Below are 144179 nucleotides of genomic sequence, written 5' to 3'. Positions count from 1 at the left end.
AATCTAACATTCTTAAATGTTATTTTTTTAATAAGTTGTTATTACTAAAATTGTTGGTTTATTTGCTTCCACTTTGAAAAAATTTGTAGAAAGATCATCATTATGAAAATTTGTGCTAACCACTCCCTTCTTGATCATAATTGTTTTTATAAAGATTGAGAACTTCTCTTTAGATGGTGCGTCCCAGGCCCGCACAGGGAAAATTTCGGGGTCAATTTTGAAAAAAATATCGATTATTTATATTTTTGTTAATTTTTTCGCCGCAGTAGGGCCGGGATTAAGAAGATCTAGAATATGCCACTAGCTTCTACATTTACCTACTCCGCCAACTAATAGAGTATCGTCACTTCAGCAACGGAATACCACAGTTTTACAAATACATTCCCAATACCCAGAACTCTAACTATAAACACCTAGCCTACAGGTGCCTATCACTAAGAATTTTCACGTACAAATTAATGCGAGCTGTCGCATCCTCAAGTGATTATAAAATGTGCGTGGCTTAACGGTCATAATTATTAGAATCGTTAGTGTCCGTTCGTATCGTTCGCACTGTCTTGTCTTTTTGACACTATTTATGAGTACCTACCACGGATATTCCAGTGGTTACGGGTCTTGCGTGTCGTAGAATGCCGAGAGAAGTGAGGTCAACTCGTTCATAGACTGTTCGACAGCCAAATCATCCGGGTGGCGGTCTTCAGTCATGCAGTCATGACGAACAATAAGAAGAAGTCATATTTAATTTACCTAGTTGTATTATTTCCATTTCTGAGCGGAGGAGTCCGGACCCAAAAACCCTGCGTCCATTAGTAAGTCAATATTGAATTTACAATATCTCGAAACCTATTTTATTCCGCCATTACTCAATAAATATAATTTATTTATATTTTATTTATTTCCCTAAAAATATATTTTTATTCTTCCAAATCGGTCACGACATCCTACGTTCATCTGTCATAAAAACGTTAGTGCTCCGGGCTGATGCGAGAGCAAACAAAATATTTTCTACATTTTTTTTTCTACGAATCGTTTTATAGACACGCAAAACATTTATATAGAAAATACCTATTTCTACTCGTTTCTCTAACAAAATGTACAGTGGAAGAAAATACTACACTCCACATTGTCAATATCAAAATGTCAACTGAAGGCTCTCCGCAGGCGACGACCACCAGATGGTACCATTATTTTTATATTTAAAATTATATTTCCCATACCATTAAAAGCAAGAGTATAAGTATAATATTATAATATGATATTATAATGATTCTTCAATAGTTATTAAGCGGCGTCTTATTTATATTTTTGACGCAGATGACACAATCGATACGTCAGACTATTTAAAGGGCCTTTGAAACGGATCAAACCTGTGTTACAAGTTTGAAATTTCCACAGAAATCTTTTAAAAAAATATCCGTATTTCGTATACTTATAACTGACATCAAAAGGCCTTAAAACATGGTTACATGTAAATTGTACGTAAAACAGTTCGCCGTGAGCTTTCTAATCGGAAAGAGATGACCGCATACTATCCGGTCTTCAATTTGATATGTTTCAATATGAACATTAATTTAATTTTCATAGCTGATTTTGGCAAAATACACGAATTCAATAATGAAAACCTAACCTAACAAATAATCCAGTATATCGGCTATTTTCAAAATATGTTTGCCGCTGGCTTCCTGTAAACCGACAAGACCCGTGTTTTAGAGGTTGGACGGTCTTTAATATACGGCCATATATTTCCGATACAACATTTCACGGTGAAGTGTAATACGGCGAACTGCATACGTACAAAATTCCAGACACGTTATAACATAACCGCTCAAACAGATACATAGATACTTTCACAACAAAATATGTCATTTCTGTCATTTCTGTCATCTTCGAAAATAATTATTTTCAGGGTGTGATTCTGGAAAAAGATACATTGATATTTGGTATATTGGTAGTTGGAATTTATGGTTTTAATTGTTTTGTATCGTGGGCATTGATATACTACTATATGAGCAGTTCCCATACAATTGTCATTTTAAAAATGTACCACAAAAGATATAACGAATATCGTCTTATAATATTTCCTTGTAGGTATAATGCGTAAAGACCGTTAACATGGATTCCCGAATTTCACCCGTATTGCCCTGGCTGTAAAACTAAATTTGCGTTCTTGGAATAGTGAACCTAAGGGTGGCTGCAACGCAAAACAGGCAGAGCAAGTCGTCATGCGCTGACTATTAGTTAGAGTAAGATGCAAGCTAGACCGGGCTTACTCAGTAAGTTTTAACAAAGGCCGACTCGCTGAAAATCGGGCGTCATTTTAAGAAGCATATGATTCATCCAGTAGTATATCAATGATCGTGGGGGTTTTCAAAATCAGTCTCTAGCCTCCGCATCATTAACCCTGTCACCTGTCACTGAGTAATAGGTAGCCAGTGATAATTCAGAAAATAAAAAGTATATATAGATGATAACCAATACGCTTGCAGCTAATACGTTACCCTTTTCTAATATCATTTTCAAATTATACTTATCAAGGCCTGAACAAAAACGATGCATAAGTACGAGTGAGAAAGTATTCGGAACCCTTATAATCTCTGCGACACGCGCTTGAGTAAGATAAAAGGTTTTCAGATGTGTGAGATGATTTGCTATGGTGTCGCCGCCAAATCTTAGTTTGTTGCTTAACTAAGCGTCGATAACCTGCGAGCGCGTGTTGCTAAAATTGATATTTTTTGTGTTAAACATAAAGTCAGTGGTAAATATTTTTAGTTAATTAAGTAGAAAAGATGGTTCTGTGTGTTGTATTAAAATGTGGTAGCCGTACTGATAAGCAAGAAAATTGTATTACGTTTCATAGGTAAGTTGATACATGTTCGTGATAATTTATTTGTATATTATTATATATTTTAATATCGAGTGACCTGGTGTTTCTTTAAAATAACTCAAATTATGGATATCTTTACCTAATGGTTGCATTTTGACCTCTTAAAAATACTATAGATATAACGTAATAAAAATAGAAAATTATATTTTAATTCTGAGCGTCTAGTGAGAGCACTTTGGGCGAGCACTAGCGAAATGGTCTATGGTCTCAAACATTTTTTGTATACGAATGCGTTCGCTTGCCCACAAACCAAACGCACGGCACGCCGCTTCATTTAACAATGCAATCGGTGGCGTCTAGATGTAGGTATATATAGTCTAAGATACTTATTATACTCTATCTCTATTGAAGAAGGTTTACTTCAACGTATTCTATAACAATGTACGTGTTTACCAGTGGCAAAGACTCTTTACTAGGCGATTTACATATTGACGTATACTTTATTAAATAAATAAAAAATATGTGCCAATGACATCTGTCGTATATTATGTAAGAAAGAAGAAATGTATTATAAATAAATACATATAACAGCACGTCGGTTAAAAGTTTAAAACAATATGCCACGGAGCGACATCTGTCTTTAATAAATTTGTCTAATTATTTGCCGAGAAAAGTGATGTTTTTTTCTGTATTGACTTTATGTCACGTGACCTCAGGATGTTTGGAGCATTGCATACAAAACGATAGGATCTAATGCGTAAGCCTAAATCGTTGCGTACAATATATTATTATTAAAATAATTAATAATTAGATAATTTAAAAAAATCTACGGCATTCAATCACATATGAATAAAAATAAGATAGATTTTTTTTTAAATAAAAAATAGTTTTATCTAATAATTTTTGATGTGTATAAATGTTTAGGAAAATATATAATTTATAATTTAAACTCATCGCTCAATTTTATGTCCCCAGTGAGTTGTTGATATTTCGTAAAATTATGTAGGTAACCTATTGATTAGTAGTAATATCGTATTATTTTCTTATTTCCCGTAAGTATAACTATGTTCTTTTTCTGCGATCTCCACAGCCTACCTCATTCCAAAACTCACTCTTCGCCACTGGTGTGTACAGTGGCATGTTTTACGGATTTGATATTCTTCTTTTGATGGCGTCTTCCATCTGAGGAATACTTCAAATTATCCTGGTAGTTCTACTAGGGATATCATATTGTAGTAATACCGAAACTCGATTAGATTTAGATATAAATAAAAGGATCGTAAGTCACACATTTCATTTTTTAGAATAATCGATGTGTTCTCTGATTAAAATAAAAAATATGAATTATTCAAATATCTTGTCTGCACTTATCTACTCTATACAAACTGTATTTCAATAATAAAAATAATCACATCACAATAGTATGTATGTAATAGACAACAAAATGAAAACCATTAGTTACCATTTATTTTCTAAAAGTTTTTTAATCGTAGGTCCTTAGTGTTCTTTCAATTTAGAAAAATGTTTTTTTCTATTTTGAATATTTTTAAATACGTATTGATTGATTTTTATTAATTCGCGGTATTTTATGAATATTGAATATAATCTGATGTACTTTATTATAGTTTATTTTTAAACACAAAAATGCTCCATTACTTTTATTAATAAACCATGGTTAAAATTTACTGTTTAGCTTAAAATTCTATTTAATTTGATTTTATTGATTAAACCAGAAACCCTAACTTATTTGTCCTACCGCTCCACTCTTTTTCAGAGAAAAAAACGCAATGCAAAACTTACAATTCAACGCATTTTACTGATTACTTTCATTTTACATAATCGATACCTTCACATATTATATTAATATCATTTTTATTTAGTTAAAAAAATATACTAAAGCTGAAGCTTAGTGACATGTTGCGACTCGCGAATATTAATGATTAGTACTAAGCTTAGAATACTAGCATAATCTGAACTATGCGTTAGAGCTTGTTTATATGGGCTTAATACTAATCATTAGTACTAACTACTCGCACTAATGCCGACAAGTATAAACAAGTCTAATAGCAATGCTTATTACTAATTCGGCCTATTTACACGTGGCGGTATTACTGACTAATGATTTAGCACTACGCCCCTGTAAACGATATAGCAAATATCTACTAATGATTAGTACTAAGCACATGTAAACAAACCTTTAAGCCTTGTAGATATGGGCCGACATCCACTTTCCCGTCTACAAATTAAATTGTATTGTTGTTTGTAAACTTTTGCCGCTACACAAATGTACAGATTTTATTTGGGACTCAACGCATGTTCACATCTGCAAATATCGCTATAAAATTAAATGTATTTTGGATATTCTACAAAGTAAAATTTTGCACGCATTACTACTAGTCCAGGCAATCTGTACTGTATGGTTGTAAAAGGTCAGGTAGAATATTTTTTTTTTTATTTGTATATATGGTAGTGAGTGACAAGAAAACGAATTTTGCCAATTCGGATGACTTCGGCACAACTTTTGGCGGGCAAAAAACCGCAAAATTTTGGGTGTTTTTTTGGTTTTTCGCTTATATCTCAAAAACGGTTGGTTGTAGAAAAATATTGTTTTAAACAGAATTAAAGCTTATTAAATTTCCTAAAAATATTTATATTACACGTTTTTTCTATCTTTAACCGTTTATGAGATATTTGCTGTTGAAAACAGGCATTTTAGTAAAAATCAAACTTTAATCAGAATAAATATTAATCTAAACTTAAGATCTTACAAATAAAGTATATTCATAGTTTTAGTAATGATTGCAAAACAAATGTTAATATGTACAGAATAATAATATTCACCAAACATCTTAATTTTTTAACCGTTTCTGCCGCTTTGGTGAGGTGGAGTAGGCAAAGGTTGTACGTCGTCAAAGTCTTGCAATGCAGCTCCCACGTCAGGATCATTATCCTACAAAACTATATATATTCCATTAATTTGAGATGAGAGAGTGAAGAATTCTCACAAAATGTCTGCACTAACTTGTTTGTCCGTGAATTTCACGGCGAAATATTAGGAAAAACATGGAGAAACGTTGTTTGTGAAGGGTTTTTATAACATGTTATACATTGTTTAGTACCTACGTGTTTGCGGGCATATGTCTGTGTATTTTTCTATAATTTCAAACATTTGTTGTCAGATGAAAATAATCAATACGAAATGAAGAATTTGAATGAATTTTCATTAAATTTAAACCTACAAATGGAAGGAGCGGCACTTTTCCTAGGGACTCCATTGCTCCCGGAGGCACATGGCAAGCCAAGTTGACAGAACTTGGGGGCGAAACCTACATAAGGCAGGTTAAGAATGGGAGAGTCCAAAATATACAATCACAATCCTTGGTTTAAATACTTAGACATATTAGGTACATTGATTGAAAGATCAACATTTAAATTTGATTGATTATCTAATTGGTAAGGAATATCGTAAACAAAAAGGATTATTGGTTATTATTATAAATATTTAAAATTACTATACACAATAATCAAAATAGAAAATATAATAATAATATACACAATTTTCTCCAATTTCAGCGCTGTGGTAAGCGCCGCTCTTTGACAGTTAAGAAGGCAACATACATATAATGTAATGTTAATTAATGTATTTAATAATACCTACTTATATCTCTTCGTAAAATTCAGTTGATTTAATTGAATAAAATATTATACGTTTACTAAAATCAGGTTGAGCAAGTGGCTGACATCCATTTCTCGTAAAAAACAAAATCTGTTAATACAAACCTCTACTCTCTGGAGGCCCATATGATCCTATTAGGATCGGACATAGTCGAAAAAAAATCATTTAATGTATTTTATTGCATGGTGGTTCGCACCCCCGACATCCCCGCGTGGCGCGTCCCTGATCAGCTGGCCTGCAGCTTTAATTTCAGATGAGTCAATACGACCTGTCGATCCACAAATGGTTATTGAATGCGCGTGGCCTAACGGTCATAATTAATAGATCATTAGATCGTTTGTGTCGTCCGGGTTGCCATGTCTTTTAGGTTGTTTCGTCGGAATATTAAACCAAACATTGAATGCCTCAATTCATAAGCGCTACACAGGCCTTGCGTGTCGTAGAATGTCAATAGGAGCGGGTTAATCCATTGAGAAGGTTGTTCGACACTCAAATTATCCGGGTCACGATCCACAATCCAGTGACTTCCCTCGTGGTAGGGAGGTCATGCATTGCATAGGGGCGGCGAATGAAAGAACGAATGCAAATATTATAACTTTTAATAGCAATGGTGGTTTTCCATAAAACAGATTATGCTGCCGCTTTATTAGAAAGTATTGATATCTTAGTTAAAGTAAAAATATAATCGAAACATTAACGATCCTGACTCCACAAATATTGTAATATTGTAATGCCTACTGTAGTACATAATTCAATGGTGGTTTATCGCACAGGCAACATTCATTCACGTACCTACTTAAAACAATCGCTGTTTGAGAGTAGATTTTGTGGAAATACTCTTAATTCTCAATAGATGGCACCTATGTAGCAACATATGAATACGTGTATTAAATAAGGCTCTAAGTACCAAGTCATTGCAGTAAAATTTCATGAAGCAGACCTTTTGAAAAATGTAGTTTTACAGTGTGAAGCAATCACGACAGCTTCTATAATTTTAGGTATTAAGAACTCGCAAGTATCAACACACCATCGTCAGCTATTTTATATTGAATGCCGTTGACCACTGCAGTGCTACTTACACCATTATAAATAAAACACGCCAACGGACTTACAACGTCGACAGGTTTAATTATTTTGCTGTATTTTTTTACTTGCTTGAGGCACTTAGATTATAGTTGAAGTTATTGGCGTTGGTATGTAGAACATTTTTCTATAAAAATGTCAGTTTTTATGTTTTTGGTACTTAGCGCCTTAATTAATACACGTAGGTATTCATTATGTTGTTACTAAACATGTAAGGAGATGGCATTCTAAGTTTGCTTAAGGGCGGCACTTAGCCTAGAGACGTCACTGCCTCAATAATAAAGCCGTGGTGAAGAAGAATAATTAGTAGGTACTTACTATTCCATTAAAATAAATAATTTATATTTTTTTCATTCCTGAGGTGTCTGGACCCGAAAACCTCTCCTTTTTAATATATTATTCAACAAATAATACGGTTAGTGAATCGAAGGGATGGGATGCAATAAAACAAAATTCACGGGCTAATAATATGTTTTTTTTCTCCATAATTTGATACTTATGAATTAAACTGAATAATCACTTTTCTTGCAATCAATTTGAGCCCAGTTTGCTTTATATACATCTACATATTTAAATTTTCGATTGTTTCCTAAGTTAAAAATAACCAAGTTACGATTTTGTTATATTCACGTCATTCATAATTAATATTATATAACATCATTTTAATGACTGCCAAAACGCACCTTGGCATGGGATAAAATTCCGGTTCGCCAACCTATTACGTTACAGCATCACTAGGGAATCCAATCCCGAGCTAAAATTCTGATCCCGGGATTTCGGGATTACAATTTGACAATCCCGGGATCCCGGGACTGGTCCCGGGATTGGGATTTTTTTCCATTGTTAATATAAAATTTTTATATTTACAAATAACATTGATAAAATCGGTCAAAAATAAATCTAGTATAATTTATACTATTTAAGACATTTATTGTTAATATTGTATACGTTAAATCTTGGAAATACACAAGTTTAATGGAGTAAATAATATTGTAATATAAATAATAATGTGAATTTAATATGAGATTGCTATTTCTGATAGTAAAGACATAATGAATAGATCAGCGAGATTTAAAATAGTAAAGCAAATAATCATGGCGTACTTATGGCCTTTCCGCTTCATAAATCTAATTAGTCAGCCAAATATGAAACTGCCGTAAAACGTATGATATCATGGTGGAATTACTTTGTTAAAAGTGCGAAGCATTGTTTTTTTACCTATCTTTCTCATTTTTAATAATCTATGTGAAAAAATAAAATGAATCGGCAACCTACACATCAAACTTCATTCAAACTCAGTTTATTTCTAATGTAGTTATTTTGAATTAAAAGTATTTTTTCTGTTATATTTTCCATAAAAATTGATAAAAAAATCAATCCCGAAATCCCGGGATTATGTTTATCAATCCCGGGATTCATAGGTATCGAAAATAGCTCGGGATCCCGGGATTGGATTCCCTAAGCATCACTACACTACTGGTGGTGAAATTAAAAATATGTGACAATCCTGAGACGTACAATCCAGGAGCTGATCGTGTTCACAGTCACTTTAACACCACGTCATACTGCCCAACATTTGATGAGGAATCGTGACTTATCCTGGGCGCGGAACTTCCCTCGTCGACCGATTTTCCTTCGACAGGACTTTTTCGTGTTTGCCCTGCGGCGTGCGGTGCGGTGAAAAGTAAACGGGGGGCAGGAAAGCGGGGCATTGGCGCGCAAGGCGGTGGGATGGGGGCCCGTGGGGGCGCGCAAGTGTTGTTCTGTGAAGGGGCCGCGTCTGGCAGTGAAAGCTGACGGTCTCGCTAGGGAGAACCCGAGAAAATCTTCTGCGCCGATGAAGGAAGAACATTACAAATATTATGACATTGTTTTATTTAATCATTTGGCAGTGACAAAATACGCAATAACGAGGAATATTTAAAATAGCTATTATAGATGCCTACATCACATTTCATTATCAAACACATACCTACACTTTAATGGTATAATAACATATATGTACACGAGCCTTATTATTTATGTTATAACAATAATTGAAATTATTTAGCAAACGCACGAAGCATGATTAAATTAGTAAACTCCATAAATATTAACATCGTTCAGTTGCCATTCTTCCTCTTTCTTTACAAAAGATTGCTTCCATTTTACAACGTTTTTCTTAGGTCGCATTCTTATTTATCCGGTGGTTGTTTGTCCGGTACAAATCTTGCAATCGATTTTTAACTAACTTCCCGAAAGGCTAGACATTTGAAACTTTTAGAATATATCAGAACACGATGCCAATGCATTTTTAATACTTTTAGCTATCTTTAAGTAGAATTGAATTCATTTTTAGTTAATTCTGTTTTGTATGAAAAGTTATTTTGATACTATTATTGGTTGTTAGGGGGTCCTAGCAACTAAATTATTAAATAATATATACGCGCGTTACTATGGAAATCAATATGAAATGACATTTTATTATTCAGTATTTCTATCAAGTACATTTTTTTTGATCGTTTAAGCTAGTCAAGTCTAAAAATTTAAAAACGTTGTATATAAAAAGTTCTTTTTATCTTGTATTTTTTTTTAATATTAATTACGCTTACTCACTCGAGTGCTGTTATAAATGGTTTTACACAAGTTTTACAGTATTTTTCAACTAAATAATAATGCTGAAATGTAGATTATTGGCTACTTATCTACTCGTCATGACAGATTGACTTTTGGTACGCCCTGCATTGGCAAATAAATGTCATAGCAGTAGTAAGTGTGAAGTTCTCTAGAAATGAATCTGCAATCCGAAGTCATTGTTTGTGACCAAGTTAATCAGTAAACCAAAATTGTCTTTCTTCAGCTTTAAGTACTCGATCTTCATATAAGAAGTTTTTTCCACATCTTTAGTTTATACGTACAGAATGAAAATTTTACTATGTTTACTAATTCAACCACAATAAAAACGTTGACATAATATCGTATATCAAGTGTTGCAATACAAAAAAGTTGGGGTGACCGAGCAAGTTTTTCTAAATAATACTATTAACGGGCGATTTGTCAATTTGCCAGTGCCGGCTTTAGAAAGGTCGAGGGCCGAGGCTGACGTGCGGACGATACAAACCGACACTAAGGATCCTAATAATTATGACCGTTAGGGATGGCCCCCACAAAGGGGGGGCTGATAGGGCTCTAGCCTGGGGGCCCGGCGTGGCGAGTCGACTAGATAAAGTGATATAAATACACATCACAAATCCTCTCTAATAGTAAAAAAGTCGCCTGCGGCGCTATTTTCCTACAATAATGTTAAAATATTAAAAAAAAAAACACTAAAAATATACACATTAATTTTACCGCGTACATCATTTGGAAAAAGCTACTGTGGAGCGTCACACTGCCTTTATCCTTAGCGATAGGTAGGGGGGCCCGCCAAAGATCCTAGCCTGGGGGCCCGCTTCAGATATGTGGGGGCCATGCCGTTAGGCTACGCGCATTCAATAACCACTTGTGAATTCGGCGGGTCGCATTAAATCGTAGGTGAGAAGAGAGAAGTGCGGAGTATCCAGTTACGGGGAATGTATCTAAAAAAGTGCGATAATCCGCCGTTGAAGCGACGTGAAGCTACAAGTCATCGTCATCATCAGCCTGAATCTATCCACTGCTGGATGAAGGCCTCTCCAAGCTGATTCCACTTATCTCAGTCATGTGCGTTGCGTTGCCACGTAATTCCTTAGAACTTAATCATTTCATCGATCCAGCGGCCTCGGACCTTGCTGACATTGTGTACCTCTTGGATTCTACTGGATGACTAGATTTGTCCAACGATTATCCCTTCTTCGAGCTATGTGTCCAGCCCATTCAACTAAGGCGGAGTAAATGTGGAAGTCACTTGTGCCTACTAAATTTTCTTAACCCACCCCCTCCCGACGCTTTAAAAATCAATAAAAAAAATATGGATATTTTTTTCAAAATGGACCGCCTCCAAACCATTTTTCTGTGTGCGCGCCCGGGTGCTATTAAGCTTCATATACGGTTGTATACAGACTGACAAACACCACACTTAAAAGTTTCAAATGGCTTCACAACCACACCCGACCATTGCCAATCTATCTTTCTGTTATGCTTAATACCTTTTAAATTCTTGTCTATTTCGGCGCAATTGGCCATCCATCATATACACCACACGAGCACGTCACGACCAGACGTATTTACCAACAGAAGGAGAGAGAGGGACGCAGATGTTCTCACCGACGTGCCAAACGATTGGAGTGAGGGAGACAGACACATCCGTCAAACGGAAGAAAGGAGGAGGGGGGTTATATTTTAAAAGCACCACGCCAAACAAACCCATATTTTCTGATATCAAATTTTTAAATAATATTAAAAACTTATTTTGGGGTAGGTACTCACTGTTCTACATTTACTTCACGGTAGGCATTTCTCAAGAATATTAGAAAGGAATGTTGCATTTTTTAAAATACCTAACTATTACACTAACCTAATCAAAATAGTTAATAATTATCTGTTTAATGCCATATATTTTCATGTTGAAGAGGGTTAAATGCGATAGTTACTGTGATCAAGGCCGCAGGGTAGGTACGGGGCCTTATATTGTTACTTGTGAGTTGAAGTCGCCCGGTCAACATGACGTCATATGATATCATTGTGACGTACTACCGGAGTGAGTCAAAGCATTCGAGAAATTAACGCTACTCAAATACTGGCGTTATCCATTGTCCCCATACACAAATAGGTGTTTCAGCATAATAATATCTATGGTGAGCCGTGTGCGTTTGGCGGCTTGCCTCGAGCGTGTATTGGCTTACGTCACAATTACGTCATGTCGTCGGGTGACTACATGTCACAAGTTATAACATAGGGCTGCAGATCAGCGTTGCCAACTTAGCGATTTTCTTGCCAGATCTAGCATTTTTTAGTAAAAATATCTAGTTTGCAAAATACGCATCTGGCGTATGATATTAAATCCGGATTTCGGCTTTCGGGATTTCGGCTTTCGGGATTTCGGTCATTCGGGATTTCAGCATTCGGCATTTCAACCTTCGGGATTTTGTCCGGCACCCAAAAAAAACATATTAAAATGGGACTCAAGCCTCACACCCTTTCACTGTCGGGGTGACAGCTCTCCCAATTTAGCTCAGCCTTGGCGTTGGTCGGCTATGCGAAAATTTATGTATTTTTCAGTATTAAGAATCTTACATTCTTAAATCTTGTTCGTACCTATTCAGTATCAAATAAGAAAATAACAAAAAAATATGTATGAATTTTTATTTTATAGAATCTTAGCTTTTGTTTATATTTTTTTATAACCGTTGAACGTAGGTACCGCCTGTTTTTAATTTGTAATGTCCAACAACGGTTGTTGTGAGCGTGTCCTGAAACAGAGTGCTAGTGACAGCTAATGGCCGGCATCATTTGCACAAAGCGAAAATCACTGAAGAGCTAAAAACCAAAAATAATTAAAAATCACCATTTTTATCAACAGGAGCATAGAATTGTGTGTACTATAAATCGGTAGATACCTCGCATATTGCCTACATGTTATTTTTGCACCTAGGGTGAACGAACTACTGACGCAGTGACGTTCCGTGGGGGTAGGCAGGTCACGCGTTGCTTAGTGGCGACACTTAATAAAAGACGGCAAAAGAAGGAACGAATCTGATATGATTAAAAAAATTGAATGCAGTGGCGCTTTTTCATGGAGCGGACGATACGGTTGCTTTTAGAAAATATCGATATTTGAATTTAAAAAAAATAACATTCAAAATCCTGTCAAGTTGTACCTATCGTTATACCGTATTGTGGTTTATCATACGTGCAACATTTTTACAAGAGGACCTCCAAACTCAGCGTCTCAGACCTCCACGTACCCACCTAAAAACCCCCGTTGTTTGAGAGTATTTTCATGGAAAAGCTCCAATCGTCTAATCTTCAGTATGATCTGTATGTAATTTTTTCGAGATTTTGTTGCATTTTGTATGTTATAGACAATAATATAATACTATAAAATAGCCGAAATAAAATAAGAAAATAGGTTGGTAGCTAACTAAAGAATTTGCAGACGACAAGGGCTAAATAAAAAACTCAAGTTACAAGCTTTCCAATTTTAATAAAAATCGATGCTTTTTTTAAATTATGAAAGATATGTGTTAAAACTGTGAAATTTACAAAAATAGTTTTGTCACTTTTGAAGTAACTTACCAAACCACATTTTAACGTTAAAAGTATTTATAAAATACGATGTAGGTACCAATACAATTCTGGTCACTAAAGAATCCTCATTTTGTATGGTTTTTTTTTTTAATTTGCTCCAACTAAAAAACAATTATTTTTCCTAGATGTGTCTATTGATTATTGGTAAAACGTATCAAAATGCAAGTTTTGCTAAAAACGTTATTGTCAAAAAAACACACAGAAAACCATGACAATGAAGACACTTTTGTGACATAACAATAATATTAATATTACTTAGGTAGATTTCTATGTTTTGTATACAAGTAGGTACCTACGTATCTGTTATAGGTTATGCTTTGGGTAATATTTTATAAGTACCTACTTACTGAATTTATGACATATTGTTAAGATTTAATTTAAAAATTGTATCCCTGGTTTGAACTGTGACGAGGCCCCCTTTTAATTCTCATGCTGAATCGATTTCGTCATCTGCGTCAAAGAAAATAGCATGTTAGGTGTAGTAGGCCATCCATGGACTGAAACCGTATGCGGTTTCGAACCGTGTGCTATACTAAGCTTATCTTTTCTGGTCATGGAAATAATATTTCCACAAAGTATATTATAAGCATCCGATCGTATCCGTTTATACCATACACTGACACTTACAAATTTAGTGAAAATATATTTTCATGAACAAAAATCATAAGTTTAGTATGGCACACGGATCTAAACCGCATACGGTTTCAGTCCATGGATGGCCTCTAATATTCTAAAATTATTATAAAAACATGAAGCTATTTTTTGTTGCCTAAAAACTTTAGATTTAACGCCATACGTTAGATGCGTATTTTTTTGACTAATAAAAAAACGCTAAGTTGGCAACGATGAATTTATTAAAACGGTGTAACAGCGGGCATTACTATAAACAGAGTGGAATTATGTATGTGTTTAATATCAACTATCTTCTAATCTTCGATGAGTAGGTACCACCTATACAGCAAATTACCCCACTAATATAATACATAATATCTAAAACAATATATTGTGCAGTATATGTTATAAGTAACTATGTCCTATATACATACTTACAAAATAATATATTCCAGATACTTCCGTTGAATCAATTCCAGATGAATTCAATTCAGTAGGGTCCGCATGTTTTACGTTTCTCTGTACATATTAATTATACATGATTATTTATAATATGATATTAAACCTACAGAACAGATTAATAAATATAATTTCGATAGGATATAACCCAATAAACTACATTTTGACGCAGGGTTTTGAATGTGTGCGTGTCCTACGACAATGAACCACACATTATAGACGTGCAATAGTGTGTACATTGCAATTTGAAATACACCAATATTGAATGAGCGTCAGTGCATAAAACGAGAGCAGTTGTCAAAACAAAAAGGGCGGACATGCTCAGCGTTGGTCAAAATGGAGCTTTTATTGTATTTTCACAGCATGCTCCTGGACATTCCATAAACGTTGTAGATAATCTATTTATATAATTTTGAAGCCTTATTATTCTTTATATTTATTTTAAACATTTGATGACTGCATAAAGTATTTTTATTACATAAAATAGTGTTCTTTTAAACCTCTCGCTCTAATGTTTTAGAATATAGTCATATTTCAGTACATACATGTGCAGTGGTGTTAAGATTTTTTACATTTATTAATTTTTAAACGCATTTATAAAACCATTAGTATAATTTATGTCGACATTATTATAGTGAAATATTTACGATAAAAAATTATATTGATAATCTCTGTGATCCCAAATTTGACAAGAATTAGGCATTTTATTATTCAAAAAATGGGCAAGATTAACACATTTGAAGATTATTCTAAAGATACTAATTATAAGCCATATCTTTGACCATTCAAGTGTGATTAACATCCTACGAATAATGATTGCTTTATAATAATTATTGACCTAAGAATAAGGTAGTATTTTTTTGAAATACGCCGTTTCTTTTGGCATTCCTCAGTGGTTAAGCTACAACATACGGCCGTAGCCATAAATTGACAAACTAAAACTGAATTAGGGAGTAAGATCATGTTAACGCGCGTGTTTTAACATGTACCGTTTAAAAAAAATCGGTTAGGTTATCTTATAAATAGATTATCTACAACGTTTAAGGAATGTCCAGGATCATGCTTTTAAAATTCAATAAAGCTCCATTTTGACCTACGCTGAACATGTCCCCCCTTAAGTTTATCCCATATTTCTCTACACTCGAAAATCATACCTTCTTATAACTATACTAGAAGTTAATGTACTTTTTATTATGTTTGTCATGTGTCTTCCCTGCTCACTACCATTTATTCATTATTGTGTCCCTCCCTTATTGAATATTTATTAACATTTTAAACAAATTTTAACCGCTTACAAAATAACACGAAAAACCGTTTTGCCAAATCAGTAATTTCTTAAAAAATGTTTAATCATACTTCAGGAGCGCATACGGTTTTCGGGTCCAGATCACCATGCTCTGGCTTTCGAACAGATTATGAAATGGGATGGCTCATCGCCATCTTTAGATTAATAAAGCCTGAGCATAACTTTTTGCACAAGCAACGAGTGGTCCACTTTTCAGCTGTCAAAATCAGATCCCAGATTACTTGACATATTGATTCGCCCTTTCTCGTCTCAAATTGAATTGTAAAAAAATCTCAAATCAAATATATTAACTGTTAGTATTATTAATAATTAATGCATATTATGCATTCCTGTTATTCATCAGCTGTCAAGGTCAGACTAGTCCTTCACACAAAAACCGGTGGTAATATCGATTTCCAAAAAATATGTAGCATTGATCTATGCATTACATTAATATTGTAGATGCTGTGTTAATTCTAGTGTATTACTTATCATGTAACATATCTATTCAAATCAAACCATTCCCTGTGCGAACACGACAGACGCGTCAGTATGAGCACTCTATAGAACAATGCCAGGCAATGACAGTCCACATATAGACAACAACGGGAGGGGCGGAAAAAGTAGGACCAGTCGCTGTGAATATATCGGCTTTCTACTTGAGTCGGCAATGGTTGGCTCCACTCGTAATTCTACGACACGCAAGGCCTGTGGCCAATGGAAAACCCCTGGCACTCATAAATTGGTGCAAATATCTGGGGCATCCAATGTTTGCTTTAATATTTCAATCCAGCATGTATAAAAGACAAAACAGCACGGACGACACAAACGTATAATACTAACGATACTAATAATGATGACCGTCAGGCCACGCGCATTCGATAACCACTTGTGGACTCAACAGGTCGCGTTAAATCGTATGTAGTTTATTTAAATTAATTAATTCACTCGTATGGCGGCAAGGGTATATAGTATAGACCTATAGGGAGTACCTACATATTACTCGATTAGCCATCGATCAGGTCAGGACGCATTAAAGTATTACAATAGCGCGATGTTTCGAAAGGATTCAGAATTATCCAGTGGTAATCAATTTACCGCCAGTGACGTCCCGTGAGGGTAGGCAGGTCATGCGTTGCTCAGGAAAAGAGGACAAAATATAAAGAGCGGTAAATGAAAAAACCACGACGATCATTGCAGCTTTTTGAAGCAGTGACGAAAGTACCGACATCTTATGAAAACATTACAAGGGTGCTTCCATACTTGTCAGTGCTCCATACCTCTACGTAGCTAAAACGGCTGCTATTTGGGATAAGATTTCGTGGAAATGCGTTAATCCTCAGTAGGTTATGTGTAGATACCTCTAGAGATAGTAGATACTTTTTTCAAGATTTTTGTTGCATTTGTTATGTAGCTTAAGACGGCCTGCACATCAAAACTCGTCTTGTCTGCAACGTGTCGAATAGGTACGTCAATGTGACGTCATCTTTATTCACAAAACACACGTTGCCAAATGTAGCTCTGCAGATTGGTCGAATGCAACTTTTTAGTTTGAAAAAAGCATCTAGTGGTGCTATCAACAAATCGCATGCCTCTCGGGCTGCGAGTTGAAGACGCCAGGACGCATACGCACACATACGAATTGGTCTTTCCTTTACCGGCTCACCGGTCTCCTCATCCAAATATATATATACGTTTCGAGAGGTGAGGTAGATAATATATGCGGTCTTCATAGTATGCAACATCAAATCGACGTTCCTAGATGATTTGACTTATGGCTGTGCGACAGACGAGGCGAGTTTAGATGTGAGAGCCGGATAAGATTACATAAGAATGTATTCATCATCATCATCATCATCATCAGCCTGAATCTATCCACTGCTGGATGAAGGCCTCTTCAAGCTGCTTCCACTTCTCTCGGTCCTGTGCGTTGCGCTGCCACGTACTTCCGCAGAGCTTTATCATTTCATCGATCTAACGGCCTCTAGGTCTACCCTGCGGACGTTTTGTACCTCTAGGATATCACTGGATGACTAAATTTGTCCAAAGATTTTCTCTTCTTCGAGCAATGTGTCCAGCCCATCTCCATTTGACGCTTTTAATGAACTCTATTACATCGCAAACCCTTGTCTGCTTCCTTATCCACTCATTCCTCTTTTTGTCCTTTCGCGTTATGCCCAGCATGCACCTCTCCATACCACGTTGTGCTACTCTAAGTTTCTAGACCACTCTTTTACTTAGGGTCCATGCTTCACACGCATATGTGATAAGCAGCGCTAGAAATGGAATATTTTACGAACCGGAGCGCTCGATAATTTTACTAAAATATCAACATAGTTATCTAGTTGTAAGTATGTGTATTTTATAAAAGTAAGTGTGTTAGATTTTTATATTACATAATATGTATGCATATCTGGTTCAGACGGTTAAATTAATATGTCCACGAGACGGAGCGAAAGATTTATACGTATTGAAAGGAAACCAATAATTTTGGGGACTTGTCGAACCGGAACGGCGCTCCGGTGCGCTCCGGTCTATTTCGAGTCCTGGTGATAATTATGTACCTACCGCCAAACGTAGAACAGAAAGTAGGTAGTCGTATCTTCCGGATTTGGCAGGGTTAATATTATAAATTATTATAAATAACAATGTTGAACTGGCGGAAATTATTAATTTTCTCTAAAATAGTCGTCTAATGGTGCCCCTGTTTTTCCGGACGTAATGCCTTGCCCGGGAACGGTCTACCAGTCGCACGTGTCCGCCAGATGGCTGCAGGCCGCGGCCATCAGCTGCCGCCAAATGTTCAACGCACAAGTGCTCTTACAAATGTATGCCAACATATTATTAAAAACGTAACCTTTATTTTCAGCGTCGGTCCTGCATTACTATAACTCGTTCATAAATCGGTCGGCCGTATGCATTTTCATATACTTGAATCAAGGCACCGATGACTAGACAAGTTAATAAGTAATGTATCTAATATATAAAAAACAATATTTGTTTGTTTGTTCGTATTTAATGCGCTGCTATACCGTTCATTCGATTGTGATAAAACTTGTTCAACTTATTGCTTGCACTTGCGCGAAGGTTATAGGCTATAAATCTTATATATAAAAATGAATGTCTGTCCAGTATGCGTTCCTATACCATTCATCCGATTGCGATGAAACTTTCGTCAGTTGTTGTGCGTACATCCGCGAAGGTTTCTGAATTAGAAAAATCATCTTCTTCTTCTTCTTCATTATATCTTCTTTTATTCGTATGCTTCCTATACCATTCATCCAATTGCGATGAAACTTTCGTCAGTTGTTGTGCGCATACCCACAAAGGTTTCTGAATTAGAAAATCTTCTTTTATTCGTATGGTTCCTATACCATTCATCCGATTGCGATGAAATTTTGGTGAGTTGTTGTGTGCACACCCGCGAAGGTTTCTAAATTAGAAAAACCACCTTCTTTTTCTTCATTATATTTTCTTTTATTCGTATGGTTCCTATGCGATTCATCCGATTGCAATGAAATTGTGATCAAGTGTTGTGCTCACGCCCGCAAAAGTTTCTGAATTGGTACAACCATCTTCTTATTCTTGTATTCTATCTTCTTCTATTCGTATGCGTTCCTATACGATTCATCCGATCGCAATGAAATTTTGATCAAGTGTTGTGCTCACGGCCGCAAAGGTTTCTGAATTGGTACAACCATTTCTTCTTCTTTTTCTTCTATTCTATCTTCTTCTATTCGTATGCGTTCTTATACCATTCATCCGATTGCGATGAAATTTTGATCAGATGTTGTGCGCACGCCCGCGAAGGTTTCTGAATTAGTACAACCATATTCTTCTTCTTCTATTCGTATGCGTTTCTATACCATTCATCCGATTGCAATGAACCTTTGGTGAGTTGTTGTGCGCACGCCCGCCAAAGTTTCTGAATTAGAAAAACCATCTTCTTCTTCTATTCGTATGCGTTCCTATACCATTCATCGATTGCGATGAAACTTATGTCAGTTGTTGTGCGCACACCCGCGAAGTCTTCTAAATTAGTATTATATAAAATACAAAGTTTGTTTGTTTGTTTCATCCGATTTTGAATTTTTTACTACATATTAATATTATTAATTAATAACGTTTACATATTTTGGATTCGATTTTAATTTAGTGTTCTTTTGATTGACCTTTACTTCTATTAAAATTACTTTCATATTGCCATATTGTATTACACAGATATTTTAATATTAAAAAGATAATTACTTATTATTATTTTTTAAATATCTAAGATAAATGTATCCACGAAGCGACCCTGTGCGAAGCCGGGTACTTCAGCTTGTAATTAATAAAAAAAATTGTTTGGAGCCGTTTTCCCATTACATTATATACTCAGGGTCGCGCCAAGGGTGACTGTCGCCCGCCCTGTACAACATTTCCGCCCCTTCCGAATAAAAAAATATTTCTTTGGTGGAAATATAAAAAAGGTTGAAATAATAATTATTGAACTGACCTCAAAATATTTTTAAAATTTACACACTTAAGGGGGGACGTGCGCCGCGTAGGTCAATATAGAGATTTTATGGTATTTTAAATTAATAAATGAAAAAAATCTTAACACCACTGCACATGGATGTACTGAAATATGACTATATTCTAAAACATTAGATCGAGAGGTTTAAAAGAATACTATTTTATGTAATAAAAATACTTTATGCAGTCATTAAATGTTTAAAATAAATTTAAAGGATAATAAGGCTTCAAAATTATATAAATAGATTATCTACAACGTTTAAGGAATATCCAGGATCACGCTTTGAAAACAACATGGAAGCTCCATTTTGACCTACGCGGAGCACGTAGGCCGTTAAGTATAAAATAAAATATAATATCTACCATTCTGAATTATTATTATAACGTGAAGCGAATTGAAATTAATGATCGATTATCGATCAACCACAAAAGCACATTAAATATAATAAAAAAAAACGATATGATTAAGAATCGCGCCACAGGCGACTTTTCGTAACCAATTTTTTTTTTTATTAAATCATTATACTTTTATACCTCAGTTTCATTTTCTGGCGCAAAGGTCTGGCCTTTTTCATAAACGATTTATTTGTTATGTTACGTTACTGACCCATTCTATTGGGTCTTTGACAGAATGCTTTTCAATATTTTTAAATAGAATATTTGAGTACAACATTAGTTATTTTGTGAAGATTTATAAAAAAAAATCTAAAAAATATGCGTAATTCGCATAGATGTATGTTTTATTTTAAATCAGTATATCGATTTAAATTTCACAATGTTAAAATTAGTGACATCCTGAGATAGTAGGAAGATCATGCATGCGGAGCTGCTAAAAGACAACAAAATAAGGCGGAAATTGCGAGTATTATATGTTTTGATTACATAATATTTGATAATAGATTCCTTGGACGTGAAAAATTTTAATTAAATGCGACTTAGTCATGTTTGTATAAATTATACAAATTAAAATAATGCATAGTTCAAACGCATAGCTTTATCTGGTAAATTTTAATTCGATTGTTTTTTTATCGTAGTGTCAATCACAGTGGCGCACCCAGGATTTAATATTGGGGGGGGCCCAAGGAGGAGAATTTAAATTAGTCCCATAGACTCTTTTTCTTCTTCACAGCTTAATTTCTCGTTTATCGGTATTTTGTCTATTGCACTCGGTGTACCTATACCATGGTCCCCACATCCTGAAACGGGCCCTCAGGCTAGGATATTTGGCGGGCCCCCTGCCTACCGCAAAGATTAAATGCAGTGTGAAACACTACATTAACGTTTTTCAAATTGTATTTTAGCTCAAATTAAGGGTACTTATACAGTGAATTATTGGTGATTTTTAATACATCTACTTTAATAACGGAGCTGTCGAGTATCGACTCATAATCATCAAAAAATATATTGCACAATTATATAAGTAATTGGAAATGTTTATGGTCATGAAGTGTAATAGCGTAAGGAATAAAAGAATAGAATATAAAGAATAAAAGTGTAAGGCGACTTTTTTACTATTAAAGCTAATTTATGATGTGTGTTTATCTTACTTATCTGGTCAACCCGACACGCCGGGCCCCCCACAGCCCGGGCCCCCAGGGTAGAGCCCTGTCAGCCCTCCCCAGCCATGACCTATACCACTCCGGAATTCGGGTGGACACCGAGAATTTTTTGACAGTTCCCTTAGGTATTGGGTTTCTAAAAAAACCTGACATTAGCGTTTCGAAATTTTTGTGTTAGAAATTAAAATCTAAGAAATTTTTCTAAAATAAAATTAATTAATCTGTAATATCAGACAGTTTAGTACCTACCTAATACAATTTTGTTTTCATTACCTAATCGATCCCCCGTGGCCCGTCCTCGTTACCCATCGCACAAAGCAAGCTGTCATATCGGCTATAATCAAGCTACGACCCTGGTTGATTACCTTTCAACTTACCTACACACTTCTCTATGGTCCATGTTTCAAAACGACATTCGAAGTTTTTTTTTCCATAGAGTTAGCACAACACAACTAGCGAAGCTAATGATCCATCTAGGTAACAAATTTTCGGGTTTCACATTATTCCATCTCGAAAACTTTTCACGGGGACCTTATGTTGCCGCTTAGGCTTCAAATCTCACACCATGTCAAACGTTTATCAAAAAAATAAACTAGGTAAATTCGTGAAAATTACCATTTTCTTTTCTTTTTTTCATTAACCACAGTGACATTTACGACCAGTGACGGATCGTGGTTTGAATGGTTTAAAAAACCAACGTAACTATTTTTCAAATAATTAATAATGATAATAACTAATAAGTTACCACGTTGTCACGTAGCCCATTAAATTGACCATAATATTATGTTCGCATAATTCACTTTGAAGTTTGAATCAAAGACATGAGGCATGACTTCAGAGACGAGCGCTGTATAATCCACTCTCAGAATAATCCACTCTCACTCACAAAACAGAATGAGTCAATAACACATAACTTAAACCTGAAAACTTCAGAAACGTATTTGGAAAAAAATTTGAAAAAAATTGGAAAAAATCCTAAAAAGAGGGAAAATATATTTCCGAATTAAGTAAATTAAAAATAGAATTGTACCTCCAGGGTTAGGTTAGGTCACAGGGCAGCAAGTTAAGGAGTCAGAGCGAATTATTTAATTATTACCTACATTCTTATTTAGGATTTTGAAATGTCCGAAGTTGACAAAGTTTTATACAAAAATACCGAAAAGATTTTTTTAATAATAAATATACTATACTTGTAATATTTCTGCGTAATTCTAAATAATATAATTCTTTGTACGACCCAGAAAATGACCAGGCCTAAAGGTATATTATACGTATAACATTTCAAGAAAAAAACAATATGTCTCGTGAATTTGTTTCACTAATTTTTCCTCTATGTTATTATGTTTTTTTTTTATTTATTAATTATTATGCTTCCGTGGTGCATCGTTATATTTCGATCGTGTCAAGTCGCTTCACGTTAGTTTTCAGAATGCTAAAATATGACATTTGTTTTTTTTCTAGATGCCTTTATGGATACCTCGCGTTTACTATCGAGGTTTAGCGTACATAAGTGAAACGGCAAATAATTTTCAACTGTATGGGGAACGAAATTACGGCCGCGTTGCCATTCAGAGAGCGATAGTCGAGGCATCTGCACGTCGACTCGTTTTGTCATGGTGTCGGATGATAATATTCTTAAATCGTGTAAAGATGACTAAAAAACTTTACGTATGTACTTAAAAAAGAAAACATCTCAGTGAATATACTATTATTATGACGAATATAATAATAAACATAACATAAAAAGGACGCATGTTAAACTTTTATGACAGATTATATTTCGTTCGGCTTGCGTCATTTGCACCCGCGACCTGCAATCCGCGAATCGCCTAGTCACGATCTTTTTAGACCACGCCTCAGCTGAGGTATAGCCTTAACATATCTTTGTTATAACATGATTATTTTGATAACAATAAAATAATTGTTTTAACTTTGTTATACATACTTAATAAGTAAGTAATATGAACAAATACTGCCATACAAATAGAGAACAGTATGCACCAAACGTACAACATCCAAATCCGTGATTAATATGTACAGATTTCATATGATTATTATATTCCTTGTGCATTTAAATCGGACGGCGTGCTCTTATACCTACTTATCGCTCTTAGTGTCTTTAATTTAAATAAAAATAATTATTTTCATATATATACAAAAAGCGACTATTTCTACCGCAATTAAAAAATACCATGTATTGTGTACCCACTTACCGTTTCAAAGTTATTGAATTTTCAGAGAAGAGCCTTAAATCTCTGGGCCTTCTTTATCTTGACATTTTTGAAGACATTTTGACATTCGCCGTCGATCGGCGCAGTTTGGTTGGTGACATGTGTGCCACAACAATTAGGCGCCGCACGCGTCGGTTACTTTGTCGGAAAATCTTTCGGAAAAGCATTTTCACAATAATGAGGCTTCAAAACACTTTCGATATAGGTAGCATTCAAATACCCAGGTAAGTTAGTTTAGGTACTTACGTGAATGAAATACCACCATGCATTCAGATGTAATACTCACATTATATAATAATATATCAGTGGCAAGGACTCGACAGCAAACAAATTATTTTACATTTATTCAGAGCTCGAAATACACCTTAGCGAATCGGAAGTCAGTTCCTGTAGGTACGTGAAATCATGGAGACTATCGCTCCGTCTCGTCGAAATTAATAACAAAACATATTTTATATAAATTATTTTATATAAACATATTTATTTTTTTTAATTATCGAGCGTTTCGGTTTCTAAGACATTCGATTTCGAGCGCTGCGTTTATCTTGACTTGTTGTTTGGTACTAGACAGGGCCACACTAAGGGTGGTTTCCGCCAGGTTACCTACCCAAAATGCAACAGTATTGAAAATATTAATTAATTATACAAAAAACATAATTAGATGAGTCACAGACATAAAACATAGTACAAGAAATTGCACCGAATGATCTAAGCTCTATTAATACCTATTTATATTATATAATATAAGTATAAACAATCTCCACTACTTAAACGCACCTCAAACAAGTGGAATATATTAATATCCGAAGCGATTTGGTTGTTAACACAGTTACTTTGTATAGTCTAGTTTGAAGTACACAGTAAAGTTTTAGTCTACTTAGTACAGTTCTACCATTTCTAGAATCTAGATTCTAGTATCTCGCACATTTGCGCATTCTTCTGCCACCAAGTTCGAACCTATGTAATTATGTGAATTTTTCTTTCTTCTTTTCAGAATTCTTTTTTCGGTTCTGGGCATATGTTCTAGGGAGCCAACCAAGAGCCAATTAATTTGAGGATCCCAAACCTCTTTAGCCATGTGGTAAATCGGTAAATCCGAAGTACTTATTGGTACTAAAATATTTAATACGAATGCATTTTCGCACATCCGCAACACTATTAATTATTACTACTGCCATCTCGACAATATATTAGAAAGCTCCTGTTACTGAAGTAAAGTTTACGACAACAAAAATAGAGAGCCGTTGAGATGCTGCCATTACAAAAAAACTGATAATTTTCTAAGATTTATTTTATTTTTAGATAAATCACGTAAGTAATTTCAAGATATTGCCCTTTTTTAATTTTTAGAAAATTGCCAGCTTACAGGACAAAACCAGTGTTTTTTTACTTAGCTGTTAAACGGTTCAGAAAATTGTAAAAGTAATACTTGGTACATCGTATACTTAAAATTTAAAGCTGGCAATACTGTTGACTTGGCAGTAATACCAACATAAAAATTGTTGACTGAAAATAATATAACAAATTGTGACAGACGTCAATGTTGGTGATTAAATATTGATTAGAAATCATTTAGTTAGATAATTATAAAATCCCTGTGCGACAATGGCGAACGGTACTCCAGAAAGTGATTTCTCAATAGAATGTTTCCAGAACTATTCAGCACCAGAAGTTTTCATACAAGGCTTGGCAGGAATGGTTAACCAAACCGATGTCGAAACAATGATACGGGCTCAAAAACAAATGTAATTAATATTATAAATCTCCTAACGTTAATTTCTTATATCCACACTTGCACATGGTTTGATTTTAGGTCCCAAATACCACAACCACAAAAATAATAATCTAATAATGTACTGTATTTTCGCTTAAGACCTATCGGTCGGCAAGTGGACAACCGCTGGACAAATGCCGTCATACAGTGGTACTGGTAGGGCACTAAACACCCACAGGGACCCCCTAAAATGCACTGAATAGCCCTACTCATTAAATTCGGTGGATCTACGTGGCAGCGAAAAACTAGGGACTAAGAAGAGTGGATCACTGCATCGACCCCGGCTGATGATGATGATTAACCTGTACTTTCAAAACCAATGCATAGATTCTAATTTTATTATAATATAGTTGGACACTATATTATAAATAACCAGTGTTTTTCGTTTGTTTTCAGGCTTCAAAGATTTGAGAAAACAAACGAGATGCTCACAAATTGCAATGCGCTGAGTGCCAGCCGCTTCAAACTAGCTGGAACAGAATTCAAGAAACACACACAGCTTTTACTAGACATGAAAAAGGACTTAGATTATATTTTTAAGAAAATTAGAGCACTGCGAACTAAACTAAGGTAAGAAATTTTAAAATTGTATGTAGATAAAGTAAATTGATATATTCCACTACGTGGTTAATGTAAATTAATTTTACATTCATAAACGTGTGTTTAAGAATGTAAAAATAGACCAACTTCTATATTAACTTTTCTATGTCACAGTGCTGCATACGCTGACACTGTTGCGGTCACTTATTTTTTGCGCGCTGATATTATTACATCACATGCTCTTTGCGTGCTGATGTGTCATAGCAGATACTCTATCTCTGGCACTATTGAGAGGAATTAAAAGCTTTCTTTTCTGCTTCTCCTCCTCACAATACTTCTAAATTTAAAATAATGCTTTCAGTCTGCTTCCGCAACGGTTTAGGCATTTTAATGTTTATAAAACTCTACACAATATCGAACACACACTGAATTATTGGCACTGGGAATGTAGTAGCGGGGAATATAAATGTGAGGGGAGGGTTTTAGTTCCAGATATGACCGTGGTGATCATAAATCATTCAGTACCCACGGCGGAGTAAAGGCTAGAACTCTTTTTCCATGTGTCCCATGCTCGAATCCCACGAATATCAGTGTGATTTTTTTTTCAATATCAGATCTAATATCAGAAATGTTAACTGCATTGAACACCTGTTAATTGAACAAAAAATTGTCTATTTAATGGTTGTACATAATACTTGTTAAGACATAGCATAAATCATTTGAGGGGCTCGGGAGTACAGACTATTAATTTTCCAAAAAAGTCATTTCATATTTTTCTTTGTGTCCGGAAATTTGTATGTATGTGTTAAGTATGGTATTGAGATGAAATTCATGTCTAAATAAAACACTTACAAAACACATAATAAAAACCTCCAGAATACTAGGGATAGACACTAGAAAATAGGTAGGTAAGTAAATTAAAATACACATAAAATCATATAATTTATATAAAATTCTGGTAGGTACTCAGGTAAGTGTCAAGTCGTACCTATCAAATGTCTAATAATAATGACAGTGTTATTATCAGGTATTTGAATAGATTAGATAGAAGCAATGAACGGTTTTTTTTATTATTTCATCCAATTTGGTTGTTAAAAAAACATAAATCCTGATTTTTTTTTTTTTTGGAAAATCAGACAGCATCCCTGTATTTCTGTTCCAGCATTTGTCGCTTAAGGCTATACTTCAGTTGAGGCATGGTCTAAAAAGATCGTGGCTAGGCGATGCGCGGATTGTCCAAATGACGCGTGCCGAACGAAATATAATTTGTCATAAAAATCTATCATGCGTCCATTTAATGTTATGTTTATTGTTATATTACTAATAATAATAGTATATTCATTGACTTGTCTTCTTTTTAAGTACATACGTAAAGATTTTTAGTCATCTTTGCACGATTTAAGAATATTTTCATCCGACACCATGACAAAACAAATCGACGTGCGGTCACCTCGACTGTCATTCTCCGATTGGCGACTAGTGAGAAATTTCGTCGCACCTACTGTTGAAAATTATTTGCCGTTTCACTGAAGTACGCTCTTAACATTGTTTATTTCCGAGCCCTTCATTTGAATAATTTATATTGCACATATTTCAACTGAAATATTTTCTTTTTTGGCACGACTGTAAATGTCAGGATTTTCAAATAAGTCAGTTTACATCTCAGGTCTAGTATGCCTGTTTGGACGCAGCGCATGGTTTCATCAATGAATTATGCTAATCTCTAAAAGCACACTCATAAAAGTCTGTTTTGATAACTTCCACGTTCTGGAAGTCGCGATCTCCGCCATACACCTGAAATTAATTGTAATTTACAACATTAGCGGTGACAGTTTCGCTTGAAGTGCTCAAGGCATTCACTCTATCAGCAAGTTCCAAAAACTTATTTTTCACAATCTAAAGATTTTAGTGTAAAAAAATCATTGAAGAAAAATCACATCTCAATTAGGTAGCTGGTAGATACTGTATTTTTAACTAAATGACGGCTTATCACGGCACAGTCTAAAGTTTCCGTTGAGGCCTTCAAACCCGTCAATAGACCTAAAAAAATAAGACACCAAATAGACTGACGTCTGATCCATTTATGCCAAATCAAATGAATGAAAGCGAATGTTGATTTTAGTTTTTTAATCTTTCCAGTACACAATATCCTGAAGCCTTCGAATTGGCGCAAAAAGCATCACTTGCAAAAGCGTGTATGGAAGACGACGAAAATGAAGACATCAAACCCCAAGCTAACGGAACGGCCCTTTCCAAAGACATATCAAAATCAACAGAAACCCTAAAGCCTAGCATATCTCAAATATTCTCACGGAGCCCCAATGACCCCGAGGACAAATCTTCGATATCGTCAGAAATTACAAAAGATGTGCCACAATCCAGCGACCCAATGGACACGACGGCTGATAAATTAGCCCTGGATGAGGATGTGGATACTCCCGTCAGTGATAAGTTCAATGATGTCGTGGTACCGAGGAGTCGAAATCCATCAGGACAGACAGATAAAGGAAACAGGGCATCTAGTGGGAGTAGCTCGTCGGATAATTCCAACAGTTGCTCGTCAGGGGATCGGACTTCCGACACTGGTTGATAATTAACTTTCGAATTAAAGTGATTTAATAATAAATGTAAAAACATGTTTCTCCGATAATTGCTTTGTATAAATGCTTTATTAACTTGGGGTAATCAAAAGAGATATAACAATTTGAGATACCAGTGACATATTTTGTCATAACGTACTCTGATTCTTTTGTCTATAATATTGTTCTCAAAAGCATATAAAAAGCAATGGGTGTAGCAAACATTTAGGGTTTATTTTTTTTATCTATATCACGTATGCAATAAAAATATAGATTTAAAAGACTGACATGTTTCCAGTGTAAGTGCAATATACCGCGGAAGAGCAAAATTGTTTAAAATATTTTGTTGCTGCATTTTGTTAAAGATGCATTGGTTTATGTATTCAAATTTCAAAATCAACCAATAGTTATCTTTTGATGAATAGCGCATATGAACCATACAGAACTGCATTTGAACCAAAGATGTTGAAAAACATATTCTTCTTTAGAGATAGAGCCTAAATATAGCTAGAAGTGACTTTGCATTACAGGTTCTTATGAAGAGAACTTCACACAACTACTATGACTCAGATTATCCCAATTATTAGTACATGATTATATACGCAGACATTACCAAAATAAACCTTGAATACTTAAATTCACAGGATTGGATGCTGTATAATTAAATTCAACTTCAATTTAACATTTCACGCATCTCGCATATTGCCATATCAATGCAGATATTTAAATATAAAGTATAATTGTAGAAAGACAGTTTCTCGTCATTACTGTTTGAGATTTTGACGCATGAGGTCATGCTTATTATTAGCGTTTTTATTTTATATAGTTATTAGAGAACAGATTATGGGATTCCGGAGCCATATTTCACATCGCAGAGGATCTGCAAGGTAGTCATCAAGGGACTTTGCAGTCTAGAGCTGAGAGAAATCTCAGAAAACAGAACGAAAGGCTTTGCAGTAATATTGGCCCCCACCAGAAATATCCTCTTTTTGGAGATGCTCCCTGGTTCCGACATCCAGTATATGTCGTATGAGGTCAGGAAAATCTGCCACGTAGGTATTCAGGGGCAAGTCAAATAATGGAGGCACCCGTGATATAACTGCTAACAGTTCGGGCATTCGGCCTGCAACATTGTCAAATGTGTAGATGCACATGCGTCCAAGGAATGCCTCCGCACTCGGGATAGTGCCATAGACTCCCCAGCCTATGTTAAGGCAATAAAAGCTCACAGAACAGCCTCAGCGACTTCTCAGACGATAACGACTCCACATCAATCAGCGTACCGCGCAGCAGGCTCTCAGAGACTATCGTACACGGCAGACCGTAAAGTTCTGCCTTAGTAACATTCAATCCCACTATCAAAAATCAATAGAACACCCCCATAGTAGGACAATCCCCTCAACTCTGGTGGAAGCACTAAATTCGCTCTTTCACGACAGAGGATGGTGTCATCATAGATGACATTCCAGCAATACTGGAATCAAAATGACGCGATTATATTTAGTTTACCTATCTCCAGAAATATACATTTTTTCATACGTAAATCAATTATTTTTAAAGTAGTCAACGCTACGCGAGTAGATAAGTCATTGTGTTTCACTACTCACTCAATTCTTTTATTCACCGGGCCTGCTCCTCTCATATTTGTACAAATTATGGAGTCATTTCTATTGTACAGATTTGTTAATAGGTATGTAAATTAATAATTTGACTATCAATGATTTTTGTTAAACATGATATAAGTTATAATAGTATGCCATTAATTCTAGTCAAATTGCAGCTGCGTAAATATTATTATATTATATTAAGAAATATCTCTAAGCAGCTCATTATCTGATTTGTATCGCTGATTTAACTGGGAGAGCACAAATAAATCACTTCTGTTTGTTATCTTCCGGATGGTCCATTTGCATGTTAAATGTTTTATGATTTGTATACAGATCACTGAAACAAATTACCTGTATAAGACTAAAAATTGTCAATAAATTGATTTTATTAATATTATTAATTGTAAATACTTTGGCAGTTCACGATTACGTCTGTTAACTATATTATATAATTTGTGGTTATCATGAGATAATGAAGAACAAAGGATTGCATAAAAATATTTAATTTAACAGATAAGATTAAAAATTGAGTGAGATCTAACATGTAATCATATCTCATAATGACTTAAGTTTAATTAATAATAAATATTGTATTAATCTAAAACAATAATATTATAAGGCTTAATAATAATAAATGAAATATTTAATATACCGCATTTCCTCGATTATAAAACACACCTTTATTTTTATATACCATTAATAAAAAATAACAACATTATGTAAACTTTATTATAACAGGCGATGGCATACAAACACAATAAAAGGGATTTAAAAATAGGCATATTATTTATGTATTATAACCATCAGAGTCTGAACATTTCCTCAGTCATTCTCTGTGTCTTCCCACAAAATGTCATTGTCTATGCCATCAGGAGTATTAGTGATGCAGCATTTGCAAGAATATTCTACTACTGTATCCAGTAATTAGTGACAAAAATTTTACTCAAACTCAAATGTATTTAGGCAGTGGCTACTGTAGCATGACTACCTGCTCCGCTCCGCCGGACCAACTGACCCCCCCACTACTAGTAATCAGTGATGATTCATCACAACCGCGGAATTTTACAGCGATTGTAAGACGCCATCGATTACAAGATGCACCCCGAATTCAGAGACACCAACATAGGAAAAAACATGTCTTATAATCGAGGAAATACGATAATTTAAAATATCTAATAAGCATTTCATAAATTTGTAAATATGTTTATAAATAAATAGTTATTAACTGCCCATACATAATATTATATTAAATTGAATTCGATATTGAATGGTTGTTTTATTTTTTTTCAATTTGTAGAACATTATGTAATTACATGCAGCCCTTTACTTTCAAACGTTCTACTTTCGCACAATTCGCCATTTCATACATTTCTTTAAATTTAGATTTTTCGCCTGGCAGATTTTTAACAATGAGAATTGGCATCACTGCATAATAATATAATTTGCATGGGATTGACAAAATTCAAAGGGGGGGACCCATGGAGAACTAAAATTATTGCTGGATTTTACATGTTTACAGATAAAGCAAGCTACATTTCCAAGGGTACCAGTGGCGAAGGATGGAGGTAGGCTGATACTGTGTTTAAATGTACAGAATCCCTTGGAATTTCACCAATTCCATAGAGATCACATGGAAACCATAAGAACTACACAGATCTTAATGTAAAGAGGAGGTGCTAAACCCAATATACACCCTTCTTTGAGGAAACCATCATTTTCCTTCCTGTGAATGTTAGACGTTATATAGGACCCAATAATCTTGAAAGGTGATAACCATAACTTCAAATCATCTGTAATCATATAGCAAACTTTTTAGTCGCTTCTGTGGCAGCTATTACAAAGGCGTCTCTGTCATATTTGTACTGATTTGCAATATCTATCATAAGTGGATCATCAGGGTTTGGATTCGAAAGTAAGGTCTGCACTGCGAGCAGTAAATTCTCCAAGGTCACAGTAGGTTTCCAGTCACCCTGCGGCGGCATTTTCAGAAGGTCCATGCAGATACGCCCGCCTGGAAAAAATAAAAAATATGTATGACACAACATGATATGCAATCATTGATTTACTTACACAGAACAACATTCTTATATAGAAAACCATTATGTTAAAATGAAGACATCTGCAAAGACAAATATGAATTTACAATCTCCACCCTCACTACAGTCTAGAAAGATTTGGTGCTGAGACAACTGGACACCACACAGATATTATATGAAATGAAAAATCATGCAAAGTAGCCATAAAAGTTTTAAATCTTTGGAAGCCTGATGTCAGCCGCTGTAATACACTCAACCTTTGAGCCTGACATCCACTTTCACAACCTTCTGAAGCCAGACGTCCACCGCGAACATTTTAAACCCTTTAGGCGCCTGGTCGGAAGCACTGAACTGTGTTATTACCCTTATTGCAATCTAGGTGTAATTAATTTTTCAATCACATACAATTAATATACCTGCCATGTAAGTTGTGTGGCACTATGTAAGTGGACACGGTAGCAGACTAGGACAACAATATTGTAAAGATGGAGATTTCAAATAATACATATTATAGATATAACTTTTCAGGGGCATTGATCTGTTTGCCCTTTTTTCTTCAGAAGATATAGATAAGTATCCAAAATACACAACCAATAGAAATTTAGGTGCTTTATACTGGTTCTCCGTCGTCTTTATCTGTCAGTCGCCATTTTGGAATCCAGCTATCATTTTGTCATCAAATTATAATACGCATTCCAAGACAATAGTATTTCGGCAAAAATTATAGGACGTGTTGAAAATGTAAGTCTATTGTTTGTCAGATAAACATAACGGAGAATTCGAGAAATTCCGATGCCCTGCTTTATTAAAACACCTCTTATGACCGAAATATGCTAACACCGGCCATTAGAGTATACAACGCAAGACTACGTCCATAGACTAATATCGCATACTGAGATCTTATATTATATAGATTGAACTTACCACGTCCCTCGCTTCACGTTATTACGATTTGCTGTGATTGAAGTACGAACATTTTACGGAACTTTAAACATCAACAATATAGACAACTTTTAAACGCCATGAAATAAGCAATGGGGAATATTCGCACAACTGGCAAATTCAATTAATTTCATTTTTCGAAATTGTGGTATTTTTGACGTACTATGCTTTTTTAATAGTACGAGGACGAAAATGTTGCTTTTTAATAGTACGCGAACATAGACTATAGATACAGAACATAGACCATAGGTTTGTGGGCGAGCGAACGCATTCGCCTACAAATGTTCGAGACCATAGACCATTTCGCTAGTGCTCGCCCGAAGTGCTCGCACTGGACGCTCAGAATTAAGATATAATTTTCTATTTTTTTACGTTATATAGTATTTTTAAGCGGCCAAAATGAAACCATTAGGTAAAGATATCTATAATTTAAGTTATTTTAAAGAAACACTAGGTCACTGATATTAAAATAAATAATAATATACAAATAAATTGTCACGAACATGTATCAACTTACCTATGAAACGTAATACCATCTTCTTGCTTATCAGTACGGCTACCATATTTTAATACAACACGCAGAACCACCTTTCCTACTTAATTAACTAAAAATATATACCACTGACTTTGTGTTTAACACAAAAAATAGCAAATTTAGCAACACGAACTCGCAGATTATCGATGTTACGTGAAGCGATTCACCACGATTTGCTAGCGATACTTTTGGAAACTGACTCTAAAATATGTAGACCTTTTATCCTACTCTAGCGCGTGTCGCAGAGATTATAAGGGTGCCCAATACTTTCTCACTCGCACTCATGCATCGTTTTTGTTCAGGCCTTGTACGCGAACCAAAATGGTTATAGTTCGGTTGGCAACATTGCGCTCACTGACTAATGACAGCGAGCGGTGGCGGAGAACCAGTAAAAAGACGCGAAATTTAACTAAATCATGCAGATTGTTAAAGTCATAACTAATTTTGTCGTATTATTATATATTATAACATATTGTTTTTGTGACCGATGTCTTTTGAGACAAAAAATAAGTAAGTATCTAGGTAGGTAAGTTTGTTATGTTTTGGGTTGTTTTTCGATAAGTGTTATGTTTCAGTTTGGTTTTTGGTGTCAAAACACCTTTTAACCAAAATGACGAAATGGGGTGCTACAAAATTACCCCAAATTTAAAGTATGAATCCTTTTTTTCAACTTTACTTTAATATATTCAGGCAACCCATCCAGTAGGGAATGTTCTATTCCAATATTATTACTTTATCTCTTTTGTTGTCTAAAATTCACTCTCCAATCATCTCGAGGCGCCTGTTACTTCTCCAGTATTGATCCATCCTTTCTGGAGAAGGATTCGACATGTAGCAATTGTCAACGTACCTACTAACCTTTATCAATATTGGGGTGGTAAACAGGCGTCGTGAATTTCACCTGCGGCGGCTCGAACGGATACTTTTCAGATATTTCAATCAAAACCCTAAATGCTCCATTTTCATAAGGAGAATCGCGCGGGCCCATGATTGTCGCCTCCAGATCCAAGGTATCTTCTTTGACAAGTGTGCAAGATATTCCCCATGGAGGATTGCATTTGATTCTCTCTAACTCACGAGCAAGTCTAGCCGCACGCATCATGTGATTGATTTAGATATCTGTGTATATTTGTAGCTCGAGGTAAAATTCAAAACTATTTTATAATAATGCACAAAAGAAAATAAATGAGCACATTCTCTTTACTCATTCAAAACAAGACACTGACGTCTGACAGTTCATTTTAAGCGGGAAGATTAGTCTATGGCGGGAAGTGACCGGTGTATTGGTAGTACTGGCAAAATAAATACCATAAACAAAGACTATATTAAAACGTCTTATGCATAATCTACAGTAAATAAATTCGGGCAACAATTTATTTTATGATTCGGTATCATTTTGAGTTATTATTATACTATCTCTTTTCTTTTGATTCTGAAACTGAGGGCGCGGATAAATAAAGCACTAAATAGGAAAAAAATCGAGGAGCTTTGAATTGTTTATAAGAAAATGATAGTACAAAACGAAAACGTTTAAGAAGCACTGTTCTAAATGCGTGAGATCTCGGTGTTGATAGCCAATTTAGCCAAGCTAGTGAGGAAAGTTATGACTTATGACTGATCCATTGACGATCAAATACTGAGGATTTTGGACTAATAGTAAAAATTAGTGTTATGGTTTGGTTTAGTTTAGTTTCTAAAAAAGGTACCTACCTACTTATATAAAGTAATAAAATTTAATATCATGCACTAACTTACATAAATCAAGTAGATAATTATTGTATTGATACCTATTGTAGTATTTATAGATAATCAGTAATCACTCTTTATAACAATTATCAAAGCAGACTGTTATCTTTTTGATAACTCATAAAATAACCTGTCAATAAAAATAATATTATGTAGTAAAAACAATATTTATATTTTTTATTTTATTATTTGTTTTGAAATGTTGGCAACCATGGGGCTTTAGGTGGGAGCTCTAGGATCACATCAATAGGAAAAAAACTTTAATATATATTACTTTAACAAAAAATAAAATTATTATACCTAACTAAGAAAAATAAAAATATTGTTTTAAAATAAATGTACAGTAGCATAATATGCTGCTCAATGTAGCCCAGTCAGTGATACGAATAATATATTAAGAATACAATGGTTATATGCTTAAATCCAACCGCCTGAGCCAGTGCATCTATCATGTACACGAGACTGCTTTCGACCGATACGTCAGCTATCTAGGGTAGGTTTGTATCGAAGTATTAGCACTTATTCTAACAATTACAATAAGTTAGCTGTCTAAATAGTCAAAACTATATATCTTGGTCTAAAAGTTACCACTGCCTAAAGAGGTGCTGTTAAAACATAGTACTAATATTGTAACAATTTTATTACACACTAACTTATTTTAATTAATAAGTACTACAATAAGTGCTAATAATTCGATACAAACCTACCCTAGATAGCTGTTGTAGCGGCCGAAAGCAGTCTTGTATGTGTATATCGAGGGTATACTGACAGAAAGCATTAACTCATTAAAACAAGTTCTGAGATAATCGCAAAAAGGACTTTAATTTTTTTTTCAAAGCGTTCTCCCACGTATATTTTTTATGATTTTAAAACATTTTTCTACATTATAAAGACTAACCTTTATGGCAAACACAATATACAACATGTTACAAGTCCTGTATTTTGTATACGCAGAATGCATTAGGTTATTATCATGCTTTCTATCAGAATTAAAAAATAAAAATATGATTTAATAATGTTTCTATTTTCTCACCATTATATCCTATGTCTTTGTGCGTTTTACCAGGACGTAGAGCGTGAAATTGTATACATTTAGGCATTTAAAACAGAAAAACAGCAAAAACTGAAATAATGCGTTCTGTCAGTAAACACTCGATATAATAGATGCACTGGTGGTTAAATGTGGTTACCTAAACCAATGTTTCTTAACCTTTTTACAACCGCGGACCACAAAAAAATCAAAAAATGTGTTGCGGACCACCAACATTGGAATAAAGTAATAAATATTTATTTACACTATTTTTTAAACAATTGTCGAAATATACAACCCCACTTCAAATGTTGGGTTTCTAGGAAACTATTTTTGAACTGCAGAAAATTTTTGCGGCCTACCCAAAAATCTTCGCGGACCCGGGACCACCGGTTGAGAAACTATGACCTAAACCAGGGTTTCCCAAACTTTTTCTGCAATGGAACACTTCGCAAACCCGGAAATTTTAACGGAACACTTAGTTAATTTTGTAGGTTATTTATTAGCGCAGCTAACCGTTCTGCCAATTTTAGCAACTGTCGTTAAACTGACAAGACTTGTCAGCCGGTCAGTTAAAAACAATATACCCCATCTTTTTCATGCACATGGTGTGATAAAAGATGGTCCTCCGTCTGTACCTAGATCATGGCCCCTACATCCCGAAGCAGGCCCTCTACTTATCGCTAAGGTTAAAGGCAATGTGACGATCTACAGTTGCATAGTCCACATGGTGTTAGAGGTAAAATGAAGGATATTTTTAGCGATTTTTTGTATTTTTAATACACCCACAAGTATGGCAAAACCACATATTATTAAATGTTAGTATGCTTGAAGTAAAGGCGACATTTTTTTACTATTCGTGCATGTTTATGATGTGTGTTTATCTCACTTGGCTGGTCGATCTCTCACGCTGGGCCCCCCGTAAGCCTAGGCCCCCAGGCTAGAGGCCTGTCAGCCCCCCCCCTTGTGGGGGCCATGACCTCTCTAGATACTTGACGTCATAAACATCAGTGGAGATTGATCATCACTCGCCTTTCAATATGAAGTAGATTCTTTAATTATTTTAGTTTTAGTTATTTTACTTCTACTTAGTAGAAGATCTTTAAATGTGTTTCAGTGTATAAAACCTTTCCAAATGTTCGCGGAACATAGTCTGGTAAACCCTGACCTAAACAATATGCAAAATACGCCAAAATTAAAGAAACATTTTCAGAAGTTTAAAAAATGTCGCTAACACCCAATATTAAGCTTTTTGAGCGCTGATCCGACGCTGCCTACCATCTGAATAATACTGCACTATACCGTGATGTTATTAATCAATAGGTACGTAGGTACTGACTGAGCGAGGCAGCTTCGCCATAGATAATATACGTAAAAGCCTCGCGAGGCAAAATGCTCAATCAGTCAGTACGTGACTCGCCCGAGGCAAACGCACGCGCTGCCTCGCCCGAGCATTGCCGCTACCCGATCCAATCGTTCTCGGTTTATCGATGCTCAAAGGTGCTGCGCGCGGCTGCCTCGCGTAACGTTAATTTTGTTGCGAGCAGGCCCGTGACCTTCCTCGCGCAGCGATTTTCGCGAAGCAAATTCCCGAGGCTGCTCGCTTAGTCAATACGCGCATAATAATGTATCTACCCATTTAACTCTAGGCGTTTTCTTCTATTTCGTAAATACGAAATAAAGAGTTGTAAGTATATTGCACTTAAAAATGCATTATAAAAAAAAGAAGTAAATCAGTACCTAGAGTGCCGGTATATTATAATATCTGTACTAGGTATTAAATTAATGCTGTGTCACGTACGACGTCACTGAAAAAACTTTGTATTTCGTCGAGAGCAAACGTAAAATTCTACAGATGTGAAAATAGCACACCCTAGCGTAGAAAATGTGAAAACGTGCGTTCAGAAAATATTTTTATTTTTAGTGTTCTTTCAGACGCTGTCGTTGATGGTGTATCGCTAGCGGCGCTTTCGCACGGCTTTACAGAAACCGAAATACTTCTACAAGAATCCAATTAAAACCGCAATTTTCAAACGTAGTCTATTACATTTATGCCTAATATATCCACAGTTTTAAAGTATCTCATTTAAATCCGCTGTTAAGTGTGTGCTTCAACATTTAGATACAAAATATATCTTCAAATTCTGCTTCTCTATTCAACACGGTAACTGTCAAAAATACCGGCAGGCTCCTACTACAGACTACACAGTCGTCAAAAAAACAACCGTGAGTATATACACATTGTCAAAATGAATGTTTTTTTAATCAATATTTATAATACACCAGCTTATTTCCATTTAGCAATTGTGCGTCATATCATTTTATTTCGTTTTGGATTCGGAAATTGACCATTGCATAATCTTGACAGGAAGGTTATTAAATAATGACCCCAAAGGTGTCATTAATTTGTTATTTTTTTGTGGTTTACATGCCCCTTTTAATTATATAAATTGTGCCATTGCATAAAACAGGATCGTGTTGTCATTTAGATAGGGACAAACACAATTTTTCTCCATCACAAGTGTAGTTAATCAACGATATTTAAACCGTAAAAGTTAAATCGTTCATGTTGTAAAATTGTCATCAATTAAGTGTGTTTTCTATCTAAGTTGTAAAATATCGTCCATTATTTTATATCTTTCATATAAAACATAAGCTATTCTACGAATTTGTGTGGAATCTACCCCAGGTGAAATGAACGCCGTGTCGTGTAAGGCAAATAATATATTTACTAGTTATTGATAAATACCTAATTAAAACGACAAATATGTTCTTTAATATATTCACAGCTTATTTACTTATTATAATAGTCAAGCGAGCAAGTATGTATATATTTTTTATTTCGTTGTTTTTGTGTATGTATATATTATTTACTTTCACAACTGGCTATTATTAGTAAATCAGACAATTTTATTCTAAGAGCGTGTAAATTACATTTTATAACCCAAAAAGGTTTAAAATACTAAAGAAAAAATAACTACAGATGACGTAGGTAGGTACTGCCCATTATAACACGTGTGTATCAAATTATTAATTAAATTATACGAAGAAAATCACAATAATTAGTAAAAGTCTTCTGCAAAACAGGCACTAAGTATTTTTTTAAATAACAACCCTCCCGATATTATAGCTAATTTCCTTAACATACAAATAGGTAAGTAGGTACTTATATAAAAAGCTTTCTCCACGTGAATCACAATGACTCCGTTAAAATTAGTGGCTGCAAGAGCTAGGGAAGATGCTTTTACAATTAATGTGCATTGCACAACATTAAGAAATTACTACCCTCTAAAATAAAATTGTAGTCTATAGTTTATGATTGTAGTTCTCAGAGTTCTATTCACAGAAAAGAAAATAAGAGTTCCCTGGTTCTATTTTAACAGCTATGCTCGATTGCAAGCTTTATTAGTTAGTTGCTATCTATAAAATATTACTTTTATCACAATGACGTAGGTACCTATTGTTGGAAATGATTTTCGTCGAAATGATTTCCCGAATTCTTTTCCTGCCGAGTTGTGTAAATTTTAAAAATAGATGTTCACGTTAATTTTTACCAGCAGTTTTTTTCCCCTAAATTAACCTCGGTCCGCTGATCGATTTTAGATTAATATTTGTTTGTTTGCACGGTAAATTAAAAAGCTAACATCACCGCATGGTTATGTTTGGTAAATAAATAATAAGAAACTGTAAATTAAGTCCGCCCACAAGCGGCTAACGAGCAGCGTTGTAAAATTAGCGTTTTTCTTGCCAGATCTAGCATTTTTCGATAGGCATCTGCTTGAAAAAACCGCATCTGGCCTGTGGCATTTTTACTAGCGTTTTTTGATGCATCCAACAGCTTTAAATGTGTTGAAAGATGTTTAGTTTATTTTCAGTGTATTTTCATGAACATCAAATTTATCCATATAATGCAAGTAGATACTTAGGTTCCTATTTTAGTGACAAATAAAACATGATGAAACAATTTCATACACTATTTTTAATGTATTTTGTATATTATTTCGAATCTCAGCGTACCTATATAAAATAATAATTTAACAATTATTCACCTAAAAGGTATGTTCTTTAATTATATGTCTGTCCTACAAGAAAGAAGCTCTCGTATTCAAACATAAAACGATACTTGTATGCCGTTGATACAAAATAGGTAGGTATTTCTTGTCAATTTTGAAATATATTTCTGTTCACATAATATTATGTGGTTTTTACGCGTATCGACATTTTTTCGATTTTCAATACGCGAAAGCAAATGTTATTGACTTCGTTCTTAGTAGAATAAGTAAATTTACTTGCAATTTTATTGTCACTATATTTTCTCAAAATTTTGCGTTTTTCCTGCGAAATAGCTTGTTTTCATACCCCGTCTGGCATGTTTTTGTCAACGACAGTTGGCAACACTGCTAACGAGTTAGTTCACAATGTCGTGGGTCCCAGGTTCGAATTCTGGGTCTGGCAAATACACATGTGTGTTTGGAGTCAGAGTATGGTCTTAGTAGCTTGAGCAAGTGGCTGCCATCAATATCTCGTAAAAACAAATTATCTTTATACAAACCTCCATCCTATGGAGGTCCATATGATCTTAGAATCGGACATTATCATAAATTAAGTAGATACCTACCTCCCTAAAGTTAGTATGTGATTATTTACGTGCCATACTACTACATCGAAGTAAAACTTTGTTACACCTATTCATATCGAGCTTATAGTAATAGGGAATCTGAAAAAATGTTACTAAGGTTAATGTTTAAATTACCTGCAAAATTTAAGCCGGATTTTTTTTAAATTCAACTTATGATAATTTCTCCAACAAAAAACTTTCCATTTTGAACGGCAACATCTAGTAAAGTACGCATTTGATGTATTGCTTTAAGACGGTACTTCAGTGAACCGGCAAATAAGTTTCAACTATAGGTGCGACGAAATTTTGGACTCGCTTGCAATCGGAGAGCGAACGTCGAGCTGTGAACACGTCAATTTGTTTCGTGATGGCGACGGGGGTATTAATTCTTAAATCGTGTAAAGATGACTAAAAAACGTTACTCATTTACTTGAAAAAGAATACATGTCAATGAATATATTATTATTGTTACTAATAGAACAATAAACAGAACATTAAATGGATGCATGTTGGATTTATATGACAAATTATATTTCGTTCGGCACGCGTCATTTTCACAATCCGCGCATCGCTAGCCACGATCTTTTTAGACCATGCCTCAACTGAGGTATAGCCTTAAATTTAGCTTTTCTCATAAAATAGCTAGAATTTGCGGCAATACAATATTTCGAACATACATTCATTTTTATTTGTGTAATTATAAAATTAAGTAATTAATATTCTCTTCTCATGAAATACGTTTCATACATACTGTTTGAAAATGAAATTTACATTGTTTTTTCTTACTCTATTTGGCATAATTAATTATTATTTTTGTCAACGACAGTTGGCAATGCTACACATCATACACTTTCAATGTTTACAATTACGGTGGAATTTCTGTTTACATAATAAGTATTATGTTTTAATTTTAATTCTAGGCAATGATATTACATAATATATCATTCATAATCATTAAGGGGGGACATGCTCGTCGAAGGTCAAAATTGAGTTTTTATTGTATTTTCAAACCATGATCCTGGACACTCCTTAAACGTTGTAGATAATCTATTTATATAATTTTGAAGCCTTATTATCCTTTATAGTTATTTTAAACATTTGATGACTGCATGAAGTATTTTTGTTACATAAAATAGTATTCTTTTAAACCTCTCGCTCTAATGTTTTAGAATATAGTCATATTTCGGTACAAAACTGTGCAGTGGTGTTAAGATTTTTTACATTTATTAATTTTTAAACGCATTTATAAAACCATTAGTATAATTTATTACGAGATAATTTTTGTAAAATATTCACGATAAAAAATTATTTTGATAATCTATGTGATCCCAAATTTGACAAGAATTAGGCATTTTATTATTCAAAAAATCGGCAAGTTTAACACATTTGAAGATGATTCTAAAGATATTTATTATAAGCTATGTCTTTGACCATTCAAGTCTTTATAAGAATTATTGACCTAAGAATAAGGTAGTGTTTTTTTGAAATACGCCATTTCTTTTGTCATTCCCTAGTGGTTAAGCTACAACATACGGCCGTAGCCATAAAACGACAAACTATAATTAAAGTAAGGAGTAAAATTATGTTAACGCGCGTGTTTGAACATGTACCTAACCGAATTTTTTTTTATTTTTTTTAAACGGTACATGTTCAAATACGCGCGTCAATATCATTTTACTCTCTACTTCAATTATAGTTTGTCAATTTATGGCTACGGCCGTATGTTGTAGCTTAACCACTAGGGAATGACAAAAGAAATGGCGTATTTCAAAAAAACACTACCTTATTCTTAGGTCAATAATTATTATAAAGCAATCATTATTCATAAGATGTTTATCACACTTGAATGGTCAAAGACATAGCTTATAATAAATATCTTTAGAATCATCTTGAAATGTGTTAATCTTGCCGATTTTTTGAATAATAAAATGCCTAATTCTTGTCAAATTTGGGATCACAGAGATTATCAATATAATTTTTTATCGTGAATATGTTACAAAAATTATCTCGTAATAAATTATGCTAATGGTTTTATAAATGCGTTTAAAAATTAATAAATGTAAAAAATCTTAACACCACTGCACAGTTATGTACCGAAATATGACTATATTCTAAAACATTAGAGCGAGAGGTTTAAAAGAATACTATTTTATGTAACAAAAATACTTCATGCAGTCATCAAATGTTTAAAATAACTATAAAGGATAATAAGGCTTCAAAATTATATAAATAGATCATCTACAACGTTTAAGGAGTGTCCAGGATCATGGTTTGAATATACAATAAAAACTCAATTTTGACCTTCGACGAGCATGTCCCCCCTTAAGTATATTTGGACATTGTATCGATTGCTGATTAGCGATTAGGCCGATTACACAAAGACCCATTATGAGTAAATTACGCACAATAAAGGAAAATAGGAAAATATAGTTTGTATGTATTGAAGTACTTACTAAGAATTATGTGAATTTTACTCAAGGTAGGTAAAGCTAATCATTTTTACTTCCATCGACATCAATGTTATTTATTATGCCCCTATAATTTCGGCCTTGTCTTATTGTTGTTTTGATGGTTTGTTTATTTTTTGATCGTATCATAACCTTAGCATCACCAATAATGAGTACTTAACGTAAAAAATACTAAAAATGACACTTTTATTTTATTTCAAATTATATTTTGAGTTATTTTGTTACATATTCACATTGTTCAAATAATACAGCAGTCGTTCGATTCTTATGAGGCTTTATAATGTTGGTAGTGGCCTGACTGTTGTAGTTGACATCATAAAATTTTGCAACACACCTCGACTGTTTTACTATAGGAAAAGGGCGATAATAACAAATATGTTGCCATGTAACAGTAAAGTCGCATAATTAGCTCACTCATAAAATAATTTATGACTTATTTTATATGGTTGGTAACTTGCGACTGTACACACACAAGTTGACAACATCATAACAATGACAACACGGTTCAACTCGGACATTAATTAATGAAGCTGTTGTAAGCACAACACGAATAAATTATGATATTATTGACGGTGTTTATTTCCAAAAATCGATACGTTCACATCATATGGTCAAAAACTACAAAAATACGTAGGTATCTACATATTCAGTGACATAGCTAAAATTATTAGACCCCCACGTCAAAATTAAATTCCAAAGTTTTTTTAGCTTTTCCTTCCAAATTTTTCTCCGTTCTAAATTGATTTTTCAGCCAAAAAATAAAATTAACTCGATTATTCCAGAATAATTATTGCTAGATAATTTGTGTTTTCTGGCGCGCACACAGAAAAATAAAAATTATTTTACATTTTTAATGCGTCGCGAGGGTGGGTATCTTCTTGTTGACAAAAAAACAGTTGCCACTGATTTCCTCTTACTAGGTACTTATAGCTTGTCGTCGCTTAAACCATGGACCCCACACTTTTAATTCCCCATACACAGACACTCCGCACTTTGAGTCTAGCGCTGAACACCTGCATGCCAGGATAGCTCACCTATGAATTATTGTGACTTGATGTGGCTTAGCGATCATAATTATTAGGATCGTTAGCGTCCGTTTGAGTCGTCCGCGCTGTCTTGTCTTTTAGAAATGTCGCGTCAGAATATTAAAGCAAACGTTGGATGCTTCAGATGATTGCACCATTTCATAAGTGCCTCGGATCTTCCACACTGCACAGGCTTTACGTGTAGAAGAATGCCGATAGAATGAGGAGCCAACTCGTTGAGAAGGCTGTTCGACATCCAAATCACCCAAGGCACGATCATCAGTCACGAAATCCTGTCAAAATGAAGGAAAATAAGTAATTTTCCATTCATCTTAACAATTTGTATTTATTATAATCGTTTTACCTCTGTCCAATATGCAGTCTTTGCCGCCGTTATCTATGGATCGGTACAGGTTGAAATAATAAAATAAACCGTTCTTACAAACTTCTATAATATATACCTACCTAAATAATGCAACATTCTTACTGTTGCCTACACTGATGGAAAATATGAAGCCAAGCATACTTGCCTTCTAGAGTTTCAAGTTTAATGATTGATAGTAATTATGTGTGTATTTTTATTTTATGTCATGGTTTAATTAAGTGGCCCTTTTTGGTATGAATACTATAATTACCTATATTTACAAATGTGTGTGATTAATTCAATGACATGCAAGATTTAAATCATTTTCTTACTTACAATATGCCTACGCATTACAATACCTATATTATTAGGTATAGTAGTTGTGCAAACACTGTTTAATAGAAGCCCGCAAGTACTATAAATTGAAAATCATTAAATAAGAAAGAATATGTGTATGTACATAATTTTGTATGTAGCTTCCTGTTCTATCTTCATATGTAGGTATCACCCATACTATTGCAAGAAGGCATATCATTGATCATGCATAAATAAAAGACGATAAGAACGTATATTGTCCACTGATATTTTTAGAATTATTTTTCTATGAGATATACCTACTTGCCTACCCACATATATAAAAAAAAACTGTGAAGTGTTATGTTTATCGCCAGAATTCCACGTCGAGTAATTTTAACGATAATTATTGTACGAACGAAAATTGTCAGAAACACAAATGGGATAAAAGCTGAAAGGAATTTTCACTGATATCCACTTTTTTTCAGAAACGGTAATTTGTACGATTTTTTTTTGAATACTGTAGGATTTGATATAATATAATGATTGATCAGTAAATATATATTATTACCATGTTAAAATAGATTAACAGTTGTTAGCTATTCGCCCACCCTATCGGGCTCTTGCATTGGAATAAATTTAATATATTATAGGTATTGAAAAAGAACATGTATTTTTGACCGGTCGCTGGTTCGAACACGCGGCCCACGTATTTATTCAAAGGCGGTCACTCTACGAACTTGGCCAATGTGGGCGATAAGCTTAGAAAATTGAAGAATAATGCGAAATACATAATATTATATACTTATTCGATAGTAATTATTGCGGTGGCTACTTTAATTTTGATATTATGATTGATTATCCATATATATTATTTTAATAAAAGTCTGAAGAAATATGTACTAACTACTTGCTTTTAAAAAAAATGTTCAAATTACCGCTTGCGAAAAGAGCTGGTCGTTGAAAATTCCATTCGACTGGAAAACTTTTCAGCCATGTATGCATCAACCTAATGGTTTCGGTCAACTTTCCACCGTACGAAAATTTTCTTATTATGTATAACCTCACAGTTCGAAAATCTCGCTTCCCAATAATTTAACGGTTTTTAATTTATTCACCAGGCTTTATATTATTTGTTTGTTTATATCTATGTAAACAGTAGATAAATTATTAAACAAATAGAAATCGAAAATTACACACCATCAATCTTGACAGGAAAATAATAATAATAATACAGAAATAATTCCTCGTTGGTTAAGGTGAGTACAGACTTAGGAAGCGTGGCGCGAGGTATGCTTATGCATGTCCACAATATAGTGTGTCTAAAAGAGTGATTAAAACACGGTTAAACATAGTCTGTAAAATCAGGCTTTTAATTTGAATTATTTTGAACAATTATTAATCGGTGTGCGAATATGATAGTTCGCTACCTTTTGCATAGCATTTAAACAAATTCAAATTGTTCAGGAAAGCGTTTCAAACGTTACTTTATTTGACTGTTTTCGAGACTAACAATCTTATTTCATCTAGTTATTCAAACATTTCATAATAATTAATAATAACAATAGTTATAAATAACTAGATAAATTACCAAGCGGTAGTGTCACCTGTAAACATTCTTGTCAATGTGCTCAATCATATTATTTAGCTAATAATAGTACTAATAGATTTAAATTCAAATTCCATCAAGTACCTTCGGTCGATAATACTATTTGTATATCATATGCGAAACAAAATAGGGTAACTAACAATATTCATAGTTACAGAAAGCGTCAATTTGGATCCCGATATAGATTTATTATAAGTATTTATTTCGATAAAGCCGGTATATTTTACCTGAGTTTCATTCAAGTAAATTAGATATATTACAATCATATCGTTTATATTTATTTATATAAAATTCTAAATCATTCAAAAGTAGTTTAGCAAGTTGGTGTTCGTAATTAATTAATGTCGTATACTACCCTCCGCGTAACCTTGCAATTTGGAAAAGATTTTTTTGAATTATCAATTATTATTTGATGAAATAAGCCAATCAGGCGCCTGACATTTACTAATACACTAATACGGAGTGCGTATTACACACAAATCTTGTCACTATGTACAATTGCAAAGTTACGTGAAAAATACTATACCTATCAAACTAAAATGTTCTTATTGAATCTAAGAAAATTGGAATATCATTGTCGGCAATGTTCCAAGAACAACACGTCATTTAATGCCTATATTTTTTTATACCATGTCCAATCCTTATAAGATCATATGGACTGCCATGGGGTGCAGGTTTATATTAACAGATTTTCTTATTTTACGAAAATTGGATGTTAGCCACTTGCTCAACCTATTAGGTCCATGGCTATTATCCATATTAGCTCTGACTAAAAAACTATATGTGTATTTGCCAGACTCAGGATTCGAACCTGGGACCCACCTTAAGCCGCTCTAACTTTGATATACGGCCATCTATTTCCGGTACGACAGCTCACGGTGGAATGTAATATGTAGTAACGTCGACTTCGTAGACCAATACGGGTATAATCTAGCACCCGATCGTCCTTCATCGAGTGCCTGGAAAAAGGCCAAATAACGATATTTCGATTGTAGAAGAGATTTTTCATTTTTTTTTTCAAAAGTGAATTTTTCAAAAGTAATAAAAACAAGTGTATTGGCGGCTTGAGAATGTAGCGGCTGACGGAAAAGTGTACCGGACACGCTTTGACTCATTAGCTCAGGGACGTTCATAAACATAATACAAAGGCCCCTTCGTTCGAATACAAAGGCGTCGTTATTATATACGAGCGCGACACCGGTGTCCCGTCTGAAACGGGCCTAAGAGGCGGTTGTGTTTACAATGCGAATATTGCCAACTCATGTTTCTTCAGTATTGGTAGGCACTACTTACCTATAGTGTGCCAATGTATCCACTCTTCAAAGCAAAGAGAATGACGGGTGTTGGCAGCTTTGATACATTTACTTGCATATTATTGTCTTGTCCATATGCAAAAATAATGTAGAGACCTACATACAATGCGTATTCCCGGTAATTTACTTCATGTTTATTTTTTTACTATTCGATACCGAATACACACAATATTATATAACACGAGTGGTTATCGAATCGGTCATAATTATGAGGATTGTTAGTGTTCGTTTGTTTCGTCCGCGCTCTCTTGTCTTTTTTAGACATGAGAATATTAAATATCTCAGATGGTTTCCCTAAAAGAGAGGGACCAACCCGTTGAGAAGGTTATTCGACAGCTAAATCGTCCCGGCCCATGAAATCGTGGAATTTTAGTCCCGACGAAGAAGACAAATTATTAGTAATATTCCGTTCCGCTAAATTATATATATTTTTAATGTATTTATATTATATTATATAGTATTTTATGTATTTTAGTTCTTGGGGACTTTTACGACACTATTGTTATGTGTGTAGTATATAATATCGATCGCAGATAATTTACCTGATCGGAATGCAATAAAATAGTAAATTATGCATATATAATGAAGTCGTAATTTTTATTGATTGATTGTAATATGTATGGTATGATATATGTACATATATATATGTGTAGTTCCTATCGATTGACTTATTAATAACAGTGCCGGTTTATATTCAATATCCCATAATAACTGCTTAGGCATGCCCTATAACAGTGCTGCGCAACCGGTGTGCCGCGGTGCATTGCTTCAAAAAAAAAAAATACAAATAATTTTGTGTATTATACAATACTTACTAATAGTCAAATTTGCGTACCTACATGGCTGGTAATATATTTGAGCACCTGCATGAACTTAATAAAACAATGCAAGGTCAGAATGAAAATATATTGACGTGCTCAGATCAATTAAGAGACAAGGATCTCTACAAATGTACCAAAGGACCTACCAGATCACCATTGAAAACAAACAATTAATTTTGAATCCGTCTGAAAAACATTTAACTTTTCTGCAAAAGAAATTTCATCATTAATTTCATACAACCAATACGACTGGATTCGAAACCCTTTCGCAACCAATACCGAAAATTCTATAGAAGCGATTTACCTATAAATTAGAGAGGAATTGGTTGAATTGAGTAACAACAGGACGCTAAAACTGAACTTCGCCGATGTTTCATTGGCAATTTTCTGGATTTCGGTTAATAAAGAATATCCTTGGATTTCCGACAAGGCTATCGCAGTTCAGCTTCCATTTTATACGACATATCATCTAGGTGGGAAAAGTTCTTCAACTCAAGTTATAATTTAAAATAATAAGCAGTCTTGCTTGGGTCTTGATCTAGAATTCTAGAACTTCGTGTTACTCTTTCAAATAAATCAAGTCAAAATGTATAAAACTTTTACGTTAATTGAAACAAGCTCAGTTATCACATTAATTTGTTAAATACATGGAAATAATATGTACATTTAGTTCTTCGTCGTGTGTTATGTTATTTGTATATTTAATTACCTATTTATCAAATAAAAAACACAAATTATACATTAATTTTGGTGCATGGCCCCCACAAGGGGGGCTGACAGGGCTCTAGCCTGGGGACCCAGACTCGGAAGGGGGAGGCGTGGCAGGTCAACCGTATAAGTGAGATAAACACAAATTTGCTATAATAGTAAAAAAAATATTTCTAGCGATATTTTACGAGGCTGGTATTAATATTTTAAAACATGCGGTTGTAGAATACAATTTATTATTATTATGTCAATATTCGATAAATAATTATTCTTAATCCGACAACTAACCATAATTTAAGTGGATGTATTATTAAAGACAAAAAATCGCTAAACATACAATCAATACCATTAATTTTACCTCGAACACCATTAAAAAAACGCTATTTTAGAGTATGTGGGGTCCATGTATGTGTATAAATTGTTTTACGTGTGGTGTGCCGCGGAATTCTGGAAAGACCTTTAGTGTGCCCTGGGTGAGAAAAGGTTTCGAAACACTGCCCTATAATATCATTTATCTATAAGAAATATCTACATATGTATTTACTTACCTGTGAATATGGTATACGTATATGTACGTACAAATTATTTTGTATTAGTAGATATTATAGGATGTGTTTATTTCGTGTATTTTGTTTTATTGGTATACGTACAAGTCAATCGATTCGTGAAATAAATACGTCATGTCGGTGGCGAAGGGTGGAGGTAAGTTGTGAAAATCCGACATGAGTAGTGCACACTACATTTTGTCAGTGATATTTATTTCAATGAACTAACCGTACAAATTGCAGATGGTATTACATAGTTAGTTTTTTAAATTCATTTCAACCCTGCCTGAAGCAAAAATATTTTTCTGTCTATAACATATCCAAAATCATGCATGATTTTAGATATTTTATAGATTACCTATCCATTATTATGGTTTGGTTTAGGGAGAGCTTAATCGAATTTTAAAAACCGTCTGCAATTTGTATTCTTAGTTCAATGAAAACAAATAATTATGACTGACAAGTGTGTATTATTTTTGTCGGATCTCCACAGCCTACCCCTAATTATAATTAATATTAATATATTATAGTTTGGCCCAGGTACAGCTTTATTGAATATTAAAAACTAAACAATACTATCTGCAATTTGTAGTATTAGTTCAATGAAAACAAATAAGTCTGACTGACAAAATTTAGTGTGCGTCATTTATGTCGAATCTCCACAGCTTACCTTCACCCTTCACCACTGAATATTTCAAGTTATGAAGTATGTGGTACACTTATAAACCAATAATATATTATGTTTGTAATCTTTGCTACTTGGATTACCACCAGTGATGCCAACCGTACTATAATTATAGTACAATACTATAATTTTAATTCCGCGAAAAATGTAAAATACTATAATTTTACGCCAAATATACCAAAATACTATAATTTTAAAGGATTCAAGACGAAAAATGTTCCTGTACTATATATTTTTTTGAAATACTATAATTTTTAAGCCATTGTACTATAATCAGCATTGCAAAAGATGGCAACACTGATTACCACTGCATGTGTTTTTAGCGGCGAAGTAACCAAGTAATAATGACCTAGGTAAGTATAATTTATTGTGTTTTATTTTAATTAGTACAATATCTATGAATCAAAAAACAAAACGTATACATATCAATAGTTTAATATTATTACGAGAAGATATAAAAAACCACAGTTATCCTTTTATTTCGATGCAAACTTGTAATGTTTTGTTTGCGATATTGATACGACGCGCGTGTTTGAACATGTACCTAACCGATTTTTTTTTAAACGGTACATGTTCAAACACGCGCGTTAACATCATTTTACTCCCTACTTCAATTATAGTTTGTCAATTTATGGCTACGGCCGTATCTTGTAGCTTAACCACTGGGGAATGCCAAAAGAAATGGCGTACATATTTAAAAAAAAACACTACCTTATTCTTAGGTGAATAATTATTATAAAGCAATCATTATTCATATGATGTTTATCACACTTGAATGGTCAAAGACATAGCTTATAATGAGTATCTTTAGAATTATCTTCAAATGTGTTAATCTTGCCCATTTTTTGAATAATAAAATGCCCAATTCTTGTCAAATTTGGGATCACAGAGATTATCAATATAATTTTTTATCGTAAATATTTCACTATAATAATGTCGATATAAATTATACTGATGGTTTTATAAATGTGTTTAAAAATTAATAAATGTAAAAAATCTTAACACCACTGCACATTTATGTACTGAAATATGACTATATTCTAAAACATTATAGCGAGAGGTTAAAAGAATACCATTTTATGTAATAAAAATACTTTATGCAGCCATCAAATGTTTAAAATAAATATAAAAGATAATAAGGCTTCAAAATTATATAAATAGATTATCTACAACGTTTAAGGTATGTCCAGGATCATGCTTTGAAAATAGAACAAAAGCTCCATTTTGACCTACGCTGAGCATGTCCCCCTTAATATTGACATTAACAATCTTTCAAAAGAATTATATTTTGTTTTATTCGTAACATGTTTATTATGAAAACAAAGTGTTTCCGAAACCTTGCGATATTTTGTGTTTTACTCGTGCGTTATCAAAATTTCGTCTTGGCAAATACTTGTATGTATTCTGTGTAGAGATTTATTTAGGTTTCAGCAATTAATTCAGGGTTTTACCATTCGGGAAGTCTACTAAATGTCCGTGTAGGCACCTATCAAAACATATATACATATGTATATATTTCAAACTAATTATAATATGGGTATATTATACCTATATACTTCTACGAATCGGCGATATCGTAAGAACCGGAATTCGAATACAACAAAAAAAGAAGTTTTTCCCCGCCATGTAGGTACATACGTTAATTTATCTTGTCAGTGAAATATAATAAACTTGAAATTAATTCCATTATAAGTAAGTTATGCCTGTTTAAAAATATCTAAACGAACGAACCGCTAACAGTGTCTGTAAACACTGTGTTTATTACTATGTACATAAATTATAATTTGTCTTCAAACCAAGTCTACTAACGTAAAAAAATGAATTAGCAAATTTGTAAATTATATATTAATGTATATTAATTGATTATTTCCTACAGTTGGATGCCGGTATATAAACAGAATATTCAGTGTTATTTTTCAACCGGAACGCACCGGAACCACATTCCGGAACCTTTGATATTGCACTGGCATTGATTTATCTGATTTCAATGTTTTGACATCCTTTTATTAATCGGTTTATTGTGACCGTCAATTTTGTCTTTCTTCCTGCTTATTTCAACAAAATAATAAACACTGACAATATTTAATAACAATCTCAGAAATACATGTATATGCCAGTGGCGAAGCGTGGATGTAGGTTGTTAAGATCCGCCATAAATGCTGCACACTAACCTTTTTCAGTCATTCGTATTTGTTTTCATTGAAATTATACTACAATTTACAAATGGTTTTGGTTAGTATTTAAAATTCAATGAAACCCTGCTAAACCAAGCCGTAATAGATAATAGTCAAAAAATACTCGTCTATCTATAAAATATCTAAAATTATGTAATTAAATCATACATATCTTTGAATGTATTATAGATAGAATAATATTTTTATCGATTATAGTTTGGTTTAGGCAGGGCTTAATGAATTTAAAAAAATAAACCAACAATATATTTTGTAATACTGCAATATGTATTCTTAATCCAACGAAAACATATAAAAATATGAATGTAAAAGTGTGCTCAATTTTATCGTATCGCCCAAAATATACCAAAACTATTACGGTAGGCAGGGCTTAACTGATTTTTAAAAACTAACAAATACCATCTATAAATTGTAGTCTTAGTTCAATAAAAACAAATAAGTATGGCGAACAAAGTTTAATGTGCATTTTATGGCGGATCTTAACACCCTACCTCCCCCCTTCGTTACTGGTGTATGCAATATATATGGCACTCAAGTCAAGCAGGTCAACAACTACGTCTATCTCGGATAACAATATCAATTGACAGTGGTGGTATGTATGACGAGTTTGCTCTCAGAACCAAACAGGCGTGAAGTGCATTTGGGCGCCTGAATAGTATCTTCAAAAGTGACCTCCCCAGTGTGTACTAAGCTTAAAGTGTCCAACCAATGTTAACTATCAACGCTCACATTTGTGTGTGAAACATGGACTCTTGTAGCGCAACATGGCATGGAAAGATAAAAAAAATAAACCAATGGAATGACAAGGAAGCTGACAAGACCACGCGATGTGGTTTAGCAAATAAAATGGCAATGGGTTAGCCGCTGGACAACTGCTGTAATTCAGTAGTACCCAAAGGGGCACTAAACGCCCCCAGGGACACCCTAAAACCCTATGGATAGACGAACTCATAAAGTTCTGTGGATGTACGTGGCACTGAAAAGAACTAGGTACCGAGAAGAGTGGATGGTAGCTACTTTTTTTATTTTAGCGTATTGTTTAATATTAAATGTATGTGTTTATAAAACCGCCACCGAAACATAAGACTCATTGTGATCATGCATCGGCGCATTGAATTCAGTCTGCGAATGTCTCCCAGGGAGCTGAGACGTCGTTTTTCATTTTCACTACCACTGGCTCTAAAACATTTAGTTGACTGTAAATTCGAATTATTTAACATAAGGGAGACACTTGATAAAAACACTCAATAAAAACCAGGAAACTGGCATACTTTGGCTACATCATGCGGCATCCCGAGAAGTATCGCCTCCTACATCTCATCATTCAAGGGAAGATCTCCGGTAAGCGAGGCCCTGGTAGAAGAAGAACGTCCTGGCTCAAAAACCTCAGGGACTGGTTTGAGCTCAGCACTCCATCCCTATTCAGAGCAGCGACGGACAGGGGCCAAATGGCCAAATTCTGATAACGGATATGGCACACATAGAAGAAGGGAGACACTCAAATGTGTAATGTCACGGTGCATGAGTTCATTTTTTTTCAATATGGCAGTGAGTAGGTAATGCAGTGTTGCCATCTTTTTCTATGATGATTATAGTACAAAGACATAAAATTATAGTATTTCTGAAAAATATATAGTACAGGAACATTTTCCGTCTTGAATCCTTTAAAATTATAGTATTTTGGTATATTTGGCGTAAAATTATAGTATTTTACATTTTTCACAGAATTAAAATTATAGTATTGTACTATAATTATAGTACGGATAGCATCACTGAGGTAATGTCTTATTCAATTAACTTATGAATATATCTGTGCGTATCCAATTCTCTGGATACAGAGTTATTAATGTCCTGGAACAGTTAATAACCAGTCAATTTGAATTTCGTATGTATTATATTTAAAAAAGATTAAAACGAAAAAACGTCATAACTTACAGCTATTTTGTTACGACGTTCGTATTGCACACATAAGACGATGCTTAGTTTATTTTCAATCGTGATCATCCGAGAATTCTCAGGAGCCTTTCCATTTGAATTACAAACTTGCCTTCGTAATACGTCCGATGTCATTTTGATGTTTTGCCAATTTTTTGTATTAAATTATTTATCGTGAGATGGAGAACATCAGAGAAGAGATGTTACGTTGTTTGAGTATTTTTGTTTAGGCTTCTCCAACTTTTTTATAAGATAAACTTTGCCATAAGAAAGAATATTGATCTTTTTCTAAAATTGTTTTTTTTTAATCGCCATAAATATCTTAATATTTAGTTTTTGAACAAGCCTATTAACAAATTAAAGTTTTACGTTGATTTAGGCTTAGGGCTTATATCAAAGAAATTAATGCGGTAACTGTATATTTTTTACATGTACCTACCTATAGTATTATGTAGAATATGAAGACTTATTTTTTATGTAGTTACATACTTTCCCACATATGCCGATTGTACGTTTGTTTATACGTAAATGTGGACGCGGAAGGGATCTTTATATTATTATCTTTATCGGAAAATCGCGTTAAATAACTGACTATTACTATATAATGAGAGTTACACTCTCAATCACATTAACCTATTACTTTTTGTGATTCAGATTGAGTTTAAATAATATTGTTGTTATTTGACTTAAAACTATTGCAATAAAACAATGTTATAATATTATAAAAGTATGGATTCGAACACACATCTTTGACTTTCCAGGATAGTACCTAATCTTAATCAATAAAAATACCTAACCAAGTATCGTTTTTACGAATTAATAGGCTATGGGATGTGTTTCAAATTCCGTCAAGATTTTTTTCGAGGAACTTTATAAAACGTACATTTTCAAATTTTTCAAATAGGATGCTATATTTTTAAATCTTACGTATACTTAAGTATATTTTCATTTTATTTTTTTCTGTTATTATTATTATTTTCTATATTCTCTTCTCTCTTGTGAGGGTAATATTTATTATAATGTAAATCTCATGTTATGTACGTCTTGAATTTAGATTTGTTATGTCCACAATGTTTTGTATTCTAAAATAAATAAATAAGCTCAGTATTGAATATAAAATAGTTGTATTAACGGTTATAATGATATTTTGTATGCAAACAATGAAATTATGAAATGATTTAAAAATGTAACCCAGGTTTATCATTTCTTAACATTTCCTGTAAATTTCTCCAGCCAAATTGTATTAGCTAGGAGTAGTACAAAGTCATTGTAACGACGACAATATATAAAATAAAATAAATAACAACTGTATAGGAAGATAGGTACCTATGTGGTAAAGTTATCCGTAAAAATTTCCGCCACTCGTATTTATATTCCACATTTTTGAAACCACTGAATCGTAATTCAACATTGATACGTATTATTTTTTTAATCTATTCCATGTTTCTCTAACAGAGTCACATTGTAGTTTATTTGGGATACAGACTCATCACCGCCCACCAAGTGACATTTTGAGATTGTCAATTTCGGAACTCCGACAATCTCTCTGACGTACCTACCTACTTGTTATATTCCTGGAATCAGCGTCGCGTCTTGTCTGTTGCAGTTTTCTATTTTTCTCCCGGTTATTTTATGTTCTAACATAACCCTTGTAATATCTACCATGAATTGCTGTCTACACCACTCTGAATGCACTTCATTCTTATTAGGAATAGGCCATAATTAAACACTATCTGAATCCTCCTACACATTTCCTCTTATATTGTCTGCGCTGACATGAACCGCGAAACGCTGCTCATCTGTCGACTTTTCCGCCGTACGAAATGTAGAAGCCAGCCAAATAGAGGGTAGGCATACATATACATACATACACCAAAACGCAACCACATACAGGCAAATATAATGCTAGAGGAAAAAGCATCTTGCAAGTTTGTGACCAAAGCCGTTGAAGAAAACCCACTCTGTATAAACAGGGCCAAAGTGTATAGTAATGAAGTTGAAAAAATATAGTATGAAAGACATTTAACATTCTTAAATGTTATACTATATTTATTATCTATACACGTACGGTATGTGTATGTATAGTGTATACTTACTAAACACTAAAGTATTGGAAAAAATCTTCATATAGTATAAAGATGGTACAAGTAAATTTGGCTGACCGCTAGTACCGCTTATGGTTTATGCCAGGGGTGGGCAAACTTTTTGGATGGAGGGCCAAATTCAAGAATTCAAAATGAGCGGCGGGCCGCAAGTAAAATACCATTTTTAGATATACACTATTTATTATCACGAAAAATAAACATTACACAAAAATTATTGAGAAGAATGAAACTGTTGTACATTTTTTAACATTTTCTTAAATTCAGGTGTTGATTATGTAGTTGTTATTCTCAAAACTGCTTGTAAATGGGTATCGGAGATATTTGATTGTAAAGATTTTTTTTTGAAGTTCATGATTGAAAATGTTTGTTCACATATATAGGTTGATCCAAAAATAACGAACATTTTTCTTGTATAATCTTTAAGTTGGTCGAATTTGTCTGAATTAAGGGCATTGTAAAATTTGGAGATTTCTTCACGACGATGCAAGTCTCTTAAATCAGTGTCACACTGCAGATCAATAATCTCAAGTTGTAGCTCTATCTATTGAAAGTGGTTCGCGTACTATTGCTAAACTTGTCTCAATTTTTCGGAAGTCATCAAATCTTTGTGAAAAATCGTCATTCAGAGCTTTAATAATTTTACCATATTCTTCAAATTTATATTCAAAGTTGGAAAGTGCTCCACGTTGTTATTCGATATTTGTCGAAGGAATAACTTGAGTTTTAATTGAAATCCATTCAAACTTTTAACCATATCATGGGCATATATTTTTTTCCTTGCAACGCGGAGTCAAAAGTATTTAAATGTGTCACGATGTTCAACGTAGAAAATAGTTGTTACATAGTGTGAGACGAGACGCAAGGCAGACGTACTGAGATAATACATTTACGAAACAACAAATTCTTCAAATTTTAATCAATTGTCAATATTTTTTTAAAAATTATGAAAAAGTTATTCGTAATCAGAAGTACAATTAATGATGGCGGGCCGCAAAAAAATACCCGGCGGGCCACATGCGGCCCGCGGGCTGCAGTTTGCCCACCCCTGGTTTATGCTGTCGTGTTTGTAATACGAGTATAATCACAAAGCTGCCCGCTTCACGTTGGTGTAATTTGGGAGTCATCCGAGCCTGGAAATATCAGATTTAAGTAACATGGTTCATAGGCAGACCAATGGCTCAAGGAACAGAGCAGTCAACCAGGCAGTGAAAAGTTGTGAGGTTCGAATTCTACTCGTGTTAAACCTTCTAGGACGTACAACCTATGATGTATTTTCAATATTAAGAATTTAACATTTTTAAATCTTGTTCAATATTGAATAAATAATTATCAAATTAAGTGGTTAAATTGGTTTAAATCGGTTTATCATTGAAAATTAAATTTATAGTATGTTTTATTTGCCAGAGCCCGCCGAGGTAAAAACTATTTTCACGGTTATTACAACCATAAAAGAAGTTTTTGTACAATGACGTGATGACACCATCATTTTCAATTTTTTGATACACATCCTCGTACCTATCTGTAATATTTGTGTATTTTTTCTGACATTGTTTCGATTTTGACTGAATCGGATACTATCGAATTGTAATGGAAAACTCATCATCCAATTTAAAATACATTTTATCACGTCTGCCCTGACTCCTGTGTATGTATGTTTAAATTTGATTCAATCTTTCATTTTAATCACAGCATACAATTGAATTACTTTAGAATTGTACTTTTTTTTTTACTGGGTACGGTTATTTGCATGTTCTTCAACGTTTTGACAATTATGATAAAAATTTATGGACACCTGCATTTTTCGAAACCTACCTATGTATCGAATCACAAATGAATCTGAATTGTGTTGGTTATTTTCTATATTTATTCAGCTTTGTTGTCTTGTTGTCTAACATGACCGTGTTTGAAATTGGAGCTAAATAAAACAAATGCATAGTAATTACGTATTTGAAATTAACAAACTAGATATTATTGCTCCACTATTAAGTTGACAAGGTGCGTATAATCTTGTTCATTTTTTGACGAACAGTGAACTATCTGGCGTTGACATTGGCAGAGTCCGTTTTACGTTGAATATAGGATTCAATAGCCTACCATTTTGGTTCAATTCGCTTTGTTTTATCGGTCGATTTCAGTCAAAACCACTGGAAGGAACCAAGACCTGGAATCCTTTAACCCGTACTGCCAATTAGCAACGAACGCAACGAATCCTTATTTGCCTTTTTGTTAGTTAGGTAGATATAGACACTGAGCTTATGCATTTATGACCAGTAGTAGTACCGCCGGCAATATTAATTATATTGCGTAATGTCGCCCGTTAGCAAATCGCATTGTTTCTCGCCAATTTCTCTTTCGCCGTATACTGCCAATAGTTACACAAAAAACTCTTATCGGTTTTTCTGATTTGGTAAAAACCGCTGTGGCAACCCTGCGTTTGTAGAAAATTGCAAGTCATGCCTGAGTAATAAATAGGGGCCGTACTTGTACATAGCGTCATCATTATGCGATCGCGAAGGTCGTTCGAATTGCAAAAAAAAACAATCTAATTACAAAAGGTAAAGAAAATTCCATGAAAAACACGTTTGAATTTTGTTCTCTTTTTTGTGTGTTCGAAAAATTTGAATTTGCTCCATGACGTTAAATTAATGACATATTGCTTTCTTCACTTCAATCACTATTTTCTATTATACGTCGGCATTTATTTTTGTAACTCTCCCATCACTCTTTACGCACACGATTCCTCACTTATAGCGATTGTAGCGTGACGCTCGCCTGCGTAATTCGTGTAATTCAATAATCACAATCTAAACTCAAAGGGCAAAGAAAACTTTCAAATGACAATCATTCGAATGTGACCTACCCCTAGCGTATCATTATTGTTAGTGTCTGAATGTTCTACGGGTTGAATAGTAGCAATCTGATCGTTGATTGGATGGAAATTTTCCATATTATAATGTATGTGTGTGTATAATAATGTCCAACACAGGCTATATTGCTGGAATATTGCGTACGAACTGTGCAACGTTTCTACGTTCGTTCTGGTAGGTATATATGACTTTCTTTATTAGGAGAGGTAGGTATTACATACAAAATTATAATAATAATGTTTGATTATTTTAGGTTTCGATCTGACAATCATCATAGGCTGTGGCTAGAACAACGTGAAAGAAATTATAATTTCATATCTTTCGTATTTATGCCCGCCATGACGCTGTTTTCACGATTAGATTTTTGTTGATCAACGAATATCGAACCGACAGTTAGAAATAAAATAGCGCCGTGCGGGTTTGTTTGTGAGTTGTTTAATGAAGAAATAAGAAAGCAGTTATCACAATGTAACGTAAAACGAACAAAACGTCGTGTTTGCGTAAAGTGTAGTCTATGCCACGAACATCTGTATATGAACAATGTTTTCCATACCCGCCGGAAAACAAAGAAAAACATGGACAATTGTTTTATGACATGTTAAATGTTCGGAAACAATTTTGGTAGGTATAACTTTCGAACAGTTTGTATACATTGTTCGCTGAATAGATACATCTTAGTCTGGACTAAACTAGTTTTTGTAGCAGTCGTCAAATTTTATATCTCCAGTTCATTTGTGATTTCTATCCGTCGAGTCTAATTTATGATTCCACAATCATATTTCTTGTATAGATCCAAAGAATTTAAAGAAATCTCTGATCGACAAAAATTTAAATTAGGTCGGTACTGACTAACAAGTTTGCGCGCACGAATCGTTTAGGTACCGTTTACGCATACGAATGTTAGTGCGGATTAAAAATTTTGTACGCAAAAGCGTACGCACACGCAAATAAGTGATTTTCGTTCGATTTAATTGATCAACAAAAATCCAATCGTGAAAGCTTGCCTGAAACGTGACAATACAAGTACATATTATGTATATAGCCGGACACCTTATGCCTTATAATATTTAAAGATTTTCCCCAATATGTCTCATTTTCGCAGCGACATTACATGGAAAACGTGGGTTCTTCGTTCGAATTTTGACGTTTCGATTTTACCACCGGGCGTTGTTTTTTTTCAAGGTTGGCTCCACTGAACCGCGTTCCGTTTTCGCCAACTTCATACTCTTCAATTCTTTAAAATTTTAGTTTTTTTTAACCGAACGTGTTTTAAGAAATATTAGGTATACAGAATCAATCATTCGTTGACCCTATTTTTGTCGACCTTCGGGCGAATCAGATAATATGATAATAGGTACCAATCGCGACACCAATAAAGTTACATTAATTCTATTTATGTTCTATTTTTATGTCACCATTTAAATTATTATATTTTTAAACATAGACAATAATAATACCATATATTCAACAAACAGTCTTAGTTTTTAGGTAATATAACGTCTTAATAAAAAGAATATTGCGTAGTATCTTTGGACCAACTGTAGAGAATAAACCCACTACAGATATATTTTTTAAATTGTGAATTGGGCATCTTTAGAACGCCAAACCGTTGGTAAATTCTGTAAGGCGCTGAGGGGGATTACATTGAGCGAATGTCTAATGACAGGGCTCCAAAGATCCATACCAAGTGTCTATCCCAGCGAAAGTTAGAGGCCAAGAATGAGGTGGAGTGATTTTGTGGAGAAGGATGGGGAAACTGGAGAGGACTGGCGAGGATTAGGAGTCAGTGGAAAGCGCTTGTAGAGAATGCCAAATCTCGCCTTAGGAGGTGACGTACCTCTTGCCCAGGAAGAAGAAGTAATTTCAAGCCACGAAATAAATGATAATATTAATTAACATTCAATCTTTTCACCTAAACTATTTAGTATTAGATGTATATGTAGTACGTGTATTAAAAGATCTACATATAGAATAAATTATATTGACACCAGGGAACACAGAATTAATAGGAACTGAAATACCTAACGGGTGTGGAGTAACAGGCAACCGATCTCGGTGTGGAAGAATATGGGATAAACTTAAACACGTGTCAAGAATACATCATTTTAACCTTTTCCGTCGTTCTGACAAGTGCTCTCAGTTTATGCACTGATTCAATATTAGTGTATTTTGATGGTTGCAGCACACACTATTGCATGTCTACGTGTGTTTCATTTTCGTAGGACACCAACACATTCAAAACCCTTCTTCAAAATGTAGTCTGGTATAAGAAACCTATCTGAATTCAATTTTTAATCTGTTTTGTGATCGGTTCATTATGTACATTGAAATTTCTAATCGATTTGGATATTAGGTAAACGTATCTATTAAATATTTTAGGAGTCTGAACGACATAGTGCACGTAGGTAGTATTTTAGCACATACAAATGTATTTAATTGGATACCTATGTACAATTTATTAATACTTTGGACGCTGAAGACGCACCTGGCGCGTAATGACCGGGTGGCCGATCGATGTAATTAACGTGAATTTTAAAGGTGGTAATTAAAAAATCATTATCTAGTCAGTAGCAAATACATGTCATTGACCCTTGAATATAATAATTTGATATTTGTTATTAAATGTCAAGTGTTAAATTACGTATTCTCAAATTACCTGAAATAATCTGAAATTTATTATCTTTACGTTAATTTTTTTCATAAATCACTAATGAATAATTATTATTAATGCTTAATATTAATTGTAATGTGGTGATAATTTAATTTTATTGTTCATTTAATTGAATATTACTATTGTTTTTTTTAATGGGTAATTTTATTGACTTCCGGGATCCGGATCTTTTTACGTAAAGCCGGATACTCATTAGCGAGCCGCAACTGTGACCGTTGCGGATACAGTAACTAGTATGGACACCAAATTATTAGTTCGCATTTAGAGTTGGCTACAGTATCTGGAACGGTTTTAGTTCCGATTCGCTAATGATTACCCGGCTTAATATGTTAATAAAAGTTTATATTATTCCAATATTTTCCTTGGACATATAAAATGTATAATTGTAAAAAACAAATAGCCAATATTTTGCATGCCGGTTAATACATTCAACGCTAATTTATTTTTGTGTTCCATTAACTATTTAAATTCTACCGTTAATTTTGGCATGTTGGTACCATTGTACACTGCTACTTTTTATAGGATTCGAGGTCTTAGACATTTTTTTCGCTTTGTTTATTTCCGTATTTTATGTCCGATGTATATTTTTAAATGGTAATGAAGTAATGAACGCTTATTAAAGTTTATATATTAAAAAAAACCTTTTTCGTAGATGAATCATGCAATGCGACGCAGTTGATCGAATAAAATAAACCAACCTTGCAGTTTGTTATTTACCTTTTTTATGTTATACAGATATAGAACTGTCATTCAACGATTGCATATAGGAATTTTGTAATTTGCTGTTGCTGTATTTGGTACATTGCAAGAAAAAACATAAACAAATCGCTGAAATAGATATTTACAAAATGTGCTATGAATGTTAGACGTGATTGCTAGAGTGTTGCGAATACGGTGCCGTGTTTTTTGGATTCGATAGCCGCTACTAAGAGACCATCCATGGACTGAAACCGTATGCGGTTTACATCCGTGTGCCATACTAAACTTATGATTTTTGTTCATGAAAATATATTTTCACTAAATTTGTAAGTGTAAGTGAATGGTATAAACGGATACGATCAGATGAAAAGATAAGCTTAATATGGCACACGGTTCTAAACCGCATACGGTTTCAGTCCATGGATGGCCTGTAAATCTCTGAAAACTTCACGAAAATGCCGCCAAATAATAGCACAAAAGAGTGTTCGCCTCTGAAACCGCCGTTCCCTAGTTCAAATCTCTTGTCTGGCAAAGTTGCCATGTTTTTCGACGTGTGTTTGATTGACATCGAGAGACAAATAATGAGTTGGATGACTATTTACAGACAGTGACGTCCTGTGGGGTTAGGCAGGTCATGTGTTGCATAGGGACGGCACATTATAAAGGGCGTCAACCGAAAGAAACCAATATAAATATATTACCAAGTTCCGAGAGCAATGGCAGTTTTCCATGGATGGCTTAATGTATCGACATATTAGTTTAAAAAAATAATCGAAACATAAAAACAACCTGAAAACTGTACTGGCGGTTTATCGCACATGTAAAATTTTCACAAGAGTGCCTCCAAACCCGTGCGCCACAGACCTACCTAAAACCACCGCTGTTGGAGAGTAGGTTTCGTGGAAATGTTCTAAATCTCAGTAGATAGTGTGTATATCAATTTAAAGATTTTTGTATATTTATCTGTTTAAGAGAGCCGAAAATAAATAAAATAGGTAAGTAAGTAGGCACCTAATGAATCTGCAGACGTTTGACAATAAAAATCAAGGCGGTCGGTATTCTAATTTTGATTAATGGCGGCACTTTGCCTATGGACGTCACTGACTATAAACTAGAGGTGAGTTGGAAATACTAACACCAGTTTGTGTACTCAAGTTTTGGATGAAACTACCCATACTAAGTATTTGTAGCCCAATAAACTTATTCCAAAAAACTTGTGATGATATCATCGCGAGTCGCTGTTCTGTGCACTCGCCAGTTGGTAGACTTTCAACACTATTGACATTAAATGCGCGCGAACGAAATGGCACTTGAATATAGGTATATTTTAATTTATTAGTCTATTGCGTTCGAATGTATGAATAATAATAGGTCATAAACTTTGTGTCGCAGCACAGTGGTGAGATGACGCACAGGCTTAGTGCAGGATCCCATAGACTTTTCGTATACATAATATGCGGAACGCATTCTGACAATTGGAATAGGTTTTTGGGGTCACAAAGATATATAATGTCGATGTTGCCAGGCGATATTAATGATCAATTTTTTTTACTGAGGTTTTAATTTTTTTTCTTATAACCCACCAAAAATTGTTCTGTGTTCTTCAATAAAACCAAGACCGAATCAGGGATTGATTGAAAATGCAATAATTGTACCATGCTATCGGCATGGTCGTAGAACGGTTCGTCCCATTTGAAAAAAATAAAAATAGCGGGTAGTGCAATGTGTTCAAAATTATCGATTCTTAGGATCCTTCTTGGCTTAAATTATTTTATTTAGTAATATTGTTGTATATAATCACCCAGATTGGTTTCTTTACCATATATATGCATATGACATTAGTTTTAGTATAATGGTCAATCCAGAAACAGTGTAGGTTGCACATATAGGTGAATAAATGAAATAATGATAACCACTAACCACACTAAGTGCACTTTATTAAAAAAAAAAGAAACAAGTCAAGTGTTCAAACTGCTTTAAGTATCATGATCACAGTTTTTACAAACACTACTTACAGATTTGCACAATGATATAGATGTCAAAGCCGATTTCTTATAACAACATGATAATGTACGGCAGTTAGAATTACATTTGCATGGTTTAACTAAATAATTTGGTAGAGGTTCATTCGTCATTTGTCTTGGATACTAATTATTTTCTCGTCATTCATAGCCAAGTTGGAGGAAATCAAAAGGCTCAAATAGTAGATCAGATGAGCTTTTCTCCTTTTCTCCTTTGTACTCATGCATACAAACGTGCAGTATATAGCCTATAAGGTTTTTGGAAATCTCATGCATACCACCCTAAGAATCGATAATTTTTGAACACATTGCACTACCCGCTATTTTTATTTTTTTCAAATGGGACGAACCGCTCTACGACCATGCCGATAGCATGGTACAATTATTGCATTTTCAATCAATCCCTGATTCGGTCTTCGTTTTATTGAAGAACACAGAACAATTTTTGGTGGGTTATAAGAAAAAAAATTAAAACCTCAATAAAAAAAAAATTACCACTAATATCGCCTGGCAACATCGACATTATATATCTTTGTGACCCCAAAAACCTATTCCAATTGTCAGAATGCGTTCCGCATATTATGTATACGAAAAGTCTATGGGATCCTGCACTAGCTTAGGCTTGTTATATACTGCTCAAAACATGTTTAAAATTAAAAAAAAAACTGTTATTCATTTTTGTTAACAATAATATTGCATCCTAACAGAAAAACAACTCATAAATTTAAAATTTTATAATAAATGGGACTTTTCGACAAGCGGAGCTCAGCGTATTTTTCGCGATTATATTGAAGCCGATACACAGTCTGAGTTCCCTGAGCCGATACGTATTTTAAAATAAGTACTAATAATATGGAGTTGGTTTTAGTTTCAGTTGAGTATGAAACTTTTGTCGCATACGCACACCAAACGATCTATATAGTATTCCAAATACTACTAAGTATTTTGGAACAAGTTTATATACCTACTAAGTATTTTTTTATACTGGTAGTAAGTATACTTAGTCTTCAAAATCGACCAGTTTTCCCATCTCTACTATAAACTATAGACATATAGTAATGTTCAAAATTTAAATAGGTAGTAATTAAAGGTGGCAAGTTAGCAGAATATGGAGATTTATTGGATTCATTTTTCAATTATATTTATCTGTTTGACTTTACAAAAAAAATATTGTATGAATATAAAGAGATGTAGGCTTTATCAGTGATATTTACAAGGGCGTTTTACTAATCAAATTCTGCATCCACTAGTAGGTGGCTAAATAACCTTCAATGTGTGTTATTCTTCTTCTTTATATACTGTGTAGTACCTACCGCATAGTTTAGTGAAACCTTCAATGTACTGTATACCGCCAACATTAAAATATTATTCACTTATGGAAACGTCCGGTCTAATTTTAATAAGACCGTAATATCTCCAATGTAAGTCATCGGAATTATTCCAAACGCCCCTCACCATCCGTTACTTGGATACATTAAATTATTCAGAGACTAAGTCTACCTCGAAATTTTAATTTGAGTTTATACATTTTTTAATCTCCTGTAAAATGTAAATTTTATACACCGCCCTGCTTAGTAGCGAAAAATGATGGTTTTCTTTTTATTTTATACAATAAATAGCTAATATGTAAGTAGGTAGATAGATATAATATGGAAAAATTTGTTTTTCATCAATCGCCAAGGTTGGGGAGGGTGGCCCAGATTAACGTCGACACCCTCTTCCGTTTATAAAGACAGGGGGGGTGTGTAACGTCTTAATCCGGTTGCGGAATAATAATTATAGTACACGCACGAGTCGCGCCATTTTCCTATTGTGGCATTGGCCTAAAAATCGTAATCTTTTTCGCGTAGTTTACACATACGGTTCTAGACACAAAAAGAAAATCTATTTTTCACTTTCTTCCCCATTCAAGAATTTATTCTATTTTGGCGCCTAGTATTTGGCGTGACATTGGCCGTGCATTACAATTTCTTTCATAAACATTTTTGAAAAAATGACTGGGATCATTATTATCACACGGGATTAGATATATTCCCAACGACAGTTACTTGGAATGTAAAATGTAATATATGTACATATTACAATATTTCGTTACTATGGTACACATTTAAAAATAGAAGCTATATTTAGGTACCTACTTGCAGAGGTCGAGAGCATTTTATTCTGATAAAATTTTATCACTCAAATGTAACTGATACAAATTACAATAGTTTTTAAGATAGTTGTTGGAACATTCCATATGAATCGCATATCATAACATGATACACATGCCCATCCCATCATGGCCATGTGTCATCGCACGTGGCACTGTTAACATTTCGCGTGATTATGATTACAGGATGCCTCGCACACAGAAAAATGGTTTGGGTGCATTTTGAAAATTTATCAATCTTAATTTATTTTTTGATTTATTAAGGGTTAACTAAATCAAGTAAGTACCGCGGACCCCCGAACTTACTCGGGTACATTTATCATACCCAGACACCTGAGTTTAGCTATGAATGCCTGGTCTGCAGCTATAACCATCGGTGCTCAACTACGAGCTATTGCGACCAGTCACGCCTACAAGTGGTTATCGAATGTGCGTGGCCCAACAGTCGCAGCATTAGTGTCCGTTTGTGACGTCCGGACGCATACCCATCCCTTGTGCGCACCTGTATAATATGGGAACAGTGCATATTATTTTTTTGACGACCGTTATAGTGGAATGATTACAGTTTGTAATAATTTAATATTAAGTATTATAAATTATTATTATACGATAAAAATTGTGATTTGCACAAAATTATTGTAAAATGAAATACAGAGGACTGTGTAGGTAATGTGTTTTAAGTATTCTAAGTATCCGACATAATGATATGTAGATAGGTAGATACTTCTTCATAATTACATATTTATGGATCAGTGTACATTTTCAAGTTTCAGCGTGAAATTTTATAGTATTGCTACATAATATGTCCCAAGAGAAATCTCCATGAATGTCTTATGCACTTTAATCTTAAGATGGCCGACAGGTAGACAAAATGGCCGCCAGGAACTGAAATTCGAACCGACCGGACATCAGGACGCGCGCCAAATTTTCCGCCCAATGCAAAGCTCGAAGTGCGTTTCTCTCTCCATTGATAGTGTTGCCAACACGGTCAGTAGTCGTTGACTTATTTCTCGTAGGTAAAATTCAGTAGGCGTTTAAGCGAATTTCAAGGCCAGCCTATGTAATATCTATCAAATTTAGATGAACTCTTTAACTATTGGCATAAGTCTTTGTATTATTATTTACTATAGTAGCTGTTGACAAGCAAGAATTATGTTAATCATAATTGTACATTATGCTTCATTGCGTACATAGATTGCTTTAAAAATAAAATTATTCTATCACATCGATTCATATTGTTTATGGTTCGTTCGATTAATCATCTTTAAAATGTGCGTAACTTTGCTTATTCTGTACTAAGAACGAATCGCTTTAAAGAGCTTAAAAATAGTAAAATAATAATGCGATAGCTTTGAAGTTTCATTGATTTATTTCGGTTTTATTGGTTTGATATTTTTAGCCTACATTTGATTCTGTATTTTCATAATACCTATGTAATTCTCAAAATTAAAGGTAACATACTTCATTACGTGCAAGTGTATATTGGTGACCTGTGCTGTTTTATGGTACGTTTACATCTGACACTTATACCGTTATACTTATTTTATGTGTCGGACATAAAATTTCATTTACTGTTTACACCTGCATGGATCTGACATAAAATTCTGGTATACTTCTCGTTGAAATAAAGTCTCGACACTTTATTCAATGGCAACATTGGAATAAATATATGCGGTGTTTACATATGATATTGTAATTTATTCGGACACTTATTTTGTATACTTCTCAAAAACGTTATGTCAGTTGTCAATATGGGAATGTTAAAAAAGAAAGCAGCGAGTGTTATTATTTTAAGTCTTTTGGCAACAAAAAGGAGGAAAAAATGGTGTAGATGGATGCGGGAATGGATTCAGCGACGAGAAGAACTAGGTGCCTTCCGTTTAATGTCAGAGTTTAAAATCGAAGATCCAACTCAATTTGTGAACTTTAGTTTGCAAGATTGGACCTTTTGCCAAAAAACAAGACACACAATTCAGAAATGCGTAGAAGAACGATTAACAGTAACATTGCGATATCTAGCACTTGATCGTCATTGCATATTCAATATAATATTATCGTACCTAATACGAGTGCAGGTGTGGGCCAAAATGAATTAGGTAATACCATTTGAAGCGCATTTTTTCTTCACAGAGTGCATCAGAATTAATCGTATGTGCCGAGAACAAGCGATATTTTATTTTCGAACAAAATCCATAGAACACGGCACATCCGATTTATTTCTCATTGTCTATGATTTTTGACAGATCGCTACAGTACATTTATTAACGTAAACGTTGGGCATACATTCATGGTGTACCTATGATTATTGATTGTCCGTTGTTTTAGAAATATACATATGCAATTCACTAGGTACCTGTCAAACTACGAATATTGTGTCAGGTACTTGACATAAAAGTAGACGGTGGTCCAACTTCGGTGATATATCGCTCCAAGTTCGAACTTGTCGAATACGCGGTGTTTACATTTGCGTATATAAGTAGATTGAATAAGTGGTAGGTGAGAGTCGACACACGCAAAATAAGTGGCAGATACAAATATACTTACTGTTTACACTTAAGTGAATATGGTGTCATACATAAATATGACGATATTAGTGTCAAATGTAAACGTACCATTAGACCGTCGCATCATTTTGGAGCTTTTTTCCATAAATCACAATGGTTTAATTACTTAATATGCACCTACTTTAATACAGTGGTTACCGTTTTTTCGCAGTGCATCAGCATTTTTCCACAACGCCCTCAAGTCTATATATACCGAAGTCAACACATTTAACCGTTTTCGGAAAATTAATTTTAAATTATCTCCGTTGATTTAGTTGTGTTTCTCGCCACCCCGCCAAAAATATTCTGAATCTCACATTTCCTGCCTGTCAATTGAGTAGGAGCGTTTTGGGTAGTTGTGTCTTTATCTTTGCGGCATGGCCTTTCCAACGCAGTCACCCTGTGTCGCGAATGGTTGTACGTTGTATCTTCCCCTCTACGTATAGGTGAATTTAATATTTAAGACGGTCAATAACACCAACATAATATATGTTATCCGATAGAATTTTCTTTATATGGCTACCCATTGGCCGATATAAATAGTCAGTATTATCAATTATTTTAATTCGATTTTATTGTACGAGGGTGGGTCAATAAGTCCTTAGAAAAGCCGACAGGTGGCGCGACTAGTACTGTAAGCGGTTTGTTTTCATGCAGCGGCACTACCGATTCAGTATGCTGCGAAGTTTCAATCAGATTGGTCGGGTTGTTGTGTGTTTCTCGTACATTTAAAAAAAAAATTGCTTGTTTACAAAAATGGAGAAAATTGAGTTTAGAGCTGTTATTAAACATTTTAATATAAAAGGGTTAACAGCAAAGGAAATAAAAAATGAGTTGGATTTAGTTCACGGCATATCTGCTCCTTCACTTGCAACTATTTATAACTGGTTAAATGAATTTAAACGTGGTCGTACATCAACAAAGGATGAACCACGCTCAGGACGTCCTGTAGAGGTGACTACACCAGAAATGATCAATAAAATCCACGATATGGTGTTAAATGACCGAAGATTAAAGTTGAGTGAGATAATTGAGGTTACAGGGATTTCAAAAGGTAGCGTCATTTCTATTTTACATGACAAATTGGGCATGAAAAAAATTTCTGCAAGATGGGTGCCGCGTTTGCTCACAGTCGACAATAAACGCAGTAGGGTGGTGGCCTCTAAAGCCCTGTTGTCGCTCATGCAACGCAATCCGGATGAATTTTTTCGTCGCTTTGTGACTGTAGATGAAACATGGATACACCACTATACTCCCGAGACGAAAGAACAGTCAAAGCAGTGGATTGCGAAAGGCGAACCATGTCCAAAGAAGGCGAAAACCGTAAAATCAGCTGGTAAGGCTATGGCTACCGTATTTTGGGATGCACGTGGAATTGTTTTCGTTGACTATTTGGAAAAAGGAAAAACAATAACAGGGGATTATTATGCATCTTTATTGGACCAGCTAAAAAACAAAATTGAAGAAAAACGGCCTCATTTAAACAGGAAAAAAAATCCTCTTTCATCAGGACAATGCCCGTGTTCACACATGTTTACGATCAATGGCTAAAATTGAAGAATTGAAGTTCGAATTGGTCGACCACCCACCGTATTCGCCAGATTTAGCCCCCAGTGACTTTTTCCTTTTCCCAAACTTAAAAAAATGGCTAAGTGGACAACGTTTTTTTTCAAATGAAGAAGTCATCGATCGGACAAATGCTTATTTTGAGGACCTTCCGAAAACTTATTTTTCTGACGGTTTAAAAAAAATTGAGAAACGTCTAACCAAGTGTATTGAGCTCCAAGGAGATTATGTTGAGAAATAAAAAATAATACAAAAATAAAAACTGTTTTAATGCTTTTTTCTAAGGAATTATTGACCCACCCTCGTATATAATCTTTTAGTTTAAACTATTATTTTTGAGCACAAAAGGCTACACAAAACCGTCTTATAAATTTGTGCTGAGTCTACCATCGGCTCCAAAGATCCTTCTGAATATCTATCTTCCTTTCAAAAATATCTAGGTTCCATTTACATTTTTGTCACTTCATCCATAGACCAATATGGGCCCGAATCCTGTTAATTATGGTCATCATCATCAGCCGGAGTCGATCCACTGCTGGGCGAAGGCATCCCCTAGCTCTCTCTCTACTCTTCTCGGTCCCAAGTTCTTTGCTGCCACGTACATTCACCGAACTTTGTGAGCTCGTCTATCCAGTGGGTTTTAGGGCATCCCTGTGGGCGTTTAGTGCCCTTGGGTACCACTGTATGACGGCATTTGTCTACTCACCTGCTCAGCGACCTCTATCACACCGCGTACTTTTGTCTGCTTCCTTATCCATTGGTTTATTTTGTGATCTCAACGCGTTATGCCCGACATCCACCTTTCCATGCCACGCTATACTATAATATATTATAATATATATATTAGGTATCATTAATTTATTTGCGAATCTACCTTTATTATTCATTAATAAATTACACACGTATTTAGGAAATATTGTCCAATGCTAAATACGTGCTTATTAATTTTCACAGTCTGTTTATCTCGTGTGTCAATATTATATTTACACTTCAGAGACAGGGACACGATTTTTCCTCGAATGAAAATTGTCAGTTAAATTACAGAATAACCATATGAGAATTAAAAGCCGTGTCGTAGTATAGGTAATGAAATAATCCGTTTTTTAAAATTTCGCATGTCATTCTTCTTTTTCTACAGTAGTGGGGGGGGGGGTATAAGTATTATACTTACCGCAAGTTGAGTCCTTGTTTTTGCTATGTAGATACTCCGCTATTATTCTCATGACATGACAACAACACTGCCGTATTTAAGTCACATATGTGTGTTTCTCATTGGTCCAACTGAACTTAAGGCTATACCTCAGTTGAAGCATGGTCTAAAAAGATCGTGGCTAGGCGATGCGCGCATTGCGGGTCGCGGGTGCAAATGACGCATGCCGAACGAAATATAATTTGTTATATAAATCCAACATGCGTCCATTTAATGTTCTGTTGCGTACGCCGACGACTTGCTCCTGCTTGTTGGGGCGACGCGCCGACCGGCAGAATCCTTAATTGGGGGTTGCTGAACAAGCTGACCTTTGCCCCGAGCAAGACGGAAGCTGTCCTCCTCAGGGGTAGTTCTCGGGTCAACATAACTCGACGGCCGCCCACGGTTCGTTTTGGCCAGACCTCAGTGCGTTTCTCCGAAAGGGTTACGTATCTGGGAGTAATTCTTGATGACAAGCTGTCTTTCGTTCACCACGCCAAGACGGCCGTCTCTAAGGCCAATTCGGCCTATCAGAGAATGGCCCGAATGGCGGGCAGCAATTGGGGACTTAAGCCTAGAGCCCTTAAGGTTGCATACGGCGCAATTTTCATGGGAATTGCCGGTTACGCCTCCAGCATTTGGCATTCCCGAGTAAACTCCTTAACTCTCGTGAGACGCGCACTATTAAGCGGGCAGCGACTTGCGCTGATCTCGCTTACCAAAGCCTACCGCACAACTTCTACTGACGCGCTTACCGTACTCGCGGGGGTGCTACCCCTCGATCTGTACGTCCAAGTCAGAGGATCGATCACCCTCCTCTTGAGGGGGATCAGCACAATACTCGCCGGTGTCCATCTGACACCACCGCAGAGATCCGAGGACGTTCCTTACAGGAAGACTGTAAGTGACATTGTGTACAAGACCGCATTTGCGGCATGGCAGGCGAGGTGGACCGCCTCCCCCAAGGGGCGGCACACTTACCGTTTTTTTCCAAACGTATTCTGCAGGCACCAAACTAGAAGACTCCAACCTTCGCACTGGATTAGCCAGTTCCTCACCGGCCATGGCAACTTCGCCGCCAGACTCCACGAGTTTGGCTTGATAGTAGATGGGCCGGGTTGTACCTGCGGGCATGACCACCAAGATGTTGAACACATTCTCTGGGATTGCCCGCTTATGGAATTCGAACGAGCGGAGCTGTTTGCCAGGGTCCGTCCTCATACGGGCCCAATTGGTCATGGAGATCTGGTAGCAACCGAGGCCAACTTTGCGGCATTTGAGAAATTTGCAGCGTCGTATGGGGAGCGGGATAGTCCCGACTATTCTGTAGACTCATCCATTTCAATTCGTGACACTCAGTATGCGGGTACACAAAGCGCTTAACGTCAGCGGACAGCAGAGCCAGTCCAAAAACAAACATTTTCTTTCTTAACTTTCTTCTTTAAGCACTACGGTGCATGGTTGCAGCATCAGTCCCGTGCGGCTCCGTCTCGGGACGGAATGAGCACTTAAAATCACTTCTTTTAGACACGTTTAAACCGTCATAGAAAGCGGCCGTGCATATCCACGGTTGTGCATATATGACGGGTGGTGGTGGGCACTTTAACGTATGTTCTATTAGTAACAATAATAATATATTCATTGACATGTTTTCTTTTTAAAGTAAATGGGTAACGTTTTTGTCATCTTTGCACGATTTAAGAATTAATACCCCCGTCGCCATCACGAAACAAATTGACGTGTACCCAGCTCGACGTTCTCTCTCCGAATGCCAGCGAGTCCAAAATTTCGTCGCGCCTTTAGTTGAAAATTATTTGCCGTTTCACTGATGTATCGTCTTAAGTCATCGTCTTTGTCACATACCTACATATTTGTGTTTCCCATGGGTCCCACTGAACTTAAAACGTTCCTATTTTTCCTGGATAACTGAATCTTTCCAGAGACTGGATAATAAAATCAATCGATTAAATCGATAATAGATTAAATTTACTTGATTTCATACTATTCTCGAGTTTTTTTTGTATTTAAAGCAAGCTAGGCGAAACGAGTAGCTGAAGATCAAATGGGTTGAGCATTAGAACATTAAAATAAAAAAAGAGTTTTGATCAGTTTCCACATCTGCCTATGCATGAAAAGAGCTTCAAAGATTCAACTGCTTTCTTGTTTTTAACCTACTTTCTTTTTCTCTTTTTCCTTTTGGCTCTATAAACCAAAACCTAACACAACTCACTTATTTTTCGGTTTCAGTAGGACGTAGGTTGTGTTGGGTTTTGGTTTGATATTTGCTCTCAAAAGGCCTCGGAACGACACAAAGTAGGTACTGTATCTTTACCAAAAAACAGTATCTGAAATTATTACAAGAAACCAACAAAATGATATGAGATCAATCTACCCGCCACTGTATGTGTTTAGTGTGTTTTTACGGAATCGTCCGGTGTTCATAATATTGTTTATGGAACCTTGTTTGCTTAACACGTTTAAGGTTATTTATTTTCCGATTCGTTGCACAACTAATCGATCCTGATCTTTTAAAATGTTATAAATAACACCAAGTACCTACCTATTAATTGTAGTTTTAATCCGGTATAATCACCTATATTTTTATCATTTAATTATTAATTTATTATTGGCGGCAAGACATTGTATTAATTAAAATAAAACACAATACTTAATGTTTCATAGTTTTTCATCATAATTTCAGTTTATTATAAATTATGCAGGTACTTCACACTACAATGGGCCTAGAGCCCCCAATGCCAGTATGTAGTGTACCTAAGTTAAGGCTATACCTCAGTTAAGGCACGCTCTAAAAAGATCGTAGATAAGCGATGCGCGGATTGCGGGTCGCGGGTGCAAATGACGCATGCCGAACGAATTATAATTTGTCATATAAATCCAATATGCGTCCATTTAATGTTCTGTTTATTGTTGTATTAGTAACAATAATAATGTTTTCTTTTTCAAGTAAATGGGTAACGTTTTTAGTAATCTTTACACGATTTAATTTTAATTTTCAATTTCAATTTTAATTTTAATTTCAATTTTCAATTTTTCAATTTCAATTTCATCTTAACAGTGCATAATAGTATTTAGTAATATAAGAGAATCAATCACAAACACCCAGGGTTAGAAAACAATCACATAAATATATTGTGTCCTCACTGGGATCCGCACGCGGATAATACAATATATTATATTGTATAGGTACTCGAACATCCCATGTAGGTATGTAAAAAAAATGATTTTCATTGAATTTCTTGTTTGATCAGGGCCGCACCATTAAAGCAAAATTACACTGTATTTACTAATTATACTTTTTAAAATGCGATGTTTGCCCTTATGTAAGTATAACGCATCCCCATTTAAAAAGACATTTAATGACACAAGCTGGTGAAAACCCATTTAAATAATATAATGTTTGTTCTTATATAAGCAAGGCTAATTTAAGCAGTTACTTGTTTATGACAAAGCATAATAATGTCGAGTATATATTCGGATTGTTTTATAGTGACACTTAGGTGTGGATTTTATTCTATATGTTTTTTGCTCTTATGCCTGGTCCACACCGGCAACAAGTCGCGCGACAACTCGTTAAATTTTACGAGAATTATCATATTTGCTTATGAAATTTTACGATAATTATCATGCTTATCGTAAAATTTAACGAGTTGTCGCGCGACTTGTTTTCGGTGTGGACCCGGCATTATGTAAGTATAATGCCGGGTCCACACTGGCAACATGTCGCGCGACAACCTCGTTAAATTTTACGATAATTATCACACTTATCGTAAAATTTAACGAGGTTGTCGCTCAACATGTTGCCAGTGTGGAGCCGGCATAACGCATCCCCACTTAAAAAGTCATTTAATGACACATGCTGGTGAAAACCCATTTAAATAATATAATGTTTGTTCTTATATAAGCAGGCTAATTTAAGCAATTACTTGTTTATGACAAAGCATAATAATGTCGAGTACCTATATATTCGGATTGTTTTATAGTGACACTTAAGTGTGGATTTTATTCTATACGTTTATGGCGTTATCCATTATTAAGTGTTTTATCTTATCAGCTCATTATGTATAATTATCGTGTAATCATTGTATTACTACAATAAACTTAGTTATTAAAAAGCTTTCAGATTTCATTTCTTTGATTTGTTAATGTTCTAGCTCCTACTTGTTGCATATTCGCGAATCGCATCATCGTTGCTCGTCATCCAGTGATAGGTACAATTTAGTTTAGTGCAACAGTGTAGAATTTTATCTCGTATCTTAACTGGATACAAAGCCTCAAGATTTAAGACATTAAAACGGTTGCTATAATTAAAATTTGTAATTGATTTGAAATGTCGGTTCAATAAAAGCAAATGTTTTCCATAATAATGAATGTTTAATTAGAACTATGGGTTTTTTTCAGTGTTCCGTGATATTTGTATAATTGTAATAGCCTGCAGTGACGTGAACAAGGTTGGGTAAATTTTATTCAGTCAGTTTAATTTTTCTGTGATATCTGCTTTCTTAATAACATTTTTTGTCTCATTATTGAGTATAAGTAATCACTGAAATTACAAGTTGCCAACGTCCTCTTCACTTACGATTTTTTCTTGTCGGACGTGGTTAATCTAGACTCCTGCGCCGATCTTGTTGATTTAGTCGCATTTTTATGATTTCGCTGCGTCTGGAAGGCGCACGCCCTCTCAACCTCCTTCCTTCAACGCCACCAGAAACCACTCGTCTTTCCAGGCTGCATCTCTTCTTACTGTGTCCAAATAATTAAAAAACTAGTCTCTTGCTGTTGGCCGGGAGTTAAATGTTTCTACATAAAAACTACTGAAAACCTACTATTTCATCACTTTTTTTTTACCAATAAAACATGACTGCAGCTGCTACATTGGACGCTAAAGACGCGCCCAGCGCGTAACGATAAAGGTGGCCATTCGATATAATTAGCATGCTATTTAAATGTGGTAATTTAACACAATCACTGCTGACTTGTTAGTTAATATTTAATTACCACATTTAAATATCATGTTAATTATATCTAATGGCCAGTCGCCGTGTCAGCACTAAATGAGTTTTAAAAAGTAATTATCTAGTCCGCTGTCAATGTGTTAAAAACGACGGAGAAAACGTCCATTCCTTCGACCAACGCAAGTTTGTATGGATTAAAAATACTTCATAATGGTAATTCAGATCTCTGTCTGAACACCTTTCATCATTTCGTTGAATTTGAAATATTTTGCTCACACTGAATAATGCAGTGGTACAGTAAAAATCATATAAACGTTTCATCTTTTGGCATAAGGCAATGAAAGCCTTTAAGATCACGAGGTACCGCTTGGTTGCTCACGAACGACGGCTTGGCGACCACTGGTCTAAAGGGTAAATATCAAAACAGAAGACACTGGATTACGATACAAGTTGATACATCAGTTTGCAGTTAACAGGGACTTAATATTTTTGTATTAATTAATATTGATGCTTATCCCCCAATTTTAAATACAGGTAGGTATGTACAATTAAAAAAAATGTATAAATAGCTGTTTGTCCTGAGTGTTGACAAAATGCAATTGGGAACGTCCGTAAATAGTTATTTTTATACTCGTGTAGATTCGTAGAATTTTCGCTTTTGACAATCGATGTAAATCGGCCATACAGTAAATAGTGATTTCTAGCAATTTAATTATTATGTCATTTCACCAGTAATGAATATTCGCATATATTAATACCCTGGAAATCCATAAATGGAAATTGATTAACATAATGTATGTTGATTTATTTAGCAATATCTTTGAAATTTCGTCATAATTTGGACAAAAAGTTGCCAAACTTTACGTATCTACGCACCCTTTTCGCTAAAACAATACTTTTATAACAAATCGTCACTGTTCTGGCAGAAGACACTAATTCGAAAAAAATACATATTGAGTTAGTTATACCAAAATGTTCCTTATTTCAAACTTTACCGTCTGGAAACCTTCTTATTAAATAAACAGTCTCTATTTTAAAGTCATCCTTTTTACGATTACTTAATAAACTCACATGATAGACCATTTCAAACATTTTAACAACTTCAAAGTCAAATTACTCAAAACTAGTATTCTCCAGTTAGTGTGTTCTGCCAGAACAGATACGAAATTATGTGTGAGTTAATACTATTATCGTTATTGTGTGTGTGTGCCAGTATTGCCAACTTGTCAACTACAAAAGTATGTATGCCAGACGGTACAAAATAAGCTTGCTGGATAGTAATGTCCTGACACTAATCCTACATGCTGAGCTGTTTGAAGTATTGAGAGTCGAATAACATCGCAATTCACAGGAAATATTGTCTATATTGAACGCTTAATACTATAAAATAATTTTCCACTCTAGTGGATTGAAAAAAATATCGTTTGTGTGACCATACCGGAAGACAGTAAGGTCTCCTCAATGATGTCCTCTTTTACAACTTTTTACGACATATTTTTACACAACTAAACACAATAGTAGCATTTCATGATTAAATCTACCATGGTCAGTAATAAACTCGGAAATTATTATATAAAATCTATCCGGTAGACATTGTGTACTAATACTTTCCGTATTGTTTCCGCGCTAAATATTAAATTTGTCGGCCATCCACACCTTTTTTGAAATACTGTTTCATCCATTAAAATACCACTGGACAGATAAAAATGCGAATGCAACGCATAGGGCAGGAGGGGGAAAACTGCGGCCCGCCGGGTATTTTTTTGCGGCCCGCCATCATTAATTGTACTTCTGATTACGAATAACTTTTTTATGTATTTTTTAAAAAATATTGACAATAGATTGAAATTTGAAGAATTTGTTGTTTCGTAAATGTATTATCTCAGTACGTCTTCTTTGCGTCTCGTCTCACAATATGTAACCACTATTTTCTACGTTGGACATCGATTTCAATAGATATTGATAGTGTGCCGACAGAGCTGCAACTTGAGATTATTTATTGATCTGCAGTGTGACACTGATTTAAGATAATCGCATCGTCGTGAAGAAATCTCCAAATTTTACAATGCCCTTAATTCAGACAAATTCGACCAATTTAAAGATTATGCAAGAAAAATGAACGTTATTTTTGGATCAACCTATATAATATGTGAACAAACATTTTCGATCATGAACCTCAATAAAAATTCTTTACGATCAAATATCTCCGATGCCCAATTACAAGCAGTTTTGAGAATATCAACTTCAAAATTTACACCTGAATTTAAAAAAAATGTTCAAAAATGTACAACAGTTTCATTCTTCTCATTATTTTTTTTGTAATGTTTATTTTTTGTGATACTTATTGATATTGCTCACCCAGACGGTAACCCACTTGCCATTGTTTGTGTGTTTCCTGAGTGATACTATGCGTAAGTTGATGTTTCTCAAGATGCCGCATGATGTGGCAAAAGTCCTTTCTATGTGTTTCTTGGAGATGAGGAATATCCGCGTGCCTCCCACCGTTTGGAAAGCGCTGCATTAATGTAATAATGAGCGATGACTCAAATGTCACATTGTTTGACATGGGATAACAAATTAACTAAATTAAAACGAATGGTAGCAGCATGACATGCAATAATATTTCCAATTAAGCGCTCGTCAACTGGTGTGCATTTTATTATTGCCCACTTCACACTTATGCGTCGCACCAATCCAATTCATTCTTAATCAGTTAATCATGCTAGGTACTATCATTCGAGTAAGATACATATCAAGTAACGACAACTACCGTACACAGAATACTCTTTCAGATGCAGTACATTGAGGGAGCGATCTGAATTTTTCCATGTCACAATGCGGCGTGCCCTCTTTTATTTTCAGAGCTTTAACGTCTCGTAAAGTCGTATATATGCCTTTACGAGTCTCGTAAAGACTAATACATACTAAAAATAATCAGGGTATCGTCTTAGGTTACTAGAAAAATATCCTGCATATTTTCCATAGCGTAATGTAGCAAGTATACAAGATAAAGGGAAAAGATTACATACCTTTGCAAGCGCTCATGTGGTTTTGAATAACCACACCTATAATTACTTGATAATTATGTCGCCCTAAAAATATGTCGTCCGAATGTAGAGCTTTACTTTATTACCCACATCGGATGACGCCGTTTGTCAGCTAAATGCAAAACTATTCTAACTCACATTTGAAATATTTTGCAGAAGAGGTTTTTGAAACAGCCTACTTTACTTATTTATTTTATTATATATTATAGACAATATGCACCATTTTTTTCATCATTAATCCTACTAAAATATTATGCATATATTTATCCATAAAAATAATAAATAACTTCAGTAAGTTGTTTCAAAGAACTATTATGTCTTATAATACTTATGTCAATTGCCAATATATTTTAAAATCTAAATTAGGGCTTCCCCAAGCCGCATTATTGACACGGCGTCTCACAATCTATTAGATTGGAGACTTCGCGTTCACAGTTTTACGAAATCTATTCCGATCCCTTGATAATATAGGACGTAAATATTTACTATTCTAATCTCCTTGGCCCACGGTCGGATGATGCTACGTGTGTCTAGACACGTGGGGAATGAGAACTATATATTGACCTTCCACATGTGCATTTAAATAACAATTTAATTGCATAGTAGTCAATAAAATTTATAAATAGATCGAATGCGCTTTGTTTATAGTTATTTGTTGTGTTTACGGAATATAGGCAACACTGAGAATAGAGTTGCCATGATAGTTTTTAATTGCTTTTATAATGGAATATTATTTCATATTTTAGTGTAGGTACTTTGGTGGTTTTTTTTCTAATCTAGAACAGATCACGCTTGCTTCAATTTACAATCAGACGCAACATATAAGGGGGGGTTCGGTATAATATTAATCTATTGGACTAATCCGTCCCCCATCTCCCGCGTTTAACCCCCTACCGAATGAGATAAGAGTGCACTATACATATTAATGAAATATCGTAAGATATATATGTAAGGCAAATATTTTATGTTGAACAGAAAAAAAACATAAATGTCATAATTAACTGATCCGAAGAGTTTGCCTTGAAGAAGAGAAGCCTTGCTCAGACCGACATACCGACGTTTGCCCGTAAAGAAATAAACATCATATAACACTGTTTATTAATGACCAATTTTTAATTGTATGTAAAACATGTTCAAATGCACTATCAAAATAGTAGATTTGGTATACTTACATATTGGCCTCTTGATTCTAACAAGGCCGTCTATATTCTGGCCGCAGCACTAAACGGCGAGTTCCGATGGTAGTTCTGGTTACTGCTTAACTTCGAATGCAATGCGGTAATCCGTTCGCAGTAAATAAAGATTCTATAATTGTTCAAATTAACTAATGTTTTTCAATATGAAACAATTACAATTTTCTACAAGCAATAACTAGCACTACGGCCGAAATTCACAGTTCATGCCGCAGTCTGACTATAGAGGGCATTGAGGTCCTACGTTTGACACAACTCGACAATCCTTAGGACCACGCCTAATGTCTGATAACGTTAGATTTTCGAAATGTAATTTATTCACCAAATCGAGTTTACAATAATATCTATGTATTATTTTTAGAGCGCATTTTGCGGGTCGCGCAGGTCAAACGACTGATGATTATGAATATTCATTGAATTATCAGTGCGCACGTGATCTTCGCCAGTCGAAATATTCCGTCATAATTATTTATACATTTTTTTTACATTTTTTAGACAATAATAATTGGTTGTTTATGATCATTCCATCTGAAATATTATAATGTAGGTACTTTTTGGGAAGACGTATTGACGGATTCAAAATATGCGATATATTCGTACGACGGACGGATACGAATCACTGCGGGAAAAAAACTCTACTGCTAGGCGCTCTGCCCTGCCTACTAACCCATAGAGGTATTAAATAAAAAGAGGGGATAGAAATCAGCTTTCTCATACAACTGAATGAAGCAGGCCAACAATAGCCGACAATTTACGATAAATAGCGACTTGATAAAAAAAATTGAGGGCATCACGGAGGATTTACTTTGGTCATTATAACGTACCCATATAATATAATCTTAACGTGGAAATTTTGCTGCAACTTGATTACCAGCCTGCCTCACCATACTTTTTCACCATACCAGCCTGCTTCACCATACTTTCATATAACCTGCCGCCCCTAGTTACACCGCGAAATCCAGCATTAAAGAATTTCCCTGCTTAAGGTTATACTAGCACTATAAAATTAAATGTAGGCTTGTATGTATGCACAATTTTTTTTTTTTTTTAGAATTATTAATAACTATGTCCTTGCTTTTTCGTACAAGGTGGTTGTTAGTAAAACACACAGTAGAAAGTAGAAAAACACAAAAACGTTTTTGTCATGACCGGGAATCGAACCCAGAACTCTCGGGTTGGAAGGCCAGCGCCTTACCCACTGCACCACGAGAGCCGCCGTATGTATGTACAATATTGAATATATTAGGCTTTAACACACTCGTAATAAGTGCCTCCAGAATATGGAAGATGCTGTAAAGCACGGCCATATTCGACGTTTGAGAATTTCTCTACTAATTGTTTTAAATATTCCACCCCTGCAGTTTAAATGTTTACATTTTTTTTGTAATAAATTATTTATAATGATAGTTCATAATCAATACCTAGTTATGCTTCATTTTCAAGTCAACATTCTTTGTAGATAATATAATAGTTCATTCGCACGTCCACCAGTTTAAAGCGCGGGTATTATTCACATCGTCTTTTTCTCTTACTACTGTGGCAAGCCGTGAATGATGCAACATGACTCAAGTGATACTTCCTCGTGGTTAATTTGAAAACAACTTTCACGTAACCTGGTAAGGAAATAAAAATAATGCTCGCCTTTCAAAGTTATTCATAAAATCATTTTATGGCATATTATGTTGTAATCGATCAAAATTCATCACGTGATCGACGCGTGTTGGACATTTCTGTATGCCGCATCGCACATCTTAACTCGTCTCGACTGCAACATGTCGAATATGCCAAAACACATGTAACTTAATGTGCCTCACACACAGCTCGATTGCGGCATTTTGTTTAAAAAAAAACAGCTGGTGTTGCAAGGAACAAATTTCACGCAACACGGGGGTTCATTCGTTTCGGCTAGCCGCGTGATGTCACTGTCCGGCATGTCCTCGCCTGTGCGCACGGAAGACAGTTGGACCATCGCGCTCGATTTTGATCTATGACCATACCCACTCGAGACGATTTTCAATGTGCGACCGCGCTAAGAGTGTATCCTATTTTTAACCCTGTAATAATTGATTGCCAAAGAGCAGTAGGTAACCACTCCATTTATGTCTATATAATATTGCTTTTTTAATTGCACAAGAGTAGCTGTTAGTACTTAACACGTTGTTAAATACGGTATTGTTATTGAAAATGTTTAGATAAGTCGCCTGGTAGTTTGGCTTATATAAGCGTTATCGTTATCACCGCGAGCTGTCAACACGCTGACCGATAAGGAGACATGTTGATAAACTTGAAACCTTTTATTGCCGCGGGGGGTCAGTATCTGTGACACCCCCCGTCAAATCGTCATCAAAAACATCAATCAGCAGTGCACTAAAAACTGGCCAAAACTGTCACGAAACTGTCACGATTCACGAATGACATAACATAGAATGTTGTTGATTAGCACTTTCCCGAAGCGGTAGTTTGTACGAAAAATGGAAGTAGATGTCATTTATTGTTCAGCATAGATTCAACAGGAGATTTTTCCATGTGCCTTTATGGATAGGTACCTACCTCGCATTTTCTATCAAGATTTCTTTGAGGAATCTGGCACGCAAACTACTCTACTTGATGCAAAGTCAATGAATGCATCGTAAAATGCACAACAGACTGTCGCTTTCTTTTTTATTTACAAGTTACCAATTCAACCATACTAAAATCATTCCTTTCTTTTGACCACGTAGGATCTCCACAGAGTGGAGGTTTGTATTAACAGATTTTTGTTTTTACGAGAAATGGATGTTAGCCATTTGCTCAACTTATTAGGCCCATACTCTGATACAAAACACAAATTAAAAACAATATTATTGTGTATTTGCCAGACCCATGATTCGAACTCGAGACTTTAATCATACTGGAGTCAATGTCAAATGTTGTAATTCAGGCATGTCCAACTTCAAGTAAGCTATAATATTTTTTTTAATAATCAAAAAAATATATAGCTATATAATATATTCTTTTTTAAGTTTTAACTCTACAACCGGCCACGAGGCTCAATGGCAATAGTGTTTGTTGTAGAACAGTAGTGTAGGCCGCGTCATTCACTTCAAACCATAATATCATCAATGTTGCAGCTGTGTTACGACGAGTGAATTACAAGTTCTGCAGTTTTCTCGGTGCCACATTCGAAGTTTGAAGGATCATCGAAGTATCACCACTTCTTCATATTGGTTTTGGTACTAGTTACTCGGATTCGTATCCTATGTCGTGCGTACTCCCAGATGGCACTTTCTCGTCTTGCACCATTTGGAAGAGACCGAATTTTCTTTCGAACTTTCGGCTATATACTTCTCTATTATAATTCATATTAGGTATTACTAGAGAGTAGATTGAGGTCCAAACTCTTTGGTTGTGCAGGAATCAATTAGTTCAATATGTTCGCATGCCCATTATCGTTTACCAGGATAATATAAAACCACTGGTAGGTATGTTTTTGCACACTTCATGTGGCATGTTTTGGCGGTAACCACTCATATCTGTTATCATTATTCCTTATCATTGTTATCAATTAGTTAGTTTTTATGAATTCTATTACGTAGGTAATGTTTGTCCTATTTCGGAAACCACGCACAGTCTGCGGTTTTATGTGGAAAAAACCTACCAAATATTTTATTTTCCTCTTGTTGTTCCCTAAACACCTCCATTTTGTGATTTAATAGTTTTCCCATACATTTCGGTGCCCATCTGATCTAGTTAAACATACATTTATGTTATGTTCAGCAGTATTTAGTAACAAAACACACTTTTTGTTTTGTAAACCTTTCATCAACAACTTTCTTTTGGGAGTCAGTTTGTAATGTTTTCTGCAAAGCACTTGATCCTTAGACTATAGATACATCACTTGATCCCTGATCTTGATTTTCGTTTTTAATTGATTTTAGAAATTACCTAGAACAAATTCCAGAAAAATGGCAATGATTAGGTATTTATTAATATTTACGAGGTTTCCAAACTTTTCCGTTTGCTGAACATAAAATAGTTTTTGCGGATTGATTTTTTAAACTTATTATCGGTGTAAGAATCTTACACAGAGGTAAATAATGCATAATTCCAAAATCTCTAAATAGATTCTCTAAACTCTAAACAGAAAACAGACAGAGAAAAGTTGTTTTTTAGTTAGTGTTTAGATCGATGTATTCATGTACCTACCTATTGTAAGGGTGCTGTTTTGTCCGCTTGCGTTTATGTCTGGCAGTGTCGCCAACTACTGTCATTCACAACAATATGCCAGATAGTGTAAGAAAAAAATGCTAGACTTTTGAGAAAGTCTAGCGACTGGCATTAAACAATAATTATCAACATTATTTTTATGTGGCCAAAATTTGAAGAACATTCTGATAGTTAAAAAATAATAACTATGTCATACAATTAAAAAATATTGCAAACACGAAATTCTGTCGGTAAGATATAAAGTACAAAAGAACAACATGTTGATTTTCAAGAAAATCCGCTGTAATATTTCTCGCCTTTTAACGAAAAGTTTTAAGCTGTTTGCGTCGTTAAAAATACTAGATTTAACATACGCTAATTAGCAACGCTAATTGTGTAGTTAAATACTAAACAAGAAAGTAACACAAGAACACTACTCAAAATATCTTCTTCCGACCATAATGACGCACACTTCACCTAAAAACTGTAATCGATATTTTTTTTAAATATCATAACCACAAATACGAATATGTATGTAAATAACTCAATGTAATTATCTCTCTGAACCATATTTTACGAAAAAGCAAGGGCATGGTTCTTTATAAATTAATTTAACTAAAAACGCTGAAATTGTCTGGTGCGCTAATGTCATTGCGTCGATGTCCAATTCGGCGTATCTTTCAAAAGATATTTACTTTTTAATCAGTCATCGTATGAGAGGTGTAGCAATAATATAAATCCCTGCCTAAATTAAATGATTGATGGGGTTTGTTGTAGGTATTCATTCATTGATAAAAAATAGTACTTCCTAGGTACTTACATGTAATAAAAACCAGTAGCGTACTTACTTCTACATTATTTTTCCGCTTCGTAAAAATTGTACCTACTTATAATAATTCCTCAGCGTGAAATTTGTATTATGTACCTACTATTATTTCTCCACACTCTATTCAATATAGTCATTATTATATTTTGTTGGTTCGTGTCACATAATCCTTGAATTCGACTTGAGTGAGTACTTAGATTATCGTGATTGCAAAATCTCAGTTGCCGACCCCTGGGCAATTCCTAATGCCTCCCTGTCACGCGAACTGTCTTTTAAAACTTGATTGGTGTTTCGAAATTGAAAGAAAAAACAAATCCGTACTGATCTAGTGCAATGTCCCAACGAAAACAGTTCTATAATAAAAAAGACAATTTTATATAAATATTGCTAATCAAATTAGTATACGGCCCAGTGACGTCCCGTGGGGGTAGGCAAATTGAGCGTCGCTTGGGGGCGGCAGTTACTCGAAGGGCGGCAAATCGAGGGGAATCATTAGGTATGGCCATATAAAAATAGGTACCTACACTTAGTAATAACGAAAATATCTTTCCATTAAAAAAATCAGCTCACTTGTTGGAAACAAAATGTATTAATTAACATAAAAGGTTTAACATGACTGCTTTTTTTTGTCGGGCTCGCGATGTTTAGTTTACTTCCGTTATCCTTGGATATCACATTCTTGTTTACCAGCAACGACACGTGCAGATTTGCGAATTATATTTGAATTTTAGGTAGGTACATACATACATACTTACCTAATTAATTAATTTATCCAAATATTTTTGCCATACACTTTCGAGTTTTGAAAGTTGTCAGGTCTATTTTTAAATGTATCTAAAACCGTGGACTCACAATATTGTCTATTGAAGTAGAGATGGCATTTAAATTAGATTTAGTGGTGCATATTTTGTTAGTAATGTATCCATAAAACACATTTTTTAGATATTAGAGTAGTAAAGGATGATGAAAAATACTGTATAAAAAATGGGGCAGCATTTTGACGCTGCCTAGGGACGGCATTTTATCTAGGGACGTCACTGACTCGGCCTGTTACCACGTAGGTATTAGTGCGAGTATTAATGATTAGTAGATACTAACACCCCCTGTAAACAAACCCTTATTCGTAATTAACCGACCTATAATACAGCAATTCCACATATTTGTTAATTAAAAAAACACTACACACAATAAATTTTTGAATTTTATTATAGTCTACGTTTTTATACGCCTGTTTATTATTTATGAATGGGATTTTCTTAATTTTTGATTACACTACTGTTTTATTGGAAAGGTTTTACTTTCACGGATGATTTGTAAATAACACTACTTTATGACTGGTAAATTTTTAGTTGAATATTATGTCCAATTACATTTGTTCCCAACTCGACTGTTGTACTTACCAATGTCGTTTACTATGTATCTAAATACAACACTTATTAACACATTTAAGGGCGGACGTGCTCAGCGTGGGTCAAAATGGAACTTTTTTCTATTTTCAAAGCATGATCCTGGACATACCTTAAACGTCGTAGATAATCTATTTATATAATTTTGAAGCCTTATTATCCTTTATATTTATTTTAAACATTTGATGACTGCATAAAGAATTTTTATTACATAAAATAGTATTCTTTTAAACCTCTCGCTCTAATGTTTTAGAATATAGTCATATTTCAGTACACAACTAAATGTGCAGTGGTGTTAAGATTTTTTACATTTATTAATTTTATTACGTATATTTATATACGCATTTATAAAACCATCAGTATAATTTATGTCGACATTATTATAGTGAAATATTTACGATAAAGAATTATATTGATAATCTCTGTGATCCCAAATTTGACAAGAATTAGGCATTTTATTATTCAAAAAATGGGCAAGATTAACACATTTGAAGATAATTCTAAAGATACTAATTATAAGCTATGTCTTTGACCATTCAAGTGTGATAATCATCCTACGAATAATGATTGCTTTATAATAATTATTGACCTAAGAATAAGGTAGTGTTTATTTGAAATACGCCATTTCTTTTGGCATTCCCCAGTTTTTAAGCTACAACATACGGCCGTAGCCATAAATTGACAAACTATAATTGAAGTAGGGAGTAAAATGATGTTAACGCGCGTGTTTGAACATGAACCGTTAAAAAAAAAAATCTTAACACCACTGCACATTTATGTACTGAAATATAACTATATTCTAAAACATTAGAGCGAGAGGTTTAAAAGAATACTATTTAATGCAATAAAAATACTTTATGCAGTCATCAAATGTTTAAAATAAATAGATTATCTACAACGTTTAAGGTATGTCCATTATCATGCTTTGAAAATAGAACAAAAGCTCCATTTTGACCTACGTTGAGCATGTCCCCCCTTAATATTGACATTAACAATCTTTCAAAAGAATTATAATTTGTTTTATTAACCCCTTAAGTTGTGGTTATTAATAAACTACGTTTTGATAACCCCCCCCCCCCCTTCATATTGGCCCAAGCATCGCGAATATTGGCGTCCATAGATGCGTATAGAAACACCGCCACTGCGTCGAAATACGGCCAACATTTGCCAGCCATTGGCCACACAAAGCGTATGTCGTTGCTGACCGCGTACATTCACCTTGCTTAGCCCGTGGCGAAGGAGTATACCTAACATTCATTTGACATGACACTCTTTTCGATACATAGTCTTACGTTGTGCATAACGCGGAAATACCATAAAAGAAGACAATGATTAAGGAAACAGACTAGAGTATGCGATGTGGCAGAGGTCGCTAGCAGATAAAATGGCAATAGGCTGGCGTGTCGTTCGACGAGTGGACAACCGCTGGGCAAATGCCGCCATACCGTGCCCGAGGGGTACTGAACGACCAAAAGGACTCCCTTAAATCTTCTGGATGGACGAACTCATAAAGTTCAATGAATGCATGTGGCAACGAAGAACTAGGGACCGAGAAGAAAGAAAGAAGTTAGGGGAGGCATCCAACCAGCAGTGCATCGACCCCGGCTGATAACGATGATTTACCATATTATTTACTGGTATTTTGGCAGTTGAAGTAGTATGGCGTGGAGTACTTCTGAGATATGAAAAAAATATCTACGTGATTTATATCATATAGTAAATACATACTATTATTACATGGCACTTTGTCGATTATTTCTGGAAATGCTTCGCATCTACAGCATCTATGGACCGCACGCCACTGTTATTTATGTGCATTTTTACTGTCCCTGGTCCTTACCCTACCTATATGATGAATAGATTAAAAATAATATAAATGAATTAGTATATTTTATATTTTTTTCTGGAAATGGCAATGGAAGTGTTGAAATCGTACATCGGAAATGAGTGATTTATGTATCTATGGGATGACAAGCGATTTACAACCGTTGGCTTCGCGTGTGTTTATTGTGAGACATTTATTTTTACGGTTGTCTTACTACTTACCGTTTCCAACTTTTTTTTGCCAGATCTAGCGTGTAAAAAATGCATCTGGCGTATGTCGTTACAACTAGCGTTTTTTTTTACACACCTTAAAGTTTTTTTTTTTTTTTTTGTAAAAACGCCAGAATATTAAACTATGTTCGTGTATCAATTAGTGTGCTGGCCCTTTGTGCCATATATTATTCAAATTATAAATATATCACTACGCTTTTTAAGCGATTTCGCTGTATTATTTATTTAGTTGAACGACTTGGTTGTTGTTCCTGAAATAAAAAATGTTTCGATTATGGCTTACTACTAATACTACTTGCTCTGCTACGCTCCAGCATCCACGCATAAGCAAGCACATTGTCGCGCCACTTCCCTTGATCCAACACCATGACGTCTCGCACCTCTCACCATGTGAGACCTGCAGTCACTATGGAGCACCTCTGCATACTAATAAATATGATCTAATGGACAAATTATATAGTAGGTGCATACTCCGTATCGTCAAAAAATACTTGTCATTATGTACCTACTTCCGTATTTTTCAAGTATTTTATTGAGACACGACTTTGATCTCAATGCTATACGGCCATCTATTTCCGATACAACCGCTGTCGGTGAACTGTGATACGGCGGATTTCATACGTACAATTTTCCGGACACGTTGAATAATAAACATAATATTTTGTTTTGTATTTAGTAGTAAAGAACAGAAAGGTTTTTAAACGAATGTCCTTCCACTCCCATGTGTGAGGAATGTCCTACGTTATTGATTAATGATAGTGTTTGTGAATTCAAATGTTATTATAATTTATACCTAAAAAAATTTTGGCCATCACTAAGCCTGTGTCCTGTCTTCGGCTTATAATAATTTATTCGCCTGCCATTTATTTGCATACATGCAACCTTGCCATCGTGGCGAACATTGCTTTATATTTCACGCATGCGTTCAAGAATAATTAATTTTTATTTTATTGCCATTCGAATACAGATTTCGGACATGCTGTGTATTAATGAGACACGTTGACATATTGATGTTTTTCTTTCCAGATCGAGTGGATGGAAAAAGAGCATCTGGCGCGTACCGCGTTAAATGTAACGTTGTTGATATCGCGAACAGTTTTTTTTGTACAATTTTATTATGTAGTTTAAAAATAATACCTACGTTTTGGGTTTATGCATTCGATGCTTTACATTGATCTGGGTTTAGTAGGGAGTCATATTCGTGGAGTGGTGTTTACTTTTAAAACTTACATCTAAATCGTCTCAATAAAAAAAATATATTTTGCTGTTTACTGTCTAGCCCTTGAACATATCTCTTTTTCTCTTCTATCTTTTTCGGCGTCGTCAAATTCGTTCTATATATTAAGGCTATACCTCTGTTGAGGCATGGTCTAAAAAGATCGTAGCTAGGCGATGCGCGGATTGCGCCGCAGGTGCAAATGACGCATGCCGAACGAAATATAATTTGTCATATAAATCCAACATGCGTCCATTTAATGTTCTGTTTATTGTTCTATTAGTAACAATAATAATACATTGTACAATTGACATGTTTTCTTTTTCATGTAAATGGGTAACGTTTTTAGTCATCTTTACACGATTTAAGAATTAATACCCCCGTCGCCATCACGAAACAAATTGACGTATTCACACCTCGACGTTCGCTCTCCGACTGCGACTCCAAAATTTCGTCGCGCCTATAGTTGAAAATTATTTGCCGTTTCAATGGAAGAATCGTCTTAATATATTATACACTCCTAATTTCGGTACAGCCACAATATTAAACCTCGATAAATATAAATACATGAATAGGATTTCAAGCTATACCTACACATTTTTATTAAGTATTTATAAAAATCAATGTGTTTTTTTAATAAATACAAAAACGTTAATAGGTACTATGAATTAATCAAAAATCTTTTTGAGAGCAGTTATCAAAACGAATGACTAGCTTAGAATGACGTATTCTTGATCTTGACACCCATATTCTTCCACACTCGGTTTGCTGTTACGCCACACCCCCTAGGTATTTCATTTCCCATTATTTCTGAGTTCCCTGGATATGATCCTATACGATAGATTTAGAGCCCCTTGTCCGGCTAGGCCACAGTGCTTTTGTAGTAAGCTACGTCACTTGCCGAGCAGGTATTATTGGATTGGAAAATTGAACTTTTATTATTTGTGAAATGTATTTTTTTTCACCGAGTCAAATAAAAAATCATGTGATTGTTTTTTCCGTCATTATTTTATTTAGCGATGAATTTACTTGACATTATGTCTCTTATTTTTTTCGATTTAGTTTTGGATACAGAGCATTGATGTTTTCATTTCTCGTAATATTAAAAAAAAACCTCGGTAAACTACTAAGATCCACCCCGGTGTAGAACCTTTCCAGCACATATATTCCTAACAATGGCTTAAAATCTTCCTTGTTGCCATGCTGTTGAAAAAAAGTATCACTAACACCCAGCAAGGGGTCAGCACTCCTGAACTTGCGGGTCCCGTTTGAATAAAACTATATTATATTATTTAATCATTTATTTGGGAGACTGGGAGTCAAAATTAACGTTTGTCACACAAAATTATACAGCGTGACACAATCAAAAATTATAATACGTATGCATAGACTGCTGATAGAAAAAAACGAGTTAAAGAAAAAATATACTATTGAGGATTCTGGGCATGCTGTGCATCCACAGCATCTATGAACCACACGCCATCTGATTTATACACATAGTGGAAGTTATTTAACAGACTTTTAAAACGAAGAAATTGATGTTGGGCCCATTGAATCCAAAGCCCAAACAAAATTAATATAATTTAATATAGCATAATATTGATGGGATTCGGGATTCGAATCCGCAACTCGCTGATTTAGAGGTAGGTAGTATCTACTACCTTCGTAGTATCTACTATTCCGGTAGCGATAAAATAATATTGTACCCTCTCTTTGTGTGGCACGATAATAAATGTAATATAATATTCTAGGCAAACTTTTACTCACTTACGCTAAACACGACTTTGACATCTCTAGTGGTCCTTGGGAGATAATAATATGTCACTTTTGAATAAGATATACGACGTTGTATTATCGTTTAAAATCCATGACTATTCTGTAAGTCTATTAACATACAGAAAGTGTGTCCACCCGCTCGATCGCCAAACATTATTTTTTCTTTATTCAAATATAATTTAAATCTTGAAAATATATAAATGCAACAGAGCTTTCGTTATGAATTTAAGCACTAAAGTGCATCGGTGGAAGTTGAGTAAATCGATATAAAAATTAAATACGCGTTTTTTAAACCTGCATAATTATTTTCAAGTTTTTCTAAATGTGGTCTTATTTTTAAATGGTCCGTTATTACGAGGGAATACAGAATTGATGGGAATTGGCTTACACTACCGAGTGTGGTATTGGTGTGACGGTTACATGCAAATTCTACGCATTACATTAATTTCGCCGTAGCAAAATTCACCGTGAGTGTGTCTTCCCGAAAAGAGATGGTCGTATAGCAATGAAATTAAAAATAACGCGTTGTTCGTAGACTATTGCAAACAGTAATGTTCCGATTTTATTCGATTCAATAAGAATATTAATGTTATAGTTACGACTTGATACTTACGAGCACCTTCCAGAATTTTATATGAATGTCTTTCCCTTTTATTCCAGTGGTTTTTATTTGGACGTGAATTTGATGTCAATACTATATGGGCATCTATTTCCGATACAACAGCTCATGGTGAACTGTGATACGTATAATTTTCCGGACACGCCATTTTAAAAGTAAAAAAATAAAATAAAACACTTCTAGGATTGCTTTTACTTGACAGATAGGTTTATCAAAAAACACTGTCCTTCCTTCACAGATAGAGAGACTGAATATTTTTTTAACTAGAAAAGACATAGCTGGGTCGACAGTTTTTCTTAAATTTCTTCTAAGTAATCAAAACAAATATAAGTAAATATATTGTGTTATTGACCTATGCATGTAATTTATGCGTAGCCTCCAAGTTATAATAGTTGATTAAACCTGAAGTAATAATTTTCGCAAAGTGATTAAGTATTTCACTTAGCATACTATGGCTTGCCTGCCCAAGTAAATACTACATATTTTCGAAACAAGATAAGCTTAACTTGTCAACCTGTCACTGTAAGATAAATTCGTTTTATTTCTTCATTCTGTATACAATAAACTAAACGATATGTAGGCGGGTTGAACCCGACTTTTACGTACCGGAATTGCACCTACGTATATTATATTGAGGGTATCCATAAGTCGTCGATATGTTTTATTAAATAAATTAGCTCTAATTAAAATTAAGTACCGGAAATTTGTGAATTCGTTTTCTGTTGTCTGATTGAGTGATTACCTATATACCTATCCGATTGCGAATTGTTTAAAAAAAATTGTTTTAATTATCCCAAAGCAAAATGGCTGACTACCACAAACTTTTAAAATAACACGTTCCTTTACCACTGCATGTTGTTTCATTTGCGATCGGGATTAACCACAGAACAGATTAATAAATAGAATTCCGATATGCTATACTCCAATACACTACATTTGACGCAGCGTTTTGAATGTGCAATTGTGTGTGTTGCAACCTTCAAATACACTAATATTGATTGAGCTTCAGTGTATAAACCGAGAGCAGTTGTCAAAACTAAAGACAAGCGTATTTTTGACACGTGTTTAAGTTTATCCCATATTTTTCCACACTCGAGATCGGTTGCCTGTTACTCCACACCCGTTAGGTATTTCAGTTTACATTATTTATGAGTTCCCTGGGAATAACGCAATACATAGGTACATAATAAAAAAAATATTGTATTGACGTTCAATAAATGGCTAAGTAGTGTTGTTTGATTTAATAAAACGCAAATTTTTTGTTGAAAATGTCCCTCTGAGGCGGACGAAACCGGTCCAAGTTTATTTATTAAAGTGGAATAAGTAATATATACAAATTTGCGTTTTATTAAATCAAACAACAATACAATGCAGTTCCACCATGAATTAACAGTTAACAAAATAAAAGATAGCTAAGTAGTTCAGAAAATTTTCTGGTCATGATTTTGACTAAAGTATTGTCATGAATTTTGGGTTATTTTACGACACATGGCTAAACTCTCTAAATATTCGCGAAACCACATCAACGCCTTTAAAAAATATGAAAATGAATCGAAATAAAGAGATTTGAGTTTTTAGAGATCGTTATAACCTTTATAGAGATAAAGTTCAAACGTATGAAATTGAAGCAAAAAAGGACCACTGGTCTACATAATATGAAATCAACTACAGATGACTTCGGATTGCAGGTTCATTTGCAGAGAACTTCACACTACTGCTATGCCGTTCATTTGCCAATTTGCAGGGTGAATAAAAAGACAATCTGTCACGATAAGTATGAGATAACTCCACTTCGGCATTATTGTTTACTTTAGAAATCCTGTAAAAAATGTGCAAAACCGTGCACTCGAGTAAAGGTCAAATTATACTGGCAGATTATCACATCAATCGTCTGCCCCAATGCAAATGTTGGTGCAAATATGTTTGCTTTTGTCTAAAAGACAAGACAGCGCAGATGATACAAATTGACACTAACGATCCTATTAATTATGACTGTTAAGCCATGCGTATTCGATAGCCACTTAGGTGAACACCCTTAGTAAAACTTGCAGGTTAGGGAGTCAGTGTCACCTTCTATATTTTTAACCCCACCCCATCCCCCGCCTTAAAAATCAATAAAAAATATAATTAATATTTTTCAAAATGGAACCCCCCAAACCTGTATGCGCGCCGTGAAGAGAATTTTCAGAAGAAAGTGTAAGAGGTTGCGGTTAATAATCTCTAATAATATGTACATACTTAATTCAATGGAAAGTAATACAAAAATGGATATGACGTGTGTGTTTAACTTCGAAATTTTGTTTTCTCGTGGATACCTCTATTATTAACGAGTACGCGCGATGACCGAAAAATGAAGAGATTCGCTACACGTCCAATTGTCAAATTATATTAATGAAAAATGAATAGTAATAAATAGTAATAATTATAATGAATGACTAATGAGTAATGAGTAATGAGTTAATGACATAAACACAGAATGTTTATTAGATGCAAACATTAAATTTGTGACCATGAATACTATAGATTGCCAATTGATTTTATTGAGAAATATCCCGCAAGTACCTATTTAAATATTTAATGACCCAATAACAGAAAACAATTTATTAATTTTTATGTGAATGTAAACAAGCCATGAAACCATAAGCACTTAAGTACTTAATAATTTTAATTTAATGGACACTTAGCAAAGTTGTGTTAATTATTTCATTAATCAAATTATCACATGTTAAATATAATATGTAAAACACCAATTTCAAAGGTTATATTCAATTTTAAGTAAGTATAGGTATAATCCAGAAAGTAGGTCCGTGGTTCAGTATGCATGGCATGTCCAACGCTAGATCTGTTTTGGTCGATCGCATCACAATAGGTATCGGGTCGTGAAAATTTAAAAAAGGGTGTACGTATGTACATTCAGAATCGTATGTAATATGATTTCATTGTATTTTAAAGGGCAATCATAACCTGCTTACGTGAAAAACGTTTACAAATTTACCACGAGGAAGCCGGCGTGACCTCGTCTTATCACTTGGTTCGTATTGCGTCACTCAGCTGTCGCTAGAGTGAGAGAAAAAGAAGACGAGATTCATTGTGGTTTAAACTGAGGCGTAGTCCCCTTACCGTCGCACAGTAGGAACGTAGGTTGACGATGAGTGCAACTATAGTGCCGAAAAGAAGTTGGACATGCATTTTTGACATGGTATTAAAAATACTCTTTGTATTTTATGATACCACACGTTAAGGTTGCATGACATGACATAGGTGCTGTGTTGGTGGCAAGGTAGATAAAACTGGAGACTTATTTTCACTTCTACATAAAATGTGACTAACATGTTGTATGCAAACTTATTAATGTAAGTCTCTGCTTAGTCCCACATTAACTGTTCGAATAATATAAGCAATTCATACAATATTTAGAAAAATACGTAGTTTCCGGTTTCATGTAAATTGTACGTATTACATTTCGCCGTAGCACTGTTTACCGTGAGTTGTTTTACCGGAAATAAATTCCCTTATAGCATTGAGATTAAAAAAATACTCATTGTTGGTGGAGCATTGCAGACAGCACTGTTCCAGTATTATTAGATCCAATAAGAACATTAATTTGATATTGATTGGCATCAAATATCTGATTATAATAACGCTGTCATTATAATCAGATATTTAATAGGTACGACTTGATACGAGAACCTACCAGAATTTTATATAAATTATACGATATTATAATTGAATTTCTAATTTACTTCTCTACCTATTTTTTCTGTCTTTCCCTTGTATTCCAGTGGTTTTTATAACGTTATTTTAAGTGGTTTATTCAGGTAAGGAATTGATTTCAATATTTTATACGGTCATTTATTTCCGATAGAACATCTAACGATGAACTGTATTACGGCAAACTGTATACGTACAGATTTCCGGACAAGATAAGGGTGATGTATGAAAGTCGAAAATAGAATAAAATATATCTTTACAAGATTCTACTAATAAATTTGTACATTTTATTGGAAAGACGCATAAGTATGTCATTATGATATTTCTCATCACTTTGAAATTAACATTATTATTGTTAAGATTATTTTTGTAAACTTCGTCTTGTTTAAATTTAAAATATGGCCATATTAGTATGTACATCAGATGTACTATATTATTTTATCAGCACGTGCATTGTTATCTTCATTAACAATTTTACAGTTACCTAATTTACCGTCGAATTTGTAATTGAGTAATAATTTTGGAGACATTGCAACATTTCGTGGTCTATATTTTTGCCGAGATATAATATTTTTATGACAATTTTACATAATATTACTATCTGAAGGTCAATTCTTTCCCATGCAAAAAACGCAGAAATTCGTGTGACGTCAATTTGTTATGGAAACCCCCTAATAAAGACTGGTTGCCGTGACACTTTCAAAATTATTAACCAGTTAGTTACCTTTACTCCAAATAATTTGAATGTTTAATTAAAATTAAACGCAACTTTGATAATATCGTTTGACATGATTGTGAATGACTTTATTCGTATTTTATAATTATTAATATTATTATATAAACACAGTAAAATAATATTTTTTTTAACAACTTCCAGACATTTTATCTTAATTCGTGACTTATGACTAATTAGTCTGGCGGAATTATTTGGTGTGCGATGATAGCTGTGTGTACTGTTTTAATGTAATCGGTCTACAGCGCCAAGTTCATGTATATTTTTTAGCATTCGTGAAAAAAAATGTTACATAAACTTTTTAAATCGGTACGTATCTAAATAATTTATGATTTGATGCTAGAAAAAAAATACTGAGCTGGAATTATTACATCTAATTCGTGAGAAAAATATGATGAAATTTATTGTCGTATGCACGAGTTAAATGACTATTAGAATAAATATTATTTTTTATTCTCCCTCTCCGACATCTGTTAGAATTTTGGTTAAGTATATTCTTTTAATGTCGTCTTTAATTATTGTAGATAAAAACCATGCAAGTCCAGAGCGGACTGCACAATCGTTCTCTAATCGTCTCGATTCTAAATCTTTTCTCTCCATCAGGGGTCTAGGAAATTGGAAGACCCTCGATGACACTATAAAATTTTTACCCCACAATTCTTTGACAGAAAAAATTATCACTGCATTTTTTATATAAATCTAATTAATCTGTACTTAATGTCAGTTTTAATTGAAATGATTTGAATATCTTCGGATGCTTCTTAATTCTGTCGCTACAACCCTGTGTGGTTCTTGGTCACCATAACCGCTTCCCTGCAATTTAGATGTCCAAGGTCTTTAAATCCAACTCGACACTATACTGCCTTCTAGCTTCAGTCATGTGTACATGGCACAGTCATCTATGCGGGTCCTGTCTAAAGCGTACAGCTCGTAATTGCATCTTCGTCTCCAACCCAACTGTGTGTCATTGATGGGTCCGAAGATACCACGCGGCACGCTCCGCTCACATGAGCCCAACACTCTTTCCATGCTTTTAGTCATGCACCAAGTCTCCGAGCCATACATTACAACTGGTCTTATTAGTGTTTTGTAAATATAATGCCTGGTCCACACTGGCAACATGTCGCCGGCAACCTCGTTAAATTTTATGATAAGTATGATAATTATCGTAATATTTCTTAAGCAATTATGATAATTATGTAAAATTTAACGAGGTTGCCGGCGACATGTTGCCAGTGTGGACCTGGCATAAGATGCATTTGGATGCAGTATTAATTATTATATGTATACCTACTGATTGCCGACATATTAAAAGCATTTATTTATGTACACGAACCAGCATATTATACAAATATATAACAAAAAAATGCCAATACTTATATGATATAGTTATGTCCATACATAATTCGGAAACATCTCAGAAATATACCTTTTAAAAAAACTTTGAAAATATCGTCTTTGTTCTGGCAGAACACACTAACTGGAGAATACTAGTTTTGAGTAATTTGACTTTGAAGTTATTAAAATGTTTGAAATGGTCTATCATGTGAGTTTATTAAGTAATCGTAAAAAGGATGACTTTAAAATAAAGACTGTTTATTTATTAAGAAGGTTTCCAGACGGTAAAGTTTGAAATAAGGAACATGTTGGTATAACTAACTCAATATGTCATTTTTTAGAATTAGTGTCTTCTGCCAGAACAGCGACGATATAATGGTGCCGGGCGGGAAAATCACAATATCCATCGGATTCCAACTAATGTGATAGGTATACCAATTTAGTCACTACCTACATAATTACGACGAAATTAATTGATAAGTTTTGTGAATGTGACCTTAGCCGATATCCTGAATTATGTAAATTCAATAAAGAATGTTACATTCTTAAGTCTTGTAAATTGTTCGTTATATATATTTTATTAAAAAAAAAAAACTTATACCTGTGTTATGTAGGTAGTTATATTGCCGTCAAAACTGCGGTGAAGAATTTTCCACTCGTAGATTATTGTGGGATCGGAGAATTATTGAGGGTGAAGAATGTTCCGGAAACTTTTCACCAGGGAACATTATACGTTCAGACGACGACATAGGAATTTATCGAATCGAATATTAAGCTCGAGAATCGCACGCAGTGTTCACACGATTCAAACTTTTCCTTGTGTTCACTATTCGATACACCCAGTGATTCCCAACCAGGTCTGGGATTCCCCTAGCATTCTCAAAAGATTTCTAAACAATACAAGTACAACCAGTAACTTTTTTGGTAGGTAATATCATTGACATTAATATGGACGAATCATCTGGAAAAGAAAATGACACTCACTTTATTGTCGGGTCTGCCGAATGGCATAATCTGTTCTAACGCCATTACAATAAAGGTGATATTGCTATAAATTCCTGATGCTTTTTGTTGGGTCTGCCGAATGGTTCGGTTCGAACGGGTTCGCTCAAATGAACATTGACATTAGAAACACTGCTCCAACGCCATTACAATACAGGTCATATTGCTATAAATTCCCGATGCGTGATATCGCATAATGGAAATTGCGTGACGTCTACCTATACATGCGAATGCGCGAATTTACTTGCTAACTACTGTATTGAGTGCTTCGTCCATTAATTATGTCATTGGGTAATATAGTAAAAAAAGTGTTTACAGCACATTATTGAAATAATATGTTTAGATAATATTGATGTATCCGAAGTCGAAAATATTGGTTAAGCATTATTTACTAACCCTATTGTCAGTGACGTCTCGTGTAGGTAGACAGGTCATGCGTTGCATAGAGGTGGCAAATTAAGGATATAATGCATGTACAAGGTACAACTTTTCAGTGGTGTAGATTTCGCTGAGATGACCAGATTTTCGCCTGTGGAGTTAGTACATAGTGTGTCTCTTTATATTATATAGCTTGAATTTGCTTCTAATAATCCCGTATATAAAATACGAATTTGTTGATGTAATTTTTAAATTTAATATACTTACGTCATTCTTTTATTTTGTTCCAGTTTTGAAAGTTCGCGTGCACCGGAAGTCAGCCAGCGTCCTCCTTGCGGCGGTTCTATAAAGCGTAGAAACTGACGTATAAAAGGGCGCGAAAAGGGGGAAGCAGCAGCCGCGCCCCGCCATGAGAGAATTCACAGCAGTTCACGGTTTACCCGACGACGTCGTCTACAAAGAGGTCGTCGTTATAGGTAAAACATTTATCATTAATATTCTATCAGCCAGCAACTAATATCAGTGGCGCCGCCACCAAATAGTGGAATACTTGAGAAACGCACGTGGTATTTCTCAAAACGTCAAGCATATCGCACACAGAATTCAAGCAGATATCTCAATTTATTTCGTTTATTCGTATGAACTGAATTCTTGTAGGTAAATATAAGTTATAGGGTCAGCGCATCTATTCTATATACAAGGCTGCTATCGGTGGCTGTCGAGGGTAGTTTATCAAATTTATGTAAGTATATTGAGGTAATATAATTGTTACAATAAGTTAACCGTCTGAACTGTCAAAAAGTGCTATGTTTTAACAGCACCTCTCTTGGTTGTTAATTTTTAGAGCGATTTACAGTTTAGACGGCTAACTTATCGTAACAACAGAGGGGTTGAATGTTTATAATCCGTTCACTGAGTTGTTGTGTTTATTCAGATACTCGAATGGAATGAATACATAATATTTTACAAGTGCGCGTGTTAACGATACTAGGAGATTACAGGAGGAGGATACAGAAGATTGACTTAAGAGAGTAGTGACACAGTACCCTCCTTGTAGGTTGTGAAATACATGACGGTTTTGACAGCCTCTGTCATTTGCGTTTCTCAATTTCTACACTATTTTGTTGCATAAACCATTCACTGAATGGCTGACTTTGGCCACGAATGTTACAGATAGTTAAATAGAACTAAAAATTTGGCTATAATATATAGAACACTTCATCTCTTTATTTAACTACATATTGTAAATTCAAAAAAGATTTCACATTACCCGTTTCACATCTCATGGAAATATTCATCTTAAATCCTGCAGGAAATGGCCCCAGCGGAATATGCATGTCATACCAGCTGGCTGGGCACTGGGCAGTGCTCAAGAAAGGTGCAGAGCCTCATCCGGAACCAATGCTGGACGCGAGGCTCCAAAATGCGCCGACCGAAAGACCACTCCCTAACCAGAGGCTGCACGACCTGGCAGAAGGGTTGGAGGGACGCAGCCAGAACCCCATTCCATTGCTGGTAATGATTTTTTACTTTTCAAATAAATATAGTACCAACTATGACGGCGTGTTTGTTGGATTTCACGGTGGCTAGCAAATCAATTGGGATGTTAGGGATTGTTCCATCAACAATGAGTGCGAAGATTTTTTTAATGTTTTGGTAAATATATTATATATGAATATAATGTCAATATAAATGATTGCCTGTAACTTCATCCGCGTGAAATACGGAAATAAAATGTAATTAGATTGCAGAATGAAAAAATAGACCAATTCTATTTGAATATAATTTATCAAATCAATGAGATAGACAATGGTTAGATCTAGGTGTGCGCCCCTCTAACTTGCTGTTTTATTTTTAATTAATATCTTGTCAGTACCTTTAGACACATACTTCAGTATCACACTTAAGTAAGCTTGGGCGATCGACGATGATTTCACTTAAAAATTATATTTTTTTAATATATTGTCTATCAGATATAGATAGATTTGATCTTTGGTTTTCATCTAATTGATAAATAAACTCAAATAAAACATATAATTGTTATGATGTAGCTGCTCAACCCTCTTTCCGCACCTCACCTCACCTCACTAACTAACTTCAATTCATAGACTATAGATACATCTAGACGCCACCCGTTGCATTGCTAAATGAAGCCGCGTGTCGTGCGTTTGGTTTGTGGGCGAGCGAACGCATTCGTCTACAAATGTTCGAGACAATAGACCATTTCGCTAGTGCTCGCCCAAAGTGCTCGCACTAGACGCTCAGAAATAAAATATAATTTTCTATTTTTTTACATTATATAGTATTTTTAAGCGGTCAAAATGCAACCATTATGTAAAGATATCCATAATTTAAGTTATTTTAAAGAAACACTAGGTCACTGATGTTAAAATATATAATAATATACAAATAAATTATCACGAACATGTATCAACTTACTTATGAAACGTAATACCATCTTCTTGCTTATCAGTACGGCTACTATATTTTAATACAACACACAGAACCATCTTTTCTACTTAATTAACTAAAAATATTTACCACTTTATGTTTAACACAAGAAATAGCAATTTTAGCAACACGGTTATCGACGCTTAGTTATGCAATAAGCAAAGATTTGCCGGCTACACCGTAGCAAACCATCTCCCAGATCTGTAAACCTTTTATCTTACTCTAGCGCGTGTCGCAGAGATTATAAGGGTAACGAATACTTTCTCACTCGCACTTATGCTTCGTTTTTGTTCAGGCCTTGCTTCAATTGAATAAATGAGATATACCAGTATATACTGTCTCCCTCTCGTATTCATATAACGTTAGGCTTATGTTTGCTCATGCGTGAAAATAATAGTGATCAGATATACCAATATTTATTTTATTGTAATTCAGTTGCAGGCTGTCACGCAATTATTTAACTTGTACTACTGTAAATAGAACTGGTTTGAATAGGTACATTTATAAATCTGAAGTGTTATCGAAATAATCAAGATGGTTTCCTGTTTGAAAAAAATCATAATATTTCAGCTGCTTCAATATCAATTTTCTATCATATTAGCCGTTAAAAAGGCTTGTGTAAACAAATAAATTCTTTTCATGATGATATTCTAAAATCTTTGGTCATATATTATTATTTACTGTTGTTAATTTCAATAATTTATAAATCAATTTTAATTTCACCTTTCGGCAATTTGTAGTGTCATAATTTATTAAAATAATCATCTGCCCAACATAATGTCTATTTTACCCTTGGATAAATGAAATAAAGATGACCATGTCGTGTTTTAACATTGAAATAATGATGTGGGAGATAAAATAATTCACTGAATAAATCTATGTTGTATACATTTAAATTATAAAATGGTGTCATTAAATTATTAATATAGATAGGAATATTTTTTTAATGTGAGTCTACTGCCTTAGTTACAACTTAATTAACACCAAAAATAATGATAATACTAAACAAAAATAAAAGATAGGTACATAATTACTATCTCTTTGTATTTTTACATAAAAGCGAACTTTATTGTCAAAATCAATTTTATACACTGCTGCATGAAGACCTCCCCTTGATCTATTAAGTCATATTACTCCTGTGGCATTTAGGGCGGCCTTATCGGCGCTTTGTGCATCTTGGGTCCTTAAGCCGGCTCGCACATCACAACTCGCCTTGTGTGCCTGACGGCCATAAATCAAAACTTACATAGATACAACCTCGCACATCTCTAGCAACATCGACATTCGCACGTAATCTCCCGAAACGTCAAAATATACTCTAGCTAGACGACGCCATTGCGCAAATATGTCATCAGACGCGGAAACAGCGATTATTATGTATTGGTACCGGAGACATTTAAGGAGAAGTCTCTCGTCTGCCATTTTTATTGTGTTGATTGTATGCACAAACGTCAAACGCGGTGACCAACGATGATTGAGCAATGACAGTGTAGACAGAGACAGAAATGGCCGATTGTGCGGCTGTGCGCATGCGCGGAGTCGACATTTGTCGATATCGACATGCAGGCTCTAGCAAACGCAACTCGTCACATGCAGGAGCATCGCAGTTGCATCGGCCAATCTGCGAAGCTCCATTTGATAACGTTTGTTTCTTGGTTTACGATGACGTCACATCGACGAATTCGTCGTAAGACGCATGCAGCGAGTTCTGATGTGCGAGCCCTATCATGTATCCGATTGCCAAGCGATATACAAACCCAGTGCTATTTCATCAGTTTGATCACATGATACTATTGTGATCGGACTAAATTTCCAAATGTAAATATCTAATAATAATGAATCATTATAATTCTAGATGGACTGCTTGACACATCCCGGTGCAGACACAGGAATGGATCTTCCATCTATGGTGGAGTGGAAATATTTTCCAGAAAAGCAGGTAAAACTTTTTTTTTATACAAGAAAACTAGTCTTAATATGTTATCTAACTATGTTATAATTTGCCCTTTTCCAGCATATTGTTACAAATGGGCTATACACCTGATGGAAAGAATGTCCATGTTATGTTAAACTAACTAATAAGGAGCACTATGCATAGATGAAAGTGAAACAATTGATAGCCAATAGTGACTAACATTGCAATGTTGCTTCCTGCAATCAAAATTTTTCCATTTTTATAATTCATATTTTCCTTAGATTATTGAAATATTTATTAAATGACATCAGTGGCAAGGGGTGGAGGTAGGCTGTGGAGATTCAACACAAATAAAGCACACTACACTTTGTCAGTCATACTTATTTGTTTTCATTGAACTAAGAAATTGCAGATGGAATTGGTTAGTTTTTAAAATTCTAAATCCCGCCTAAACCACACTATAATAGATAAAAAATATTCTTCTATCTATAAAATATCTAAAGTTTAGTTTATTTCATAGATATTTTTTCTCTAATAATGGTGTGCTTTAGGCAGGGATTATTTAAATTTTAAAAACTAACCAACGCATGTATAATTTGTATTCTTAGTTCAATGAAAACAAATAAGTATGACTGACGAAGTTTAGTGTGCACTATTTATGTCGGATCTTCACAGCCTACCTACACCCTTCGCCACTGGTATTATGTACAAGATGGACTTAAAAATTGCAGCTCAACATTTTGGAATGCAAAAATGGAATTAGGCTGAATTCGAGTATTATCTGACATCTTATTATGTCTTCCATTTTGTTCTCGCTATTAATGGAAGCAGACATGACTGTGCTATTTCTTATCACGGAGATTTACAATCTTTTATGTACCTGTGGCGTTATTTCGGCAGGTAAGATTTTTATTTGGATAGAAGATAAACAATGATGACTTTATTGTAAACAAGAAAGAAATAGTGAACACGTTTCTCAGTGATTCTGCTATGACATTTATTTGCCAATCTATAGTGTATAAAAAGACAATCCGTCACGGCGAGTAGATAAGCAGCCATTAATACTACACTTCACCGTTATTATTTAGTTGAAAACTACAGTAAAATTTGTGTAAAACCATTTACAACTGTAGTCAAGTAATCACAGTGAACTTAAAAAAATGGCTGCCATTGAGTATGTAAAAAAATCGGAATGGCAATCCGGTTGGAATTGCATGTAAAAATTCCAAGCTTTGTGAAGTCAGTAGTGTTACCAGACAAAAAGAAGACCCCGGCGCGACAATTTCAAATTCCAAATCCACAACCTAATCAAAGTCAGGAGGGCCCCGACCAAAAGTTTGGCTTCCCTGCCGTGCGAGATGGCGTTCTCACTTGACCGATAATTTCCCCGACAAATAACCCGCCCCGCACCCCACGGATACCGCGCCTTCCGAGCGCGAAAGGGCGCCGATCCCTTAGACCTGTGACTTAGATAATTGTCGGGCAGTGCAAATTCTCGGGCGAGAGAGGAACGTGCCCAGCGCCACGGGGACGTGGTCGCGCGGCTTTCCTCAATACAAAAATGCAGGCCGTGCTTGTTCCTAGTTCCTTTCAATTCAGTGAACCCCTGTTACCATCATTACGTCAATAGTGATCCATATAACCACCCTTAAAACGAATCCCGTGTCCGATAAAGTGTTTCGGTGTTAATCTCGGCAATGTGCCCAAATAAATTAGTCCGCCCCGGCGTCAGCCCCGAATAAATTAAAAGTGTTACGACAATAGCCCGTAATAATAATGTGTCTTCTCTGTTGTAACCTACAATGTAACCAATAATGTAATATCAACCGATGTCTGTATAATTTAGTGTAAATAAATCCAGCCTGCGCAGAGCTGTTAAATCAAAATAATATGTGTTATCTATAATATTATACCCCGCGATGTCCACATACCCCTAACTGTAATGACGCTGACGAAAAATCCTGCCAGTCTACATGTGAGTCATCCATTCTTCTCTTGGTATCAGTAGGTAGGTACCTACCAGCGCCGGCGGCTCAGCACTTCATTACAATAAACAACTTCTTTTGTAGTTTATGAATGCCATGCTTGTTTCAGGGATTTTTACGTTAGTTTTCAGATTTTTTATGTTCTACGCTTGCTTAAATAGAACGTGGCGCGAACAATGTTATATAATGAGAAATCGAGTAATGCTTACAATGAGCAAATTCAGTCGGTCTCATCTTAATAACCAAGTTCGGCTATATATTGATTAACTGAGATAAAATTTGATTTTAATTAATTTCGGCCATGTTAAATATAATATGGACTATTGCGTACTTCTTCTGTAGCTACCAATATAAACACAATAAAAACATTCTAGATTCTCCATCAAGTGTTATAATACAAAAGGTACAGTAACATCTATTGGTAGAAAAAAAAAACCAACTGTTTCAGTCGACAATAAAAGTCATTTGTCATCGAATAGTCAATATCAAAACCTTTCAATCAAGCAGTTCACGAATACTGTATTTATCAGCAATAGACATATTAATACGTGTATTAATTAAGGCGCTAAGTACCAAAATAATAAAAACTGACATTTTTATAGAAAAATATTCTACATACCAACGCCAATCACTTCAACTATAGTCTAAGTGCCTCAAGCAAGTCAAAAAAATACAGCAAAATAATTAAACCTGTCGATGTTGTAAGTCCGTTGGCGTGTTTTATTTATAATGGTGTAAGTAGCACTGCAGTGGTTAACGGCATTCAATATAAAATAGCTGACGATGGTGTGTTGACATTTGCGAGTTCTTAATACCTAAAATTATAGAAGCTGCCGTGATTGCTTCACACTGTAAAACTACATTTTTCAAAAGGTCTGCTTCATGAAATTTTACTGCAATGACTCGGTATTTTGAAACTACAGGCAATACTACTTTTTGGTACTTAGAGCCTTATTTAATACACGTATTCATATAATAAAGCCATACTATCGTGTAATATTAGAATATAAAGTTCTATTACATAAATATTAACTATGTATCCATATAAAACTAGTTTTAGTAGTTGGACGTCATACCAAATTAAAACAACAAACAACTACAAGTTATTGTGTTCCCGACAGAAAATGACGAACAACTACAATCGAGTATAATAATTCTAACTCTAGTATGAAAATATTGTAAGTGTAAAAAAAGTTTACAATTGCCACTGTTGTCTTTTAGATTAGAGTCATCAAAATGTTGTATTTCTGTTTTCTTTATCTATTTTACAACACATGTCGATGATTTTCATGAGTAATCGAAAGTACGAACAATTGTTCAATGTAAATTTTTTCTTTACGTATGTATACTTGGCGGGGAAATTCCAGTATCCGAAACATAAAATGCAATAAGTATAACTAAATGATACATTCATAATGTATTGATAAGCTGTTTCTATTCTAATCTATACATAAAAATCGTGGAAAAAAAAACATTGCAATCTTCTTCCGCTTATCGTTACATAAATAAAAGCCGCCATGTTCAGCAGTCGAGAAGGTAATCTCCGTACACCTCTGGCTTTTTCGATGTTAAAACTTCAATGTTGATGTATTCTTCACCATGTGTCCCATGTAGCGGAGTCTTTGGATCATTATAAATTTCGCAATATCCAGCTCATCTGTACATACTAGTAGATATACAGTTTGTGATTAAGGTGATAACATCAGTGAAACGGCAAATAATTTTCAATTATAGGCGCGACGAAATTTTGGACTCGCTCGCATTCTGAGAGAGAACGTCAAGTTGGAAACACGTCACTTTGTTTCGTGATGGCGACCGGCGTATTAATTCTTAAATCGTGTAAAGATGACTAAAAACGTTACCCATTACTTTAAAAAGAAAACATGTCAATGAATATATTATTATTGTTACTAATAGAACAATAAACAGAACATAAAATGGACGTATGTTGGATTTATATGACAAATTATATTTCGTTTGGCAGGCGTCATTTGCACCCGCGACCCGCAATCCGCGCATCGCCTAGCCACGATCTTTTGAGACCGTGCCTCAACTGAGGTACAACCTTAAATGACCCTCACCATTTGTCATCTCATATATTTTTGCCTACGAATCTTATTCAATAATATTTTCTAAGAAAACAATAACCGACCCATTGTAAAGGTATTTTAATGTTCAATTTACTTTTAATATTATAATGTTATTTGAATGCATGATTGAAATGCATCACATTTGCATGTTGAATCATTGTTTTTTAATGAAATAACAAACTTCCAGAACTTTATGCAAGTAATTAAACAACACAAGATAAGAAGTTTGAGAAAAATATCTCATAAATCCCAGGATGATAGGTGTTATGTACATAACAAAAGATAAAAAAATTTCATTACATGCCCTTTTGATTACTGCTCTATTTAGGAAGTTGTTTTTTTTTTTTTTTTTGCTTTATCATGGAAAAGATTTAAGCCACAATATCATGTCCTCAATATTATCTTATTGATAAAAAAAAAAACATATTGCTCTTGTTGTGGCTGTGCATGATTGATGTGGTTCCTGAACTTCTGAAACTAATATTGTTAGTAAATATTTTTTTATTTGAGACTGAATATGAATAAATACACATGATTTAATTTATTAATTAAAATATTTCATCAGCTTTAATCAGGCATTGTCAACTGAAATGAAAAAGAAAGCATGTATGACAGTGCGAAAATGATATGTTGAAGTGTCATGACCGCAATCGTGGCGCTGCGATCTATGCCAGTATTGTAGTTCTCGAAACTTCACGTTAAACTTGCCGCAGACTACACCATACTAAATTATGTATTTTCAATAAAGCACATCACATTATTAAATCTTCTATCTTCATTCAGGGCCTAATGCATTGTAATACTTTTTAATAACTATTAAGAAATACCCAAAGAATTTGGACTATAATAATATTTCTGTTATGACATTTGAAATTACTTTGCAAGCGCGTGAAGCATGGGTAGGTAACGTGGTAAACTCTACAAGTGTTAAGATCGCTAAGTTGCCATTCAGATTTTTTTACATACTCAACGGCAATCATTTTTTTATGTTCATTGTGATTACATACTTAAGTGCAGTTATAAACAGTTTTACATAATTTTTACAGGATTTTTCAACTAAATAATTACGCCGAAGTGTAGTATTATTGGCTGCTTATCTATTCGTGACGAATTGTCTTTTTATACACCATGCAAATTGGCAAATAAATGTCACAGTAGAGTGAAGTTCTCTGCAAATGAACCTGCAATGGGGACACTATTTAGTTCCTAATTTAATCAGTGATCCATTGATTCTTTTTTTGCTTCAATTTCATACATCATGTAAACGTAAACAGGAATCAAATAAATATATAGTTTCAGACAAATCGAGATTGTAGAGTACTGATTATTTATACAGACACCAACCAAAGAGGAATATACTTTCTTTTATTCAACGAATAATTCATAAGATTTAAAAATGTTACACCTATTAGACAAAATCTTAAAAAAATATGGTGCCGAACTAAACTCCCGAAACCTATCCATCAGATTCCGGCCAATGTACTGTAGTTATACATAATATTGTATGGATGCAGGTTCGAGTCCTAGTTATTTCAATTTTGCCAGTAGAAGAGCCACTGGTTTGACTCGTTACGTGTTATTTGTTATGAACTCGTTGGGGTGTCCATATGCTTCGCCCAATTTTTATAATGTACATTAAATTATATAAAATAGTTTCAGAATCACTGAGAAGCGTGTTCACTATCTCTTGTTTACAATAAAGTCATCATTGTTTATCTTCTATCCAAATAAGAATCTTACCTGCACTGATAAACCTGCCGAAATAACGCCACAGGTACATAAAAGATCCGTGATAAGAAATAGCACAGTCACGTCTGCTTCCATTAATAGCGAGAACAAAATGGAAGACGGAATAAGATGTCAGATAATACTCAGAGCTTCAGCCTAATTCCGTTTTTGCATTCCAAAATGTTGAGCTGCAATTTGAAGTGCATCTTGTATATGATACCTGTGGCGGAGGGTGGCAGTAGGCTGTGAAGATTCGATATAGATAGTGCATGCATACTAAACTTTGTCAGTCATAATTATTGGTTTGTTTTTAATATTAAATTAAATCTTGCCTAGACCTGACTAGACTGTGGAGATCCAACTAAAATAATGTACACTCTGTCGGTCATACTTATTTATTCTCATTGAACTAAGAATACAAATTGCAGATGGTTTTTCAAATTCGATTAAACTGCCTAACCAAACCTTGATAAACAAAAATTGTTCTTCTATCTATGAAATATGTAAAATTGTATAAGTCAATGGCATATTTTACAGATAGAAGAATATTTTTCACCTAATATCTATTATAGTTTGCTTTATACAGGGTTTAGTTGATTTTTACTTCTAAAATCTCTGTTTCTTTTGCTTTTTCATAAGTATTACGGACTCAAACCAGCTAAGTCACTGTCATTGCAATATTTTTCCTTTGAAAATCCATTTTCCCCTTATATACTTTCAGTTCAGAACTATATAAAGTACGTATTCAGCGATAAGTTTTAATCACGCGTGGTTATTTGTATGATCTTTACCGTGTGTAAGCCCGTGCGCTTCTTGATGTGCGGGAAAGCGCCTAAATGTGCATGCCGCTAATATGGACTTACCGTTGTTTACCTCTGCATACAGACATGTATAAATATGTATTGTTCATTATTAACATCTATTATCTATTTATTAGCATCAATTATAATATCTTCATTGTTATATGATGATTGTTTTAGTACCAATTCATCAAAAAATAACATTAATGGTTTATCAATTAAACATAGGTTTTGTCACATTTCGTGCTCAAAATCATCCACAATATCTTTTACACTTTCACAGATAACGTGTGTTAGTGGATATTGTTATAATTCCACTTAATGCTAGTGTTTTAGTCTGTGTGACAGAATTATGTTTATTTAAATTAGGCGATATTAAAAGAATGATAATGAATTTCATCATACTGATATCATTGGCAGTGGCAGCCGATGTTTCTGACATTCTCGGTATTGTGGGTTCACGTAAAATTGCAAATAACAGTGTGTAACTAACAACCAATGTGTCAACAACAGGTCTTCGATTTCTATGTTGCCTACATCCAATGCAATGAAATCTGCCATATTACAATTATTCAACCTTACTAAAAACATTTTGTACTGAAAGTATTAAAGTCAAAGATATCGAAGAAAACCTTCTTGCATGAACCCTAAGTGAAGGCAAAAGAGGACCACTGATCTCTCATTTTTATTTTTTATGTAATTTAATTTAATGTATTTTAAGTATGTCAAACTAAAATTGCCTTCTCAAATAATATGGAAGAAGATTTAATATCTTTGGTTAAAGCCAAGTAATTGTTATTGAAAAGTTTCACTGGATGGAGGAAGTTCACGTAAACAAATCACTTTCTATAATCAGCTTTACAAAATTAAAAGTAATTTAATTGATATGGGTGATGGCATTTTTAGAAAAACATGTTTTTTTTTTACATTAATTTTTGCGTTATCACACAGGCATCTAGGTCATGATTTTATTAGATTTCTTAAAAAATTCATCTCATTTAAAATTCTATATTTTAATATTGTTGAGATATTATAAAATTAAATAACAAGTAATTAATTGGTTTATACCAGGCATATGGTAGTAGCTCGTTTAATTTTAATCGGCCAATAATAATTGAAGTCCGCATAAAAAACATACCTCTTAAAGAATATACGTAGTCCAATGCGTAAGGTATTGGCTGCTCATACCAGGTGTTCTGGCTTCAATTTCGTTTAAGTCTTTTTTCTATCAAATTTGGATGCATTCACAAAAATGTAAAACTTTATTTAAATTGTCTCAACATACGTACTTAGAAGTGATGTCTCTGTATTATTTCAGGTAGACCATGTGGTGCTAGGCCGCGGTCCTGTCGGTGGCTCGTGGCACGACATTGATTCCGGTGTGGTGACCCTCAGCCCCGCAAGATGGATGACGCTGCCCGGAAAAGACCGTTTGCCCCCCCTGGAGCCTGATCAGAGGGCTCCCGTGCCCACCGTTGCGGCTTATTACGAGAGCTATGTCATGCAGACCAGTTTACAGGTTGGTACACACATTTTAAACAGAATTATATCGCTATTTCTGGTCGGCATACTAATGGCTATTCAGGACCAGTCGATTCCAGAATTGAAGGATTTGAATCGGAAGCATCAGGTTTCTGAGTGTATTAGGACCGTAGTTTCTGATTCAAATTAGCTTTTGGAAATTTCAACACAGTCTGTTTCATTAGGGGAGAGTTTACTTATAATTCATTTCGAAGGAATGATTTTAATAATCCATTTTTACGCTGGGTCTGCTGTGATGGTTTGCGTAGTTTTAAATTAATATCATCAATGTGTAATTTTTTTCCGACCATGTCCGATCCTGATAAGATCATATGGGCCTCCACAGAGTGGAGGTTTGTATTGACAGATTTTTGTTTTTACAATGTAATAAATATAATTACACTATTAGAATATGGCCTGAGCTCATAATCAGTTAATTAGTAACTATATCACTGCAGACTAAGATAATATATTGTTGCAGACATTATTTTAAAGTGAGTGTTGAAGTATCTATAATTCTGTCATTACTGCATTCCAGCGTTTCTTCAGAAACAACACACTAGTGACATCTGTGAAACCAATCAAGTTCTTGGGCAAGATGGATTGTGCTGCAGTCGGGTGTCCTGCCACAGCCGCCTGGTGTGTTTCCGGGTAAGAAAAAATACAATAAATCAATCAGGTCAAAATCTAATAAAATACACACATATATGATATTCTGTGGTTTCACACAACACATACCTAATGATTTATAACTTCTAAAATGTTTAAAATCTTTTATTTTGCTTATATTTATTGATATAAAGGGTTTATCACAGCTAATAAAAATGGACATTTTGATCTATTTGAATATACAAAACCATAGAAAAAAACTAACTTTAAAACAGAGCATTAGAACGGAGCTCGGAGCAGGAATACGGAGCACTGGAGCGATGGGATTTTACCCGGAGCAGGAGCGGAGCCGGAGTACCGAAAATTTGTAGTGCTGCACTGCTCCGAATATTTTTTTTTTATTAAATTTTCGTCTTAAAATCCAATGAAAATAGTATATTTCAACACTGGAATTATTTGAAATAACACAGCCGAGTGATAAATAACCTCACTTTTTTGATAGAAGAAATAATGAGAGACGATTTGCTGTCGGACATTTTAATTTTTTTAACATTTGTATACATATAATACTTACTAAAACTATTTACCCGGAGCGGAGCCGGAGCAAGTATTAGGTACCAGAGCGGAGCAACTCAAAAAAGAGTTCGCTCCAATGCTCTCCTTTAAAACCAACCTGTTCGCTTAACAGGAAAAATTGTCAAATTAAACTATTATTTTTATTCAACGAATAATTCACAAGATTTTAAAATGTAACATTCATTATTGAACAATCTTAATTATTCAGAAACATACGCAGAAACTATTAGTTTACTTCGTCATAATTATGTGTGGTGCAGTTGGCTAAATTGGTAAAGCGCACCTCTTTATAATTTGTAATTTTTTTTTTATAGGTATGACTCAGCCAAAAAAGAATCATTCCGTTACGTGTGCTCGCGCGTCATCCTAGCCACCGGTGCCTCCGATAGACCGAACTCTCTGAGGAAACCGGACGGGGATGGAGTGGGCGGAGGCGCCATCCGAAGCCCGCGAGGCTTACAGGCTGCCCTTAAGACTCTTGAGACAGATGGACGAGGTAATTAATAGCATGACGAATACCAATCTCATGCATTGCACGGACATTCAAGAAAATCTCCTTGAAGATATTATAATAAAATGTCAAAACAGACCGCCATCTACCGATGCATAAAATATATTTAGTATGTTTGTCGCTAAATTTCAAAACCCGCTACAGTACTCTCCCAGTAATCCGCCACCCCAAAAACCAGACAAGTGTCCAATTAGTGAAAGCGGCGGATTATAGTGTGTGCATACAAAATATGGTAAAAATTAAAACAGGTATTTCGTAAAAATAGTTTTTTTGAGAAATTTGTACTAGCAAATTACCGTATTATTTATAATCAAAATTAAGTATTTACTAAACTATACATATTTATAAACTAAGATTATTACCTAACTAAATATCAAAATTCCGCCCATGGTGGCCGCGCGGCTTAAGCGTTCGACTATAACGCCGTGGGTCCCAGGTTCGAATCCTGGGTCTGGCAAGTACACATATTGTTTTTCAATTTGTGTGTGTCAGGGTATGGACCTAATGGGTTGAACAAGTGACTGACATCCATTTTCCACAAAAAACAAAATCTGTCAATACAAACCTCTACTCTGTGGTAGCCCATATGATCCTATTAGGATCGGACATGGTCGAAAGAAAAGAAAAGAAAAATATTAAAAACAGGAAATCACCAGTTATCGTAGTATATTCTTGGGTTTTCACCGTGTCTCCTTCTTCCTTCTTTACTCGACGTTTCGGGCTCGTTGCAGAGGCCATTATCAAGAGATATGTTTTATGATGAAATGTGGTGTAGGTATGTGAATGTAAACGTTGCTCTAAGAATGTCAAAAGGAATCCGATTATCTAAGAGCAAACGTTGCTCAGAGTAATCTGTCAATCACCAGTTGTTCATTGAGGCAGGTATTCTTGAATGGTTTAGGATTCCTGGCTTTTCCTATGACCAAAAGTTTCATTTTGTGTGTCCCGGTTGCATTGGAGCACGGCATTATTGTGATGCGGTCCTTGGGCAGTTTCCTCCCTGGTACATTACTTTCTTCGTGTTGAATGTACGTTTTACAAAGGAGAAGTTTCCAAAAAAAACCCGTCTCATCTGCGTTGTATACTTGTACGCGGCTAACTACTGAATTTGACAATCGAATACCGGCGAATTATAGAGCTTGATTTTGTGCTTTCAACTAGTAAAAATAACGGCGGATTATAGTAGTTGTCGGATAATCGAGCGGTGTATTACTGAGAGTGTACTGTATAACATTTTTTCATTTTTTTTTGAGAAAATCAATAAAAACTTCTCAGTTTATGGATAATGGGATTATTGATGTTTTTCTTTTTTTGCCCAATGATATATCATTATTGAAAATATTTTGCATACCTATTATTATTATATTCTATTCCACTGATTAAATAAAAGGGTTACATGTTTGGTTATAGCAGCTTTTGTAACTTACATAGTGTATAACGGTTTTTGAAATACACATTGAAGGTTATAGCATATTTTGACAACTTAAGGGGGACATGCTCAGCGTAGGTCAAAATGGAGCTTTTGTTCTATTTTCAAAGCATGATCCTGGACATACCTTAAACGTTGTAGATAATCTATTTATATAATTTTGAAGCCTTATTATCCTTTATATTTATTTTAAACATTTGATGACTGCATAAAGTATTTTTATTACATAAAATAGTATTCTTTTAAACCTCTCGCTCTAATGTTTTAGAATATAGTCATATTTCAGTACATAAATGTGCAGTGGTGTTAAGATTTTTTACATTTATTAATTTTTAAACGCATTTATAAAACCATCAGTATAATTTATATCGACATTATTATAGTGAAATATTTACGATAAAAAATTATATTGATAATCTCTGTGATCTCAAATTTGACAAGAATTGGGCATTTTATTATTCAAAAAATGGGCAAGATTAACACATTTGAAGATAATACTAATTATAAGCTGTGTGTTATGTGTAATACTAATAATAATGTCGATATATATTATACTGATGGTTTTATAAATGCGTTTAAAAATTAATAAATGTAAAAAATCTTAACACCACTGCACATTTATGTATTGAAATATGACTATATTCTAAAACATTAGAGCGAGAGGTTTAAAAGAATACTATGTTATGTAATAAAAATACTTTATGCAGTCATCAAATGTTTAAAATAAATATAAAGGATAATAAGGCTTCAAAATGATATAAATAGATTATCTACAACGTTTAAGGTATGTCCAGGATCATGCTTTGAAAATAGAATAAAAGCTCCATTTTGACCCACGCTGAGCACGTCCGCCCTTAATGTAGGAATGTTCCATTGGTGGTACGGTACGTGGTAGGATGAATTAGGATTATTTTTATTTAAACTTTTTACATATGTCCTACAAAAATTTTGTTTTCTCAATACCAAAATATATGTATATCTGAAATGAAACAGTTAATTAGATAAAATTTGCGTAGTACGTATTTTAACTAGTTAGTCAGTTAGTAACTTTTTATATTAATTTATCTGCTGGGTATCATTATTTAGCGTATACAAAATATTATATAGTTATATTAGAACAAGAATTTTAAATGATTTTGTGACAATCTATTCTTTGTAAAAAAATATATTAGAGAAAAGAACAGTTTTAACCACTCATAATTGCCACTGGAAATTCATTTCTAACATATTTATGTCAAATTTAACTTACTGTTTTTGGCGCATTTGGTTGACTTTCCAAGATTTTGGTTGGCTCAACCACTTCCTTGCTTTATTAATTGGAGATTTAACCATATTCACAAGTTCGTCACACATTTTAATAGTTAAATTGTCAAATCAACAATATAACATTCTTCTCGCATCTCATAATGTAAATGTACTGGCGGCCATGTTGCTTTTAGTCTGATTTTCGCTTTCTATTGGTCAGTTGTGTTAAAGCGGTTTTGGAATGTTACACATAGTGTTAAAGCGGGAATTGATAGTCGCGTTGATTTTGTTTCATAAATGACAGTCAATCGTAGCGGATTTTGAAGGAGGCGATTTAATAACGAATCCATTGATTTATATGTCTTAATTATTTCAAAAGGGTGTTATAGCGGGTTTTGAAATTTAGTGACACATGTCTCCATCAAGTGTTACCGTAACAGTACTCGGTAGATTTCAGTATTGTTCAAACTCTTTGGAGGTATTTTATTTTCACAAATTTAATCGTAATATTTGAATTATTATGCACTATGTCCTCATTTTAGGTATTTTCAAATTAAGTATGCTAAAATGTTTCCCTTACAATATACTGCATTATTTTCACTTGAAATATTCTTAATTTCTCAAGTATTTCCACATAGACAAACACTCATTCGCTTATTAACCCATTATCAGCTTTTCTAGACACTGCGAGTCACTATTACAGAAGTATGTAGTGTATTGTATGGATTATATGACGCACCCCTAAAATAAATCATCATATGTACAAACCGTATTATGAAGTAGTGTTATTTTACTATTTAAATTTCTTCAGATTCTGTTTCTGATTTTTCTGAACTCTTTTCGACTCTGGGTCATTAATATGTGCAATTTTCCATAAAATAGTGTCTTCTTTACCGTCAAAGGTGCGCAACATTTTTTTAAAGAAAGTACTCCCCGTTGTGTTGATTGTATGACGCCATCGATTATAAATGCATCCTGTTTTCAAAGACAATAGAATAGGAAAAATCATTTGTCTTATAATCGATATATTCCAAAAATAAGGTGACAGAATATTAACTTGCCTTTCGATGAAATATTTTGAATACAAAGAACTGGGGACATAAAAACATATAATTCCAATATGTCGAAATACTTGATGTATTGGACAACAATCCCACAAAATAATCATGGTGTTTTAATTGAAGTTTACATAAAAGTGGACTGGGTCCACTTTTACTTTCAGGCCTTCAAATGAGACAGCAATAGAAATGATTGAAATAGTTGCAAAAAACACCGGAATATCTGAAGAGCAGCGTGATTGTGAAAAACGAGTTGATCTCTTGGTCGATAGACCTACTCAGATGGTTTAATTATGATTCCAATACGGCTCTTCGAGCGGCAGATGATAAGCCGAACCTCTGCGCTTTGATACCGCTTTGATACCCTCCTACGAGGTGAGGTACATTAAAAAGGGAGAAAATCAAAAAAAACTATTGGCGTTTATTAAATATTCATGTAATCATTTCAGGAATTGAAGCTACGTTACCGGTCCTGGTTATTGGTTCTGGTCTGAGTGCAGCCGACGCCATCTTGCGGTTGAGAAACGGAGGGCTGAGGGTGGCGCACGCTTACCGAGGGCCATCCGCCGCATTAAAGGCTTTGCCTCCATTGCTGTATCCTGAATATCATCAGGTAAGCGATCAGTTGGATCAGGAATATGAGGTGCCTGTCTTTGAGAAAATCAAATGATATATTGTGACCTCACTTGGAATTGAACCCGGAGCCCCCAGATGAAAGGCCAGCGCCTTACGCGCTAGACTACGATATAATGAACTTGATACCAATACAACTGCACATAAAATTATTCAATTCAAAAATCAAACTGCCTTCAAAATTTGTAATATGGAATATGTATAAGACTTCTCTCTAGAGTCCTAAGTCTTCGTTTGCGACATACCCAATGTGCGTATAGTATGCATAAGTGGGAATTGAAGCCCTCTCCTTCTGTGTATTGCTATTTCTTCATAACTGCGACTTTTTCTGTCGTTTCTATGTATTCTTCTATGTTGTTGTCTACACCCTTCTGTAATACGAGTGATTTAATGACAGATAGTTTATTATCATACGATAAAATTATTTTGCTATTAAAAATATAATATGCATTTTGGTAATTTTAGGTCCATCATATGATGAAGGAAGGAACGTCCGGCAACCACCAGTTGTACACAGCTTTACCGGACCACATACTTTTAGAAATCATGCAAGACGGGAAACCGATCTCAGAAGATGACGATGAATCCGATGTTAACTATTTCGCAACGAGAACTGTCAAATTGTTGAATACTAAGACAGATGAGGTATTAGAAATGGAAGTATCACTGTGCATTGTGTTAATAGGATCGCGTCCAGACTTGCATTTCCTGCCTGATAACTTCGACTCTGATTATCTGACGTGGAATATCAACGGAGAAAGCCTCAAATCAGACGTATTTTCAAAAGTCGACAGGCTAGGAAATCTACAAAAACAAAATAAGAACAGGAAATCAACTAATCACCCGTCGGAAATGTGTATTAAGTGTTTATACTCAAAGACCGTTAGCCCGAACGTTAAAGAAGACAATCAACGGAACAACTATGGCAGGACATGCTTGCTGAAAACTTGGGACAATTTTAAATTTATCGTCGGACAAGGCTTGCAAATGACACGACAAGAAAACAAAAGTGTAAATACTGAAAATACATCACTACTCGATAAAACTCGTGATGACAAACTTGTAAATAATAATAACACCGCATACCAACTGAGCAGTGACAAATCTTCACTGTTAAATAATACTAAGTTTGATTCCTTAAGTAATCCTGAATTCCAAGGGTGCGGAGTGGGCTTAGGTGTACACTCCGATAGACCCATAGACAGTAGGACCAATCCTATTTATATAGACAAGGCGTCGCATACTGTGCAAAACGCTCCGAAGGGATTGTACGCCCTGGGGCCGTTGACGGGTGACAACTTTGTCAGGTTTATTCCCGGAGGCGCGTTGGCGATCGTGAGTCACATCTGGAATGAGAAGAAAGCAGAGGAAAATGGCCAGGATCCGGCGTGAGATTTTATGGATGATAAACTATTTCTGTAATGTTACCGTGCGAATGGTTTGTTATGTCGTTCTGTAACACGAATTTTTCATCACCTCTATTAAGCTCTTAGTGCTTCTTAAACAGAAAGTATGCTTTAATTAAAACATGTTGTAAATCTGTTTTTATGTGACGTGTCAATCCATAATTTAAAAAAAAACAAAACCCACTTGAGATTTGAAATTACTTGGTCAAAATGTTCTTTGTTCCAATCTGAATGAATAATATTTGAGAAATCTCTATTTTTGATTTTGTTTTGATAATAGTCACTTATGAGCAGTAAAATAGGGTGATGACTATTACTATCTAATAGTTATCTACTACGGCATTAACATTAATTTTTTTTATTGAATTGTTGACAAGTCGATTGATTTTTGGAATAGCCCTATATGTATATTTAATGTCGAAAATATGGTCATACCCTACCTATGACGTATTGAATGCAATCACCAAAATGGTTGTTGAACTGTCAAGCATCATAGGTTAACCATACTTCACTAAAGGGAAGCTCAGATAAATAAAATAAAATTTAAATTTTATCATTCTATCACTAAAATAGGCCCAGTATTGCCAGCATATATAATAAAATAAGGGGTGAATTTCCAATTCAAGTATCCCATGTGATTTCATGTACATATAATAATTTACATCTTCTATTATTTTTGTAATATAAGACTTGTTTTTTTTATATTTCTATCGGCTCATTTTATACGTAAATTAGTATACATCGTTCTATCAAGAATTAGTGCACATTGTGTAATTTTTGTAATATGAATACATACATTGTTTTAGTCAAGGAGAGATCTGATAAATAATATTTTATTACGATAATAAGTATTATGTAATTTTTCCCCAATTTTAATCGTCGGTAATAATGGAAACTACATCAATTTCAAAGACAATAAGAAAGTCGTATCAAAATAATATTCACTTACAGCCACACCATTATTGAATAATAAACAATCTTTTGTCAAATTATTTTTGACTTGATACAATTCAATGTCAAATAATTTCTTGTTATTTTATTTATGGGATTGAAAAATTATACATATATGTAGTGGAAAAAACACACATTAATAGTTTGTTTTAAAGTTACAGTTATTTGGAATAATTTTAATCGAGACCAACAATATGTCGTTGATGGCAGTGGCGAAGGGTGGAGGTAGGCTGTTAAGATCCGCCATAAATAGTGCACATTAAACTTTTTCAGACATACATATTTGTTTTCATTGAAATAAGACTACAATTTACAGATAGTATAGGTTAGATTTTAAAATTCAATTAAACCCTGAGAAACCAAGCCATAATAGATATTAGTCAAAAAATACATGTCTATCTATAAAATATCTAAAATTATGCAATTAAATCATACATAACTTTGAGTATTTTATAGATAGAATAATATTTTTTATTTATTATAGTTTGGTTTACGCAGGGCTTAATGAATCAAAAAAATGAACCAAAAATATGTGTAATATGTAGTTTTAATCCAACGAAAACAAATAACTATGAATGAAAAATTGTACACAATTTTGTCGTATTGCCCAAATTAGACCAAATCTATTATGGTTTCGTTTAGGCAGGGTTTAATTGATTTTTAAAAACTAACTAATACCGTAGTATATTCTTGGGTTTTCACCGTGTCTCCTTCTTCCTTCTTTACTCGACGTTTCGGGCTCGTTGCAGAGGCCATTATCAAGAGATATGTTTTATGATGAAATGTAGTGTATGTATGTGAATGTAAACGTTGCTCTAAGAAAGTCAAAAGGAATCCGATTATGACACGGTGAAAACCCAAGAATATACTACGATAAAAAACAACCGTGAAAGCCTCAAACATTACTAACTAATACCATCTGTAAATTGAAGTCTTAGTTCAATAAAAACAAATACATATGACTAACAAAGTTTAGTGTGCACTATTTATAGCGAATCTTAACAGCCTACCTCCACCCTTCGCCACTGGTTGATGGTGATGATGTTAATAATATATAATTATTTATCTAATATTACAATGGACTTGAGTGACCAAGACAAATTGGAAGTTGTGTTATTTTTCTTTTAAAAATACTTCCAGTTCTTAAAAATTGTGTCAGGAAGCGCCAATTAATTATATATTCTTCTGCGACAACCTTATGAATTTAATTTATTTTTTCATTCATTTGAGAGGTTTCATTTTTGCTAGTGCAGAAAACATTTATTTTATAACATGTAGACAATTAATAATACTTAGTTTTGTACTATTTCCATTGAGTTGATTTTGCGCAACCTAGGTTTCACCTTTCAGCATCATGATATCTCCCTGAACACACCGAAAGTAAAACCCGGGTTGCAAAAAAATCACTCAAATGGATTAGTACAAAACTTGTCAGATGGCAATATTTTTTTCGGTTCGTTTCGGTGTGCCCAACATCAATCATCAAACAATCCACAACATTTGCTGGAACAAATCTTAATATGTTAGTTATTTCAATATAGTTCCTGTTATTTTGCATGTGCATTCATACTGGCACTTACTATTGTAATAATATCTCTAATTAAACTGTCAACAGATGGCAGCAGTGATTAAGTACAGATTATTAAATGTATATTTATGAATCTATGGTTACTCAATGTGAAAACATAAATCATATTTATTGGCTAATAAGTACTTTTTTTTTTAATTATTGACCATACCAATTACCTGGAGTACATATTCTCTCAAAAAATGTCTCAATATAATTAATTGTTACACGTTTCTTGTAATTTTTTATATTGTATGCATGTGACCACAACATCTGTTTGGATTATAATTAAAAATTACTAGCATTAAAAAAAGTAGAAGCTGTTATATATTTCTAGTTATTCGGTACTTATTATTTATTTAGATTAATTGTCGTTTTTGCTTCATAAATATTCCACAACTCATTTTCAGTATAATACTGTTATATACTTATTATTGTTTTAATACCAGTGCTTAATTTATTTTTAATAACTCTATGATAAAGTATTGCTACCTTATGTCTTATTGTTCAAATATTTTTGTTTCACAAATTGAGAGGTTTTTTTTATTGTTATTAATTAATACATAATATTGTTTCAACAAGCAACACTAAATTAATAAATTTCATTAAAAAAAATTTGCTGATTCAATTTGATACTTGTATTCTGTGATAAAGATTTTTTTTATTATTGTAGTTGTGTTGTGTTTTTAGCAGTTATATTATACTTATTAAATTTTGCAATTGTTTTAAGCTACGGGTAGACATAATATGAGCCAAACGCATTGAGTATTTCCAGCTCAGCGACCAAAAAACACGATTCATTAGAATTTGAATGTTTGCTAACGTTTACCATATACATGCCTGAATTGGATCATGTTATGCACTCAGAATAAGTGACATCTTCACAAATACTAAGATAATTAGCTTCTTTGTGTTTTCCAATTCAATCAATCTATATTTTTGTGTTCCAATTTTTATCATAATATAAATATAAATCAATTCATTTATAACTAACAATGCCGAAGAAAATCTTATATGCGGATACATATTATATTATATAAAAGTTATGCTGAAAGTTTTACTGCAGTTGATTAAAATAGCTGCAAGTAATTTCATATTACATATTCATTTGTTGCTTCAAGCTTCGCATGTGTTCTGTTAGATTTATTTGCCAAGGCCGCACTATGATATACACACCTTGTAATAGTGTTATGGGCCAAATAGAAGTTTTTTTTATACATAAAACTATCTTAGTATTTCTATTCTCTCTTCTATTGACAATCATCTAAAATAACAGCGCGTAAGCGTAAGTAACCAAAGGAAGAAATCGACAGCAGATCGCCATTTTTTTGTTTATTTACAAACAGTGTTGCCATCTGCTCCAAATCGCTTCTTTTAAAGTCAGTTTTGTAATTAGGTACTCTGTAAGTAATGTACATTTATGTGTACTTCCAAAGATTAATATTTTTTTAAATCATGACATTTTTAACAAAACCATCATTTTTTAATTATTCAATCTTGTTGGATTTAGATTTGGAGATAAAAATCGTATTTGGAAATGGAGTTGTATTTAAAAACAAAAACATTTCAGAGACCTGCTGGAATCACAATCAAATGTTTATTATAATCGCTGAAATTTTTTTTTTGTAGATATGTCGCTTTATCTCCTAATGCATAACGTGATCCACAATTGGACATAGTTATGCAGAAAGTAGCCAGTCCATAAAAAATAAAAAAATGAGATATTATATAGATCAGATGCGAGAAGGTTTTCTCTACGTTCTGCTGAAAATAGCCAAGCCGCAAAAAAATATTCTTGAAATAAAATACTATTTACAATTTTATATACATTTTTAATATCATGTTGCTAAAGTGCCATTATCTCAGCTCGACATTATTGTGGACTGGCTGCATTCTGCATAACTACGTACAATTGTCCTGTTCTATCCGTAACTTAATTCATAATACTTAAAATGAAAAAGACACTACTTAATAGTAATTTATAATGCGTTTATAAAAAAAATAAACAACACCCATTTTGTCTCAGATTAGACTTATGGTTGTGCAATTAAATTTAATTCAGATATAATTATAAGAGAATGGTGGAAATTTTTTTACATTGTTCACTAATTTTGTTGATAATTATGTAGATAAATACAATTGAATAATGATTAGACACTCTTGTCATGTAGAAAGTACACGTTTGGGATGTAGAATAGTTTGTTTGTGAATCAAGAGTGGTAGCAACTCGATAAGTTTTATTAATTAGTCATAGATTGTGAGATCTTATGATCTGGTTTGTTGAGACGAAATAATTATTGATACTTAGATATCGGGCATCAGATAATAAGATGTTTTAGAGTTGGCAGGATACTTATCCTAGTGTAGACTTGCGTAGAGCTACCGTGCGTCAATTGTATGCGTTCCATTACATAATGAACTTAACTTAAAATTTACTTAATTTTATTTTAATTTGTACTATTTTCACTGTATCAACTTATTGTGAAGCAAGGTTAGAATGCTTTCTGATTTCCACACTGTGACACTGTAAAATTTACATGTTTTTTCGTTCAATGTGTGCTCGGATCCAAGCCATCGATTCAATGGGTGTCAATCAAACCTAGTAAAAAAAGTCTGTTAAGATATCTTTACTTACACTATGGTGCCTCCATATAATATGCTCTATCGTGGAACGGTAGTGGTGACTTATAGAAAATAGTTTCTTCATAAAATTTACAATACAGTGTTTTGCCAATGAGAGTTTGGTATGTACATTGATTGATTCATTGATTTTTCTCCCTCACGCATTATCTATGAAAAAGAAGAAGATACAAGATACTATCTAGTATTTCTGTTGGACTTGTTACCTAATGTAATGTCAAATCAAAAAATAGATGTCTAATATACGATTCGAATACTCGGTTACATCTTCAGCAACGACTTTCATTGTATTGGGTTCACCCACCAAAACCCTTAATTGCATTAGGATTCTACGACTGTCTGTGCTGTACCAACCCTCATTACATTTGCATTATCACTGGGACGGCTATACTAAACTTCTCTTTGGCAAACTGTCATTCAAGACAAATTTAATCTATGTAATAGAATTGTAAATATCTGAAGTATTCATTATTTTTCTTGAATATGATAATCAATAATATATTGTAATTGAAACATTATGAAGAGAAGTGCCTAGATTTAAAAAAATGTTTACTGTAGTATAAGTATTGTAATTATTATAGTAATATAAAATATAAAAGACTATTTATAACTTGAATATTAATTCATAATTTGTATTAAATAGATTGATCTATACTTAAACACATTGTGATTTACTTTGTTAAGTGTGTGAATTATTTTTTTAAGCAAATGTTATTATTTTCTTTCTCTTATGCATTTGTGTGATTCTTACGCTTATAACATGAATACTACATAAATTCCTCTCACTGTTTTGTCACTGTTAAGCAACATGGTATATTGATTGTGCTAGTGAGAGTGCTTGAAGCCAAAACAGTTTTAAAAATTAATAATAATAAAGAATATATCCTCACACTGTTTTTCTTAACTCGTGAATCCCATTTTGGTCATAAATTAGATTTTTATTGAGTACAATAGTATTATTGAATTTATCTATATCTGTGTAAGATTCTTGCACCTATAACACGTCTAATCTTTTCAAAAACCATGTAATTCATCCCCATAGAATGGAAAAATTTGCAAACTTCGTACATATCAGGAATTGTTGTCATTTTGTATGAAGAGTTTAGTTTTTTTTTAAATTTTTGAATTTCAAAATCTTATTTAAAACGATTATTACAGTGAAACCCCGATTTTACATTTTTGAAAGGACAAAAACGTAAATAAAGGAGAATGTAAGTTGTTGAGCAAGTAGTATTGAAAATTAAAAAAAAAAATTATCAAAAATCATTCAAAATGGTTTGGAGCATCTTATGTTCTTTCACCTTTTGGAGAATATCCATTTTCTCTTGAACTGACAATTTTTTTTTTGATACATTTGAACAGTTGTGAAAAAATCGACAAATTAATCTACTAAAATGAATTTGCGACTACAGAAACTACACGCAAATACTGGGAAAACATGAATTCCGGGCACGTGAAAACAGGGTTTTACTGTAGACGATTTTACTGTCTCCTGAATAAAAATGTTATTTTGGATTTACGAAGTTTAGAAAATGGACCGACGATATGTTATTTGTAATAGCGACATTGCAGCATCGATACGTGATCATGAAATTTGTCTTTGCTTATGTTGTCCTGCACCTTTGACTGGTGGTTGTGTGTTTTGATCCTTTCCAACCGTCTGGCGCACGTTAACAACCTATTCGTTTACTATCATCATATTAACTGGGCGAAGAAAGAAAAAACTTTTATCATGATCATTGTTTTCGCACTTTAAATCATGAAAAATACTTTTTATCCATTTGAATTGAAAAGTGATCCACTGTTATTATTATGTTTTTGAGGATACATTTTATTATTTTTTCTACTTGCCACAATTGTAATCTGAATCACAAACACAAGCAGTAAATTTGAGAATATGTAACAATATTATGACTGCGTGGTGCACTGGTGTTTTGAATTAATTATTCAGGGAATAGATCTACCCTGGTAAATCTAGAGTCATATATACTTTAGGTAAATGTATACTTCTAACAATGTTTTTATACAAATTTCATCACAAAATGTGTTGTTCCTAGACTTTTTTGTACTGTATAGCGATAGAACATACCTCTTTTCACCGAAACTATCAATATAATTCAGCAAACTATGTATTACTGAATATGAGAAAAGAGAAATTAATATCAAAATGTATTTTTTATTTGAGAGATAAATGAAACGCCTTTGACAATTTGACTATAGTATGCATTTGTAATTTAAATAATGTAGTTGTTTCTATTATATTATGTATGAAAGTAGTGCAATGATACTTCTTTGAAGACTTTGAAGTCTCAAATGAATTAATTATGTATATATTTCGCATGTTGAAATTTTTATTATCATAATGAATCTTTTTACGAGCAGTTTTCACTCATAATATCTCATTATGAATGACAACTTACTCTATGTATTTTAGAAATGTCTTCATCAAGAATCAAAAACCATTCCGGTGGCTTGTCTCTAATAAATCACGCAGAATTATTTTGGCATTTATTCTATTGTTCTGCATTGTTTTTATATATTCACACAAGTATTGAACAATAAAATCCTGCAATGTTTTTTGAAATATATGATTGAGTTAAAAAATAATCATGTTTAAATGACGATTACCGCATTGAATGACTTTTGCTTCTCACTTTTCTGTTTATAGTGCAATATTTGTTACGGCTTTACCATGGCTAGACACCAATGGCTATGTGATCATATTGGAAAATATTTAAGGGTAACTGATTTTCTGATCGGTTTTATTAATGAACTGTTGGAATTTTATACAAGATGGCATTAATAATTGAGTCTTAAATGTGAGTAGGAGATATTACGACTCATAAACGATACAAGGCATTACATCTGTACAAAAAGCACACAACAGGTCATGGCCAATAACTGAATTAGATCTCAAAATCGCCTTTAGAGAATATTGTACACTATTGCACTCTCATCTGTTTTTAGGTTATTCTAAATCAAACCTTCCTCGTTAAGCTCTTGGAGACCCCCTACGGTTAGCCTGTTTCATTTTAGATGGCAAACGAATGATTGGTATTGAGACGGTTGTATGAATCATTTTGAGAAAGTTGTTCGCTAACGACTCTTGAATCCATAACTAATTTTTATTTATTATTTATAACACCTCCGAAAAGGTTTTTGATTCCTAACAATTCAATGGTTTCAGATTTAATGTTACCTTTGTTGCGTTAATGCTGTTATTCCTAGTCCAGACCAAGAATATCTGTACATGAACAATGTTTTCCATCCGCGATGGAATTCAAAAAAAAACACGGAGTAGGTACTGTGACACCCCCGGGGGTATGGTCCCCATTTGGGGATGTCTTTGTGTATCTGGAGACGCCCGAATCGGTATCAAAGCCAACAAATAATAAAGCGCTGATTACGAAAATAAATAATGTTAAAAGTCGGCCGGCAACATTGTCTTTGACCGTTGGAGATATGCAATGTCGCCCAAGAAAAAAAACCTTTGGGAATGATTTTTCAAGATGGCGCGCAGATCGCGACAAGCAGCAAAATCGCGAACGCGTACATTTCGCCCTCCGTAGAATTAAATTATTAAAAAATGTAACCATATAGTATAATAAACGTAAATAAACTCGCCGCTTCCATCACAATTCCGGTGCCTTAATTATCCACCTTCATCCCAAATACAGACGATAAAAAAGAAAACAAAACACAAAGTGACAGTTGAGAAAATTCAATCTCTTACCAAAATGGAGGGGAGTGATAGTACTTATTAGAATTCTTTAAATGTCCGCATGAACAGTTATGTATCATGATCTGGTCTAGGCATTATTCTATATGCCTTAATTTATTATTGTGATATACTTTATAGATATGTTTAAATGTTCTTATGATTCCATTTAGCTTTACTCATTTATGTTATTCTGAATTTGGATTAAGATCAAATGAATTTATAATTTATTACTTAATTTATATCGAAGTGATTACATCAAATAATTGGTGCGTTATCGTAATTCTTTATAATATCAATGTAACATTTATGGTGCAATGTAATCTATGTAAATAAGTTGTGCATTTTTATCATTTTGTCAATTAAATTTCAATCAATAAAAGCATTTTTGAAAATATCCTATGTTGTATTATTGTTTTAAAACATCTCAGTATTGCAAGATTCCCATAATAGTAGATATTATTGTGTGTCACATCCAGTGGTATAATGGTATAAAGTATAAACTGAGCTTGGTGGATGTAACGTACATGGCAGTGAAGGACTAGGAACCGAGAAGAGCGAAAGGAGCTGCCCTTCGGAGAAGACCTTCGTATAGCAATGGATCGACCCCGGATACCTTTTTTTTTAATCTTATTAACCCTTCGTGGAAGATCATATTTATGTTCTCTGTACACTGATATCGTCTGTGACATGGCGTTCAACAAAACATTCTACATTCAGTAATCTATAAAATAGAACATTTCCCACTGCTATTGTATGTTTACATATTGTTTTTCAATGTGTATTTCATCCAGTCCAAGGATCCAATGGATTAGGCCAGGGGTCGGCAAACCGCGGCTCTTTGCCAAATTCCCAATTCACAATTTTTATTTTTTGTCATTGATTGTACACTTATTATATTATATAATGACATTATCGCAAGACTAATTTTTCCTCCGTGATGGTTGATGCAAAACAGCGCTCGAAATGGAAAAGTTTACGAACCGGAGCGCTCGACAAATTTTCTGAAGATATATTAGTCATCAAATCGTATGTGTATTTTATAAAAATAAGTGTGTCAGATTTTCTATTCTATGGCCTATCTAGCTCAGATGGTCAACATATTTTTTCCACATGCCGGAACGCCGCTCCGGTGCGTTCCGTTCCATTTCGAGCCCTGATGCAAAAGGTATGATTGTTGTTTTAAATCCACCCATTGCAAAAGTCATAAAATTTTTCTCCATTTGATATTGAAACAAGCACTTTTGAAATACAGTTTGATTGGTGGATTTAATAATCTATGGAGAGTTATGGAGCTCTAAATTTGTAGGTCTTGCTTACCAAAATTGAGGATTTGGAGACAGAAAAATGCAATTTAATTTCACAACACAAGTGGAGCACTCTAAACTACATAAGGTAGAATGGTAGATACTACAATTTTTAATATATGGAATAGCTTTCCTAACTTATAATCGAGTCTACAGAGTATGTATGTGAACAATCATTTTCAAACATGAAGAATGTAAATAACATTTAGAGAAGTCAAATAACCGATGAGAATTTGGAGTCACGCCTGAAATTAAAAATTACAAGTTACATACCAAACATACAGAAACTCTCCAACGGAAGGAAGGTCATTGTTTACATTAGTTTTAAGGAATGCATGAAAATTGTATGTAATTCATATTCTGTAAAAATTATATTTATAATTTCAACAATAAAAACATATATTTATGTTAGTTTTATTCCAGAAATCTTCTTCACTTAATAAGTAAGCAATTGTAATATGTAATTAATTCATTTAAATATACATATGGCTCTCGAAATTGTTTTTAACCGTTGTGCCACTCATATTTGGCTCCTTTAGTCCAAGAGTTTGCCGACCCTTGGATTAGGCGAATGGCTAACAAATATTTCCCGTAAAAAACGTCTGTTAATATAACCTCCACATGGTGGATACTCTCATATACTCTGCATAGGACTGAACATGGTAATTTTCTTTTTATATATTTCTCTATCTTTATTTAATCTAAATTTCTAACTATCTATTTTTATTTAAATGAATCGCTACTTGTTTTGTGGGTTATGTTTGTTATGACATTTTTAACTTTTTAGTGTTCTATGGACTCATAAATGAAGATGTGGTAGGCAGAGGTGACGTGCGTGGGGTATATTTGTTTTAATAATCCGCGATTTGTAAAGTGGAGCGCTGAATTTGATTAATAATGGCTTATGGAATGGATATAAATGTTCAGTTTCAGTTAAACTTACCAATGAGTCCTCCTATATAGAATTTCAAAAAGTAAATAAGTCAATGAAATCGGTATTGGAAGAATCGTCGTACCTTATGGATATTTAAAAAACCGAAGCGATTACTTATGGTAGACAGGGGCGGCTCCACCTTAAGCGTTCTTGGGGACCATCCCCACATCCCTATCATGTCAAAAATACATGTCCGATATTTTTATTATTAGACATACATACTTCATTACATGATTAAAATTAATGAATTATTTGATTTATTTTATGCATCTAAACCCGTCGCTATTTTATAGAGATATTTATTATCATTATACAAATAAATAAAGAAACATTTGTAAATTATGTAATTACATTTACGAGGTGATAAAATATTTAATTAAAATAAATACCCACCACTCCGCGGTGGCACCTATGTACAAATAAAGTACGCACGCATTCTACAAAGCATGCAAACGCATTAGCGTTAGTATACGCATACCGGGGAGCGATTCAAATAACCCCAAGGTGAGTAAAAAAGGTCGGTGTATGTCGTTGTTCAAAACCGATATTGGTATAATAATTATCATTATTAATTAAGTTAATATTTTTATGCACACTTTTTAGATGTGAAAGTAACGACTCAGATTATCATATTATTTATTCTGAAAAATTACTCATTTCCCATTAATAAAATCATATTATTATAAGTAGCTTGGTACATAATGTATAATAATTATGAGGAAGTAGATAGGTGTGTATTTAATAATTAATGGCTAAACCCCACCATCTAGAAAGTCGTTGAGCCGTTACTGAATAGATGAGGAGTTAAGTGTTTGTTAATCTAATTTATTGCCATATCTAATAATATTCTCTCTCAAAAATATTCGTATTTTTCTCACTTGTTCTTCTTGTTGATAAAACAATATAATTTTATTGTTACCGCATAAGTACTAAGATTTATTTTATATTCATTTTAATATCCGACCATGTCCGATCCTAATAAGATCATATGGGCCTCCACAAAGTGGAGGTTTGTATTAACAGATTTTTGTTTTTACGAAAAATGCATGTCAGCCACTTGCTCAACATATTAGGTACATACTCTGACTGATACACAAATTTTAAAACAATATGTGTACCTACCAGACCCAGGATTCGAACCTGGGACCCACGAAGCTATATGCCGACGCTTAAGCCACGCGACCATCGTCGGTTGTAAAAGCATGTTTAATTTTTGGGGGGATTTTTATGTGGTGTGCTACGAAACTAATTCACCCTTCCCCAGTGTGGCGTCAGGTAAAAAAAGTTTGGAAGACACTGATCTATACTCTAGATTCTAGACTAGAATAGTGTTTTTGTAATTTGTTGCCACCCAAAATAACAAGTATTTAATCAGTAATGTAGGTAACTAACTATTAAATTTAATACAATAAAATATGTCTCTTCTAGTATGTCACGAATTTTTCAACCAGTGACGCCCCGTGGGCAGCGCTCGAAATGGAAAAGTTTACGAACCGGTGCGCTCGACAAATTTTCTGAAGATATTTACATAATCATCAAATCGTATGTGTATTTTATAAAAATAAGTGTGTCAGATTTTCTATTCTATGGCCTATCTAGCTCAGATGGTCAACATATTTTTTCCACGAGACGGAGCGATAATTTTACAAATTTCACGAGCCGGAACGGCGCTCCGGTGCGTTCCGTTACATTTCGAGCCCTGTCAGTGGGGGTAGGTAGATTGAGCGTCGCTTGGGGGCGGCAGTTACTCGAAGGGCGGCAAATCGAGGAGAACCATTTGGTATATACCCAATATAGAAATAGCTACCTAAACTTAGTAATAACGGAAAAATCTTTCAATTAAAAACATCAGCTTACTGGTAATAATGGTCTATTGAAGCAGAGAGGCATTTAAATTAGATTTGAATGACATATTTACTGACTGCAACAAAAAAGGCCAGGAAACTTTTTTTATTTTAATCGTTGAGTGTTGTTGATGAGTATTGAGACTATTAATAAAATAGTGTATTTATGATTAAAAGTAGGTGTAGATATAATAAATAAATACCAAGAAAAAATATTTTGTTTAAGTACATGGTTACAATAATAAATAGCATGGTGAAAATGGTCTGAAAATAATAAATCGTGTATTGCTAAATGGTACAAAACAAATATGTCAGAAATATCAACCAAGTAGGATCTCAGACTGGTGTTTTGGGTAAATGTCTATCTTGATTATATTATATTTATGCCCCTTTTATATGTTAATTTAATTTTGTATGTTTTAGTGGTATATATTTTGATAATAATGTACATATTATACATTTCTTAGATATTGGAGTAATGAAAGGATGATGAAAAATACTGTATAAAAAATGGAGTGGCATTTTATCTAGGGACGTCACTGAACATAGGTACTCAATGCAGCCCGTGAACAATTAGAAAATGGATCAATTAGCCCTTTTTCAAATAGGCTGGGCACTACTGCTCTAGAATCTAGATATATTATGTACCTACATTACAATATAAGTAGGTACAATACGTATATTTTAATATTTTTATCGTGAAGATTTTTTTTTTAAATTGTGTTCTCTTTAAATGCAGCATTTTCAATTATATAGTATGTCGATGTAATTCGAGAATAAATTCAAATCAGCATTCGATGTCTTTTATACGTTTATTCGAAAGCCTGCCGCCTACAGGTCGAGAGACGTGTCCCGCCCACGATCATCTCAGATCGCCTCAACTGGCCTTATAAGGTTGCAGAGCCGCCCAAACCTAACACGCGATGACGTCATTGTTTTCAATCGAACTTAAACAGTTTAGCGATCTCAGAAAATATGTATATGGCGGTAATTGATGATGAGATATTATTAAAAAAAATCATTTCCTAGTCTGATGTAAGAGACAATGCTGGATGAAGGTTTTTTTTAAATATTGTAAGTACATAGAAGTCTTCGAATTTTAAAAAAATAATCGAAGATGTAAAAAATGCATGATTACTTACCGATTGCATTTTTTTTTTTAATTGATGTGACTAACTAACTACGACGAGTTGCTCGGTCTAGACGTGCAGGCGTAGGTATAATGTATTATATTTTTATACGTATTCATTAGCTTTTATCATAACCATAACAAAGTAAAAATATAATATAGTGGAAGTCTGGCGTCTTTATTGTATACTTATATAACTAAATGATAGATGGAGTCGATAGATGGATGTCTATTTGATGAAATTGTTCGCAGAGTAAAGCTAGGGTTGGATTGCTTTTGGCCGCCTGAATAATGTCTTCAAAAGTGACCTTCCACTGTACCTACAGCGCAAAGTGTTCAACCAGTGTGTGCTTCCCGCAATCACATATGCATGTGAAACATGGACCCTGAGTAAAAGAGAGATCCAGAAAATTGGTAGCACAACGTGGTATGGAGAGGTACATGCCAGGCATAACGCGAAAGGACAAAAAAAGGAATGAGTGGATAAGGAAGCAGACAAGGGTTTGCAGTGTGATAGAGTTCATTAAAAGACATATAGCTCAAAGAAGAGACAATCGTTGGACAAATTTAGTCATCCAGTGGTATCCAAAAGGTACAAAAAGTCCGCAAGGTAGATTTAGAGGCCGCTGGATAGATGAAATGATAAAGTTCTGCGGATGTACATGGCAACGCAACGCACAGGACCGAGAAAAGTGGAAGCAGCTTGAAGAGGCCTTCATTCACCTGTGGATAGATTCAGGCTGATGATGATGATAATGAAATGAAGCCGTACTTTGAAAATATGATATATTACTAAGAATCGTCCATCATAGGAATATTATTTTTTCCACTACTCATCTCCGAGCCATTACACCAATCAATTCTTGACTGGATAGTGTAGCTTCGCTGACTGACTCTATGAGATTGGCCTTGTTAGCCATTCAAAACGTCCATGTCCATGTGGCGGAGAATTACATGATGCAATCTACATATTCTAGGAATGTCCAAAAATGTTTACAGCACTGGAAGAGTTGCTCAAGTCGGTTCAACCAGCTGTTGCACCCATCGGACCGTCCAACCTGGTCGCTACAAAGACCAATTTTAGAAAAAAAAAATCTTTGACTGAAAGGACATTAATAATATTATTTCCCCTTGAAATTATTTTTTCAATGCATTCACATATCGAAAAATGGTCCGTACAAATTTTGTATTTTCGGGGTAAAAGTGCTTAAATCAGTTTGGTTGCAGCTGAGATAATCGTATTTGAAATAAATCGCACGTTTTCAAAATGCTGTAGCTTAGAAGTTGATCGATGTTTCTTTTTTTATTCTTTTTACATTGATTATAACTTGTAACAAAATCTGTGACACACTAATAAAGCAACATTCTTTACATACAGTGGCATTAAATTCCCCGCAACCACATAATTATATTCGTTTCCTTTATGAAATATTTTTTGTGCAATTTCATTTATTATAATGTGTAGTGTAGTGAACCTTCATTACATTGATTGTCGTTTTTACCCCACTTGTGGGTCTATTCTATACTTATCGACCGCTAAAGTGATAAATACGACGGCTAACTAGTGTAGGTTTGTATCAAAGTATTAGCACTTATTGTAACAATTACAATAAGTTGGTTGTAATTGTTGTAATAAGTGCTATATTTTAACAGCATCTCTCTTGGCTGTGATAAAATTTAGATCGAGATAGACAGTTTTGACTGTTTAGACGGCTAACTTATTGTATCAATTATAATACCTCAATACAAATATGCAATAAATACTATCACTTTAGCGGTCGATAGTCGCCATGTTGTGTATAGAATAGGTCTCCGTTGGAATAATTTACCTCAATTTCCTGAGATCTTTATTCTTTACACACAAACCTACATTGTTTTTATCAGTACCTAACTGTCTCGTACAACAATTTCCGGCAAGCAGGATAATAAGTTACAAAATGGGGCGGGGCCTAGGAAAAGTTTCCTGTGTATATTATTGACGTTTATTTGTTTTTTTAAAACAAAATTATATTTCATTTATCAAAAAAATAGTCAAAGTAAGCAGCGGTCACTTTTTACCACGTTTTTCTTAGCTCGTATTCTTGTTTGTCCGGTGGTTGTTTATCCAGTACAAATCTTGCAATCGATTTTTTATTAACTTCCCGGATGGCCTAGACATTTGAAAGTTTTAGAATATATCAGAACACGATGCCAATGCATTGTTTTAATACTTTTAGCCATCTTTAGGCAGAATTGAATTCATTTTCAGTTAATTCTGTTTTGTATGTTTCGGAAAAAAAATCGTTAAAAGTAATATTTACTACTCACTATTATTGGTTGCTAATGGGGTCCTAGCAACTAAATTATTAATATATACGTGCCTTACTACGGAAATCAATATGAAATGTCAAAATGACATTTCAGTATTCTATATTTATAGAATTAATACAATATATAGAATTGTCAAGTTTATATGATTCAACAGAAAATTTAAAAGCGTGGTAAGTATAGGTATAAAAAGTTGTTTTTATCTTGTAATTATTCTTCATATTTCTTCAGTATCTGTTATGTCTAAATGTCGAATAATAAGCCCAGATAGTTAACATTTTGTGAATAGATCCTGCGTTATTCTCCTTGCATAGATATTATATTAAAGTGAGATTTTTCGATACGTCTCAGATTAAGTTAAATAGGAAAATTTAGGCGAAAAGAGTGTTTAGGAATACACCGAGGGAACTGTGTAATAATGTCTGATGATTTGTATACATAAGCCTGTGCAGTGTACGTAGAGTTGGGTTTCGGGGATTTCCCGACGGGAATTCTCGAGGAATTTTCGAGATTTTCCATCCCGAATCTCGAGAATCGAAATTTTTAACATTTCGGGAAATCCCGGATCTCGAGAATCTTTTCTCGGGATTCGGGATTTCTTTATTATCAAATATTAATTGAAAAAACGATTATCTATATGAAAAAAGTGGACAGAAAACAAAAAACGTTCAAGGACTGATCCCGGGCATTTAACACAATTATGCCAACGTCGACTCAAAATGAGCGCAATTTTGTATCTCAAAAGCGTACGCGATTGTCAGACGCAGCGATTGACAGTCTGTGTTTTTTGTAATTCTATTTGAATTAGTAAAGTTTTGAATTACTTTTGTTTTCCTACTTTTATTTTGTTTGTATTCTTACAGAAATAAAAAAAAATCATATTTTTTTGGAATGTGTCTGTTTTTACACTGATTTTAGGATTTTTACAGGTTTTTTTTTTTAATTTCTCGAGATTTCTCGAGAATTCTTTTCTGGAAATCCCGAATCTCAAGAATTCAAAATTTCATCATTTCGGGAAATCCCGAATCTCGAGAGAACTCTAAGTGTACGCCACTTGCCAGTAGCATCAAATTATTTGACAGCTATTTAAAATAAAATCGAATGATTGCAACTTTTCAATTATCTTAAACTTTTTATGTTTAAATTATTAATCAAAGCGGAAACGCTGAAATCTCTGGCATTTAGATTAAATTGACTTAGTTAGGCCTTAGGCGAGCATATTATTATTTTTACAATGTCGTTTTCGTAATAATATTTTCTTCTCATTTTTCGAGTTGCATGTGAGATTAAATTTATTTTATTACCTCGCCTTCGCGCGCTGTTGGCATGAAAATATTATCGTATTGGTTTAATTATTTAATTCTTTTTGCCAGGAGTAATCAACTCACCAAGACCTTGGGCCAATATCAGAAAGCGGAGTATGGCAAAGCTGCTGGTTTTTAATCACGAAAATAACATTTTCTGCGATGAGCTGGATATCGATATGGATTCAAAGGCTTCACTGGTGGGACATAAATGATGATACATCCGTCATTGAATAGCAGGTCAGACAAATCCGGAGTCACGACAACGCGCCGGAAGACGGTGGCTTCACTGAATGGAGTAGAGAGAGATCTTCAGGTTAAAGATGTAGGTGTGGTTCCATCGATTACAATCGACTCACCAATTAGGTATATTATATTATATAATATCATGTAGACGCCCATTACAGTTTGTCATAATATTCTAGTGACATTCCTAGGCAAAGTGCCGCCCCTACTAGACAACAATAATTATTGTATATAAATTAATCATTGTATTAGGTAAACAGTAAAAAAAACTATTACTGAAGGTAACAGTGATGACTGGTGATCATGACCCCCACAAGGGGGTGCTGACAGGGCTCTAGCCTAGGGGCCCGGCAAGGCGAGTCGCCAGATAACTGAGATAAGCACACATCACCAACTTGCTTTAATAGTAAAAAAGTCGCCTGCGGGGCTATTTTCCTTCCAGTAATATCATTAATAAAATTACAATTTTTAATTGTGTATCACTACTCGACAACTTCATAATTTAAATGGATGTACATAATATATCAACGCTCGAAATGGAAAAGTTAACGAACCGGAGAGCTCGACATTTTTCTGAAGATATTTACATATTTATCAAATTTATATGTCTTTCATAAAAATAAGTGTGTTTGATTTTCTATTTATACGGATTATCTAGTTCAGACGGTCAAATTATTTTGTCCACGAGACGGAGCGATAGTCTTACCGATTTCACGAACAGGAACGGCGCTCCGGTGCGCTCCGCCTCCCTGACATATATATATACAAAAAAACACTAAATATACACATTAATTTTACTGCATACACCAATAGGAAAACGCTACTGTAGAGCGTCACACTGCCTTTATCCTCAGCGATAGGTAGGGGGCCCCGCTAAAGATCCTAGCCTGGGGGGCCGCTTCAGGATGTGGGGGCCATGCTGGTGATGCATAATAACGTATTAGTGGTTGACTTTTTGGAGTTCAAATGCGTATTTGTTTGAAGGTTTATTGTTACTAGTTGCAAGGATTTTGTCAATTAGTAAGAAATACGCATTCTTTAAACTCTTTAAAGACTAAAGATTTAACAATTGAATGACTAGTGTCAACTGTTTAGAGGCCCCTTTTTAAATCTCCTGACGAATAGATTGTGTCATCTGCGTCAAAGAAGAGTACCGCAGTGATCTTGCTGAAAAATATGAAATATTCACAATAAGTTTTAGGTAGATATATTTATTGACATTAGTTCGGTGTTTAATGTATACTTATAAAATGATTTGTTGCAGGTAATTAGTGAAAAATTCTTCGGTTGACAATCCAGGAAACGCCTAGAATCAGTCAGAATGGCGGTTCCGAGCTAGTGGGCTCGCTGTCGTGCCCGATCCGGACCCACGTTAACTGTAAAACTCAAAACCAAATCCATAATAGTCCGAGGAGAAGTCAACGGTTTATATAAGTATACTGTATGTATAATATTGTAACAAAATAATTTACGTTTTTAAATTTTCTGTTGAATCATATAAACTTAACTTGACTAGCTTAAACGATCAAAAAAAAAATTGTACTTAATAGAAATACTGAATAATGAATGTCATTGCATATTGATTTCCATAGTAAAGCACGTATATATTATTTAACCAATAATGGTATCGAAATAACTTTTCATACAAAACAGAATTAACTAAAAATGAATTCAATTCTACTTAAAGATGGCTAAAAGTATTAAAAAAATGCATTGGCATCCTGTAGTACCTAAAGGCAACGTTGGTATCAAAGCTGTGGTGGCTGATCCACCTACGCGTGACTTGGTGAATCACAGAGGCTGCTGCTCTGAAGGTTGGCGTGGGTGAGGTGCAAGGTATATGGAATGAATACATTGGGTGAGTTGTAAGTATCACAATATAATAGAAATAAGTTGGTAGGTATGTATCTAATGTTATTCAATTATACTATGTTCATTCACCAACTCTATTAACAACAATTTGGATACAATAATTTTAACGGAGACAATAATATGTTTGTTTTTACTCAGTGGCGTCCCTAGGCAAAATTCCGCCCTTAAACACACTTACAATGCCATTCACTTTAATTTTGAGTTTAGAATTGTCTCCAAATTTGTTAGGTAGGTACCTAACCTAACCTAACCTAACCTAACCTTACTATTTTGATATTTATTTTCACTTAATAGACAAATAAACAAAAAATCTTTAAATTTACATACACACCACTTAATGAGAATTAAGAGTATTTCCACGAAGTCAACTCTCAAAACAGTGATGGTTTGAGATACGTGGAAGCCGGTAGCGCCGACAGTGTAAATTATATCTGAGTGATAAGCCGCCAAGTATTAACATACAAAAATAGAATGTGTTGCCAAGATTTTGTATGCTTCAATTATTTGTTTAACCAAACTTCAATACTTTCTAATGAAGTGACGGCATCGTCTGCTTTATTGAAAACCGCCACTGCTTTCAAATGTTGTATTATTTGTTCTTCATTCGCCGCCCTATATACTGTGCCGCCCATGGCCCTCACATCCTGAAGCGGGCCCCCCTACCTATCGCTTAGGATAAAGGCAGGGTGCGCTCCACAGTAGCGTTTTCCAAATGGTGTATGCGGTAAAATTAATTAACTGGTATATTTTTAGTGTTTTTTTTTAATATTGTAATACATCCATTTGAAATATGGAATTGTCGAGTATCGATACACAAATAAAAATTGTATCGTACTTACAAATAATTTAAAATAATAACATTACTGAAGGAAAATAGCGATAGGAATAAAAAATAACTTTTTTTTACTATTATAGAGAATTTTTGATGTGTATTTATATCACTTATTTGGTCGACTCGCCACGCCGGGGCCTTCTGAGCCCGGGCCCCCAGGCTAGAGCCCTGTCAACCCCCCCCTTCGTGGGGGCCATGGTGCCGCCCCTGTGCAACGCGTGACCCGCCTACCCTCACGGGACGTCACTGAATTTACTACAGAGCGAAGGGGATTATAACCCTAATTCACGAGAGTTCCGGGGCCTGAAAAACAGGTTATTTGACATGGAGAAAAGCTTTTTACAGATTGACACAAATTAAAAATCATGTATGTATGCACAACTGTTCAATAAAAATACATCAATTGATTAATAATTATGTTCACTTTCTCTTGAGCAGGGTTGATGGCCCTTTTCTATAAGTGTGTCAAATTTTATGTAAAAATCATGGGGACAATAATAGTCGCGTGTCAGATAAATATTTATAGGTATTTCTATACAATGGTTTAGTATTAATTTACCAAAAGATATTAGGTAGTTGGTAACTAGCATATATTTTTAAACATACACACTGATAATACACATTTTGTTTTATAATTGAGTGAGGTACTTATTGTTTATCGGCTGTGAATTTATTTATTTGTAATTGAAGACTATTCGAAAATAATCGAAGGCGCGGCTTGTGAGAGAATCCTATACAACACTTTTTACTTTCGATTTTAAATAATTCATCGACGAAAATAGTTCTTCGGACACATTTTAAGTTTACCGAAAGAGTGTCAAAAGTGCTAGTTTGTTAATTTTTCATAGAATTAAACGTATCTGATAATTATTTTATATCTGTTGGGTCACTCTAGTGTGGTGTTCGATGTGTAGGTAGAGGATGATGATAATGACGAAGTCTATGATGTAGCAGGGTGAGATTTATTAGCAGCGTATCGGTACAATAGTATATTATACAGTGATAGTTACGAGCTAAGTACTTGGATTCGAGTGACATCTAGATAAATTATTCTTCGTTATTTATACAATAAAAGGTAATACATTAACATTAAATTCTGTTACATAATCATATTAAACTAAATATAGAGTCAGCGTTTTAAATTGAGTAGCAAAAAGAAATATTATTTGTTATTACAGTTGTACGAAAATATAATACTATAAAAATGATTATTCAGCTAATACGCCGTAATGGTATAATGTGCTGTGATATGATGTAATAATACACCGTCTCTAATTTCGCCAATCGACTTGCTGGTCTAGCTGAGTTGTTTACTGGAAATGGATTCGCTGGGAATGTATTACTGCAAAGTAATTTGATATTTTTATAAACAATAGATATATGCTATTATTCTGCAGCTACATATCTATATCTAACAATCATCCCAGGACAACATCTGAAATGTTATAGAGTGCCGAAATGTGTGAAAAGGTCATCGAAAATT

General features: G+C 34.2%; 3 protein-coding genes and 1 long non-coding RNA gene across 4 annotated transcripts; 3 read left to right on the top strand and 1 right to left on the bottom strand.

The window, feature by feature from the left end:
- Positions 1 to 25958: 25958 nt before the first annotated feature.
- Positions 25959 to 29604, top strand: LOC147077949 (kxDL motif-containing protein 1). The gene is made up of 3 exons (XM_085940162.1): positions 25959 to 26196; positions 26622 to 26795; positions 28905 to 29604. Exons 1-3 carry the CDS (start codon positions 26057 to 26059, stop codon positions 29353 to 29355), a joined length of 765 nt encoding a protein of 254 aa, XP_085796288.1. The 5' UTR covers positions 25959 to 26056; the 3' UTR covers positions 29356 to 29604.
- Positions 29605 to 32238: 2634 nt separating this feature from the next.
- Positions 32239 to 35714, bottom strand: LOC147077948 (ubiquitin-conjugating enzyme E2 T-like). Its single transcript, XM_085940163.1, has 2 exons — positions 35323 to 35714; positions 32239 to 32962 (listed from the first exon to the last, which is right to left on the bottom strand). The coding sequence occupies exons 1-2, from the start codon at positions 35564 to 35566 to the stop codon at positions 32748 to 32750; spliced, it is 459 nt and encodes a 152-aa protein (XP_085796289.1). The 5' UTR covers positions 35567 to 35714; the 3' UTR covers positions 32239 to 32747.
- A 3448-nt stretch (positions 35715 to 39162) lies between these two features.
- On the top strand, positions 39163 to 122605 carry LOC147077947 (oxidative stress-induced growth inhibitor 1-like). The gene is made up of 9 exons (XM_085961010.1): positions 39163 to 39466; positions 102379 to 102564; positions 103401 to 103603; positions 106395 to 106478; positions 114376 to 114576; positions 115117 to 115229; positions 116078 to 116259; positions 120456 to 120619; positions 121105 to 122605. Exons 2-9 carry the CDS (start codon positions 102498 to 102500, stop codon positions 122029 to 122031), a joined length of 1941 nt encoding a protein of 646 aa, XP_085817136.1. The 5' UTR covers positions 39163 to 39466; positions 102379 to 102497; the 3' UTR covers positions 122032 to 122605.
- A 5530-nt stretch (positions 122606 to 128135) lies between these two features.
- LOC147077946 (uncharacterized) lies at positions 128136 to 131320 on the top strand. Its single transcript, XR_015072256.1, has 3 exons — positions 128136 to 129999; positions 130060 to 130504; positions 130958 to 131320. It is a non-coding gene; the product is annotated as an uncharacterized LOC147077946 (long non-coding RNA).
- Positions 131321 to 144179: the final 12859 nt, after the last annotated feature.

The sequence above is a fragment of the Rhyacophila brunnea genome, unplaced genomic scaffold (genome assembly GCF_057557595.1).
Source record: "Rhyacophila brunnea isolate RB1 unplaced genomic scaffold, BYU_Rbru_1.0 scaffold_12, whole genome shotgun sequence".
In the NCBI taxonomy this organism is placed as follows: domain Eukaryota; kingdom Metazoa; phylum Arthropoda; class Insecta; order Trichoptera; family Rhyacophilidae; genus Rhyacophila; species Rhyacophila brunnea.
The sequence above is the reverse complement of the archived record's forward strand: the minus strand, read 5'-3'. Positions and strand labels throughout refer to the sequence as shown.

Excerpts from the sequence above, each read along its gene's own strand:
- LOC147077949 (XM_085940162.1), top strand. The coding sequence starts at position 26,057 with ATGGCGAACGGTACTCCAGAAAGTGATTTCTCAATAGAATGTTTCCAG. Across the intron at positions 26,197-26,621 it reads ATACGGGCTCAAAAACAAAT|GCTTCAAAGATTTGAGAAAA; the intron begins GTAATTAATATT and ends GTTTGTTTTCAG. Across the intron at positions 26,796-28,904 it reads GCACTGCGAACTAAACTAAG|TACACAATATCCTGAAGCCT; the intron begins GTAAGAAATTTT and ends TAATCTTTCCAG.
- LOC147077948 (XM_085940163.1), bottom strand. The coding sequence starts at position 35,566 with ATGATGCGTGCGGCTAGACTTGCTCGTGAGTTAGAGAGAATCAAATGC. Across the intron at positions 32,963-35,322 it reads CCACCCCAATATTGATAAAG|GCGGGCGTATCTGCATGGAC; the intron begins GTTAGTAGGTAC and ends TATTTTTTCCAG.
- LOC147077947 (XM_085961010.1), top strand. The coding sequence starts at position 102,498 with ATGAGAGAATTCACAGCAGTTCACGGTTTACCCGACGACGTCGTCTAC. Across the intron at positions 106,479-114,375 it reads AATATTTTCCAGAAAAGCAG|GTAGACCATGTGGTGCTAGG; the intron begins GTAAAACTTTTT and ends GTATTATTTCAG. Across the intron at positions 114,577-115,116 it reads TCATGCAGACCAGTTTACAG|CGTTTCTTCAGAAACAACAC; the intron begins GTTGGTACACAC and ends ACTGCATTCCAG.